At 40.9% G+C, this 144179-nt stretch overlaps 4 protein-coding genes across 5 annotated transcripts in view; 2 read left to right on the forward strand and 2 right to left on the reverse strand.

Annotated features, from left to right (window-relative positions):
- The first annotated feature begins 17158 nt into the window (after positions 1-17158).
- On the forward strand, positions 17159-31939 carry TTLL1 (TTL family tubulin polyglutamylase complex subunit L1). Its single transcript, XM_074153069.1, has 9 exons — positions 17159-17271; positions 19082-19290; positions 21110-21290; positions 22369-22503; positions 22672-22780; positions 26035-26178; positions 27959-28045; positions 29069-29232; positions 30758-31939. The coding sequence occupies exons 1-9, from the start codon at positions 17159-17161 to the stop codon at positions 30885-30887; spliced, it is 1272 nt and encodes a 423-aa protein (XP_074009170.1). The 3' UTR covers positions 30888-31939.
- An 8941-nt stretch (positions 31940-40880) lies between these two features.
- Positions 40881-104644, forward strand: PACSIN2 (protein kinase C and casein kinase substrate in neurons 2). Of its 2 annotated transcripts, XM_074153675.1 has the most exons (12): positions 40881-41033; positions 75798-75908; positions 88575-88731; positions 89496-89731; positions 90435-90590; positions 91685-91860; positions 93547-93667; positions 94717-94722; positions 96472-96596; positions 97288-97404; positions 98380-98576; positions 102785-104638. In XM_074153675.1, the coding sequence occupies exons 2-12, from the start codon at positions 75849-75851 to the stop codon at positions 102895-102897; spliced, it is 1464 nt and encodes a 487-aa protein (XP_074009776.1). In that variant the 5' UTR covers positions 40881-41033; positions 75798-75848; the 3' UTR covers positions 102898-104638. The 2 variants fall into 2 exon arrangements, with proteins under 2 accessions (XP_074009776.1, XP_074010560.1); XM_074154459.1 differs by lacking the exon at positions 94717-94722 and having other exon boundaries at positions 102785-104644.
- A 12204-nt stretch (positions 104645-116848) lies between these two features.
- On the reverse strand, positions 116849-120171 carry LOC141465003 (trypsin I-P1-like). The gene is made up of 5 exons (XM_074148216.1): positions 120132-120171; positions 119500-119668; positions 118629-118882; positions 117734-117870; positions 116849-116998 (listed from the first exon to the last, which is right to left on the reverse strand). The coding sequence occupies exons 1-5, from the start codon at positions 120169-120171 to the stop codon at positions 116849-116851; spliced, it is 750 nt and encodes a 249-aa protein (XP_074004317.1).
- A 21234-nt stretch (positions 120172-141405) lies between these two features.
- LOC141470043 (trypsin I-P1-like) overlaps positions 141406-144179 on the reverse strand; it is a 3342-nt gene continuing 568 nt past the window's right edge. Inside the window, exons 2-5 of the mRNA XM_074155965.1 lie at positions 144071-144179; positions 143186-143439; positions 142291-142427; positions 141406-141555 (exon numbers count right to left, since the gene is read on the reverse strand). The exon at positions 144071-144179 is cut by the window's right edge and continues 60 nt beyond it. Coding sequence (XP_074012066.1) covers positions 141406-141555; positions 142291-142427; positions 143186-143439; positions 144071-144179 — 650 coding nt within the window. The remainder of the gene's footprint in view (positions 141556-142290; positions 142428-143185; positions 143440-144070) is intronic.

The raw sequence follows: 144179 nt of genomic DNA on the forward strand, positions 1-144179 counted from the left end.
CAGGTGCTATATTTGTTACAAGAGATGCCCTGTCCTGTTTTAAACACTTTGCACTGCTCTCCCCACCCAAACAAAAATAATGAAAAAAAGGATAATGTTTGTAGAGGGACTTTGGGCACTCCAGCACCATACCTGATTTCCAGATACCTAGTCAACCCAAGGACTTTGTAGCTCTGAATCAGGTGCCAAAACTCCATATGTACCCGATGGTGAAACTGTTCCACTTTAAATAAACCCACATTCACCAGAGCAGGCGCTTGAACTGACTCTTCTATTTCCCAGGGGAACACCTAGATCAGTGGATTACTGGGTATAGTGATGGTCAACATTCCCACAGGTCCATCCCTGCCTGTTTTTTATGCAAGGTCCGATGCCACACATACTCCATTGCAGTATGGACTGGATGACCCAGGGCAGCTCCTGGTCTGAGAGCTCCACCAGAGGTCAGGCAGGACCTCCAAAGGGTCCTGAAGGTTCATGAATTAGAAACTGGGAATGGCTGAGCAAGGTCTGGAGTATCCCAGGGATGCTGAAGCACTCACTTGGACATCCAAAATGTCAGTTCTCTGGCTGCAGGTAGTCACAGTGGACTCCATAGAGAAACAGTCAGAGCACGCAGTGTTGGGTTTTTCAAGGTTAAACAACCCAACTGTATGCTCACACGTACAAAGTAAACATCTAGGTATGTAGTGATGTATTCCTGTAGCCTGTGGGTACCAAATGGAAACGTGTTAATTGTGTTTCTTTGCAGCTTATAAAGTCGTTAAAGGTTTCTAGTAAAACAAGTACTATAGTGGATAAAACGTTTTAAAACCCAGCAGAAAAAGTCACCTGTCTATTGCACTATTGCACACGTATACTAACTATTCTAAGCCTTTACAAGTGTGCATTGTGAAAAAACAAACAACAAAAAAAAAAATCTAAAAAAAGGTATTTTCTTTTTCTGTTTTGTTTTTTTGGGGTGGGTTTTTTTTGGTTGTTTTTTTTTTTTTTTTCTTATTTCTAGACCCAATGCTAGTTTCACATTCATGAGGCCATACAATGGAAATGTCTGTATCTGTGAGAGATGAAAACTGTGTTCTGAAAAAGGCCTATAATAAGTCAATGCACTACAGAACTCAGACATGTAAACAAACCATACAATACCACGACCAAAGCCCAAAGCACAACATATGCTACCTCACACCTGTTATGATAATACCTTCCTCCCACAGGCTAAAAAAGAAACTGTTGTAGCTGTTGGATCACGCTCTCCACAACTCAGCTGCAGCCTGGTATGCTGGCTTTGCCCACCAATTTGTCTCAATGTAAGGGCAATCCAACAAAGAGGGGATTTATAATGTATTTTACGGGACGGACAGCGTTGGGGCAAGGGCAGGCTGGTAGGGCTACTGTCTTGAAGATGTACAAGATGGGTCTAATTAAATCTATGCTTAGCAATTGCCTTTTTGGCAAGGAAGGAACAAATTGAGGCCGCTTACTGATTTCTGTCATCGTTTTTAAAATCTAGGTATATGGGTATATATAGAAATGCACGCAAATGCTGCATTAATATGGACCCGTTCTGATCCTCAAGTCTGGACCCGTGCAGAGCTGGGCAAGGGGAGTGTGTATCACACTCGCCTTCTGTTTCTCCAAAGCGAGATGTGTTAATCTTTTACTACCCATCTCACGCTTTCCTTCTTTCTCTCATTTATACAGAAAGAAAAGGCAAATTGATACTGGTTTACAGAAAACAAGAGGTCGTATACATGCATGAGTAGTGGCTTGTCATTTAGAGAGCAAGTGACCACAACCGAGTCTTCGCAATGCCTCTGAGGAGGCGGCAGCAGAATCCCATACCAGCGAGAGAGATCGTTTCCAAACTAGCAACCAAACCAAAAAGCTCACGCTTCTCTGCAAGGCTTTGACTGAGAAAACTAAAAGCTTAATTTCAATGGTGAAATGCCTTCAGCAGAATAAATAATGTATTTCAAGTTAAATACATACTTAATGTTTTGCTGAAAAGAGGCCCAAATCCAAATTAAAAAACAAAAAAACCCACAAAAACCAAAACAACAAAACAAAACAAAAAAGCCCTCTAAATGCCTAATTGTATGATGGAAATGACAGCATTAATGATGGAAATGACAGCATTTTGTGAACATAATTATGATTGAATAATGAAGCATCTTTGGTAGGAAGAGTATGTTGACGCTGTCGTTACTTTGCATAGCCTGTTTTTTCTATTTGTGTCTTTTTTTACCTAGCAAAAGGGAACAGAAAATCTTCTTGAAAAAGGAACATATTGCTAAACTAAGTATGCCAGCAGGTGAGTTGGGGAACACGAAAGGTCCTGAAATTTACCTGTAGTCAGTTCAATTAGATTTGCTATGGTAATATTTTTTGAAGAAGATAAGCACAATGATACTTCAGTATAATGCACTGAATGCATTAATTAGAGTTTACATATTATCTTTATGTATTTTATGACTTATCTATAGTAAAATTTATGTGCACTTTATGTCTTGTGCATACAATCTTATGTATTTTATGCAGACATGACATGGTAGAGCTATTAATCATTCCAATATGTGATTCAGTATGTTTTAAAGCTAGTTATGAAAGCAGAAAACTACTACCAATAATCTAATTCCAATGTTCAGGCTCAAAATTCCCAGCACCTACCTAGATAAATTGCCAGATAGGACCCTCACCCTTTACCCCCGAGGTATCAAAGCATATCTCAAACTGTTTCAGATTCTACCAGCTGCCCATGCAAACTAAATTTAAATGAAAAGCAAACAGAGGCTTGGTTGTTTGCATATATACCTCCGATCCATAGCCAACTCTTTTAAAACATGACATCATCTTCACTGTTTCAAACACAAATCTCTATGCCATTTCACAAGGACAAGTCTTTGATAAAGTGACCGAAGACTACGAGCTAGTTAAGGTTGCAGAGAAACAGGGATATGGGCCACTCAGGGTGCTGTAGCAAGGAAGAATATACTCTTTAAAAACCAAGGCGGAGTTTTGTTTTGCTTTTTTAAGTCCGAGGCTCTCCTGTGACCCCTCGCAGACCAGCGGCAGTTGCCCTTGGCTGTTGACCCTCCTCCCTTGCAAGTCAGAAGCCATAAGCCACCGGCAGCGCACAGGCGCTGGGAACTGCAGCCATGGCTACAGACTATCTCTGCCCCTTCCTTCATAGACACACCTGGGCTTCCACAGGCCTGCCTTTGAACCACCACAGCGACTGGCAAAACATGGCAAGGTAGCCATCAGCAACCGCAGTTTCTCTTAGATGAGAGGTTAAGTCATCGTTATTCATTTTTGAATAGTGCAGGTTAGCTAACCCAGGTTGCTTGATTAACTCTTAAATCAGTATCGGGTCAAGGAGCAAAGATAAATTAATTCTTTGTCTCATACTGTGTTCCCAGTCAGCTTAACATCGATGACCTTGGAGACTGTTTACACATAAACACTTCTTAATATTGCCTCAAACAGCTATTAAAGGCACACTTCTGTAAATCTAAAAAACATACTTCTTACATTGTATTTCATTTACGTTTTTACGCTCAGTAAATTAGCATGAGAACATGCCTTCACTGGGAATTTAACACAGGCTCTCTTAACTCAAAACAGAATAGAAATGAAGCGTTTGATTGTATTTAAAAATAACCGAGTGATTAAGTCCTACGACCTCCGTAGTGAAAGAAACACATATAGCAGCCTTTAAATGGAGGAAACCTTTTGAAGTAAAGAGCTAGGTATATTCTATTTCAGTCTCTGCTTAAAATGTTTAAGGGGCCCTGATTGAAATTCTGAGTCAAGATTTCAAGAATCTCTCAAGATTTTTATGCATCATCAGTATTTGCATGTTGTCTGTTAGAGCACTCAGCGAGCACCAGTCCTTGCTGTGACATTTAATAAATGACTGTAGACAACAAAAGGTTTCCACATTAAAAAGTAGATAGTACAGTTGTCCCCATTAAAAAGCCATGATTTGATAAGCCTATTTAGCGCCATTTTCCTTGAAGAGTCTACTGATTCCTTTGGTGCTCACAAGCCTATTTCAACAGCTTCTAAATACTTAAAGAAACTAGGCAGTTCTGCTTTTAGTAAAAGGAAAACATTAAATTCCTAAGAAGTTTTACAGGAAGAACAGTGAAGAGAAAAATATATTGATACCAAACTGAAACTAACCATTTCTATTAAAAAAAAGTAATTCTGCCACACTCAGATTTTTGTTTTGTGACAGCACCACATATCTCAGTGATGTCACCTTTGTTCTACTTGTTCACAAAGAGTTAAGGTTTAGATTAAGTCAGAAAGCTTCTGCTCTAACATTTACATTTCCTTTTCAAAACATCTTATGCCCTTTGCACTTCTCAGTCTCGCCAAAAGGTCAAGATTCTTTCACAATAAATAAGGATTTGTTTAAAATTGTTACTTGAAATGCATGGCCAAGTTGTATGAGGTAAGTATAACAATGTATATAGTTCACTAATCCACAAATGAACCATAAAGCTATAGAAAATGGGGTTTTGTTCACATTTATTCTAAAATTTTTTATCTTAGATTTTTTATTTTTGAAAGCTCCTAAAATAAGTGATGCAGATAGAAAAGTTGTTACTGGTAGCCAGAAAAGTTCATGCGATGCTCATAATTATTAATACAGTAACATAATAAAATTGGAATACTTTAATCTAACATCAACATGTGTTCAATCAAACTGAAAAAAAAAAAACCAAAAAAACTGATGTACTTAAGAGACATTGTTCTACCATCCCATCCACTTGAAGGGTGAAGTACCTGCAACAGGCCTGCTGGCATCCTCAGGGAGCAGATTAAGGAATTCATGCCTTGATATTAAATTTAGGATTAAAGGATGCTGATCATCAAGGTCGTAATCTATAAAAATACTTAGGCAGATGCTTAGCTTCAGCTGATCAAATAATATTGTTAATTTAAACACGATCATTCATATTCTGAAAAAGCCAGCACATTTGGGATAGCTATGGGCTGCTGCTTTCCCTCACCTGGTCCCCTCAGCACTCCGCAGCAGGGCACAGGCGCTGTCATGTATTGTCACCTCACACCTGCATCCTGTCCCATTTAACAGGGACACTTTATTGGACTTGTGGTCAGAAAACTCAGCACCTTCTATGACCTTTAGTGGTCTCCTCTCTTACAGGTGCCTCCTAGATCCCACTTACTGCTGCCAGATTGGGAAGACGAGAGAAACTGTTTAATTACAGGTACAGTGTAACTGTAAGTCTAAGAACTCAAATTTAACTCACTATTTATGCTGTCTTTCCTGTTCTGCATGTCAGTATAAAGAATTAAAATGCCACCCTGTTCTCAGTTTTACTTAGGCTTCCTGTATTGATAAAATGCTGATAGTAACAATGTTACAAACACTGCAATAAAATGACTAGGACTTAAAATCTAGTTCAATGACAATATTTTAGTTGTATTTTTACGTAATAAAATTACCAAGTTCCCATTGGTCAGGTATATTTCACACATCTTGCAGACAGTGTAACCAACAATAAAAATAGGGTGTCTTTTTAAATAGATCAAATGTATAAAACTGACTGTGAAGAGCAAACGAAGGTTTTATGCACGGAAGTCATCTTGCCTTAATACACCGCTGTATCTCTTCAAACGCAATGTGTTCTTCACTCATTTTCTTTTTGAAGATTTGTAGCCCTTACTCATACAAGTTTTGATTTCAGTATTTGGCTTCCTAGTTTCACTTCAGATCGATACAGCATTAGGAGGGGTTTTACTGCTCCCCTTAGTAACTGCTGCATCAAGCTCACAGTCACTATCCTACTCCTACCGACTCTTGGTTTGGCTAGTGGGCTGTTTACCTGCAGAAGCATTCAATGCAGAGTGCATTCAATTTTTTTTAGTCCTCTCTACGGTCAATGGCCCATTGATACTAAAATCCTTGAAAAGAGCTACCACAGACACCTACCGACCAGGTGAAACAGGCAATTTTTAAAAATTTCTCCTTTCAGAGAGACAGGGTCATTACAGTGGTGACGTTTGGACATCAGAAGAGATCAAATACCTCGAAAAAACATTGATTTTCTTCTTCATTTTACTCAGTCCTAATTCCCATTCAACTGACATGTATTAAATGGAAAAAAAAAATAATCACGTACCCACAACACGTTAACTCAAAATAACTTTGTCCACATACCTGTGAGAGAAAATGATAATGGAGACCATTCTATCTTCTTGTTATACGTACATCTTTCTGCTACAGCCTTAAGAAGCAGACTCCGGCTAACAGTCGCTTTGCAATTGAAACACCTAGAAATCTGCTTAATCATAGAACTCACCACTCTGCTGTAATCACTCCCTGTGAAATGACTTAAACGTTACTGACTGTTTGGGGCCGTACGGATTTCTTTATACATCTCTGCTGTTGCACATCATTCCTGTTATGACTAGCATACTTGTAAACGGATACAGATATCGAAAACGAGTTCTTCAGGAACATTAAAGAGCATTTATCGGTGGCACATTTTGCTATACATCTTAGACTTATTTTGAGGGCTTATTTCCTGCTTTGCTAAGAGTGAAAGTACACGTACTCCGCTCCTCATTTGCTTAGAAGCTAACAATTGAGTACAAAGCACACAGGTCCCTACAGCATCATTTGGAAGGGCACAGACGTCCCTCCCGGAGGCTGAGCAACCGGGACAGGTCGCTCCTTGCCACCGCCCCGAGCCCCGGCCGTGCCCAGCGGCCGCGGCGCAGCCTGCGACCGCCGGCTCCGGCCGCTCGCTCGGCTCCCGGTGTTCACCCCCGCCCGGCCTGTTTTTTAAACGACACCGACCCCCTCCTCCCGAGCTAAAAGATGCTGCGGCGCCAGACCTGGCGGAGGTGCCGGTTATGGAAACGCGACGGGACCTACCCGCGGGGCCGGGATATCCCTCCTCGGCACCGGGCGCGCAGGTGAGGCGGAGGGTCCCGGGGACCGCCGGCCTCCCGCAGCCCCCCGCACCGTCCCGGGGCCGCGGTCTGGGTCTGCCCGGAAGACCCCGGCCGGTCTCCCCCCTCGCCTCAAGGCAAGGCGCCGCCGCGCCGCCCCTCTCTCGCCGGGACCCCGCCGCTCACCTCGGCTCGGCTGGAAGCCACCGCCACCCCGCGGGAACACAGGCAGGCGTCAGGAGAGGGGTGGGGGTGTCCCCGCGTCCCCCACCGCGCCGGCCACTCACCGCGGCGTCCCTCGCAGACTGCCCCTATTGTCCGCCCGCCGCCCCGCCCCGCTCCGCCCCGCCGGGGGAGACCCGCCGCCCCCGGTGGCCCGGGCGGCCGCTGCCTGCCACCGGGGGGAGCGGGGCCGTGCCGCCTCCCTCCCCCTTCCCGGGGCCGAACTGGCGCCGCCGGGCGCCGTCCGCGCCGATGTGGAGCCGGCGAGGCCGGGATGGCCCCATGGATGGACGACCGGCCACCGTGGTGGGATGGCTCCCCGCCACGGTGATGGGAAGTGACGGGACTCTGGCCACCACGGCAGAAGCTCTGCGGTCCCACCGGTGGAGATGGCGAGTGGCACCACCAGGTCCCCCCCGGGTCCCCTTTTGCCAAAGCACCCCTTTTCCAAATGGCTTCGTTTGCCTGCCAGTGGGGCCAGGTGGTTTTTTTCAGCCCCCTGAGCGCGCTGGAGCTCAGGCAGGCTTTGGGTTGTGGTTTTGGTGGCAGAGATCAGGGCTGCTTAAGAATCCCTTTGGGCTTCAATGCGTATTTTGTAATTTAAAGGTAGTCTTTAAAATGTTGGCAATGTCGTGGTATTTTTCGCTTTTGAACAGGGAGAAGCAGCTTTTCCTCTTAGTTTGTCCAGCTGAGCAAAAGCAACTGAGACGCATCCCTCGCTGTCCCAAGGCTAGCTGAGGAAGAAGGCTGTGGGCAGACAGGAGGAGAAGTTACGGAGGGGTTAAAGAGAGAGACATCTACAGAAACCCTGCCACCTCTTGCCCCAAAGGTTTAGTGAGGTCACGGGACTTGCAGTGTTTTTCTTTTGTGCTGTGGCAAACAGGGTGGTGACTGATCCAGTCAGTATCACCCATCACTAGAGAGCAGGGTTTACTGCAGAAGAGCTTAAAAGAACCAAAACCCCCTATTGCCCCCCACGCTTTATTGTCACGTCAAACAGGAGGCTTCACCGGGTAATGCCAGAGAGTGGACTTTGCCCTCTATTTATAGTATGATTTCATCTCTGTGTGAGTGAAGGTAAACACCGCGAGAAGCGGAACATCGGCACAGAGTCAGCGCTCCACCTGAAGCTGGGATGTCCATAGACTTTGCTGGCTAAATTTTTAAATGTTGAAAAGTGCTCGTGTGTGTGTGTGTGTATATACACTTACTCAAACCACTTCTTTTTTGTGCAATGCATAATAAGCCTGCTTGTAACACAGGCGTTTTTCTCTCATCTCCCGAGCTCCGTAGGTGAGGTTGACTCATCTGTAAAATGAACATGACAACGCTTACCTTCCAGCTCATGCCAAGGACTGTGTTGTGAGGATGGTGTTTACATTTACACATGCAATAGGCTAGATGAAAATTGCCTTGAAAGTACAATATAATAAAAGGGGAATTAACCTCCACAATATCATTTCTTGCCAAGACTTTGCCCTATTTACCAGTTCTGATACTTCAATTTTCGTATTTACTTTGCTTCAAATCAATAGTAGTTCCCCTCCTGAAACCAGGCCTAATTTTCCACATACAGATAATCTTGCTTAATTCAGTGAATTGACTCAAGCTTAATAAAATACGCAAATGTCACTGTAGGAGTGATTTCTGTTGCAAAGATAGCATGCCGATGCTGCCACAGCATTTCCTGATACAATAATAGTAAGTATTATTGAGCTGCTCTCATATTCTCCCTGACTTCCCTGGTTGGAACAATAATGTTACAAAGTGGAGATGCATTAATATTAAAAATCAGAGCATCTATTATTAGCTGTGATGTAATACTGTCGATGTAATTTTCAGAGTAAGAGCAAAACAACAGCTTTTTATACCATGGAACTATAACTTCGATTAAGGAGTGCTAACTAAGCTAAAAGACTCTTACATAAAAAAAAAAACAGCAACTGTTTCTGTCCTTAATGCATTATTTAATACATTTAAAAAGTGGTACTTTTTCAGCTTTCCCCTGAGGTATGATGAATGCAAGGACAAAAAAGGATTGATAGCAAGGAGAAGATTGAGGTTCACTTTTCTTGCTGCCAGCTGTCACAGCAGACGTACCTTCTCAGTTGAAAGACGTCTCTGAAAGCTGCTCCATTGCTCTCCTCTGCTGCCAGAGGTGGTGTGGTGCCAGGAAATTTCCACTGCCCGTGACCGAAAGAAGATGCACTGTGCTTTGCCGCTGCCTTCATAGTTACACTAGGGAATATTTAATAGCTCCAGTTATATTAATTATTAAATTGAACTCTTTCTTTGTAGTTGCATCCTTGAAACTGAGCTTATTAGCATAGGATGATAATGGTAAATCCTAGAGCATTTTTATTATATTCAGCTTATTTGGGGAATTAAGGTATTTAGGGAATATAGATTTGCTTGCTATATGCCAACACACTGCAAGCTGCTTCTTTCAGCTACTGTCTTGATGGATCTATTTTTTAATAACTTTAATATTTAAATAATAATAAATAATATTTAAATAATTTAATAATTACAGAATGAGTAATTTATTTTCTTTCTTTTTTCCTCAGAGACTCTTCAAATCTCTCAAGTTCATTATGCAATACCTTGTTGTTTTGATTGAACCTATCACAAAATGTCAGTAACCTTAGTAGATGTCAGGTGTCTTTAACGTAAACTCTCATTTTGGAAGGAATTTTGTATGCGTAAATCAAGCTTCTCTACACAGGCACTAATGCCATAACTTCTTAGGTAGTATTTGTCTCACCCAGTTTTCACTGTGAATTATAGTTGTTGGTCATTTGGGGTAAAATTCGCACACTTCCTCAGAACACTATTGATACATAAAAAGATACTCTGACAGCCATACAGCGACAAACCTGTTAGGACTTGATGCACTCCAACAGACGCTTGAGCTTTGGCATCTGAGTGACCTGGGTTTTTTTTAGGTGTTCTGGAAACATCTAGGCATGTCTTGTCATGCTATGACCTTCCGCAAACATCCGTTTACTCATGATCAGGTGTCTGTCAGGGACTTTTTTCTGACTACGAGGCGGGCCCAGGCCACAGTAGCTTAAAATCAAAATGGGCCCACGCGCAGTAGACAGCACGAGAGTCGGGCAGGTTTCAGGGCCCTTCTGTCAGGCTTGCAGGATTCAGAGGGTTATGGAAAACAGCGGGCGAGGCCAGGGTCTGCCACAGGCCCCAAAGGGTATGGCGCCCCTTCCATTCCTTCAGGGCCTGCGCCGGGCCCCGGCCTCGGCAGGCACCCTCTACCCCTCTCCTTCTTCCTAGGGCGGCTACCGAGGGTTTGGGCTGACGCGCCTGCCAGGCCTGAGCAGCGAACGACACCCACGCTGCCCCGCTCCCGCAGACAAGATGGCTGCCGACCGCACCGCGTTGCGCAACCCCTCACGCTCGCGGGGCGGGGCCGCTGTGCGCCTCCCTGGCAACCGCACTTACCCGCCGCCACCGCCGCTTCGGAAGTCCCGCCCCCGGCGCGTCGCGGTTGCTAGGGAACGGCACCGGAAGGGGCGGGGACAAGAGGGGCTGGCGGTGGCGATGGGAGAGGCCGGCGGGGACGGCGGGGCGTGAGGGGAGCGGCCGTCGCCGCCCCTCCCGCCGGTAGGTGAGCGCGCGTTGGGTTCTCCCCCTCCCCCTCATACAGTGCGGGCTGCAGCCACCCCCCTCCGTTGGAGGAGGTGCTCGGCTTCCCTCCCCTGCTTCTCCTTCCTTCCTTCCTTCCTTCCTTCCTTCCTTCCTTCCTTCCTTCCTTCCTTCCTTCCTTCCTTTCTTCCTTCCTTCCTTCCTTCCTTCCTTCCTCCCTCCCTCCCTGGGGGTTATCGCGACAGCTAAAGATCCCTGTGGTATCTCGACCCTTCCTGAGAGGGGGAGGGGGAAGGTAATCCTCTCGCCAGGGTTCCCCGTGCGGGCCCGCTCTAGGAGGGTGTCAGGGAGGGGCAGGAGTGAAGCCCGCCGGGGTTAGCCTCTTTGTGCTGCTGTCGCGACATGGCGCATCGAGGGTGAGGCATTGGTGAAGGCTCGAGGCCGGCTGGCTGCCTCCGCTGCGGTTCCATGTGGAAGTGTGTGGCGTGCAGACATCTGCTTCTGGGGCGTTCAGTGATCTGCTGCCCCGGGTTCCCCCGTTCCGGCGGTTTCCCCCAGTGACCCCGTGGTTTCGGTCTTCGGCTCCTTTTTCTCCCTAACATTTTGGGACTTGCTCTGGCAGGCCTTCCAGGTCTCCTGTGATGGCACAACCGCATCAGCCAAACTGCATTTTCCAGTAATAAACTTAATAATGAACCACAATTATGGTTTCAACTGTTAGAAGTTAATAGAGCTTTCTAGATCAGGAATCCTCTTCCCCGTGCAGATGCCAGCACCACTTACACTTAATTTGCAGTGTGAAAAGATGGCCTGCGATCACCATGAGTAGCTTCCCTAGTGGTGGTAATTCCTGGGAAGAGTGACGACCAGGATGGTTTTGGGTCTTGCCATCACCTCGTGCGTTTGTGCCAGTCATGGGCTGGGGCAAGAAGGCCTCACCTCGGATCTGGCTTCTGCCAGGCTTCCCTACATTTAAGTGTTTTTGCTGTGACCAGTAAAGGCAGTGTTTTGGGGAAGTGTCGGGCCTGCTGTGCTTATACTATAATACTTCTTGTCTCCTGAGTAGGAGGTCTGGCGCTCTGAGAAGGATTTGACTTACTGTGCCGTTACCCTACTATATGCAGGCTAGGGCTGTGTTATATAGCTCTTCTTTGATGCTTACTGAAGCTGTGGATGTCAGCTGACCAGAAGTTTGAACGCGTGGTTATCTCATGCAACCTCGTCAGGTTATCTAGAATACCTAATTGCAGATTAGAGGATTCCTGTGGAAAATTATATTGTATTAAAATTATGTTACTGAAAATAAGAAAGTTTTTGGTGCAACTTAATATAAGTTATTTCTTATGACTCCTTGTTTGTGGGTTTCTGTAATCAAATTACACAAGATGAGAAGATTTTATGTACAAGCCAGTTAAACATCGCCTGAGATGGTCGAACTGTCTACATAAACCAAGGACTAATATTCAGTCTGCTGGTGTATTCCTATCCTTTCAGTCCTGTTGTAGTGGAATGGATCTATAAGGCCTAAAGTTCCCAAAAAAGGAAAAGAATGACACGCTTGTAATTTTTCTTTTTATTTGTGGTAGAAGTTATCTTCAATTTTTAGCTTTGATTTAGTTTTAACTTGCCTTCCTGTGGGTGAGTCTTCTGTTGAATTGTCTCTGGCTTCTGAAGTGAAATAGTGCAGTCTCTGGGAGCACAACGAGTCATGGAGCAATCTCACCTGCTACCACAAAATCCCTTTGCTGGATCACTACATTCAGGGTTCCTTGCCATAGGACGTGTAGCATGCATTGAAGTGTCTTCATAAGGAATCCTATAGAAAGGATGCTGTGACATCTGTTGCATCCCAGGGTAGAAATGAGGTTGCAGCATTAGAAGTGTTGGCAAACTAGCCCTGCCTGTGGCAGTGTACCATGTCTCTTAATCTTTGCCAGGTGGCAGCTGCGTGCTGCTATAAAGGCAGAGGCGCAGGCAGCTACATTTGTCTGAGGCAGTTTCTTCAGGAAGAACAAGCCCTGAGGGTACTTGTATCTTATGTACTAGGGATGCTGGAGTGAGACACGCTTCATAGAATCATAGAATCATTCAGGTTGGAAAAGCCCCTTGGGATCATCGAGTCCAACCATCTACCCTAGTCTACAAAGTTTTTCCCTACACCATATCCCCCAACACCACATCTAAACGACTCTTAAACTCATCCAAGGATGGTGACTCAACCACCTCCCTGGGCAGCCCGTTCCAGTGTCTGATCACTCTTACTGTGAAGAATTTCTTCCTAATGTCTAGTCTAAACCTACCCTGTTGCAACTTGAAGCCATTCCCTCTTGTTCTATCACTATTTGCTTGTTAGAAGAGACCAGCACCACCACTTGTGAAGCAGGGAACGAGATGAGGGAGTGATGTCACAGAGATACGGGTATAGTGCTGATATTGGATGTTGGTAAACCTAATGGGGTAGTTTGGAGATGTAGAGGACAAGTTTTAGGCCTTTTGAAAATTTTACGTGGTGTTTGGGTAATGCTATCATAGCATTTAACACGTTTCCTTTTGAAGGGACAATTCTGTTCCAAGCTGACTAATCCCTGAACTTTTAAAACCACAACAAGATGGTATGTGGTACTGATGAGTCACTGATTGTGAATCATACATACTTCAGTACAAATAAATGAATCCCTTTGTTTAATTTATTTTTGTTTTGGTCTGGAAGGCCCAGAGAAAGATCATGACCTTGTAGAACTAGGTGTTGTACAAGCACACAGAAAAAGACCCTAAGCCTATGTATACTCATTTCTGTCTGTCTATTTAGGCTTGATTTCGACTTGTTTTACCTATGTGAATAAAAATAAGTGTGTCTAAAACTCTTTAAAATGGAAGCCTAATAGTAAACATTTCTGCCTTGTGGAGTTTGGCAGATTAAATAGTCTAGGAAGGAGAAAGTGGGAGCACTATATAATGGGCTGTGCCTGCCAGGAAAAGAGAAAGCATAGGGGTGTTAGCTTGCGAGCGGAAGTACATCTCCATATCTAGCCCTAGAAACTGACCCCTTGAATTCCAGTCCAATATCTTAGTTGCAGAAATTATATTAACTGCATTCATTACTTACTTGCTTTAATTACAGTACTATGTTAGTAAAGATGATTTGAAGTTTTAGTTTACCTTTTAATGGAAAAGTATATGTAGAGAGAGCAGTAGATGATGTTATATGTGTGTGTGTAACTCTGCTCTCTCCCGCTCCCTTGCATGGTGGTTTTTGTTCTTGGGAAAGGTGTGTGCCAAAGAATCTGCTTTTGGCTCAAAGAGATTTTCTTCTGAATCAGCACACTTCTCTGTGGTTGGTTTCTGTGAAACATAACTATGAAAATTCACTAGGCTGCAATTGTAAAACTAATTTGTGGAATGAACTGCAGAAAGACTAAACAGCAACATCGAAACTGCTTATGAGAGCTGTCTATCCTTGACTTGATCAGTTATTATCGTGTGCTCATGAATATATGTTAGCTTGCTTAATAGTTGTGTATCAATCAAGCCTAGATCCTGGGAGGCTGGGATTCACCACTTAGAGACAGGGTAAATATGTTGTTCATTGCATAAAATAGTGTGTTCTGTCCACATCAACTGGATTGTGGGCTTTTGGCTCTAGACTATGTATGCATGAAGGATGTCCTGTTTGAGGGGGGAGAGCATCTGTCCTTTGTTTCAGTGGCCAGTCCGATCCAAACCATGACACAGGACAACATGCTTCAATTCATGCTTCTTTGCCTCCATCTTCATTGGTATTGCATTAGTGCACAATACAAGACACTGTGTGAAGGGGATCTTGCCAAAGAGCCCTTGTAAGGGGGAGCTCAAGCTGGTGAGTGCCTGCTACTGTCAGAAGACTTCAGGTTGCCCTTCAGAGAGGCAGCAATTGTGGGTGCTGGGCTTCTCCTCTCTCCTCCTTCAGTGCATTTGTTGTGCATTCCCACCTTGGTAGACTTTGCTGTCTTTCTCAAATAAAAAGGGCAAGGTTGTAACACATTATATCAGAGGATTGACAAAAGTAACTTGATCCGGTGGGTTGACCCTGCCTGGATGCCAGGTGCCCACCAAAGCTGCTCTGTCACTCCCCCTTCTCAGCTGGACATGGGGAGAGGAAATATAATGAAAGGCTTGTGGGTCGAGATAAAGACAGGGAGACATCACTCAGCAATTACCGTGACAGGCAAAACAGACTTGACTTGGGGAAAATTACTTTAATTTACTACCAATCCAATCAGACGAGGATAATAAGAAATAAAAACTAAATCTTAAAACATCTTCCCCCTACCCCTCTCTTCCCAAGATCAGCTTCACTCCTGATTTTTTCTACCTCCTCCTCCCAAGTGGCGCAGCGGGATGGGGAATGGGGCTTGTGGTCAGTTCATCACACGCTGTCTCTGCCACTGCTTCCTCCTCACAGGGAGGACTCTTCCCCTGTTCCTGTGTGGGATCCCTACCACAGGAGACAGTTCTCCATTAACTTCTCCAATGTGAGTCCTTCCATGGGGTGCAGTCTTCAGACTGCTCCAGTGTGGGTCCCCTCTGGGGTCACAAGTCCTGCCAGCAAACCTGCTCCAGCATGAGCTTCTCTCTCCATGGGGCCACAGGTCCTGCCTGGAGCCTGCACTAGTGCAGGCTTCCCACAGGGTCACAGCCTCCTTTGGGTGCACCCACTTGCTCTGGCGTGGGATCCTCCATGGGCTTCAGGTGGATATCTGCTCCACCATTAACCTCTGTGGGCTGCAGGGGGACAGCCTGCCTCACCATAGTCTTCATGGCCCACAGGGCAATCTCTGCTCTGGTGCCTGGAGCACCTCCTCCCCCTCCTTCTTCACTGACCTTGGCATCTGCAGAGTTATTTTTCTCACATATTCTCACTCCTCTCTTCTGGATGCTGCTATACAGGTGTTTTTTTTCCTTTCATAAAGATGTGATCACACAGGCACTATCACCATCACCTGATGGGCTCAGCCTTGGCTGGTGGTGGGTTCATCTTGGATCCAGCTGGCATTGGCTCTGTTGGACACGGGGAAAGCTTCTAGCAGCTTCTCACAGAACCCATCCCTATAGCCTCCCTGCTACCAAAACCTTGCCATGCAAACCCAATACACTTGAGCCCCCCAGAACAAGACAGACACCAGTGAACTTCAGTGAGTTGAGTGGAGGGTTACCAAGATGGTCAGGGGGCTGAAACACTTGTCTGCTAAGGAGAAGCTGGGGCAACTGTGTTTCTTCAGGCTGGAAAAGAGGTGGTTCTGGGGTCACCTAAAAGCAGCCTGCCTGTACCTATGAGGAGGTTATCAAAAAGAGAGACCCAGGCTCTTTAGCGTGGTGAAAGGTGGGAAGATGAGAGACAGCAGAAGAAGAGAGGTTCAGAATATGTGGAAAAAATATATGGAAAAAAACCCTTTCCCCGTGTGGCCAGTTAAGCAGTGAGACAGGATGCCCGGAGAAGCTGGGAATCTTTAGAGGTTTTCAAAATGTGTTTGTATAAAGCTCTGACCAACCTGCTCTGATCTCATAGCTAACCCTGCATTGAGTGAAGGCTGGACAAGAGACTTCCTGAGATCCCTTCCAGCCTGAATGATGGGCTGATCCTAGCAGAGAAGATCTGGACAAGTGAGAGATCTAATGCAGAAAGTGACACCTAGGTGTCATTAATTGAAATGCAGCTTATAAGCACTGTTCTAACAACCTTAGGCTTGAAGAAATCCTGCTGTCAAGGATTTAATGATAGCGACTTATCCATATCTGCTCCAGCTAGAGCAGAAGGCAAGATCATGGCTGCATGAAATACAGAGAAGACAACACAAAGTTGGTAATGTTACTTAGGTTCCCTCCCTTGCCATATAGCAAATCCTGATTCTTGATAGAACGTGTAAGGAATTTCTCTTAGAATAATTTTCTTTTCTTCTACAGTCACTAAGTGATCCCTATGAACTCTCCTACTTTAAAACAAAGCAAAAAAGTATATGCATGTAAGTCTTGGTTAGAAATAATAAAATGTCCATGCTCTACGCTTGGATCTGTAAACATTATCCAGTAAGCGTACGATAGTGATTTCTGTCATTAGTGTATTTACGGGGAAACACGAGTTGTATGCCCATTCATAAGAGGTGGATTGGCTGGGGAGCATGAAAGGTCCTTGTAACTAGTGTCCTTGTTTGTAGTTGACCGGTTGACATGCAGGGTTTCAGTCTGAACCGAAAATGTTATTTTCCTTGATTTTTAAATTAATTTACTACTTCTAATTTACTTATGTTAAAGTGCTTTCTAGATGCCACTTTTCTTTCGCTTTGATGTTCTTGGTTTGTATCCTCCCGTTTTCAACTTCACATCTTTAAACTTTTCTTTAGTAACAGGTTGATTCTGCCTTAGGATAATGGCAGGAAAAGTGAAGTGGGTAACTGACATAGAAAAGTCTGTTCTAATAAACAACTTTGAAAAAAGAGGCTGGATTCAGGTGGCAGAAAATGAAGACTGGAATTTTTATTGGTGAGTACATTAAAAATACCAATTTCTAAATTTGTGAAGCATTTTAACATCTTATGTTAATACCATTAATAATATAACAAAATGCATATTGAAAAATGAAAGATGCAGAAATTATCATTGATTTACTGCAGTGCTCCTAAGAGTGTAAGATTGTTTTGTTGCTTCTGTTTTGTTGTCTTATGCTGCTGCTGGTCTTCTGTTCAGATTTGCATTGGTAGATTCCTGTATCTGTGCAGGCCTGCTAAAGTCATTGTTTTCTTCAGGGCAGAAGGTCCCATCTGCATGGATCCATTCCCATGCTACTAATCTCATGTATCGTTAGTTTGCCAAAGGTTTTTTGTCAGGGCGTGGAAAGTCACTGACCTAGCAAGATACCAATCGCTTCTGGGAATACCAATTGTAAAAAGCCCAGGGCAAAGACTGTGCTTAGTGTTTTTTGTTTTGAAATGTGATACCTGATTTTATTTGATTTTTTTGTATGCAGTAAGCAGAATTTTTCCTTTACGGTTGGAGGTCATTTGTGGCCTGAGGGCAATCTTTGAATGTATCTTTTCCCAAAATTTTCTGATTACATGACATAAGCAAAATAATGCAAGAGTACACAGTTCCAATATATGATAGAATATTCTTTTATCAGTGTGACAGGGGCTTGCCCTGTTACCAGAGTCCAGGCTCCTGTAATAGAGGCCTTGAGAACTGTACTTTCCTTCTCCTTCACGATAATGATTTATATGCAGACTAATTATTCAGCATTTCAATACTGAGAGTGAATGCGAAATTAAATCAAGATAATGGTGAAAGAAGGAGAGTGAGTAATCTAACTTCTTATTTGGCGTTTGTCTAATATAAGACCGTGAAATGCTGTCCTAGAATGCAGTAATCTTTTAATTGGCAGAAACAATACTGTTTAAGTAAACCAAACAATTTATATTGTCCCTTTCAAATACAACAGAATGGCAGTTTGTGCTGCCAAATGTACCCTTTGTGAACCACTTATTTAAATGGGTAGGAATCTAGTAATCTGCTCATGCTTTTGGAATGCGATTGGGGGGGAGTGGGGGAACAGGGCAGTCATGGAAACTGTTGTGTGACTGGTTTTTTTGTTTGGTTTTGGGTTTTGTTTTTTTTTTTTTTCCTTCCTGAAATGATAATGCAGTGGATTGATGGCATTCAGGAAATATTCTTAAGTTTCCAATGTGAGACATCTAATACAGAAAATTCTTCGTATCTATGGCCCTGCTCTTATGTTCTGTGAAAAATGAAGTAGATAACTGATTTGATGACTTTGTCACTGCAGCCCTCTGGTCTGGTGTTTATGGGTGTTTTTAGCAAGATCTCTGAATCACTGTTTTCAATTCCTACGCTTGAAGTCCTTTACAATTGGAATACCAAGGTAGTCAGTAGGAATTTGGTTTTGTGGCTTTTTTTAAGAGGAAAGCTGAGTTTCCAGAGTGAAGTAGCAGATTTAGAAAGATGCTTCTGTAGCATTTGGGTGCGTATCAGTCATTTTTAGGCCCTGCTGCGGGTTGACCTGGTTATCAACAAGCCAGAGTCCAGTAGGGCCAAGTTGTCATCTTCCTTTCCTCAATTTCTGTGCCAATTTCAGTAGCACTAGAGGGATCAATAAAACTTCTGGCAGAATTTCATTGGTTTTGCTAATAGAAGTTCAGGATATGTTGCACTGTCAGTGCAGCAAAATGTTATACTATAAAGAGAAAAGATGAATTGAATGTAACAAAATAATTTCAACTTTGTCCTCCTGAATTGTGTTTCGTAAGAGAAATCATTTGGTATCTGTCTTTGCTTTCAGGATGAGCGTACAGACAATTAGAAATGTTTTCAGTGTGGAAACCGGTTACCGCCTCTCTGATGACCAAATTGTCAATCATTTCCCAAACCACTATGAACTGACCAGAAAAGATTTGATGGTAAAGAATATCAAGCGATACAGGAAAGAACTTGAGAAAGAAGGAAGTCCTCTTGCAGAAAAGGACGAAAATGGGAAATATATTTATTTGGGTATGTGTTTCTCTTTGTCAGCATTAATCTTTTTTCCTGTGTGGTCAATAAGCTGGAATTGAGCTAGCTTTTCTGTGCATAAGGCACTGAACCTCTCAAGTGTTAGAACATTAAAGTGACTATCTTGAAATGCTCTGTTCCTGTCAGTTAAATAAAGTGCACTTTGTCCTGAAGTTATTTGCTGCATTCTGCAAACCTAACAGCCTTCTCTCTCTGTCTTCTCCTCCTTTTCCCTCCCCTCAAATCTGTCATTAGAGCATAAGGAAACACAAGAATAGGGAACGCGATAAAAACAATAGTAGTGAGTATTTCCTATGAAATACTATATTTTCAAAGCTTTTCACAAACCTTGCTTTGAAGGATAATGGCTAATATTTTACAAATTGAGAGGAAGAGAGGGGATGCCACTCATTCAGGATCTTTGTTGAAATTAGAAACAAAGTGGGAATAAAAGATTGAACATTTCTGTTACCACAGCACTAAGACCCAATTCCTCCACTCTGTACTTGCTAGTATTTAGCAATATTCAGTGAGGAGAACAAACCCAGTTTGTATGCATGGAAGTTGTATTTAGACTTAGTTTTGTAAGTAGTAAGATCCTTAAAGAAGACTAAACCAGTTCAGTATTAGCGGAAGCAACACTGAATGAAGTGATAATGAAATTATTATTTTTGAATGTAAGGGTACAGAAATGGCTGTGTAACCAGGCTTTTTGTGTTTTTTGGGGGGAAGTCTGGTGGAGGGAAGGGGTTGGTTGGCTGGAGTTTTGATGGGGTTGTTTTGTTTTGTTTTTACTTTGAAGAGTGAAAATTGTGGGATTAAGGTACTTTGCAATAATATTAGTGGTGAAACCAAAGGGTTCTGGAACTTCATATGAGAAAGATTGGAGTTTCTTTAATTCAAAAGTGAAAAAAACATCTCAAAACCTTATACTGGAGCAAAAACTAAATTAAGCTTTTGCAGAAAGGCTCTAGATGGAACTGAATGAATTAACTCTTTAGAAAAGAAATTTGAGGGAAGATGGAGAACAAGTAATGACTGCTAGAAAATAATAATAATAATTAAGAAAAAGCAAACAAAAAAAACCACCAAGAAAAATCCCCAACCAAACACAAACCAAATCCAAACCAGCTGTAGATCAGGAATGAGGAGATTAAAGTTGTTTTGGAGGTCAGAAAGCATTGGAGTGAAACAGAGATGGGGATATGTTGAATTGATCTACATCTTGGCAAAGTGAAGTGGTTCATCCATGTAAGAAAAAAAGCAGTTCTATATGGGTGGACGTGAGAATAATCTGATAGCAAAAAGGGAGAAATGCTTTTCTTTAGAGTTCAGTAAGCATGGCAATACTGATTGTGGGAGCAAATAAGAATGACTAATGGGAGTTACATGGAAATAAAGATGACCACTCCAAAGGAGAAGCAACACCAACACTCACATTTTTGCATGCACAGAGAATGATAGTGGTTAGCGAAATGGTAAAAACTGGCATAAGAAATTGAGAAAGTTTGATAAAGTTAAGTTGGAATGGTATATAATACTCTAATTTCACAGCATACAAGCACACAAAGAAAATTGACTTGTGAATTAAAATCTATTAATGTGAAGTTAGCAGCATGCAATATTTTGTAATTGTTTGTTTAAGTAAAAACTATAACTGGAATTTAAATGAGATAAAAAACAACATGAGTCTTAATGAAGGTGGATCATACCAGACTGGAAAACTGAAAAGACAAAAATTTGTTTAGTCTATATGTGTCAATAGCCTTACCATATATAGTGTTCTTAATTGTGCACCTTTTTTTTCCCCTTACCTCAGATTTTGTTCCTGTTACTTTTATGCTTCCTGCCGATTATAATCTCTTCGTTGAAGAATTCAGAAAAAATCCCTCCAGCACTTGGATTATGAAACCTTGTGGCAAAGCTCAAGGAAAAGGAATATTTCTAATCAATAAACTCTCCCAAATTAAAAAATGGTCTCGAGACAGCAAAACATCTTCGTAAGTTCTTAAAACACAAATCCTTTAATGTGTTTTCTGTAATCAGGTGAACCACATCAACATGCTAATTGTCTGATGCATGGGGAAAGTACTCCATTATTATTGCTTTGTCATTATATAGTTAGTTTTGCATTTAATCTCAGTTGTTATCTGACTTCCTTCTTCAAGAAGGTTTTAATACGATTTGTTTTGGTATGAGAAGGTACAAAGAACTGTTCAATTAACTATTCTTTATAAAAAGGCTTTAAGTGTTATTGGGGAAAAAAACTGCACAGAAATAGATTGTTCTGCTTCATATTACTAAATAGCAGGAACCAAGAGAAAAATCTTTCCCTAAGTAATTTCAATAATTATTTTATTTAATATATATTAAATCACTTTTAAAATTAGTATAAAGCATTTATATGAAATAACTACATTATCTGTTTGGAGCACAAAATAATACACCTCATGTTGGTGATCTACTTCCAAATGGATGAAAAAGGTTAGCAATCTGTGTTTTTCTCTGACTAGTAAAGTTTTGATCACACAACTAATGTTAATTTTTTTCCTGCTATAAAGTGACTGGCCAAATATCACTTGAGTCTTCTACCCCCCATCCCCCATCCTTTTGATTTGGAATCTGAAGAATGTCACAGTCTGAAAGTTATCTTAGCTTTTCACAGTCATTTGCAGTTGCACACCAAGCATAAATACAATATTCTAGGAGTATAAGACCTTGACTAATGAATGTAATGTAATACATAGTCTTTGCTTGTCTGAACCATGCCAAGCTCTAAATGCTCTCCAAGGAACAGACTCGCTTGTAGAGCTGCATTCTAAATGCCCTGTTAACTTCAAAACTGAGTTTAAATGGTTCATTGATCTTGGTCATCTGTTTAGTATTTTTAACTTTTTTTTGGTATGTAATGCCTGATGCCAAGTGTGTATTATTAACCACAACAACTTTAGACATTGCCTTGGCAAAGCAAGATTTCTGTCAATCCAAAATTTACAGACTGCTTCTAAAGAAGAAAAAGACTTAGCAGATTGTATGGTTGCAATTGTCACATTCTGAAATGTGATTTGTATTTTTCAGGTTTGTAACTCAGTCTTCCAAAGAAGCCTATGTGATTTCTCTCTATATCAACAATCCATTACTTATTGGTGGAAAGAAATTTGATCTTCGTCTATATGTTTTAGTATCTACGTATCGTCCACTGAGATGTTACATGTAAGATTGTATGTATTTGTATTTTGTTTTGAGAGAATGTTTAATGTAGTCAAAATAATGTTGCAGTCATTGTACAAAGAAGTTTAACATGTACATGGTATCCTTGAATGCTCTTTTCCTTATTTCTTATTGGGCTTTAACACATTTTAATGGCTTTTTGCATTTAAGGTATAAACTTGGATTTTGCCGGTTTTGCACAGTAAAATATACACCAAGTACAAGTGAATTGGATAACATGTTTGTACATCTTACAAATGTTGCCATTCAGAAACATGGGGTAAGTGTACTGACTTCCTAGGTGCTCTTTTGTAGCAAGACTGATTTTCTTACATTGTTCCCAAAAACTTGGAATAAAAAGGTTTTATTTGTCATGTTCTCCATCATCTTCCAATTAAAATACTTCAGCTTGAACTTACTAATAAATTTCAGCAGACTGCAGATGAAAAGTATGCAAGATAACAAGTTGCAGCTCTCTAATAGACTGTGATATCTTCAGTATTGACTTGGAGTAGTTGAAAGCAGGGTATTTTTTTTCTAGTCTCCTGTCATTTAAATGCTAATATCCTCACTTAGCAGTTGATTCTCTGAGCAGTGAAATTAATGAAGCCTGGTTCCTGTGAATTTGTATTTTATAATAGCACTTCAATATCGCCTTCCTGATCTCCCTTTCCCTCTTTCTCTCTCTTCCATGGAGTTAATTCAGGTTTCCTATTTCCAGTACTTATTCATCACAGTACTTTCCAGCTTATTCCTATGTTTGTCCCCCACCCCCAGCTTCCTTCTCTGGGTAAGAAAGGGAATGTGCAGTTGCGAGCTGGGAGATAAATGTGTGCTGCCGGGGGCAGCTGGTGGCTTCCTCTTGAATGGACAAAGATGGAGCTCTGCCTGCAGAGCAGTTCTGTCCTATAATTTGTCATTGATATTCATAAAACATGTGGAAACCTGATAGCTTTGACAGCACTTCCCTGTGTCAAAATAGGCTGAAATTTGCCACTGGGAGGAAAGGCTAGTGGGTCAGGGGTGACATGAACAGATGGGCATACACTGTCACTGCCCAAGCCTTGTGTCTTCAGGGAATCCACTTGATGATGATGACTGTCCCTTTTGCGTTGTTAGCGGAAGTCTGTGATTTATAAACCATGCCTCTGTTATGGTAATTAAAACTCAATTGTCGCACTTCCTAATTACATAGGTTTTATTTTAAGAGCATGGAAAATGTGTATGTACATACATGTACACTTATGCATATATATATTCATATATGTATACACATACAAGATACATATAATGTATCTTAAATTGCAACCTTGCTAAATGTGCCTTGTCTCTTACTGTTCGGTAAGATGTGCAGCATAGCAGAACTGTTTATGTCTGGATATTACTGTAACAACAATGTGAATTATAAATATCACTTATGGTGGTAGTTATAAACCAGGGAAGTGTCAAAATATGGCATTTTTCAGCGCAACAAACGTTTTCCTGCTTAGGTGCTGATTTGTGAAGTGCTTCAAACACATTATTGTTTGACAGGGTGTACTGAGAATTAGTTGTGTTGAAAGCAGATCCCATAAACTTAGAGCACTGCTGTTGCCAATAGCAGTGAACAAATGAGGCACGTGAGACATTGCCTTTCCCGTTATTATGCACCCTTTCATCTTCTCTACCAGTTAAAGAATGGCCTTCAAGATTTCTCCCAAATAAAAGTAGAAGTGAAAATAGAGGTGAGGTCACTTTGAGAGAAGAAAAGACAACAGAAATAATAGCTTAAAAATGTGGAGTCATTATTGGAGTATTTCAAAAACTTTTTAGAAATTCTGAACCACTAATATCTGTTGAGTTTTGCAGAAAGAAGTGAGAAAAGTTTAATGTAGAGCCATTCTATCCATCCTCTCTGTCCTTCTATTTTAAACATGTCTGTAACTTTGGAGGCACTTAGGCTGTAGAGTTTTAGAAGAAGAAGAACCTAATTTGAACCATCAAGTAATTTATCAAAATTATGATGAGGTCTGGAAAAACTCTTTAAGCTCTAGTTGTTAATCTGTACTGTAACCCCTATGTGAACCATGGAGTTCCAGTGTGTTTGTACCCTACAAGCTCATGGGAAAACTTCCCTAATTTGAAAAGCATACAATTCAATATCGGGGAGAGGGAAAGGGGAAAATGAAGGAAGGAGGGTAAGTCAGTATACCCATTGTAATGTTTGTGCTGGAAAAGACAGTTCAAAGTCATTATTCACTGCATGTGTAATACAAACAAAACAACAGTAATTCTTCTACGTAATTATTTTCAGTTAGTGATCTTATAAGTAGCCTGCAATATTCTACTTTGTTTTAATACTTTTAATTAAACAGCTGTCATTGTGTAAAGCTCTACCCAGTTGCAATCTATTTTGATTTGAGTACTTGTTCTGAAATGCAAAGAGGGTTGAAACTTTGATCTCTGTTCCCTTGCTGGAATCTGATCTCAAGACATTTTTTCCATGCAGCAAGTCCTGAGAACCATGTTTCAGATCTTTATTTGTACAGTCCAGTTTTCCAAATTTACTAGGGGGGAAGCTGTAGAAAAAGCCTAAAAATAGATAGAGGCTTCTCTGACCTTGCCTTAGAGGATGACAGATTTCATTCCTCTGACAACTTTTTTCTGCTCTATGCATTCTGTGTTTTATGATTTAGCAGGCATACAATCATTCATTCTTAGAAATGCTCTGAGGAGAACCTTTATAGAGGGACAAAGCATTGGTTCTGAGAGTTATTCAAGGGCTGAATGTGTGTCTTTCCATCAGTAAGAATACCCTCAGTTTGCTTTTGTCTTTCCATTTAAAGAGAATGTAGAGCAGAGCCTTGATAACCTCTGAAAAGACAAATATAAGGTAACCTCCTTTTTTTCCCCTGTTCTGTTTCAGTTTCAGTAGCACTTAGTGTTTTTTCTATATCAAAATACTGAATTACCTGAAAAATTAATCTTTAAAAATACAGTCACTGTCCTCTTGAATGTAACTGTTGTCAGTAGCACCATTAAGAAGATACAGGTTTTGCATTTTGGGAAACAGTCAAGTCACATTTTAAATGAATAAACACAGACAAGCACTTTCAAGTGCTGCATTTTAAAACAGCTAACTTCAGTGAAAGTTGTCTATTGCTCACTTATTTATTTCTCTCTTATCCCCAAAGGAGGAAAAAGTTCAACTCTTTCCTTTCACGTTTTAAAGCTTGTATTTCCCAATCATAAATTATGTTTTACTAGAAAACTGTCAAAGTACAGTTGTTTTTTTCTTCTGAAAAAGATTTATTACTTGGTTTGCAATGTGTGATATAAACATATACAGCTATAATAAAAACAGTTGTTTACATAGAGGGCAGTTCAAAGTAAAGCTGAAGTCTTCATAAAACTGTAAAATAGAGTAAAAGCAACTTGCTGAGCTTGTTTGTAGAGCAGTACTTGCATGTAAGTAAGCGGGACTTGTGCGTGAATGAAACAAAACTGCTGATCAGCTTCAAAATCTTAGACTGAATTAACTCCTTAACTCTTCAGGATGATTACAATCATATCCATGGAGGCAAGTGGACGGTGAGTAACTTACGCCTGTATCTGGAGAGCACCCGTGGAAAGGAAGTCACAAACAAATTATTTGATGAAATTCACTGGATAATTGTGCAGTCACTGAAGGCTGTTGCGGTGAGTACTGTTCCTGGAATGCTGCCAGTGATAGCATTACAGCTACAGGCTTCTCATAATCATGAAAGTGAGTTTGCCATCAAAACCCCGAAAATCTATTTCCTGCTGTTCGAGTGATGGTACTGATACTGATTTCTGCAATTCTGTTATCTCTTGATTTCTCTGAGCTGAGTGAATTTGAATCTTGGGTGGGTGGGTGAGCTATCTGTGCATATTGAAGAAGTGGATGAATCTCTTTCCTTGAGGGCTCTGTGAACTATTTAATGAGACTTGATACTGCCCTTGTGAATAGAATTGAGCTCTGCCAAGTTGCATGACGTCATTTCAGCAATAACAAATGTGTCAAAGAAAAAATAGCTCTGGAGGACAATTTATCAAAGAAAATGTAAGGCTATTAGTTCAGCAGAGTTACATAACTTACTTCCATCTCTTTTATACACGAGTCATGTAGTTATCATCAGCTCTTGTTTTAAAAAAAAAGAAAAATAGCAACCAATCCTCTGCTTGAGTGACTTTCTAGTGTTTGGGTAATATGCCATGATTACAGTAGAGAGCAGGTATCACTCTGTGGGTCACCTGGGGTAACTGAAGAGCTCAGCGGTGCCAAGGATTGTCTTGTTCCCAAGTGCATGATACTGTCGTCTCTTTGGGGTTGGTCCTGGCACCATCATGAGCTGAATCAGCTCACTCACCCAACTGACAATTACTATCTTGCTTTATTGATGGGTTAGTATTCTGCCAGTGTAATAAGCTGAATCACCTCACTGAAGGACCAGATGAACACAGAATCAGCAGGAGAAAGAGGGACAAGGTCATGAAGCTGGGAGCAGTGGGAGGTGGGGAAGCATGGTTCAACTCAGCCCCTGCCGTGCAATCGTATTTGAAACCAAATGAGAAAAAAAGAGATGTGATAAAAATGTTAGCAGAACCTTAAAAGAGAAGAGAAAAAGTGTTGAGAATTATTGAGCATGCCGTGTTTTGGTCCTCTTGTTTTTCTGACAATGGCAAATGCAATGAGAGATGCTTATTCTTCCTTTCCCCTTTCACTCCCTGAAGAATTGAAAAGCTTTCATTATTAGTCATGGGGAAATCATCTCATTAACCTGTCACAAAGGTTTCTTTAAAAGATCTGGTGAGATCTGTGTAGAAGAAAAGTCGTACCATGCATACTGCAAATGTTTAGCAGATGCTGGAAAACTACTGATTCTTTAGAGGATGTGCGTCTCAGTACAACTTGGTCCTGCATCTCTCTTGGCTTTCAGGATCATAGTTGACATGAGCTCATTATAATTTTAAAATGTATTTGGTAATTGTTCGACCACAAATGTCTGCATAGTTACAGCAGTATAATAAATGTCTTTGAATAAGTCTCCTTTTTCTGAAGTTTAAAGATTTCATGATTATGTGAAGCTGTTATGTAAATTTTTAAACTTCCTGATTTCTCCTGATGCATGTAGGCTTTAAATATTGCTACTACTTATGCAAAATATGAAACCACTTTTATTTTGATGCTGGAAACATAATGTAAAATTAATGTAACTTAGTAGTTGGCATTAGTGCAATCATTAATATTGAAATATTTACTTACAGCTTGGAAAAAGAGGCAATCCTGAACTTAGTAGTTAGCAAGCTTATGTTAGAATTACAGCACTGAAAACTGTTGTAGAAGATTCATAATGTAATCGCTGGTGGTTTCTAGCAAACAAAGTGTATAACCAGGTTACTTACTCAATTGTGGATTTTAATACATATTGTTATCTTTTTTTTTGTTTTTTAACAGCCTGTAATGAATAATGATAAACACTGCTTTGAGTGTTATGGATATGACATTATCATTGATGACAAGCTTAAACCATGGCTAATTGAGGTAAAGATACATAAAATACAGGAAAAAAACCTTCCTTCTCATTTCACAGAATAAAACTAAGTAAATTTCAGTGTAGTCTTTCCTCTTTTGAACTTTTTTACTCCTCAGGTAAGTGGATTAAGAAAAATGTTGGAAAGTAAAATAGGCCATGTGATGGCCAAGCTAGAATATGCTTTTGTTTCCTATATGTTTGGTGTTTCTATTTGTAGCTTTCTGTTTTGTCTTTTAAATCCAGCGCGTCCATACAATTGGACTTCAGAGGTAGTCTGAATGTTAGCAGCCCTATTAGATACCGTATCAGTAGCTGGAAAATTGGCATTGGCTCGATGGAGCATAACATCAAACTTAAATATTAAATGCTGTCATGGCCTTAATGTTGCAGCTCGAGAGGAAAGAAAAGGGGCACACAAGGGATAATTGGGATATTTGGAAGGCTTTTTTTTTTTTTCTTCACATAAATTTCTCTTTAGTGTATTAACTTTGGACCTATACATTCAAAATTAATTACATCCAGCCCTCTTCCCTCTCAATCTAATTGGAAGTGAAAGATCAAAGGTAAATTCACTTTATAAAAAAGAAATCAAAATATCTGTTTATTGTTCTGGTACCACTTCTCCATAATAAATGTGGAACAAGATAGATGTTAGATGAAGCCCAGTTTTAATTAAAACAAGATGCAACGTAGTGCTTTGAATAAAGGTGATGTATGTGTTTCTCCAGCTCACAGTTTAACAGGGGAGAACTTGTTGATGAACTCTGTCTTGTCTTGAACTCTGGTGAATCTAGTCTCAACAAAAATCTTCAGGCTGACACTGCAGACACTTAGTGGTGTGGTGCTTTGTTTTTTAACTAAAAAGAAAAATGCCCAGTGGGGGATTCCTTCCAGTGTCTGAGGAACTGAAAGATGTGCTTTGAGACGCTGAGTCTTAATTTCCCAAATAGTACATATAGTCATGACACATGCTGTTTGGAGAACTACATACCACTCAAAAAATTGATGCTGACATTTTTTTTCTTTTGTAGGTTAATGCTTCCCCTTCTCTTACTTCCAGTACTGCTAATGATCGCATCTTGAAGTATAATCTTATTAATGACACACTTAACATTGCTGTGCCTAATGGGGAAATTCCAGACTGCAAATGGAATAAATCTCCACCGAAAGAGGTTCTTGGCAATTATGAAGTCTTGTAAGTTATATCAATGTTCTATATAACTGGAAATGTTTTTCAGTCACCTCACTTTTTTAATGTGTAATGTAGACCACAGAGGTAAAGTGAACTTCATTGTAATGTGAAAAATGGGCATAAAGTGCCACTTCATTTTTTTGGAGCTGCAGTAGCAGCGTTGGAGGTGGGAGTGCATTAAAGCAGAGTTACCTCACCTCATCTCCAGAAGGAATGTTACTTATCTGAAAAGCCCCTGCCTGCACCTTCTGAGCTTCCAGCAGCTGGATTTGAGGGGTAAAGGCAAAGAGAGTGTTTGTCTTCTACATGTGTAAAACTTTAATTGTATTGAGTATGATATATAGACGGTAGTTAAATAGATATAATAGCTATTCAATAGAATTTTTCTCTCAGTTCATAGAAATTATGCCGCTTGACTCCTGTAATTCATGGATGTAATAAAAATGACTTGTTTAGGTATTTTTTAAATTCCCCAATCTGTATTACAAAGGGGGAAATGAAAAAGACAGAGTTCTTAATATTGGAGCATCTGAAGGATTTATCTAGGATTTATTGGTCTTATACAGAAGAACACTGATTTAAATACCATATGGATGATACGGTTTCTCATATCTTTTGAGAAAATGTTCAGATAGGTTCTCTAGCACTAGTGATGCAATTGTTCAATATGTCAGGAATGCGGTTATGTACATAGTTGATCCACCACACTGATCTTAAATACTCTTTCTATAGACTAGTAAAGACAGTTAACTATGTACGTGTTGGATGAATCGTGATTTAAGTTTTAATTAATTTTATATACATGGTATCTGCAAATACCTATACAATAGTGTAACTGAGTGTATATTTTGACTGTTCTACAAAATATTATAGTATTGTCTTTATGCATCTATAGCAAATTTCTGCTTGCAATTTGCATAGCAGCTGGGAGGTGAGTATATACTGAGGTTATCTGAGGCCATAATGGGCTTAGATATTTAAAGAACTACTTGTCACTGTGGTTAAGTGTTACAAAATATATGTCATCAAATGCATTTAATTTAAGCACGCTGCTGTTTGTTCACCTCATTCTTTCCTTACTCGCTCTCTGATGCAACAGTGGAGTTTTTTAGCACTACCACTAACAATCCTCTGTTTGAAGCAATAGCTTAAGACTTTATGAAAGCTGCCAGCAGTCTGATGTTCTTGCTTAACCACAGACCTACGTAGTGAGGAGAAATACAGAAGTACGTGTAAAATTTCACAAGCATAAACTTTCACAAACTCAGGAGTTTAACCAAAGCTGCCAGATGATTTCTTTCTTTCAAAAAGTAGCTGAAGATATTTCAGTTGGTCTGTATTGTAACGTCATATTCAACTTCCTTGAATAATAGCTGCATATCAAACTATGCATGTGTATACCTATGTGTAGAACAGCTTGTATTAAATTTCAGTGCTAGATATTAAGCAAAATAGAATATAGAGGACCCACTCTTATTTATGTAGTAAATAGAAGGATAAGGCATTGAACGGGTTATCTTGTTTTCAGATATGATGAAGAGATGGCGCAAAGTGATGGGCCTGATCGTGACTTGCGAAGTCGTTCTGGGCAGTCCAGTGGAGTAAAAGGAAATCGTGCAAGAGATTCAGGAAAGCCTGTACTTACCACCTGGAAGTGATAACAGAACAAACAGCTGCACTCTTGGTAGGAAGACATCATGAACAAAAATGCAGTTTTTGAACAGATTCCTCTATTTTGCTATGTTGCATGTGGGAAATATTAAAAGAGGACAATACAGCCTTTGAAAAGAAGTGAAACAAACACTCTAAAACCAGGAACTGTACTAGACATACACTGACTTGATAATTATTACAATGAGATATATAGTATGTATATATAATTATTTTATATACATATACTTTGCATAAACTAATATTCTCTCAGTAATGATTATTTATAAAGATGACAACTTTATACTTTCTTTATAAAGATGACAACTCAAAATACGGGTTCTGAAAGAAACCCCTTCCTGTTGTGGATATAATTTATTTCCTATAGTAGCCTATCCCTACACCCCTGTAATAAATAAGCTGTGGGTTCTGTAAAAGTGTGGTAGTGGTGAGTGTCAATATTGTCACAATGATGGTTCAGATTCTTGCTAGTAAAAGAAGAGAAACTAGAAAAAATAGCAATACATGGAATTGAGGCTATTGTCAGTTAATGCAGCTAATGATTTATAACCAGTATGAAGAAATTGAAAAGCAACTCTTTATATGCTGAGGGTTTTGGGTTTTTTTTACATTTCCTTGAAGTGTTTTGGGCTGCTAACTCTTTAAAGGTAGAAAGTTTCATGGACTGAGGGAGTGTTTCAAACGATACATTGATGCATTTTTTCACTAGCCATTAATTTTTATTTCAAGATAATGCATTCTGTGGAAAAACAGACAGAACAACTACATACTGTAATAAATCTTGTTGCTTGAAGCTGATGATAAATCCTTATTTGCACCAGAATCTCTTCATGTATTTATGCATGTATATAAGTACAATATCTGTATATTTTTGTATATTTTGTGTGCATTATAACAAAAATATTGTTGCACGTGGTAAGCTATTTCTGGTAGCTCTGATTACAAAAGTTGTGGTGATTAGCTACCAAAATGTATAGAGCAAAAGTTACAAATAGATATCTCAGTCTTCTAACAGCATAGCATATAAATAAACTAGTTGGGTCTGTGATTGGCTTTTGCTTCCACTTGCATTTCTACCAGTTATTGGGCGGTTATTTATAAATGTCAATGTGTAGTTCTAGTTGTCTTTATTCTCCTTCCCCTCCTTTCCCCTCCTCTTTTTTTTTTTTCTTTTTTTTTTTGCTGGTGGAATATTGTGGAGAGGAAGATGAAGGAGGCTGAGAGTTGCAAATGTCCATGTAACCATAATACACTCTAATCTGAATGCCACTAGTGCAGTGATACTCAATCTGCCTGCCACAGCGGGCTACGTGCTTTGCCCTCCTATGTGGCAGGCCACTAAAAGTGCATGCAAAGTAAATTTTAACCTCTCCTGAAAGTTTTGAGTTTCTTGACACATAAAAAACAGACCAGCTGCACCACAGAAAATGTCAGTCCTTTTCCTGCTTTTGAAGGTCCTCCTATAAGAGGGCAGCTGCTCACAAACTGCGGTCTTTGGGGCAGTTGGTGCTGATGACTCTCAGTCTGAACACAATCCGGCAAGAGCAGTTTGGGCTGCAGAAGGAGGGCAGATGTGGGCTGGGCTGACCAGTATCCTTACACGTGATCTGGGATTCATCCTTGCAATAAAGAATGAAATATGCAGACTGAATGAGTCACTCCAAGTGTAATCCTCATCTTGATTAATCTCGTATATTCCATTAAAATAAAGACCAAAATCCAACTGATTCTTTGCTCATCAGACTTGAGTCTTCCCACTGGCCTCTACCAAAGCATATTCAAGTTGACTCCTGAAATAAGGCTAAGAAAAGATGATTACTGCAGGATAGTAAAGCTCATCTAAATTCCAGGTCTCATAGTTGTTGGGGTTGGGGTTTTGTGTTTGGTTTGTTGGTGGTTTGTTTTGTTTTTTTTAATTCCAAAAGGTGAGTCTTGCTTGTATATTTGAACCTAGATAGGTAAGCTACTCTTAAGTCGATGTGTGGTCAGATATTAAGGGTTGTTTTAATGATGTGATATTTAGTGGGCAGATGTTTCCGGTTTTACCCCCAACTGCCTGTTGCGGGTAAAGGAGGAAGTAGTGACAACCTTAGGAACTATGAGACCGTAGTAAATAGTATTTTGTAGTACGGCTATATTTCTTAGACAGGCAATACAACAGGGGTCCTGTGATAGAAGGAAAATGGAGCTTTCTTTCACTTTCATTTCCACTGCTTGTAATTAATTTCTTTAGTAGCTTGGACAAAGGATGTTATTGTACTCTTGTTCTGTCATAACAGTAGCACTAGCAAAGATGGCTACAATAGAATGATTACTTCTTCCCTTCTTTCCTGTTCATGCAGCCTACACTGGTGGGACTTTATAGGGAAGGGGTATATTGAGAAATGCAGATTCTGTTTAAAAAGTCAACTTCACACTGTTGTATGTAGAAGTCATAACATACTACTTGAGCTGCAGTGACTTTCAGTGTCTCCTTTGGGAGGGCTTAATGTAAAAGCAAAACCACGTCTGGGTTATTAGGATTCACTGCTGTAGAAGGCTTTGTAGACTTAATCCAGGGGATAGTTTTTAGCTGTAATTTCACAGTGAAGCAAAACTGATGGTAGTGTCTAAACAATCTTGTTCTTCTAAACTTGTTTGTAGGTGGTGCTGTGTGTTGGCAATCGTGTCTCTACAGCTAGGCAGTGAATTGAACCAGGGCCTGCAGAACACATTGACAGGACAGAATAGGAATGGCACTACCTGTAATATTACTAATATTGAATATTTTTATTTGATTGTTTGGGGTTTTTCTAATGACTTGGAAAGGGTCAACTCATTTGAGCTTGCACTCTTATTACTCAGTATGATAATGAATGTCTTCCAGTCCCGACTTCTGAAAAATTGTCATCATGTTAAATCAGGGAAAGTCTTGCTATTGCTTTCCAAGACTAAGGATTTCTGTCCCAGTGTGTAGCAGATATATTTCATTCACATACAGTATTTGGAGAGCAGTATTTTATAAGGAAAATATTTTTGTTGCAGAGCTATCAATTTGGAACGAGCAAATCCTCCTCTCTGGCCACTGTAGTATTGGGAAAGCCTATTTCAAACACTTGAGGATGAAATATGTCTGTAAAATATCTAGTAAATTATCATTACTACCTCAAAATCAAAACATTAAAGTATTACTAATGGGAGGGGAGAGAGGGAATTAAAAAGCTTCAATAGGAATCTTTGGCTATATAGTACTTAATCTCAGAGCTAGAATTTAGATTTCAAATGTTGATGTCACATTTTACACAGTTAAATCTCCAACCAATGTATTGCTAGTAATTTATCCTGCTGACCCAAACATGAATTCAGTAATGCTCTTTAAAGAGCAAAAAGTCAAAGAGACTGTTAGATAACAGTGACTCTCTCTTCCTGATCCCATTCCACTTTCTTTTTAAAAACAATAGAGTAGCGATTTAGATACATCGGACTGCTTTCTCCTCACTTCCCTTTCCAACAGGCTTTTTGCAGAGGTTGGAGTTTGAAGTTATTTTCACTTCTAATACATGAAAAACCTACGAATGCAAAGGGAGTTTTAAGGAGCGAAACTGAAATAACATGAAATTCTAGGTGACTGTGATTGGCTTTCTGATTATCAGTGACAAACAAACCCTCAGAAGCTTGTAAGCAAGTAGGTAGTCTTCCTTTTCTATGAAGAACCTGAAGCCTCATATACACAAGTGAAAAGTTCTTGAGAAACTCAAAATTAGGAACATCCATAGCTATGTAATATCTATTTTTTCTGTGTAAGACCTGTTGAAAAATACAATGCTGCTTTGACAGAATTTGAATAAGGGTCAAGTTCTGTGTTAGCTGGAATGAGAGTTTGGTCTGTGCATGAAGCAGCTTGTCTGCAGGCTCAGAAATGGGAGGATGACAAGGAGACAAAAGCAGTCATAGCTAACAGTTATGGGGAAGGGAGAGGAGGGTAATATGTGGATATCAGCCTGTGAGATGCTTGTGTGTACATGGCCTTGGAAGATAAAGGTGAATATCTGGTAAGGAGAAAGAGAAACTGGAAATTAAAACTTTAATTGCCTACTCGGAGATAAAATCTTAAACCTTTCACTCCTGTGTCCTTAACTCAATCTATTGCAGTAGTAGGATAGAACTAATGGTACAAAGTGGTGTACAAACCGATAACAGCCTGGGGCGTGCTCTGCTATCAGCTGGAACTGGAGTGATTAGAGAGATTTGTACACCACTTGAGGCATGCCTCTACTATAGGAGCTAAGGCAAACCGACTAAAGGTGAGATGCTAACATGTATAATAAAAGATGTTAAACCTTGTGTGGATGCTCTTATTGAAAGGTAAGGTAGCTTGTTGTGCCAGAGCCTAATTCTCCAAAAGATTAAAGACTCTTTTACCTCTGACTGAGAGGGCTTAAGTAGGCTTAAATCTGAGTGACTGCAAGCATTCAGGCTCTTAGTTCTGAGTAACTAACCATGGCCCTGGGCCAATCATCCTCCAAATGTATTTAACTGTAGGATAAAGAAACTGGTTTGGCTTTCAGTGGAGCAAAATAAATCAAAAATAACAGTTCTCAAAAGTTCTGACTTCAGCTAGTATAATAACTTGCCAGGCAGAGCTAAAATAAATGTGTGTCTCAGTCCTTAAATACTGTTCTTCATATGCTGAAGTGATCGCTGGCATAACGACAGTATTGTATGAGGAATTAAATAGACAAGCTCTAAACAGCTATGGGAATTGTTATAATGACATCAGTGTAGAAGGAGCTTATTGCTAGAGTTGAATAGTGGGGCTTGCTTCCTGGGCACTAACCTTTCTCCCTATTAATTCTTTGACATGGAAGGAATTAATAAGATTCCCACAGAATAGCTTCTTTATGTGTCTTTAGGAACTTAATTAGAATAAAAGAAACAGTATTATCCCTAATGCTACTTTGTTGCTGTTGGCTTTACAATAGAACTTCTGCCTAAAACGTCCCTGTCTCCTGGTTCACTTCCTGCTATAAACTTAGCAAAACAATAGACATTTCACAGAAGATATATAGTCCTGTATTTCAGCAGCAGAACATGTCAGGCAGAGCTCATTTATCTGTCGTAAAGAAAGGACTTTACTCTGTCATTATAAACTAGTGCTGTTTGTGAAGTAGTTACTGTTCAGTTTACTTCGGTGGACAAAACAGAAAGCAGCTTATATTTTGTGCCTGCTCTATAAAATAGCTCACTCAAGCCTTCAGGTCAGCGAGAAGGACTCTGTGCCATCTGGTGCATAGGTATCAAAATATAACACTGGTGTTCATAGCTAGTTATGCTAACCTGTAGGGTTCCTTAACAAAAACAAACAAAAACTTTATTCTTCTATTCTCTGCAGAAAATAAATTCAATGCATATAGCTGGGAAAAGCTGACTTTAGCTACAAGTTTGTTAAAAATTTGATTATTAAGAGGAAATAGGAACATAAGTGAGTATTTTGGAAAAACTGATTGTTTTTACTGAATAGTAGGAAGTTGTTTGTGCTAGACTGTATTTTTTTTGCTTATTTTAAGCTGCCATCAAAGCTTAGGCAAACTAAAAGAAACTCTCCATACTTGAAGCAGTCCATGCCAGAACTTTCTGAATTGTTATGATTACACAGGGATATCTTCCTCTTGACGTATGACTTTCTATGCTCAAAGTTTGTACCTATTAAAAGCGTATCATTCACATCTGAGATAGTCATAGACAATTGTTGTGAAATAGAAAAGTTTGGACAGTATGAAACACTAACTAAAAATATTAATGGGGAAAAAATGGAGATAATAATGAATATTTTAGTGAAGAACGTGTTTTATATATGGAAAGTTCTTTCCTAGTGAAAGTTGGGCAATGAAATAGTAAAATTCATTGATTTGCATGAATTAAATATAATATGCCGAAATTCTGTGTCATTGGTTGGCATATATAATCACTAATAGCATTACATTTGCAATCAAAATATGGTTCAGGATTTAAATTTAGATTTAAAATGTAAATAAATATATACAACACCTGGGGTTTCTTAGAGATAAACATTCTGAAGAGAATGCTAAAATGTTATGGCAAGAGTCAAGAAAGGCCAATAAAATTTGCACTGAGTGAAGCCAAGAGACAGAATTTCTTTACAGAGAAAGTAATAGTGCTTAAAAGGACACATGGAATTTCTGAGGACAACAAAAGACACGAGAAGCGTAGATAAAAATAGATTGTGTTAAAAGTAAAAATAACCGTGGGATACTTATCTAAAATGAGAGAGGAATTCTTTTCTTTTTTTTTTTTTTCTTTTTTTTAATTTTCCCAGAAACTTCCTGTTCTGTTCCTAGCAGTCTAAATCAAATACTCACCAGCGGAGCTGTGTAGATAGTTAGCCTTTCTTCTAAGAAAAAAGATTGAAATAATCTTTGCCAGGATGTCACATTCTGAATATAACTGAAAATGTTCAGAGACCAAATGAATTTTAATATTTAGGAAAAAAATATCAAAATACTAAAATTAAAATGATTAATATGTTAAAGTATAGTTCAGTATAGCAGTAAATTATTTATGGCATCATAATAGTGTCATCCTGCTGGGAGGTTGCATGACTGATGGTAGATATAATTAGACCAGTAATCTCTTTTAATTCACTGCAAGAAAAACTTACTATTTGAATATGCATAAAGATAATTTACATTTTATAAATTGAAAAAAATAGTACCTTATTAACCACCGAGGTGTATTTCCCCAAGCAGTTTTTCAAGTGCATGTATGTATTTATTCAGTGCATGTGGCCTCAAGTCTGTATATTTATACATACATTAAACTGTGTTACTATATGTAATGAAGTCTCATTACTGCACCAGCATGTGTGTTAACCCCAACGCAGACAAATTCTGCTTTCCCACATAGAGGTAATTCACAGGCAGATCAATAATGTTGATCCAAGAAGTAGACTAAGATGACTCTAATAATGTTGCTTCCAAATTGTTTCAAGTGGTACACTTGGAAAAGGGTCAAAAACTTTACAATTAAAAATGTATTTTTAAAATTCAGATAGCTCTTATTGTATTATTGACTTCCAAGGGTGTCTTAGGCATTTTTCATCTGCGTGTAAAAAACACAGGAAACATCTTGCAACCAGAAGAGAATATTCAGCAGCTTGAAAATACTGTTCCCTAAAGCAGTGCCTCAAGGAACCTCCAAATATTAATTAAAATGTTCATATAAATTGTCTTTTGGTGAACTTTATTTCCAATTAATAGTCCTGCCTTTACTTTTTATCTTTAAAATTATAATTTCATAGCATTTATAAGCATGTTTCATAGCATTTATAAAGATGTTAATAGAATTATGAAGATGTTTAAATGAAAAGTTGGAAAACACAATTGTTCTTTCTCAAGTTGTGTTAAAATCTGAATCCAGTTAGTACAAAACTGATATGTAAATTACTCATGTCTGATTACCCTTCTTTCCCATGGAAGGCAGAACCAGTTCAAGTTCCATATGAAGAGGACTCCCAAAACATCATCACTGCGACACAAGGGCTAGATTTACTGTACCTATATGTATATATATGTATTTTTTTAAAGTAGTATAGTAAGTATATATGTAAATATAGTAAATATGTCTGTAAATATAGCAATAAAATATATACAATGTATGTATACACACATGATAATGTAATATATAAAATAATAATATATATCGTGTATATATATAATGTATAAGCAAAGTCCATGCATGGGAATAGCTGATTTGAAGAATAAGGCACTATTTTCCTTGTTAACAGTCTGATAGTTTTTGCAACCAGACCCAGGGCCTAAATATATACCTCTTGCCCCATTTACAGTCATTGCCCCCATACTGGCCTAATATAAGAATGTGAGTCCTGGTTTTCCCAGGTGGTAACATATATGTGATTGATACTAGTTTTGTGCACAGTGATGTGATTTTGGGGGCATAAGGTGGTATTCAATCAACTACGTGTGGAATAGTTGGGGTTTTTTTGTGTCAGTCCATCACCGGCTGCAGGTTGAACTTCTGTCCTCTGCTGAAATGGAATTCCCTTTCATCACAATATGAACTTAGTTCTACCAGGGAGCGCTATGATTTACACTGAATTCCTGTTCTGTTTCTTCAATCTTTGAACAAGTTTGAGCATTATTTGACCATACAAAGAGATGAATGACTGTTTTGATGTTGAGGTTGAAGAAAGTCTAAGTGTTCTGGCAGGGAGAATTTCCAGCTTTGACAATGCTCTGGGCAAAACGGAAGCTTGATTCGTGTCCATACAGAAAGAGCTGTATTTATGATTATATATATCACTTGTAATCTCCTGTAAAAAAAGCTGGTTTATGCAAAGCTTGATCCCATATTTAATAAGACAGACCGTGTGGAAAACTAAAGTACATCTGTGGTCAGAAGTGAGAGAAGAAACAATGAAGATTCCTCCTCTAAAATGTGAACTTTTAACCCAAGAGAGAGAGAACAAAATGAGATTAGGGAAGGGAGGAATCACGTTAAGTCTTCGAGAGCTTACCAACCTGACCAAATTTTGCAGTAATGTTAATTGCAATTAATTCATATCAATTTTTTAAGGACATTTCTTCAGAAGGTAAAATTTAACCCAGTGCTATGGTCTTAAAGTCCTACTGAGCTAATCTAAATTCCCAGTGAACTTAAAACTCCTTAAGTTAATGAGTCACGCACTTAGTGAAAGAGTACAGGAAGACTTGGCGTCTGTGCTGATTATATGCAGACTTGCATAAGAAACATGGCCAAGAGGAAAGTACTCTTAGGACTGTTTTGCAGCCCTACCCAATGATCCGGAGCTCGCTCCGTCCTCAAACCAGGCTGTCCTCTGGGACAAGGCTGGAGGCAGATCAGTGATGAGAAGGGCAGACGGGAGGGAAACGCTGAAAGCGGTGGAGGAGAAGGCACAGGCCGAAGGGACGAAATAAGGTTACCGTGACGGCTGCTGCTTGGAACTTGAAACAATCCTCCGTCTAAAGCAAATAAGTCTAAAAGATAGGCAAGGGCTGGAGTAACAGTCCTGCCCGCGGTACTACTGAAGTACGGCGTAACTCGGCGCGCAGAGGCCTCACCCAAAATCAGCAGCCTTCTTTCAAAGGTGGCTCTGCCCTTGAGCCACCTCTGCCTCAAAGGCAGCTGACAGGCGGGCCCGCCAACTCCTGCGCTGCTTCCCCACAGCGAGACGCGGCTTCGGCTGTGACAAGAGAGGAGCCGGAGGAGAAGCCTCAACAAACGCAGCACCGTCATTGCCGCGCCGCGGAGTCGGAGGGCACTGCCTTAGGCGGCGGGGCTGATCTGAAGGGAAATTAAAGCCTTCGCCACTTTCGGGCGTTAAAAAAGTCCCTCCTCGCTCTTTTCGGGATCTGTCGGCTCGGTCAGATTCCGTTTCGGGAAACCCAAATCTTCTGCTCCTTCGCCGTCCTTCCCCCGCCGTGGAAACGGGGCCAAGGGGGGGAGATGTTTTCCTTCACCTCGCGCCCTGCCACGTTCCGCAGCGTGACCGTCGGCCGTTTCCGACCGCGTACATATACACCTATCTATCCGTAACCAACAGCCACTGCCCTCTCGGCGAGCAGGTCGGGGCGGGCAGGCTGCCCGGCAGACGCAGCCCCCCCCCCCCCCATGAGGAACCTACCCCGCCGCGCCGCAGCCCCCTCATGAGGCGCTTCCCCCGCCGCGAGCTGGGGGCTAACGGCCTCCTACAGCCGCTGGGGAGCACGCGCCCCCGCCAACTACCTTTGCCCCCCGCCGCCCCCTTCCCAGCCTTCGACGAGGAAGCGGCGTTAATTGGCAGTCGCGAAGAGCCAATGGGCGGCGGCGGGGCGGGAGCCTGCGCTTCGCCGTCGCTAATCGGGCTAGGCGGGTGGCGCGTCCGCCAATCGGAGGGGCGGGGGAGGCGGGCGTTTGCCCGCCTCCCCCGCCCCTCCGATTGGCGGACGCGCCAGGCGGGCGCGGGGGGCGGCAGTCGGTGCGGCGGAGCGGCGGGGAGCGGAGGGGAGGGGGTTCTCTCGCGTTCCTCCGCGCTCTCTCGCCGTCTCTGTCAGCTCCCTCCTTCCTTCTCTTCGCCGCCGGCTGGCGCAGGAGACGGACAGTTCCCGGCGCTTCAGGTGAGGGCGGCGCCCTTCCCTGGGGCCCCAGCCTCAGGGAGAGGCTTGAGGCGGAGGCCGGCGTTTTAGACCCCTTGGTCGGAACCTTCTGGTGGAGGGGCGCGGAATGGCGGTCGGCGGGGCCCCACCGGCGGGCGCGGGGAGGAGGCTTGGTTCAGCTGTGGCGCCTGGGGCGGCGCTGCCGGTGCCCCGTGGCGTGCCGCGAAGGCCCCGTTTGGTGCCGGGGTTGGGGGGGAGCTGAAGGAGGGGCGGTGCGGCCCCGCAAGCCCCGCGGTGGCGTCGGGGCTTCCTCTCCGGAGGGCGCGGGGAAGGTGAAGCTCTCCTTGCAGGGCGCCTGGCGGGGAAGGGCAGGGCTGGGGCTTGCCGAGGGATGACGACACTGGCTGTGGGGAGGCTCGGTTCCTGTAGGAGGGAAGAGCTCCCTGCTCGGGGAAGTTTAGTGACCCACTCCGTGGTGGTGACGGCGCTGGGTTTTGAGGAGAGGGGAGGGGAGGAAAAGAGGGTGAGGAGGGAGACCTGAAATCGAGCCGTTGGGTTTTTGCTTCCCGGCTTCGAAATTGCGGCGTCCTGGATGATGACGGCAGGTAATGATGCTGATTTGGTGTGAGGAGGTGTTTCTACGGGGGAGAGTGAGGCTTTAAATGCCTCACAGCCTCCTGAGTACTGGTAATGACAGAGCTAAGTCAGGCTTCTTGGTCTTGCCATTGCCGCCTTCTCCTCTTGACTTTCCCATTTTTGGCTTGTGGAAAGAATCTCCTCCTCTCCCGGAGTGAAGCGTCTGTGTGAGAGACAGAAGCCCCTTTATGTGCATCGAGGCTACCTGGTTAGAGAAAGACTGGGTGTCTACAGTGTCTGTCTGGCTTGCTGTATCCATCTTTCCCAGCTGCTTGGCTGTCTCTGGTTGGAGTGACTCAGAAACTGATAGACTTAGTCTTCTGAGCCTTCATCCTTTTGCCTTAGCAGCAGAGGAAGCCAGAAGGGTGCGAGTGACATATGTCCTCTGTAAACTGAACGTTTGAAAACTAGATGCAATATTGTAGTTTTAAATGTTCGGCTTTCTTGGTAGCTATTCTTGATTAAAACCGTAGATGAGTTAAGATAATTTAAAACAAGTACACCACTGCTCACATTTCCTGTGCCGATTTCAGTAAGTTTGATCATTTGTACGTGACCCAGACTGGGGTAAAAAAATGAGCCTTCGTATGTGCTAGACACTTTTGTTTTCTTCTGTTGCACTCCACGACCTTGTAACAGACTGCTTGAAAGGTTGCCATAAGACTGTTTTCTCTTGCTATAGGGGTGTTTTTTTCCTTCTGTTAATTTGGATTTAATTCCAGAGTTTGCTCATCACTTTTGTAAAGACAGAACCTTTCCACTACTTTGAAAAGTCAGAAATATTAACAGCGCATTATTATAATAGTCATAGTGAAGACTGCATTATGTAAGCAACTGAGTCTTCATTCTGGTTTTAGCGCAACAAAAAGGTCATTCTCATATGTCTGTGATGAGACTAATATAAAAACATTGCTTCATTGCTTTCTTGTGGGTGGGGAGAAGGCTTGTATTTCTGCTTAAAGGTGAGACGTAACTAAAACAGTTCAACAGCTGTATTTCACATGGGCAAAACTTCTTAATTGTGTTTTTAACTATTAAGGTTATTAGCACTAAGGGCTAATGTGCTTGCTCTTTCATACCTGTACCTGCTTGAAATTATATTTTGTCAAACTTGCAATTTGCCTTCAAAGATAGAGTTATATTCTGCCAATTATGACTGAATTGGCTTAAACAGTAGGATGTATTAGTGCATAGGGCATGTCTAATTAGCACAATGCAGCATCACTTTAGAGATCTCTGATCATACTATACCATAGCTTAGGTATGGTAAGTAGGAGGGGAATGCAGGTGCTACCTCATCCTCTGTAGCATTAACCTTAGCATAGCTGTTCAGTGTTCGAGGGCTCCAAACTCCCCTCAGTACATAGTTTACAGTTCTAGAGTCATTTTCTTCAGCTTGGGGTCTGTGCGTTGGGCAGTACCATACTAGAATAAACACTAAAAAACTACTCTGGGGGGTTAAACTGCATACCACACATCAAGCAGCGATATCAGTGTTAAAAGGAAGATATATAGCACAATTGTAGTTAGCAGTGAAATAGTTTACTAATGGTTGACAGGCAAAACTGTTTTCAAATTATTTTTTTTACTGAATGTTTTTTCTCTCATTTTGAAGAGGGTGTGCTGCAAGTGCATGCAGTAGTTAATATTGAGCTGACAAATTAGATGGCATTTGTGATTGCTGGGCTTGATGTTAGCTGTATGTGTCTTTGTGGATGGTCTGAAGTGTGTTTTAACTTTTTTTTTTTTTTAACTGCCATAGGCTCATGAGAGAGTTTCTATATTCCACAAGTCATTTCTACAACAAAAACTTCTTTTTAACTTTGTAGTATACATTTAATTGTATTTTTCTAATTTTTCTTTTTTGTTCCTTTAGTATTTGAAATACCATTATAGTAAGTAACATGGCTTTCTGAATGTGCAGTGATATTCTGGGCAACATTTTGATCTATGACCGTTTGTAAATAATACTGTCAGAAAATACCTAGATGATATATTTTTCTAATGGGCAGGTGTCTGCTTTCTTTTGTTGTATCAGGGCACTTGAATTTTGGTCTGAAAATCAGTATTGTAAACCCGTTATTTTTACCAGGTGACGTGTTTGGATGATTCAGTGTTAGGCGTGAGAAGTTTTGTTCTCATGGCCTGTTTATACAACGTACAGGTACCTTTTTCTTCTCTAGAGCTGAGTGAGCTACTCACTTAAAGATGTCCTTATGTCAATTCTGTTCTTCCGTGATTGTGGTTAAAATGTGCCTAGAGGTTACTGTGACTTGAATTGGTAGCCTGTAAATGCAGGACAAGAGCCTTCTGTGCTTGTCATGGAACGGCAAAGGATAAAATGCTTAGCGGTGCTGCTAGTCAGGAATTGCTTGTGCTTGCAGGAATCTGTGGGAGTAATACAAACTAGCTAAAAGGTAGCTTTCTGCTTCTGAGATGGTGTGTGGTTTTCTCAATGTGGGAGTAGCAGGTCCTGAAAAAAGGACCTTTGCATCTTCGCATGCAATCAGGCAGGAGAATGGTAGATGCAGATTAAACAAATCTAATAAAAAAAAAAAAACTTCAAATATGTATGCAAACGAATACATTAGAGTAGTGTTTTGTTGGTTCTTGGGATCTCTGCTTTTTAAAAGAAATTCTAAGGTTTAATGACGTACTCTTTGCCTCAGCCCTGGAATGAAGTCTCTAATGCTTGCATTGAAGACTAGTCTGTGAGATGAACAACTTTTTTGTAACATAGGATTTAATTCAAATTCTGTCTTAATCCCTAAAACTTCAAGAAGTGGCGTTGTTCCTTTCAACTAAACCTAGTTACTGCTTTTGACTTAATGTGACAATGAATTGTTCTCAGGACATGAAAAGGAAGAAAGCAGGAAGTAACAGTGATGTAACTGTACTGAGATAAACTGAGCTAAGTATTCTGAGTCTGTGGTTGAATAGAATGCTGTACTTACTGTGAATATTACCTGGCTAGTTAGCTTACTGAGGTTGGGAGGAATAAGCTGAAGTCAATAGTAAAAAGGCTGTTGTATCCCGGGGTTGGCTGTCAGTCGAATTTGTTATGAGACTTGAACGTCATTCCTTTATGTACTACCCTGAAAAGTTCCTTGCTTGGGGCAAGGGAACAGTCAAAATTTCTCTAATAGTTTTGGTCTAGAATCTGCCTTGATGTGTGCTCCTTGGAGTGTGAGTGATTCTGCTTGAGCCACTGTGAACTGGTGTGCCTTGGTAGAGTCCTGTGAATCTTAGTGGACAGGATGTGTCAATATTTGAGAAGGTACCCAGCCCTAATTAGTAAATAGGGATAGAACTAGCATGGATATTGTAATGCTGCACAGTAACGAGCTCTGAAGCAGAAAGAAAATGTCTCTAAGGCTTTAAGTGATGTGGTTTGGTTAAATTTTTTTAGAATATGCAAATATTTAAAAGCTGGTCTGGCTTACACAACATGTTGTAAATATTTTGACAGTGTTGGAAACCTATATCTTGCAGTGTTTGGTTTTGGGCCAATGCATGTTATTAACCCATTTTGCCTTGTGTAGGAATCTGCTTAAAGTTAAAAATTAATTCCAAGGCAACTACAGACCAAAAAATTTAAATGTGCTTATTTGCCTTTTATCATATACTCTAGACCAGTGAATAACAAACCAGAGTACAATATAACAGCAAAAATGGTGAGGATAAGAACAGTCAGTCAAATCATATTATTAAATGTGTTTCAAGCAGTTTTAATGAAAAAGGCTGGGTTTTATGTAATCTTTTGACGTAAACTTACAGATGTGACATAGTAGATGACCTGAGCATGGGTGCTATGCAGATTTTAAGTGACACTGTGAGCTCAGAGGAGTTCACAAGTATGCATTTTAAATATCTTCTCATGCCTGTTGTGACTTATATATCAAAGAATTGTGATGTACTTGCAAACTCTTAGCTTTTGATTATAAAGTAGTGGGTTGTTTACTAATATTAAAACTGGATGACTGTGGTGTTTTGGTAATCTTAATTGTGAAGTGTCTTTTTGCAGAAGTGTGATACTTTTTCTTTCTTCTTATTATTGTTTGGTGTGGGTTTGTTTTTTTTTTATTTATTTCTGACAATAGGTCAAATAAAGGGTGCGGGATGAATATGCTTAATGTATCCTTCTTAAAAGGGATACTGTGAAGTACAGATTTCAATAAATGACCTGCCATGAGTCATAGGACAAATGGGGCAGCTTTTTAGTTTGACTTATGCCCCTGATCCTCTCCCTGAAGAGAGGCTTTCTTGGCAAATTGACAGATACCTGGATTCACTGCTGAGTGGAACAATGCTGCTTTCTCATCAGGAGAAATGATAAATCTATAGCAAACAGGTCTAGATATGCTAAAGCAACTTTTTGTATTTAATAGAACCACATGTATACAACATCAGCTTTTAGGCATGGTTACTTCCACAGACCTTGAATAGCATTTTTTGAAACCATTTTTTGACCTTTTGACCAAAGTCTTCAGGTTCTCTCTATCCCTTAGTTACAGACAAAAGCTTCAAAACTTTTTTGTTTGTTTGTTTGTTTATTTTTGTCATTTATCTGAAATAATCTAACCAATCTAAGTAATCTAATACCTGGTCAACATACAGTTCTGCTTAACTTGGAGGAGCCAGTGAACAGCCTGGTTAAGCTCTAGGGTGAACTTAACTGAAGGGAATTATTCCCAAGTTCTTGCTTGTTTGAGATGACGGTTCCATTCCAAAATGTGAGCACTCTTTTATGTGCGAAAGCTGAAACTGGATAACCATTTCCTTTAAAGACCTTTTCTTTAATCTTTGTGTGTTAGGAGAGAACTTCATATAAAGAATGCTGTCAGTCTTGTGTCATTCAAATACAGTGAGAAATAGAGTGGTTAGGTGTTCCTTTTCTGGGCAGTTAAATTACTTAGAAACTCTTATGCCCACAGCTGGGAGTATTGCCATCTCATTGATTATTTGTATTGGTCCACTATTAGTGTTTTGATTGGTTTACACCAAGTTGAGTATATTTCACTGCTGTTCTGCTTTCTACTAGCAGTGGGTTTTTTTTTAGAAACTTTTAGGGCTGCAATTCATTGTTGCTTTGAGTTGAGGTTTTTGTGTTTTCTGAAAGCTGGTTCAATTGGAAGTAGGAACAACCAGCATATATGGATAAAGCACGATCAACCAATAACCCGTGATTCATAGTGCCACTTCCCAAAGCAAACTTTCATGCTGTTTTAAGTAAACAGAATCATAAATGGAAAGGTAAGTGAAACAAGTTGTATATGGTTACTGTATCATTGGTGGTCTGTGGTGGGTTGACCTTGGCTGGATGCCAGGTGCCCACCAAGCCACTCTATCACTTCCCTCTCCTCAACTGGATATGGGAGAGAAAATATAACAAAAGGCTCATTGGTTGAGAAAAGGACAGGGATTACCAATTACCATCAAGGGCAAAACAGACTGGGCTTGGGGAAATTAATTTAATTTATTGCTCATGAAATCAGAGTAGGGTAATGAGAAATAAAACCAAATCTTAAAATACCTTCCCCCCACCTCTCTGTTCTTCATGGGCTTAACTTCACTCCTGATTTTCTTTGCCTCCTTCCCCGGAAAGGTACAGGGGATGGCAAACGGGGGTTGCGATCAGTTGATCATGCTGTCTCTGCTGCTCCTTCCTCCTCACACTCTTCCCCTGCTACAGCGTGGGGCCCCTCCCATGGGAGACAGCCCTCCACAAACTTCTTCAACGTGAGTCCTTCCCACGGGCTACAGTTCTTCATGAACTGCTCCAGCGTGGGTCCCCCATGGGTTCACAAGTCCTGCCAGCAAACCTACTCCAGCATAATCTCTCTGCGTGGGGCCACAGGTCCTGCCACAGGAGCCTGCTCCAGCATGGATTTTCCACAGGATCACAGCCTCCTTCAGACTGCTCTGGCGTGGGGCCCTCCCCGGGCTGTAGGTGGATATCTGCTCCACCATTAACCTCTGTGTGCTTCAGGGGGACAGCCTCCCTCACCGTGGTCTTCAGCATGGGCCGGAGGGGAATCTTTGGATCTTTGGGCACCTCCTCCCCTCCTTCGCTGACCTTGGCGTCTGCAGAGTTGTTCCTCTTGCATATTCTCACTCGTCTCTTCTGGCTGCTGCTGCACGGGTTTTTGGTGGTGGTGGTGGTTGCTGTTATTTTTGGTTTGTTTGTTTTGTTTTGTTTGTTCTTTTTTTCCAGTTAACTATGTTATCACAGAGGTGCTACCACCATCGCTGATGGGTTCAGCCTTGCCTGGTGGCAAGTCCATCCTGAAGTTGGCTGGCATTGGCTCTGTCGTACATGGGGGAAGCTTCTAACAGCTTCTCACAGAAGCCATCCCTGTAGCCTCCCCGCTACCAAAACCATGCCACGCAAACCCAATACATGGCCTAACAATGAATTTGATGGCAGTCAAATTATACTAGTACTATTACTAGTACTATTATATCAGAAGTTCTGCCTTTTGGTTTAGTACATGCAATGATTTGATGGAGATTTTTTTTTTTAAGGTGTTTTAATGAGAAATAACCCATTTATGTTATCTGCAGGATAGGTAAACTTATTTGCAAATTTAGAATTAACTTCCTATTCTTCTGTTTCTTCCTTGTCTTCTTTTCTTGCAATTTTGGATATATCCTCAGGAGCATGTTTTGGAGATGGTTTTAATGAGTAGGCATTTTTTAATCTGTAGATCATGCATTTATGTTCTATAGGCATCTAAAGAGATGATCTTTTGTATAAACAGATTTTAATTGCTGCTGCTCTTAAAATATTAAAGTAGTTTGATTATCCAGTTGCTAATACTACACAGTTCAAATGCGAAAGAATAATTAATAGATTTTAATCCAGGAAGGAACCATTTGTAATCATCTGGTCTTATCCGAAAAGACAAGCCAGACTTTTATGGATGAATCCCTGTTGGAATTTGATTTAGCCACAAAGAAAACTTCCCATTTAGAAAGAATGGATGTAGAGTCCACCACAACCCTGTTAGTTGCCCAGTTGTTTAGTTAGTCCTGCTGTCTGAAACAGCAGGACTCTGTGATGTCAGATCCTTCAAGCTGCCTACCTTGCAACACTTTGTTTATATCCTACGATTCATGGAGCATGTTCAACTGAGTATTCATCTCTGTTTCAGATTTCTTCAAACTTAATGCTTAAAATATTAGGCTGTCTTTATGGGATAGGAAAATTAAACTTTGTCTTGGTACAACCCAATGTGAATTCCAAATTAGCAGCTTTAGCTTGTGCTTATTTTGGTAAACAATCCAAATAGGTTTATCAGCACAGGATTCTCTGTTATTTACTATTTCCTCAGGCTTTTTGTTAAATTGGATGTGCAGTAGATCAGTCATGACTCCCATCTTTTTTGTAGTCACTGGTAATAATGATAAATAGCTTAGGGGTAGCTGGGTGGACACATCCTGCTCTGTAATATTTCTTGACTTTGTATTTTGAGAGCTTAAAATAAATATCAGACTGAGCTTGTATCATACTGTACCTTAATCAGAATACCTTGTGACAGCAAGTTGAATGCTGTGTTGAAGCTTGTGTCTTCGGCATAGTCATTATCACTCAGGGTGATGACCTCACAAAAAGAAGATGCTGTTAAGAAGTTGGTTGTACTGATTTTTCTTTTCACCTATGTAATAATAACTATCAACTTGTTATGCTCAAGTGGAATCTTATTTGCTAATATATAAATATATATATAAATATAAAATATCTTATTTTAATTCACCCTTCTTTAGTAAACTAACTGTCCCTTTTAAAATGCTTATGTGACATGAAGTTTTTCTCTAGTCTTCTGGAACTTCCCCATTATTCAGAACTTCTTAATAGTTCATGATTAAAGCATCCCAAATTATATTTTAGAATTTTTGAACAAAAGCTAATTTGGACATGCTTGTTTGGACTCCTAAGCCCTTTTAATTTCTAATTTGAGGGCTAATAATCATATCACGCAGATATGATTATTTGTCAGCATTCATAGATCATCTGCCTTTGTTACTACAGTAAAACATTGATACCTTATGAATGATAGCATTCTTGCTAAGGTTGTTATAATAAGGATAATAAAGGAGCTTTAAATGTATGTGAGGTCTACCATTACAACTATTTCTGTGTTCTTTCTGTTGTCTTTCATCATTCCTAGCTTTTGTTACATTTGTTACCATGATCTTCCCCTCTTTTCCACTTCACCTATAGTTATTTCTGTAGCTACTTTGTTTTCTTCCTCTAAGGTGGCTTTGTGGGTAGCTATTAAAAAATCTTGTGTGATTCCCTGTGATTCTTGCATGATAAAGTGATATTATTTTATCAGATTGCCAAATCTGAGTCTTCTCAGTTGGAGCTGGAAGTGGTCTGAGTCAACTCAGGACTGGTATGCGGGTAGTCAGTTCTTTTAATTCTGTCATCCATTCTCTTTTGAGGTATGGCGTACATGGAGTTCCTTCATATTGGATGCAGTGTGCTCTTTGAGTTAAGTCATTGTCACCTATAGTGTATGTTAAATTCCATGCCAATTTTAGAATTGGGAAAGTGAAACATGGAACAGATGTCAGTGGGACCAGAAGGCCCCACAGTAATGTGACTTTCTCCTTCACGCAGCAGCTCGCTGCAGAAGGAGCTGACTGCGCTGGGTTGTTTAATGTGCTTTAGTGGTCTTGGGTAGACACTAGTTAGTTAGTGCTCATGTGGTGCATGAGCTATCGGAAGACTTTGCAGAGGGTCTGTGGAGTGCTAGTGTTCTTTAAAGATGTTAATAATTCAAATCAATAATGAATATTATTGCAGAGGTGTCACAGCTCCTTTATTGACCATTTAATCCTCTCTACCTGCATTATAACCACTTACAAACTGTTCGGTCGTGTGACTTGTAATGAGGTTTCAGTGTTATTAAATGGGCTTGACTTGTGTTCCCAAATGCAAAAGTCTAATTTTTCTTATTTATGTGCCTACCACTTGCACATAAACAATTAAATCATCCTTTTGCCTGTCTTTCAGGGTCTCAGACTTTCTGAAGAGTATCTTTTGTTGTTGTTGTTGTAGTGTGTGTACTTGCTTATTCCTTTTGTTAGCATAACTTCTTGTAACTCGGTAAACTAGCTCAGAAGCTTGTTGCCACTTCTACTCACAGTGATAAGGCAAGTAACTTCAAAACCAGTGACAGTTTATGTTGCCACTAATTTGGGAAATCAGGTTCTTTTCCTGGTGCCCAGCTACTTGTTCTTGCTATGTGCTCTGTTTATTTATGTGGCTGTGCTGTGACCAGAGTTCGTTCCCTGGTCCAGCAAGAAACTTTTTGGTTTTGGCAGAGTAATTTTTGGCTGGATAAAGCTTAGCACCTGACTTCAGGTGCCGGATCAGGAGGAGTGACTGGGGATGTGGGAGAAGACCAGATCAATCTTTGTCAGCAGAACAAATTTATATCTCATTAAAGTGGTCAGACTTGGTATTGACAAGAGCAGTATAGTGAATAATTTCTATAAAGTTAAGCTGCAAAGTGAGTGTTGGATGAAAACAAGTCTTTGTGTAAGTGCTTTTATAATCCCATGTATGCCAAAGATGGTCAGGATGTAATAAAGTAAGGAAAATGAAGTGTATATAAATGCAACAGCATTGCTCATCCTAGCAGATGAAGCTGTGCTACATGAGCTGCTGAAATACAACTGAGTAAGATTTAACACTTACTGCCTAGAGACTGTACCCTTAAACTATTTATAGTTAAGGGAATTGAAGATGTGCTTAAACTTATGTTTCTTGATTTTTACCAATTTTAAATGCATGGCTGAATAGGTAATAAGTTTCAAATGATCTTGAATTCATACATTTAAAGGCAAACTTGCTGGGTTTTTCTTGAATTCTTGCTTAAAATATTTTAGTGTGGAAGGACTAGAAGACAGAATTGAAATACTTTTCAAATTTGAGTAAGTTCTAAGTAGAAAGGAGCTACAAGTATTTTGACTTCTAAAACACTCGTTTGTAAGTAACTTAAATGTTTCTAATGTGTAACGCTGACATTACATTCTTATGTAATGAAATGCTGTATTTATAAAAAAGTGAATTCTAAATAATTTTTTGAAACTCCTAGCAGATTTAAATTAATCTGTTTAACACTTTATTAGTAAATCAGGCTTTGAAGAACTAGCTTTGAATTCAAACACAATATTGAATTTCCAAGATTGAATCAATCTTGTGGAAAGAATTGAGTGGATTTTTTTTAGAATGTTAGGGTTCTTGTTTGCTTGTTTGTTGGATATTTTTTGTAGGGAAAACCCTAGGTATACACAAAACCCACACCAGCTCTTATTTCCTAGGCTGGAAAAACTGCTTCCCTACATTATTGTAACCTGTGCTGTTTGGGTTTTTGGTTTTGTTACCTCAAAAATAGTTGAATAGAGTTAGTTGGATTCTCTTGTGACTTTAGTTCTACGATACTACCCAGTCTGCTTTCTTAGCTATTCTCAGCAAAGCACTGTTCAACCTGATGTTTTTTTGAAGCAGGTGCACAAATTGACTAGCACGGAACATCTTTCCGGGAAAGCAGACTGAGCAGTATTGTAGAACACTTTGTGCTTTTCTTTGTTTAATTATCCACTGCACTGGGAAAATTGAAAGTTCATTCCCTGGGTATCATGAATGTCTTATCTGTCATTGAGGTGGGACTAAATACATTATGTTCCTAAACACAAATTTGAAGAGTTTAAAGGACAATCCATATAGTTTTAAAGGATCTGTAGGTGGACTTTGAAATTGGTTTGAATCTGGCTAAGAAATCCTTTGTCCAAAGTAGCATGTAAGCAGCTGCTTCTGCTTTGGCTTGTAGTATCCCTGTATCACAGAACAATAGGTATATCTGGTCTGTATTTAATTACTGTATTTTTAGCACTTGGTATGGATCAGGCCATTACGTAGTCTCTGGTAGAATGTAAATCCTGTGAGTTATATGGTTATCAGAGTAAAATCTGTGCTGTGCAATTTCAATCATTGTCAAGCCAGTAGCAGTTCAGTAATTGATACATGTGAATAGATAAAACAAATATACATTAATTCTGGATTTATTTTAGAGTTATGCAAGACAACATATATCTTCTTTGCTTTAGGCTTTGATCAGTCTAATAAAATATGAAGTAGTCTAGCTTTCTCTAAGGATCCAATTAGCTTGATTTTTTTTTTTATGAGCCCTGTAGAGAAACTTAAAGTGCAATTGGAGATCTTTGATATGTCTGCCTCTTTTGCCCTCCTCCTCTTTCTTGCAGAACAGGCTAGATAGGAAGCATCTTTGTTTCTACATGTTAAGTATTGCAGAAACATTTTCCTTTGTGTGATTAAGGATGAACTGTGCTAAATTTAGCATGTAATGCCTACCAATTTATTGCTGAACAGAATTACTAGTTTTACAGTAATAATTTTAGCAGTTTTTGTGCTGTTTCCAAGAGATCTTACTGCATAGGAAGGAAATATGGAAAGAGTTGAACAGGTTCTGGTGTTTTCCAGTACATACAGAGGTATTTTCGTTGTGCACATTTTATGTATTTTTTTCATTTGCAGTGTTTATTTCACATTTCATACATATGGATAAAATACTACATTTTTAAACGAGTAATGCTGTACTAGTATCATATCTTCTGAGATTATTTGTCTGAGTTGTGAGTGATGATGGTAGTTCAACTGTGAAATTTATAAAGTTTCTATGAGTTTATCAATATTGAGGGATGTGTGAAGCATCCCATTTGGCTAGAGTACTCACTCAAATGCAATTTATTAGATAGGAAAAAAATACCATGAAAAACTGTTGTACAAATTGTCTCTCTAAAGCTGAAAATTTTATAAACATGCTTCTCTCAAAATGTGTTTTGAATTTGTCAAGGAAAAATGTATCACATGAATCTTGAATTAAATTTGAGCTACTTTCTCTAGTTACGCAGCTATGCCGGCCTGTGAGAATTACTGGAATGTGTAAAGAACGGCATATTGCACCTAGGCTTTTACATCAGAGTCAGCGTTTAAATTTGGAGTAGTGTGAAAAATCTCAATCTGGCTATAGTATCTGCCCTAAAAGAGGAAGCAATGCAAGTCATGTCTTCTGTGTGTTTCACCATCGCCCAATTTCAAGTGCTTAACAGCTTTATGTAGCTATGAATACTAAAAGGAATGCTGGAAAGCTAACTACATAAGCTTAAAAAGACATTTTAACATCTTGCTTCTCAGTTGGCTAACCTTCTTTATGAATATTTTTTTCAGTTTTAAGAAAAAAAAAAAAAATTCATACTTGGTGAAAGACAAGTACAAGCAGCGAATTGGCATATATGTGTCAAATGCATAAAATGAAAATGGAACAACTTTAAAGTTTTTTCTCAAGCTAGCCTACTGAAACTTAAATATTGAAGCAGGCAAGAACTTACCTACCTGAAAATCCACTTAATCTGTTATTGGATTTCTTCTGATTTTGTCTAGAATTTAAAATTTTATATGGAATTACTGGTGTTAAGATGAATGAATTCAGATGGTAACTTGCATCCAGATCCTGAAACTGCTGAATAAAATTCTTGGAATATTACTATTGAAATACCCTAACTAGAGAACTGTAAAAGGTGAGTTTAGAGAATTTCAGAATTTGGATAAGCTTTCAGTGCCTTTATCTTATAGGCAAAAGTGCTGGATTTGTACTTGCATTTCTTGAACCTTGAGCCAGAAGTTTTTTGCAGAGCTAATAAAACCCTTTCTATAGCATTGTGTTATAATTAGTTCGGTTTAGTATGACTTTTTTTTCCTCCTTTCTAATTGTCCTACTTCCATTTCTCAGTGCTATTGACTTTTACCTTTCCCAGTCACTAGGACATGGACAGTGGTGTTGTGTTTTGATTTACATTTGTCAGTTGGAACCATGTGGAGATAGTAAAACTAATTTCAATGTTAATTTTGGTTGGACTTAGTCAAAGCTGTGAGTCAGCACTAAACCTGTTCGAATGGCTGCCTTTGATGCTGTACTATTTTTAGGTTGAAAAGGCCACCTTTAGAAACTTCTTTATTTGATGAATACTGTGGGGATATAGTTTATATATTCTTATACAAGCAACCAAGGAGAACTTAGAAAAATCCTTAGAACTCCTCTGGTATCACATAACATTTCTTATGTCGCAATTCTAAATTTTTCCAGTTAGTACCGGGCATTGGTATTGCGAACCTCAGAATGAAGACCATCAGAAGATTTTTATATCAACTATGTAGCTTCTTTTACAAAAACTTGTCAAAGCTGAACTACAGGTGGATACTGTATCCTAACAAAATGTTGGCTAGACTTAGACTTGTTTGGTGTCATTAGAATTCTTCAATTTGTGTAAAAATAAACAAGTAAACATTTCTGAAATAATAGTTGCCTTCCATTGAAAGGAGTTTTAGGTGCCAGAGGTAGAAATTCAAGACTGGAATATTTGGGGTTTAGAGCTTTATCTTTTTTTGGGGAATGTAGTTGGGCATTGATCATTACTGACTCTCTTCACATTATTGTGATTTGCATTGTGAATTGTCATATTGGATTGCCTATGCTCGCAGAGCAGCAGTTAAGTGCAAGATCAACTGCTTGAATATTTAATAATTTTGTGAGAGTAATATGAGATAACAATACAAATACTGAGGGGGGGGGTAGTAAAGAGAACAAACCTGATGCCAATGGATGTTACAATAAAAGTATATTCATATGATAAGAAACAGGTAGTTTTATCTGGATGGAACAAGCCCGGGACAAAGACTGTTTTGTTGAGTACGTGTGTACTGAATGAGTGTTTTTTCACGCTATTAGTTACTTGGGTCTTTTCAATTTACCTTATGCAAAATGGACTATAATGGAAACCCCACACTATTACATGAATTAGGTATAGCTTAATTTTTCTGTGTTATAGCAGAAAAATGTTATGTTACCATGGAAGTTTTCTTCAGGTATTAGAATTCATAATAAAAGGATTCATTGATGACTTTGGCTGCAAAATTCAACTGTGTAGCCTTCTATTTTAGCATAAGGGAAAAAAAAGGGAAATCAGACTACAGTTGTGTGTGTGCCGGAGGTAAACAAGCAAATGAGATATAACTGACTGTGAGAATGGTGCTGTTGTGATTGTGATCTAGTTCTTCTTGTCTTTTGGAAGTTTAACGATTGGAGATGTCTTGTGAATTGGTAAATACCAGTTGTAGAGTCCCCATCACTGGAGGTGTTCAAGATGCAACTGGACAGGGTGCTAGATTATCTCATCTAGGCTCCCTTTCCCACAGAAGGTTGGACTAGGTGATCTTTCAAGGTCCCTTTCAGCCTGGGCTGTTCTGTGCTTCATTGATCATTATAAATTGACAAATACTCAGCTGAAGTATTTCTTATGGAATGTGACTACTGTTGCAAAGTGTGGCTATTGAACACTCCTTGAAGACCTACTTGACACATTGGGTAGTCCAGCCTCATCACCTTCAAGGGCTTTGTCTTGTTTTCAGAATCCCTGTGACCCTCACTATAATCCTCATCTTTTGCCACTCCAATCAATTATTGCATTGACTTCCCATAAAAATCTAATGTTATAAATGTAAATAGATCTTCCCTTTATTTTCTGGGAAGTTGAAAGGAAAGGGATTTCTTTCCTGTTGAAAACAAACTCTGGTAGACTGTCCTGTCACAGTTAACTGAGTCAAATGGAGCAAAGTGTTTCCAATGCTCAAGTGTTACCAGTCTGTGAAGGGATCAATAAACATTACTTTGTTTTCAAATTTGCATTTTGGGTTGGAATTATGTCTACAGGCTTTTTAACACAGTGTGGCGAATGTAAACTAGGTAACAAAATTGTTTATCTTCCTATGAAACATACTGAATATTCAGATTCCATGTAGCAGTTATGAGGGGAAAAGGTAAGCAATTTGTTTGAAGGTGTTAGTTGGACATAATTTCACGTTCAGTTTCATAAGTTGCAAGGTACAGAATAAATGCACATTGTCTAAGGAATCAACTTAAGATTATTGAGCTCTTTAATACTCCATAAAGCACATTCTTTACTAACGCTGGTTTTTTAGATGTGGTAAAATACAATTATGTTTTAAGTGTAATACCTGTTTTTCTTTTTTAGGGTAGCTTTGATGCATCAAATCTGCAGATGTTTTGCCTCGGTGAAGCAGCTGTTATTTTATCTTTCAGATATGGACAACTGTACAAGTTCTTTTGGTATAAACTGAATTTTAAGTTAAACAGATATTAGTATTCCTACTTCTGTTTACTTGTTACAAAAGGAAAGAAAGAAACTTTGCTACAGGAGCATGTGTGTGTGTAGCCTTGAGGTAGTTGTACCAGAGGTTAATAATACCCAATGGCAAGAACCTTGCAGCCAGACTCACCATCTCTTCCATGCTTTTAGTGGTGTGGTGTTTTTTTTTTTTAATTATACATATATCTGAAACACTTCTTTGCATGTTCTGAAATAACCTTAGTAAATCAAAATATTCATCCCCCAAAGTATATTTTAAAAACATATTTGAAATTACTTTGTTCTTTTGAGTGCTTTGTACCCTTAAGCTTTAGGAGTAAGGACAGTTGATCACTCTTTAAAACTCTTTAAAACTTTAAATCTAGCTTGATTGTGTGAAGGTCACTTTTGATGATGACTCTTCAGCTATTGAGCTGCCTCTGTTAAATCTTACCGAGATCATAGCTGTAGTTACTGGAGGGATTCTCTTGGTGGGATAGGGAAACTTTTGACCTTCTCAAGAAAGCTTGCAATGAATGACTGAGTTTGTTAGTAGAGCTGACATTTGCTGTGTGGTTCTAGTTGAGTTTTTCAGTCTAAAGCCTCCTGGGTTTGGGATGCTTTGCTATCACAGTTTGCCTCTGATTTGTGCTAGGAGCAAAAGGGAGAATGCCTACCTCTCCAGTAAAGCCATTGTATTTTGAAGTTATGAAAATTGAAAGAATGGTGTGCAGAAACAAGAAATGAAGAGGTTTTAGGAGACTTTGTAGATGCAGACTTACTTTTTTCTAGTGCTGTTTATATCAGATGATTATAGGCTTTAAGCCTTCAGAACCAGAAGTGGAAAATGCCTATACTTAAGTTTCACAGGTGTTCTCTGCTGAAATGTTCTTGTTTTGGCCCATGACACTGAAGGCTATGATTATGAAAATCGTAAGTGTATGATAATGAAAAAGATCATTATATGTTACTTGTAAAATGATAAATAATATATTTTTTGTTTATAATTTTTTATCACACTTTCTTCATTGTCTTTATTTGTCTAAGCGTTTTTCTGCAGTATTTAAAAATATTATATACTTCTTCTATTCTTTCCACTACCATACAGTAAAGACAGTTAAATGTGAAGTTTATTATTCATTGAGTAAGCACATGGCTTGCTTTTCTTATTCTTGGGGAATATTTGGTCAAATAGAAATCTTATTTTCAGTGACACCTTTAAGGCATTTCTGCATAATTGAAGCTTTCAACTTGCAGCTGTTTCAGCTGTTGAGCCATTCATACTTCTTCTTTTGATTCTTTTGCTGCTTAGCTTTTTTGAACTAATGAGCCACATGGAGATGTGGCTTGGTAACTGTAGTCATATGTAGACAGGTGACTCATTTCAGTAACCACAAGCTATTCTAGAACACTGGCTGACATATTAGTGTGACCAGTGACACAGAGCCCTGCCTTTATGCTGTCACAGTGCAGTTCTGCCTGTATGTTATCATCTCCAGTTTGCCTATCACCATGTGTGTTTCTATCCTAGCTGTAAGCTTGAATACAGTGCTTTCAAATCTTGGAAGACAAATACGGTGTGTAATCTATTCAGACATTCAAGCTGAATTCATAAGCACAAGATCACTAGCTAGTTAATAAAATCTTGAGTTGAAGGTAGACCCTGGTAGCACCTCTTACAAGATTGCTGAAAATTCCCAGTGTGTTAAACATAGCTTTAGGCTAAAGGAACAAAAACTGTATAGTACTGAGGAGAATTATTTTCCATTCCTGGCTGGTTTTATATGTGTGTGCATATATGCCATATATATGATTTTTGCACAAAGCACATTTTAGAAATCTGGCTTAAGCTATTCCTTTTGAATGTGTGCAAGTTTGATATTTTAATTCCAGAATTATTTTATTCCATGATACTAACCTTTTCTATTCTGGTTACTTCATGTTACTATGCATTGTGCAAAAATACCAATTGAATGATATTTTAATTTAAAATGAGATGTTTCATTTAAATGTAGTGACTCCAGACTTTCTGGAGTCTAGTGTAACACAGTTTTTCAGTTTGATTACAATGTGTAGAATGATTTGCAGTAAACTAAATAGCTTAAGAAATTTGATCGTTTTATTCCGAAGCTATTTGTGCCTGCTTTTGTCAGCTGTTATGACTATCATACTGCTGTGAGTGAAGAATTTAGACAAAGTTAGTTCCTAAAGCAAAAAAGGTGTATAGTTCTACCTTTAGCAGCAATTGTTTCTGTTTTTGAGAATCATTGTGGAACCATTTAAAATGCTGGAGTTACTGAGCAGCATGTATGATGAAAAACAAAGTTGTGTATTACGTGCTTTTACTAAGACTTTGCTTCAACACTTTGATCCGCTTTGCGTCTGGACCATATATATTTTTAAAAATAGTCTTGCATACTTGAATTTTCAACACTAGGATTTTTCAGGCTCTAATCTTGAGAGAGCACTAAATTGCACTTCGTATTATTTCCCTCTCTTTCAGTCTTTTAATTGTTGCTGAAATGCAGGTTAAAGGCTGTTGTTTAAATGCTTGATAGTCAGGGATGGCACAGCCTTATTGAATGAAAAAACACACTGGTAATTGCAAGTGCAAGAACTGGTAACTAATGGGGCCTCTTGTCCCAGTTTCCTTGAACTTCAGTCCAGTTTAGATTGTAGAGTAGATGGCTGACCTACTTGTACTTCAGTCAAGCATTAATTGAAAACGGCATAAAAACCTTTCCTTTTCCTAAAAAGCGGGAGAAGGGTAGTAGAGACCAGTGTTTCTGAAATTAGTTGACCAAATGAAGCATTTCACATTATTGAATTTAGAGATTCTACATTTGTGTAATTTGTGTGTTTAAGAGCTATATAAGGTTAAGTAATGTGTATCCAGATCTCTGAAAATTGTAAGAAAAGACTGGCTACTCTGTGTTTAGTTTTTTCTTCTAAATCCTTAATAAGATTAGTGAAACTTTGAGAACCAAAGAAAAACTTCCACCTTCTTTTTCGCCTAACCTTGATCTCATATGCTGTTTTAAAGCAGCATCTTGTTTTGCACATTGAGAACTTTAGATTTTCAGTTGTGTTTGGGTTAAAGTAGGTTTAAATGTACTGATGTGCTTTTTAAAAAACAAACAAACAGAAAAACCCACCACACACACAAAAAAGAATTTCTAGCTTAGCTTGTCAAATTATGCATACAAGAAAGGCCATAAAATGAGATCTGTGACCTTAATACTTAAGAATGATACTTCCATGTAGCTTACACCAACGATTTTAGTACATGGTGAAGAGCTGGTATGTTATATTTATTTAAAAAAAAAAAAAAAGTTTTTAGGGAATATTTCATTGTCAGAGGTCTGCAGCCCATGTTCTGTAGATTACTAAGTGGTAAGGGTCTTATGTCCTTGTGGCAATAATTACCATTTCAGGACCAGAAAATTAAATTGCTTGGAAACATAAGGAGTCCTGGCTAAAGTTTACTTCAGATTCACTAAGCTGAAAATCTGTTTAAACAGAATTCAACAGTGGTGTTTTGTGTGTGTGTGTTTTTTTTTTTTTTTTCCAGTGGCCATGTTAATGAAATAAGTATTAAGCAACCTTCTCGCCTGCCTTAACACAAGCAAACAATTTAAATGCTCCTAACTGTTCTTTAGAAACTGGACTCAGATTGCTTTAAAATCTGAATTAACTTTATTTAATCTGAAATATGAAATACTGTCACGTGGTGTTTTTTACTGTTACAGTATAGCATTGATTTTGAAACACTTGAACAGATCTTTTATTGTTCCTAGAAGAATAATTGGTTATTTAACTTACTAAAAAGAAGGATAGTTGAAGCTAAGTGTGCCTGTTAGGTTTTTTTTCTTTCTAAATTTATGAATTGCATTCTGCAGAGGTCTATAAATTCTGTATCGGTTCCAGAAATGACACTGCTGAAGTGATACATAAAGTCTGTCTGACAGTGATAACAGCTGAAAATGTTGCTCTTAATTGTAAGGCTATCTTCATAAGCAATTTTTACATTGACAGTGTTTTCCCTGAATACTGAACTACCCTTGAATGTATTTTGAGAAATGAGCAATGTTGCATGATGGCTTGACCTGCTTTTTGTCAGCAGGGCTATGACAGTGAGGGGATAATGGCTGCAGAAAGAACTGGTAATAATTGAAACTACTGTTTAGAGCAGTTTCACAGCTCTGAACGAAACCAACGATTATGGGGTAGTTATGTCACTTCTGCTTTAGTAAGTGTCCTTCGGTACAGTTCTGTACTAGCTTACACTGGTCCCTTGTAAAACAGCTATACTAGCAAAACATTTATGATGTTATAGGATATATCTGTTACTGTACGTGTGTTGAGTAGCTATCCTAGAAAGCCGGTGGTTTTGTCTAGTGGAGAATAATCTGTTCAGCCCTAAGGAGTTCTGCGCCCAAACTCTACACTATTTTAAATTAAGTATAATATGAGCACACTGCAGTCTGAGAAACTGAGTTATTTTATTGGGTCTTGAGTATTTTCCTCTATCATCTTCAGTAATGTCCTTTTGAGACACAATATAGGAAGGCTTATTTTTGTTTGTGTTCTTACTTTCTCCATGGTAAGAACACCGTCATTTCCCATTTTCCTTTTTCTTCCTTTTATTTGCATCTCAAAAAAGTGACAGAAGAATTAAGTAATATTTGAAGAGTGCACAGGTTGGTGTGGGTCTACCTGTGCCACTAGCTTCCCCTGCCCCAGTCAGTCTTACTAGTGTCTGCCAAACATAATCATCAGTATCTCTCTAAGAAGAACAGAAGGTAGAGTATGTGGACATGTTGTTAATGCACATATTTACATTTTCTAACAGTGCTTTAGTCTTTGGAAACAAATATCTGTTAGAGACTGTCTCAGGGCTAGATTTGGTTCAAAGGAGGCCTCTGAATTGGTTCTCTCCTGAAGTAAAAGAACAGTAGCTCCTTAATATAAGTTTCAGATTTGGGAGGACTAGCTTGTTTCACCTTAATTTAAGGGTTTAGATATGCTTCTATGCAATGCACATCAGTATTTAATTAATATTACAGCCCTGTATTTCCTGAGATGGAAAAATACAGCTTTTGACTGTGGAACACCGAAACAACACAGCTGTTTCCTAAGTGACGCATCTGCAAAATGTGCCTGCATGTTTCACTGAGGTATTTAAAAACACTGTTCTCCACTAAAGCCAGTGGTACAGTTAAAAATACCTTCCTTTAATACACGTTACTAAAGATCATAGTAAACCTGAATGCTCAACTTTATGGCTATACAGAACCATTAGAAATGTGTGTGACTAAAAACAGTGCGTTGGTTTGAGTGCTGGAGTGTGTGTGTGGAAAAATGACCTTAGCTTGAGCTACAAGGTTTTCGTCAGCCCACAGGAAACGATGAGGTACGCTCTGATGAGAGAATTCTGTTTGTGGAAACGGAGGTCAGGAAAAGCTGTGCAGGTACTGCAGCGATCTATCTGTGCAGTTATGTTGCTGAACTCCATATTTGGAAAAAATGCAAGTGAATTAAGGCACGTCATTTGAGGTAAGTATTTTGCAAAGAGTATACGGAATGACTTGCCGAGCAACTCTCATAGTTGCTTTTTGCCTAGCAAAAACGTACTATACTCTGTCATGGCTGATATGAGAGTGTTTTTGGCCAAGTGAATGTAATATTTTGCAATGTTTGTTTGAATGTAAGAGGGTGTGTTTGATCTTGTTTGAAATGACCGTTCTGGGCTCAGTCTGCTGTCTAAAACACACATCTCTTTCTAGAAAATGGTTATTGTGTTACTTTTATTTATGTACTTCTGTGAGGTTTGCTATTTTCAAGTACAGCAGTTGATATTTTGCGGTACTTGTGTGGTCTGGTAAGTGCCATGGCACCTTTTATCGTCAGAAAGTTTTGATATCTGACGCAGTGCTTCTTGTAATGTTCTATTTTGCTTGTTAATTATATGCCATTTTAGAACAGTTGTATACACGTCACTTTTCTCTGCAACTACTTTGTCAGTGCAGCTGTAAATGCTGTTTCGTGTTTTCTCTGCTGGAGTACTATTCCTCTGCACTATCCTTCTTTTTGCACCATTACAAAATTCTACTTAAACTAAATATTAAGTGTGTATGCTTTAGGCATTTCCCTTAAGATTTTCCCAAAATAAGTTTTTGTTGTAAGTGTGTATAACTAGCCATCTAATCCCACTAACTAAAGGGCTATTTATTTATTTGTGTATTTATTTATTTTTTAAAGTATTTGGGCACTTTTAAAGACTTCTTGCTAACTAAATGCTTATGAAGTGTAATTTGCAAGTTGAAGGCCTGTGGTCTTCTGCCCCCTTCCTGCTTCTTTGAAACAAACCTAAAAGCATATTTATCTCAACTTTATTTGGGGAGGATGTCAAAATATTAAGGTTAATTTCATTTTAGGAGACTTTGAGAGGATATGTGAATTAGTGGATGATTTCACAGTAACTGCAAAAGTGAACATTAGAAAAGGGTGAACACTTCTAATCAAATTGAAGTTTTTCCTGCTCTTTAACATTTCAGTTACTTAAACCTAGATAATGGAAACCTCTGATTAAAAAAAAACCCTACTCTTTGATCTTTCAAGTTATTTTAATTGCCAAATGACCCTGAGTTCTTCAGGTGATTTTCTGGCAAAATTTACTCAGTGCAAATTTTGATGTGCTTTTTTTTTCTTCAGTGAAGAAAATGTTAATGTGTTTTTTTTTTTTTCCTTGATCAGAAAGACTCGAGGCTCTTAAAGAAACAAGTTGTAAAGATTCTTTATTTAGAGGATGACCACTTAATATTATACTAGATAGCATAATACCTAGGTCTTATTGCTCTGGATACCATACAGCCTTTTCCTGCATCTAAAGTTAAAGAAGTATGTCTTTAAAATGGGAAACTTCTTTTATAATAAAAAAACAGTGTTGCAGGGTTTAGAATCTTAAACACAAACTGTTTTGTAATGAAAAAGTCTACTGTGAAATTGTTCTCTTATGTTGCTTCTCTTTTGTGCATCTCAACAGAAACAGAAGGGTATTATAATGTTTCATGGTTATTTTCAGTACCTAATGTCAGTGAAGGGTACTCTTCAAGTGTACTTTGTCCTGTATTTTCCTTTGTTACCTGAAGAATCTGCAGGTAGCACTCAGTACTCAGCAGGACAGCACACCTCCAAAGTTTAGTTCAAAAATGAAATACTGATTAAAGCCAGGATCTGTGCAAAACAATTTAATACAATCTTTATCTTATTATAAAAAAACTCAAGATGCTTTTTAAAGAATTGTTTTTTAGCCTAATTACAGTACTTTAATTTAAAATTCCATAATTTTACAATGTCTCCATAAGTTTGTAAGAACAGTCAATATAGAAATTGGTCTGAAAATTTGGAGAGAGAATTTGGGGAACGCTTGTCTCCATTCAGTGGTTACAGATTAATATGCAATCAGTTTGTGAAAAGATATATATTCTGCAACCTTTAGAAGGAAAGACATAATGCTTATGGCTTGGGGCTTTTCATGTGATTAAGCAACTACTTTTTTTTTTTTCTTATATCAAGGTCACCTTGATTTCTGCTTCAGATCTGTTACTAATTTTGCCTTTTTCTTCTACACAAGAATCCTGAAAGAAAAGTTGCTAATAATGGTTTCAATAGGAAGAATTAATTTGCCAAGAAGTACTGTTGATCCAAGAAACAAGATACAATTCTGTATATCAAAACTACTTTAAATTGAAAATACTAATTTTTAGAGCATACTGTACAAACAGATGAGGTGTTTTTATCCTCCAGTGGGATGAAATGAAATAGCTCAGCCTTTGGCTCCAGCTAATTCCTGTACTGAGTTCAGATTTCTGCTAATCATAAGAATTTTTAAAAATGTCAATGGAATGCAAGAGTTTAGAAACCTATGTAGAACACTTTAACCTAAAAAACAAGTGCTAAATAAGGGTTAAATCAGATCCTTTATCAAACAAATTATAATGTCTGTTCAATACATATTAATTGCACAGTTACTATTGAGGGAAAACATAGAAGAAAATTAAGCTTTTTGGCTGCTAGATGCTCTAGATAAATTTGTTCAGAACCCCTAATGGCTGTCTTGCAGGTTAATTTAAATGGTGTCATAGCTTGGCATTGGTGCTTGTTTTTTTCTTTAACACAAAATTAAGGCTGAGCTGTACAACAGAACAGTACTTTTAAAGTGGTATCTCTATCCTTTGAGGACTTGAGGGTGAGTTTTTAAAAAGGTACATTTCAGTAGCTTTTTAGCAGACATTTTTGATTTCTTAACTATGGTCATCTTTTTTGTCTCTTTTTGGGGATGTAAATAATAATACGATCAAGTTTTAAAAAACTGTTGAAACTGGAGCTGCTTTGTGTGAGAAGAAACACTTAAGCATTATAGTTTCAAAATTCAAATATTAGGCAAGAACATCAAAGTGTATCTTAATACCTGAAGTTTTTGAAAGTACTGGGAATACAACACATTTCATAGCATCTTCATTTTGTGTTACATGTTCTTCTCATACTTTTGACAGAATTTGTAGAAGCTGTCTGCACACAATCATAATTATTTTGTTGTATTTGTCACACTTTTCTAACACTGTACACGTTTGAGTTTACACCATGATTTTCAAGCCAAGTCTGTAAAAGCTAGAATTCTCTCTGACACAACTTGTTCTAAAGGAGCTCTAAAAATCTGAGACTTAGATTTTACAGTAGATTCTGAAGGACAGGAAATGCTCTGAGGTGTTTGAGAGAGACTTTCAGGTCTTGTAGACAAACTATTAACTTCCATTCTAATTATATTTCGTGCTCTGACAGCCCTCAATCCTGAGATCTCTGTATTCAGAAGCATATTTGAGGAAATTGGATATCTTTGAATCCTCAGATTATCATGCCCTGTCTCATCATGAAGTAGTAGGAATTAACTCCTTGTTTATATTTCCTTTCCTAGTAAAGGATGGCATTCAGAAACGTTACAGGCTCCATTTTTGAGGAGTACAATATAGCATGGTTGAAACAAATATATTTAACTTTTCCATCATTTAGAACTTTTAATGACATTTAACAATGTTTCTGTATTAGAGAATAACTTAATACACCTCTTTTCTGTCTTCATCTGTTTTGAAGGCCCTGTTTTGGCTTTTGGCGTGGGCCTAACAAAGTGATGTAGGGAGGAAGTACCTTGCAGTGTATTGAGTAATTTGAGATGTATTCCCTACTTAAGGACACAGTAAGTATCACTTTGTATTCAGACAGTATCTTGTATTTGAAATGGAGAGCTGTCTTCTAAAGTAAAAGAAAATGCACAATTTTTAGTTAAGAATACATACTAAAGTGTATCCTTGTTGAAACACTTTCAAGAGTAATGTACTTTCCTTTTGATGACACTTAAATTCATGGAGCTATTTTTTAGTAACAAGCATGACTTCAATACCAGATTGGAAAGGTAAAAGATGACTCCTTGCCTCTGTCTAGCATTCCGCAGGCATTTTTCTGTAACTTTTATGATGCTTAATACTCGATAACCTGAAGTTCATTGGTCGTCACAGAGAAGAGGAGATGCAGGAAAAAGCCCCCAAACAGTACTTCATAAATTCTGGCATGGTAAAATTTTGGTCTAGGGAAATTTAAGTCTTTATTAAATGCTCATACTGTTGAGTCTGTAGTTTGAAATGTCTCATGCAGTACCTCGCCACCTGTGGAACTAAATTTGCAAAGCTGGAGGCTTTGCTCAGTGGTAAGCTACTGGAGCTGAAGACTGGTTTTAATTAAAAATAGAAAATAGTGCACACTTTTTTTTTTCTTCATTGAAATAATAGTTTTAAGAGCTCTGAACTTAATCTTCATAAATCTGCCTGAATGAAGCTGAAGATAGCCATTTGCATTTTTTCTTTGTATGCATCATAATTGCTCAAACATCTCTGTAATTGATTTTTCCTTTGACTTTGAAAGCACAGAAAAAAAATTGTATCGGAACACTTTTATGGGAATCAACTTCAAATTTACCCACTTAATGTTGTGTAGTGCTGGTCATTTAAAAAAAAATAAATCAAACTTTCTTGATTAAATACAACAGAAGCATGTTAAACAATGAAATTGTTTATCGGCTTTGGACATTTTAAAACTAAAACCTAGTGGTGAGATAATTTCCATGCAGATTGCTACTAGGGGTTCAAAGTAAAAACTCACTGTTGGCATGCCCTAGGTTTTATATTTGATTGGCGTACAGCAGGAACATTTTAACAGTGCTCTCCAGCTTTGAGCAGTGTTGTAAATTCAAGTGCAGTTTCTATCTGCAGAACTAGATTATTATCTTTTTTTCCTCGCATTGTTTATTCTGGTTACTGCATCATCCCTCATCCCTCCAACTAAGCAAAAAGTATAACCTGAGTATGTTAGACTTTTTATTGAGTATATAAAAATATTTTAAATCTCCCTGCACAGCTGTATATCAACTTTGTGTCCTTAGCTACACCATTTGAAGCTTATAGTTTGCAGTGTTAATAATTTCCTGTGATCAGTGTCCATTTAACTTAAAATCAGAAAACTCTGAAAAGCCTCTGATGGTGATTAATACCTTTACTAATTAAAAAAAAAAAATTAAAATAATACACCTACACAGAGTGGCTTGTCAGGCAGAGAATAAATTATTTTTCCCCGAAGTCAGTATTTTGCTATTTAAGGCATCTCCTGGTTAGTTGGGAAAATGCAGAGGAAGGTTATGCTGGCAGCATGTAGGATCTTGTAAGGATGGCTAGGTCTTGAATCTGCAAAAAACCAGCATGTCTAATAGCAAATTAAGGGGAAGAAGGAAAGGAGATGAGAGCTAGATCTGACAGCTACACCGCTCTGCCATTGCTACTCATGCCTGCAGTAAAGGCATGCATTTCCAAGAGAGAATTCCTCAAGACGCTTGAAGGGGTTCAGTTATATTGTCCATGAATGTAAAACCAGGCAGAAACTGTGGCTCATAACTTGGGCCTAGCTTCTCTAGAGTACGAGAGTGAGGGAATACTTGTGTGTGTGTATATATATATGAAACATAATGATAATGTGCAGGCTAAGAGCCTGTTTGACAATGTTTGGGTCATTGTCTTGCATTTCAGAGATGCATTTCTGTGCTGTATGTGTTAACCAAAGATGATCAAGCTTAATCAGTAATTTTTAGTTTCATTTATTTAATAAAATATTCAAACTGTGCCTAATAAAAAATGATTAAAATAGATGTTCTCATTCCTTATATCATGCATTGCGAAATTTATACGTTGTAAAATTTCAGTCATGCAGTCTTGATGTGTCTGGAGAGTTTAATTTGAGATACTGTCTTCTTACTGTAGTTGTAAGTTTGGTTTTTTTTTTTACATGTGGTAAATATCAAGGAAATTTTACCTGCTTTAGTGATCTCCTGATGTGTGCTAGAACTACGGCTTGAATGTGTGTTCATTGCTTGTGTATTTAGGCAGTGAATTAATGCTACTTTCAGTGGTTTCCTATTGCATGTTACACATACAGCGTTTAATAAATATGGGTAGGGGTGAATATAAGCCCGTAGCCAGGAAGCTGTTGGGAACCAAACAACCTCAAATCAGGGGACTTGCTTAATTGGCATTTAACACCAGCTTCTGATTGCTGACTGGAGCATGGGGAGGGGGAATGACCCCGAAGCACTTGCACATCTGTGGAAGTCCCTGCTCTCTGTTGTCCTCTCCCCTTGCTGAAGCCAGGTGTCACCCCCTTCCCTGCTCCCAACCACTGTTCCTCTCGCCCTGGTGACTCCTACACCCTCCCTCCCTGTTCCTACCAGCTTCTGGCTGCTTCTTGCTCCTTTTCCTGCTGCCTGCGGGCCACAGAAGTGCAAGGAATCTCCGGTTACTCTTACTTGGGGTTATGAATGACGAGTACGAGCTAGTAGCTTCTGTACTATTTAATGCCATTTTATGTTATTTGCTAACTGAAAAAATGTCCAGGTGACAAAATATTTAAGCATTCAAACTAGAAAATGGTAAGAATAAATACTGCTCCCAGTCTCAGAGTGGTGTGCATAATAGGAAATAAGCTTACACAGTTTGTAATGGCATGCATTTCCTAGATTCCTTCCTTTAGTGCTCAGGATATACGGTTCACCAAATGGGTTACTGTCAACTTTTTTTAAAAAAAAAAAAATCGTTTGGTGTGTGGCTCTGCTAACTTTAACATACAGGCTGAATTCTCCAGGAAGTAGTAATTCAACTTCCTTTTATGGGCTTTTCTCTGGTATTTGTTGCTGTAACTGTTTTCTTGGCGGAGACTATGGGATTTTCTTAAACCTCTGTGAAAGAGGGTGCTATTCTCCCTTATTTATAGATTGAAGAATAAGGACTGGGCCCAAGGCATTGATTGGAGACTCTACCTTTGAAAGTCTTCAGACATGACTTCTGTTAATAACATGCATTCATGTGTACTGGTTGCAGTTAGAAGAGCTTACAGCACTGAGTAGCAGTGAATAATCATGGCTTGATGCTTTGTTCCCTGCACCTGGGATCTAGAATTGTTTGGTGTCACTTGAATGTGTAAACAAAAGTGACCTTTTTTCCTATAGTTACTTGTCCTATTAATTTATGGACTTTTTAGTGTTGATAGCTTGATTCTCAACAGGTTTTGATACATGATTTCAAAATATTGCTAAAGAAGTTATGCCACTTTTTTTTGTCCATGTAAGCAGTAAACAAATTGTAACCCTGAAGAAACTGGAGCTTTTATAGAGCAAGTTCTTGGGACAGAATACAAAATGAAGCAATGTATAATTGCTTTAACCAGGGAATAAGAGATACAGCATATTCATAGTAGCTACACTTGGTAGCAAACCACAGTGGTTTGCACTTACAGCATGGGATGATATGTTTGTTCCTGAACAGTGAAGTCCAGTTTCCTTACTATTCTGTGTGGAACAAAACCTGAGACTTCTGTGAGTAATAAGGAAAAATACTATAGCTGGAAGTTTTTAGGAGCAGCTAATCCAAGTTGAGTGGTGTCCTTGTACATAAATATTTCACTCCCTCGTCATGAAACTTGGAATCCTGCTGAGTCAGATCCACAGTGACAATTCCTGTTGTTCCAAAAATAAATTCAAAAGGTAATGTGACCAGTGCTTTTCTCTTCTAGAGGCTGATAGATTGTCTGAGCTTGCTTCTGTAGAGTCCTTAGCTATTAGTATTATCCTTGTGTTGTCTCTGAACAGACCATTTGGTTTTCTAAATATGGATTAATTTATTTTCTTCTGTCTCTCATCTTGAAGACAGATTAAACACTGAAATAGGTTGTGCAGTTTCCATCCCTGGAGGTTTTTGAGAACTGACTGCATAAAGCCCTGAACAGCCTGGACTGACCCTGCTTGAATGATTGTCATTCTACGATTCTGAGATTTTTCTCTGTTGTGGACCAGTTTGTCACCTAGAGCCATAGTACTAGTGATTGTCTTGCTTTAAAGCAGCCTGTTGTACATGAGAGAATAATTGGAAGAGATAAGTATTATGTCATGTTGGCAAGGAGAACTTCTGTCAGTTCTTTCTCTTCTAGAAACTGTGAAGTTCTGGAAGTAAGCCACAAGGAGTCACATCATGTCTCCTGTTTGTCATCTGAATTGTACATATTGGGAAATGTTGATCAAGTCTGCAGGACAAGGATGTGTGGTATTACCTTCAGATTTCAAGTATTTGAAGTGGTGTTTTGTCTGCAGCATTCTTTGTGTTGGACTATCAGACTTGGAATCTATTCTTCCTCATCAGAGGATTCAGTAAGCAGCACTGAGACCTTAATTAGAATTTTTTCTCTTTAATACTATCTCTTTGAATTATAGTGAAGTATCTAATCACAACAAACGTAATCTTCCAAGGGGGTTCAGGATGTTAAAATCTGTCTTTCAACAAATAACCCTGCCTGTTTCACAATAAGAGTTCCTCGACAAATTGTTATTGGGCGATTGGGGGGAATAAATGAAAGGGTTTCTTGAAATGGTTTTCTTCCCCTCTTCTCTTGAGGTGTTTTCCAACAGGAAGCTTTGGGATTCACTGGATTATTTTAGCATTTTAAAAGTCTGTATTTGTTACACAGATTTTTGCAAGTCATGTGTTGTGCTAATCTCTACCACCAGACACGTGAAGAAAAAGGGAGTTAAAAAAAAATGAAATATTTCAACATGAATGAAGCAAGGGTTTTTGTAAATTGCTTTCAAGGTAACAACATCAAAACCAACTTCTTGAGAGCAGAGGCAGCATATTCTATTCAGATGGTTTTGTATGCAGTATCTGAAGGTCTGCTTGCTCATTATTGTTAATATTTTCTAAAATACTTATGTGTTAAGCCTTTGGGATATTTATAGCAATTCTTTTCCCATAGTGGGGCACTAGCAATCGAGAAGAAATTAAAAGTCTTTAGCATATAGCATTGCTAGAATGTTCCCTAAGAGGAAACTTTTAAAAAAAAAAAAAAAGTCTTACTTTATTTATTGGTCAGTTTGTTTCTGTTGAAGATCAATGTATCCTTGTATCCTGATTTACAAGAATGGGTTAAAAATCACTGTCAAGAAACTTGAGCCTTGCTTGTTTGCACTATTTCTATAGCTATTACAGCATGTACTATTTAGTATATAATTACTTTTTTCAGTTGGACTTTGTGGTTTATTTTTAGTCTATATAAGTTCTCTTAGCTAATGTGTGCTGAGACTTTACCTGTGGTGACACAGGTAAAAACTTGTTTTAAGACCTTTGGACTTGATTAATAAAACATTGAGATTTTGCTTTCCAATGGAAATTCCAAAGTCTTTCTTCCCACAGGGAAAGAAAATATCCTGAGAAGTATGAAAGTTAAGAGATTTCAGTTGTGTTGGCAAAGAGCATGCTGAGGAAAAGGCACAGAGCATGATCCAGAGGTGGTTTCTATGCAGTGATCTTTAATCTGCCTTCTGAGGCAAATGAGGCTTGTGCCTTTGCCTTCTCTAACTTCCTGCTTCTGTAATTGTTGCATCAGTTGGTCAGTTTCAGACGAGTGTTAAAGCAGAGCAGAGATAAAGATACACATTTCTTATCAGTTTTGTGAAAACTGGCAGCTGCGTGGGAGAAACCTAAACTGATCTACATGCTCAAGAAAATCTTCATGTGAGCTCAGTAATAATCTGTCCTGTTTGGTGAGCTGGTTTACCAGTCAGTGTGAAGGTGGGTGGAAACTGCTGAAGCACTGTGCTACTGCTTGCTCAGCAAGTCGTTGAGGAACAAGAAAGAGGCAGCGTAGGTACTCCTGAAGAGTTGGGCCTGGAGTGGTGGAATGAGAAGATAAGGGCCAGAGTGGATGAAGCCAAACTGCTGTGGGAATATAGGAACTGGGTGTATGCACCACGCTTTCCTGTGGAGTTGTTGGTTCTGCTGCAATCTAGCTGACCAAAGAACCCCAACTTTGTGAAATGCAGGTGATTGTATGTGAAGAATCTGTGGAGAGCTCACCTCTTTTGTTGTCTTGATCTAAGTTTCCCAGATTTTATAGTAACAGCCTTAGTTGTTCATAGGTTTACTTTTTACAGTGAAATGGAAGACCCTGCAAATCAAAGTGCAATGAATTTTCATTGTGAAACCTCTGCAAATTCACTTGAAGGATGGGAGAACCAAACCCAAACAAAAAATGTGCTAAAGGACTGGCTGCTGTAATAATTCTATTTTGTGAGGGTAGCATGACTCATACTGCTTAATGTTCCTATCTCAGTATTCAGTTTATTTTTAAGTAGTGCTGTACAAATAGTGTTTTTCTGTGCCAGTTGTTGCTATGACTTCATAATATTTCCCTAAATACGCTTGCTCATACTTTCTCACAGCGTAGTATTTGGCATATAAAAACCTTAAATCCATCAGAATTTCCTGAGTGCTGATCATTTTCATGCTTTTATGGAAAAAAGGATAGCTCTGTGTATTATGTAGTTTTAGTTGAGGAATAAAAGTTTTAAAAAAAAAAATATAATAAATTCCCCACAACTTGTTTCCTCATTTAAGAAAATGTTCCTCTGTTTCAGCTTTTCCGTTTTTCCCATGTAGCTTCTCAAACTAAATTTCCAGCATGGCTATAGTTTAGGCTACTTTGTTAAAGGTAAGCAGACACTGTATTATTACTTCAGAACACTTTTGCTGTTTTTTCTTTCCATAATTGCAGGGGAAGAAACACTACTTGTGTGGTTTTGGGGGGGGGGGGGATGGGTGACTTGTTGAAACTTTCCTTTAGATTTATAGTTTTGCATAAGGGTTTCTTTTTCCAAGATGCTGAACTCTACAGTTGTCTGCCTATCTCTTTCAAATGGCAGTGAACACTTTGGTTGAAAGATCTTGGTGTACTATAGGAAAGCAACTATAACCCGTCTTGAGAACCTTGGGAATCTTGTTCCTTCCCTTGTTCTTCTGCATGACATGCTTGGCTCACACGCTGGCTTCAGTCGCTTGCTTAGTTTCAGAGTGAGAGTGTTAGTGCTGTCTTAATGGGGAAAAAGGCAAGAGGACACAAAGAGTTAACGGAATCTAGCTGGCAGTGTTTATTGGTCTAACAAGTTGGCTTTGAACTCTAGGTTTCCCTTTGATCAGATAAAATAATACCAGAAATTATGATTAAAGATACCACTGCATAACCGTATATTTTTGTGAAAACTTTAAAACAAACAAGCTCTTAAAAAAAGCTGTTTAATATCAAATTATTATTTTGAGTTTGTCCAACTAGTTCCAAGTTTATTGCACTTTTGTTTCCTTCTTATACTGCTTATGGCTATCTAAGAAAGGCTATCAGAAAATGCTTATAAATGTGATCTTTGCTTACCTTGATGTATTGTAAGAATTGCAAAGGTCAAAATTTATCTGGAAAGAACACATTCCATATAAAGGTGTGCTGCTAAGAAACTGACAATTCAATGGTGTTTTAGCACACTTTTCCCTCTTGGTTCAGGAAAAGCACAGGTAGAAAAGTGCTTTTTGATAATTACTAATAATTGGGTTTTGATAATTACTAATAACAAGTTGAAGATTGGTATGCTAACATGTAAAAATACTTTGTCTCAATATATCATCTTCCTTTGTAAGTGTTGCCATTTTGCAGAACCCTTCCTGTATTTTTGGCTATCTTCTCAAAATAAAAATCTAACAATTGTTGTTTCCATTGTAGTTTTCAGTTCTGTAGTCAGTGTTAAGGTTATTTAAGCTTTCTGTTAATTGGATTATGGAAATGAATTGGATGACAAAGCGTTGAGGAGAAACAGCTTGTCATCCCAGCCAGAGCAGTTCTTTGTCCTGTTTGGGCTGTAACAGTCCAAACAACTGCTTGGTTTCAGTAGCTAGTTTTTGTCACAAAGAAGCGGTGTATGCCTACCCTTATGGCACAGTTATTTTCAGAGTATCCAAGAAATGCGGTTAGCGTTGAATTCTCCTCTGTCTTGGAGGCTTTCGATTCCTTTTCTGTCAGCAGCATGTCATAACCACTGGGCTGCAAGGTGGGCCAGGTTTGTAGGTGTTTTCTGTTCTTCCTTTGGAAGTGGCCCTATTGCAATTAAGGAAGCAGGATTCATAGGGCAAATGAGAGAGGGAGCTTCACCCCTCACACCCTTTTGCAGCCATAAAATCTGTTTACCCGTATGTAGCCCTGCCAGTAGTTTTAGGTAAATTTGTTAGGACAAATCTAAACAGGAGAACTTGATGAACTATCTGTCAAGATTAGGCAGGGATTTGCATGTGTGTGTTCTGGGAGGGAGCTGTTTCCTTCCTCTCCTACCTCTTGGTCTCCACCCTACAAACCGCATTTGTGGATATAAATGCCTGAATTTTTGCCTCAGTACTGGTTTTGATACTTATCATAAATGTTAGCTTAGGGTAGCCCTAATTTTTTTTTATATGCAGTGCTTTATAAACAGTCATTTCCTTCGATGAGGATAGATCATGTTTTTCTTCCATGCAGCTGTGTCTGTATAAGTGAGAATGCCTGAATTGTTAAAGTAATTACTAACTTCTAATAAAGATCAGAAATTGGAGTTGATTTTTTTTTTTCTGTTTGTTTTGCTAAAAGAAAACAATGAGGTAGTGTGGTAACATGTCACAAATAAAATGCAGTAAAACTAGGTGTGGGAGTTTCAACTTCTAGGGCAAGTAATTGTCAATTTCGAGGAGACAGTCTGTCCTGGGACCTGTAACCTTTTACTTGGTACCTGTGGAACAGTAGCTACATGCATCATACCATTATTTAGATTCTATTATCCACTTTAAAATGCGCAAGAGAGGTGGCAGGAAAGTAACAAGCAGCTCAGGTAGTAACTAGCCCGGTAAGAAATCGAGGCACAGGTGGCTGGGTGAGATAACTGGGGCTGTCTGAATATTATAAACTCTACTAAGACTTTCAGGAAGGAGGCTGGTCTTTAATTTGGCAGGTGGCTTTGGCCTTAAATATTTCCAGTGGGTTTCATTGTCAAATATAGATATCCAGTGAAAAAGGAATAGGAAGCAACGCAGGCTATTTTATCAGTAGCAAAGGGCAGTTGGTTGTCTCTTATGGAATGCTTTGAGGCGGAATACTTACTGAGCAAGCATCATACTGTTCAATCTTTTCTTTTGGTTGTAATAGGAAATTTTATGATAAATTAAAGAGTTTGGTGAAACTTGATATAGGCAGATGGACTGAACATTTTCTGAACAACAAATGTCAGTGTAAGAGCCAAGAACTTTGTATGGTAGAATAGTTGTGAAACACGCTTATTTACATGCCCTGTGTGGTTACCTCTTGTTTTTATTTAGCATCCCTAGATATCAAAGAATTGAAGGATGTTACCTAATTTAATTTCTCATTTGATAACTGTTTTTTGTTAATAATGCTCATCATTTTTTTTGCCTCTTGTTACAGATTCTGAAGGTGTTTAATCTCTGAATACTTGCAAGTTCTTCATACGTAGAAATGTCTGGCTCATACGATGATTCCGTTGGAGTAGAAGTTTCTAGTGATAGCTTCTGGGAGGTAACCTGTTTTATCATAATATTTTGATTTTATTTTTTACTCTTGAGTATAGAAAATAATATTTTTGTACATTGTAAACTGTGGAGAGGGCTGCAATACACAAGACATGTTTTGGTTATTGTGATCTGCAGGAGTAGCCTTCAGGGTAGAAACGACCTTTTAGATTTTTGGCTTAGTTCTGTCAAGGGTTTTTAACTGGCACAAACTTGAGGATCATCCATTTGTGTAGGATATACAATTCAGAATTGAACCTTTGTCAGTTTTTATTGCTGAGGAGGGGTATGGGTGGGTAGCTTTTAAAATTACCATGGGGGTTGAGTGATCAGTGTTAAATCTAAAGTAACTGGTTAAAGGCTACTGTAAGTGTATGTAAATTACAAATGTAAGATAGTGTGTGAATGTACTGCCTGTCTCCTTTTTGTGTCTAGATGTAAGTAACGCTTTTTGGACAGAAGTTATGCTTGTCTTCATGTAAGCATACATGCAGAAAGATAATATAAAGCACGTTATAATATCAGTAATTTGTGCTGCCCAAATCTGAAGAAGGCTATCAGATGTTAATGATAATTTGACTAAAATTTAAAGAGGGCAAACTTCAGGAAGCAGAAAGCATTTTACAAAAAAAGTTTCTGGCAAGAAAAAGAAAGGTTTGACAGTGTCAATACCGACATAATTGGAGGTAAGTACACTGTCCAGATGAACTGTATTCAGTGGGGCAAATTTCTACCATGCAAGTGGGAGCTCTTTTGAGTTTGAACTATAGCAAACATGAAAATGGCTAGGGGGAAGATGCCTGAATATTTCTGTGACCAGAGACTATGTAATACAGCTTGGTTTTGGTGACCTAACATTGTGCTTTCTTTTAAATGAAAGCTTTTCTAGACCACCAACCTGTGTTGTTGGTGGTGAAGGCATATTGCATTTTGATGCAGATCTCCCATTATTTTTCAACACATTATCTGAAAGACCTAATGCTAATGAGGTTCTTCTTTAGTAGACAGCTATAATTTTTTGAGGAGACATATTTACTATTATGTTAACTAAGTCTTTCCTATTTATAAAGAGGTAGTTTTAAAATTACTGGGTTCTAAGTCTTAACCCCTTTTATTGTAGAGGTACTCTATAGTAGGACTGCAGAGAGTATGTGGGACCTCTACTCTAAGTGGTGTCTAAGACTTGGTTGGACATGGTCCTGAGCAACCTAATCTAAGGGACCTGCTTTGAACAGGGAGTTGGACTAGATAATCTCGAGAGGTTCCTTCCAACCTCCATTATTCTGTATTTTTTATTTTACACTGAGGCAACTGTCTGGGTAGGCTTCCTTGGTAGAAGCATTTCAAAATAAAATAAGGAAGCAGTCAGGAAAAAATAATCCTGGACCAAAGTGGATTTTTCTGATATGTATTGGGCATTCTATACTTGGCAGGGGAACATGACTTCTGGCTGGCTATATAGTGTCTGGAAGCACAAGAGATGAATGAATGAGGATGGGAATTCTTGAAAACTAGTATGATTGGACAAATGTGAGCTCAAGTATTTGATATTAAAGGATGATAGATGATCAGAAATGGCAATTAGCCTAAGCTAGGTTCTTTATGAAGCATAGCTTAAATGTATTTGATGCTTATTATAGGTGGGTTAAAGGTGTTTGTGTTGTTGGTGACGTATTTTATATCATTTATAAACACTACTTCTTATTCTGTTTCTTTGGACTTAGTTCTGTTTATTCCTTACAAAAGGTCAGAACTGCAGTCTGTATCATAAGCAATGTCAGTAGGCTGATGTGTAATGCATGAGTATGTATTTATTTATTCCATGGATAAAAAAAGTTAGACTTCAGTATTGCAATCAGTTTCTTTGTAGGATTAATTAGTTTTGCTGCTCCTCTCTTTTTTGATGTATAACCACAAAGTTGGTATGTTAAAATGGTCAAGAGGAAAATTTCAGGTTGAATTTTTTTCTAAAAAATTTATTTTTTAGAGTTTTTTTTTTTCTAAAACTTTGAGTACATCAGACTGGAAAAGTATGTTTTGAGAGTTGACAAGTGCTGACTAAAACATATGCAAGTTGTTCAAAGGGGAAAACTAGCATTGTTTAGATCATATTAACTAATAATATGATAAAATCAGTTAAAATTAAACTCTAAAATTGAAGATGCAATTACATTCTCATGGAATGGGTTCAGTTCATTAAAAATTCTAGAGACCATCTTCACACTCACCTCCTCAGGGAGTGAAAAAAATTTTTATTTGCAGTAAAAAATGAATCCCAGTGATAAGTCAATGGCTTTGTTACTGAAGTGACTTTAAGGATGTTCAAAGTATTAACAGTTTTCCTGAAAGCAAAATTGGGCTTCCTATGGAATTGATGAGCATATTAAAAAATAAAAATAAAAATAAAAAAAATCCAGAATTTCCTTGTACTAAGCTTTTGACAGTTTAGCAATGTACAAGGGAATATTTCACTGAATTTTTGAGTTTTGAACAACGTAGAAAACTACTTCTTTTGCTGTTCTGCTTTGTGGTGTTTGATTCTTAGGACAAACAGACAAATTTTGAGGGTTTTGTGACTACAAACACTGGTTGTTTAAAAAACATTAATAGAAACAGTTGTGTTCTCAGAATGGATGTAAAGGCTTTCATTATTTTAGCAAAGTGATTAAATGCTTGAAATTTCAATATGTTGAAACTAAGTGGCATTTGAGTGAAACAGAGGGAAGACTGTGAAATTTTATAGTTGATTAGTGCTTAAAATATCACCGCTGATGTTGGTGTTACAGTTTTTTAAAAAAAAAAAAAAGAAAAGCAAAACCCAACAAAGAATAAGTTAGTTCAAAAGATATAGGAGGTTATGACAAAGTGGTGTATATATGGTTGAAGGACTGTAGTAGGTATGCCTCAGTGTTTATATAACTGCATGGAGAGTTGAAAAGTGTGGTATGACATCCCTGGTGTTCTGCAGGGATGGAACTTTTATGGATACACTAAGATACTTTGACCTAAACATTGAAAAGAGTACTCTGATATAAATGATTTCATAGTAATGCTGAACTATCAACAGGAAGGATTGACATAGCAAATTTTGACCTTCGTGTATGCAGTACATAGTAAATTTACAGCGTTCATGTAGTTTGAGAGAATAAACATGTTTACAAAGCTGTCTTAAGAAAAACGTGTATCTAAACTTTTCCTTTCAATGGAAATAGCTGAGAGAATTTATTAAGCAAAGAAATTGCTGTTTCTTTGCACTCTGAGACTTAATCATAGGATGACTCCTTATTACTGGATATTAAACTATGCAGAAGACTGATAGCCTTGGCAATACCCTATTATAGTGAGAAATGTGAATGAAGTGGAACATGTTTTGGTTGACAGCCTTTATAGTTGCATGTAGCGTCAAGTGGCAGGGAAGGTGAGGTTTGAACAAAATGCTTGGACTAAAGCATAACGTAAGGGAAAGTGGTAAAGTGCATAAAGCTGGGCTGCCCGTTGCAGCGTAGCCTTGACACAGGATATTTTGAGTGATGGCTTTTGTCCAGGAATAGTTGTCTTGTGACCTCTGCACTCTACTTCTGTGCATTTCTGTGAAGGTAAAGGCATTTTGACATGCATGTCTGATACCAGCCTGGAATGTATTTTGGTTTGTATATACTTCTGATGATTTGTTTGAGTGAATAATTAAGGTATCCAGCAGTTTGATTAGGCCAAGTAATGCCTTGGCAGAATGTACCGTTTGACTTTAAACTTTGCCTTTCTACAGAGAAGCCTGACAAAACAATAAGACAGGAATTATCTTTCAGATCAAGAATTAATAGAGGGGAGGAGGTTTGCCAGGCTTCTGCTGTTGATAGGACATGAACCTAAAGTAAAGGAAGTCCTATGCAAGTCTTAATAAATTTGACTTAAGAATAACTCTTCAGTGTTAAGCGCCATGCAGAAACTAACAGCAAGCCTGTCAAACTTAATTACCAAATTCTTAAGTAATTCTGGTTAAGCCATCTTTCCAAACTAAATTTGACTGAAGTTTAGCCTAAACTTTCCCTTTTTCCATATGTTCTGAACCAGTTATTTTGTTTCTGAGGGTTGCAACTTTGAATTCTAGTCTTAATCTTTCTCAAAATGGATAACTAAAATGCTTTGATCATTGTGTTTTGTCTCACTTGATTAGAAAAGATGTAGTGTCTCTGGAATGCCAGCTTCAGTACTAACTCGGCTTGTTAGCCTCGGCTAACAAGAAATAAAGAACTCTTAATCAATTCGAAAGTTATTACCACAGGTTTTGTCACTGAATCCTTTTGTTGGAGGTTTTTAAGATATTTAACAGGATAGTGTCTTTTTTTTTATTTTTATTTTTAAAGTCAGCTTGCAGTTTGTTGAAAACCACCTTGCTATGTTTTACTGCCACAGCTGAAAGCAGTGAATGTATTTAAACCTGGCCACAGCACAGAAGAGAGTCTGGCATGGTGAGCTTTTGGGTTTGTTCCCTCACATGCCAAAATAGCTCAGATTTATTTACCTTTGGAGTGTGCTGCAAAGCCCATCTTTTTCTTGAAAGACATTTAGGAAAGAGTGAGCTGGCTGGGTGTGGGACCTATCTGAAGAACTTACTGTGAAAACTGTTTTTTTGCTCGCTGCATATCTTTGAAACTAAACCACTTTTATTTCTTGAATGTTGATGCTCTGCTGAGCTGATAATAATAACTGTACTTAATAAAATGTCGATAAACCAACTTCAAAATTTTTGCCATTGCTGTTGACAGAAATTTCATACAATGTTGGCTTCAGGAAATGAAACACTTGGTTCTTGATTAGTTTTCTGGCTCTAGATGCATTTGCTTTCTTTTGGAGTTTTCATGGCCTTTGCTAGGGCTGCTTATTGCAAAGATAATTACTAGCAGTTTGATCACATTTAAAAATGTGAATCTAGAGTGTGTGGTTGCATGTACTAAGTACTAAGCTTACTGTTCTGAACTTGTCTGTTTGAATATGCTCAGACTGTGGAGCAATTCAGTGCAGGTTACTTAATTTATGAAGCTTTTTTTATTAGGTTGCTATTTCAGTATTGTTCATGGAAACTTCTAGTTCTGGCGCTGAGAGTCAAGCTCAATGCTTGAAATCCAATACAAATAGTAATTTGTTTCTTTTGAAGACTAATATTTTTTATTACTACATAGATATTGTTATCAGGTTGAGATTTGTGGTTGGGGAAATAGTCTTGTTGAAAGGGAACAAGAGAAGTTGCTCTTTAGTATTGTGTGTTTGTTGTTGATACATACTGTAGATATATCAGTCAAAAAATGTGGGTAGGACAAGGCTTAGCCATAGGTAGTACCTTGTATCAGAACAGCTGATGTAACTGAAAAAATTAGGCTTTCAGTAATATAGATCTGCTAAAGAAAGATGTTTCTTCTTCTTTTACATGAAGTAGAAATAGCTGCAGTTTCACAATTAAATTGAGGAATTTTTTCATTATTTAGCTAACTCAAGCTGCTACTAAAAGTTTTTTATCTTCTAGCAGGATGATAAATCCCTTTCAGGAGAACAAATCTTTTCCTCTAATTTGCCCAGGTGTTTACCAAATGTATGTACTTTAGGAGACAGAATTTTGTACATGTTTTCATATAAGCTTGCGTAGGGAGCAAGGAATTGCAAAATAATAAGTCATTCTGAAAGGTAATTACCACAACAACAGGGGAGGGTTTCACCAAAATTTCAGTTGTAGTAATGCCTTAATTTACTTACGAAATGGAAGCTTCTTTTGCATTCTTCTATCTTTCTAATAAGCCTCAGTGTACCTTGAGGCATTTGGTTAAACCCATGGCTTTCTCTGGGTGCAGCAGTTTTTTAAGACTCGGGAATCTTGTTGATAACGCTTCAAGAAGGAATTCCTTCATCTATGTTAGCTGACAAGGGTGGCATGTCTTGGGTAATCAAAGGTTATTGCTGATAGCCTGGAGCAGGAAGGCAGTAACTTTCCAAGGGAATGTGGAAAACTTGGAACCTGATGTGCAATTTGAAACCCTTTGTATTTCTTTCTCGTCTGTTATATGGACTCTCAACACTTGTGTGACTGCTATAAATACATCTCAGTTTGTCACAATCATTCATACCACTTTCTTACATCCAAAAATACTGTGGCAAAATTGGTTGGTTCCAACATTGCGCTGCTTTAGTAAAACATGAGAAATGGACAACCCTATTTGCCTTGTGCTACCGAAGTAGTTCTGAAGAGGACATGAAATAATTTGATATATTAATAAATGGAAGGCCAATTTTATGATGCGTTTTGTTAATTAAGCTCTGACCTTACGCTTGCTAATCACTATTATTATGGTCATATTAAAAGAAAAATGCCTTGAGCAAGGTGAGACCAATGCTATTGTTCAGTTAGATACCCATGAAGGTAAGAAAGGCGATGAGTAAGTGTTCCTAGAGATCAAAGTAGAAGTGTATGCATATCTTGCAAGGTAAGACATCAAAAGAAACAGCTACCCTGCCTGTGGAAGCACTTATTGTTAATGAGCCATCCCTCACAAGCTGTGCTACTTATATCCTCGATGTGAGTCCTTACTCTCCCTTATTTTCTGCTGGCATCAGCAACATAGAGCCCTCTCTGTTTATTGCAGGGGTGTTTAACTGCCCTGTGAAAACACCTAGTTATAAAAAAAAAAAAGTCATTTTGAACAGCTGCTAAACCAGCAACTGGCATTCGCTGTGTGAACTTAAGCCTGTGACTGATTCCCTTGGAGGACAGGACCTGCTGTGCGTTTTGAGGTGCTCAGTACGTGGTTTTCATTGCATTCTGAAGTATTAGTTGAGAGATCCACTAGCAAGATAAGATTTTCAGCTTATTCAGAAAGGGGAAGTTGGTCCCCTATGTAGTATGAGTAGATGTAATTTGGCCACCATATGCATTCCTATTCTCCCCCAAAACCCCAAAGCAAGCTCCAGACCTGAAACTCTGGGTAACAGAGGCAGAGGCCTCTATGAACTGCATTATAAGCTGTCTGCTCAGATAGTCTTTGTCCTGCCAATTTGGTATTCCTGATACCTGTGTTTCATGCCTACTACTGTCAGCCAGTATGAGGTATCTGTTGAGGGGGTGTGAGTATTGGATGCAGGGAATTCAAGAGGGAGAAGCTCCCAAAACTCACTCTTGAGTATTAAACAGGTTCCTATGTTGAGGGATTTCAGTTACTTGTCAGTGAATGCTTTTTGCTGATGAAGCAGACTGTCCTGTTTTTGCTTTTTTGTTTTAAAAATATTTGGACTCTGTAATAGTAGATTCCTGTCCTATCTCCTATATGCATTTTTTTTCTTCTAACATTGAGCAACATAACGCTTTCCATTTGTATTGCCAGGTGTTTGCTTACTGGTATGTTTGGCTTCAGATTTTAAGTGTTTAAAAGCTTCCTCAGCATTTTGCTCGCAACCAATGGTGAATTTATATGGGTAAACTTGCAAAATTTAAATACACAGAGCTACTGCTAATGGGTACTTGGACTGTGTATGTGCTAATTATGCACCAAGATAACTCTTCTCATTTGGGGCAAAAAAACCCCTTCACAGTAGTATAGGTGTTAATGCTGGTTGAAATGTTTGGAAACTTCCTATTTGACGTAGCTGGAAAGAAATTGTACTCATGGTTGAATGGAATGCTGGAAATAGTGTGTGTGTCGCTATATTGGCCATCAGTATGCGTGGGTTTGACTACAAGCCTTCAAAGCTCATTATTGTGTTTACTGCCTATGAATATTTGCCCATAAAAAAGCCCCAACAGCCCTTGTTGTATGCTGTGGTAACAGACTGACTTTCAAATGGTTCCAGTTCATAAAGGCTGACTAGTTATGAATAAGCTAGGCAAGCTTGGAAAGAGAGTTGACATCAAATCTTACTTTAGGCATTTGAAACTCCTGAAATATTTGTGGCTATAACAATTATCATGATATACTAGAAGTAACTGACTGAAGTTTAGCAGTAGCTGAACGTTTGCCACCTTCTGGGCTGCTGACAAATTAAAATACCCTTATTTTTCATTCAGTGTGCTAGAAAAACCTGCTAAGTGTGTTTAACTCTTCATAGGCTTTTATCCTGCTCAATGAATATGCTAAAAAAAATATTCTATTAGTTGAGGTAAAGGAGACAAGATAATTTAAGACTCTCCCTTTGTGTTTAGTGCTGTGAAATTGTAAAATGATGAGGTTGTAAGTTCTTACATATTCCTACTGAAGATCATATCAATGACAGTGCTTGACTACGTTAGTACACTGGTGGTCACAAAGGAGCGGTCTGGCCTGCAAACTATACAATGCTGAATGCCTCATCACTGTGTGCTTGTGTGTTTCTCTTCTGCTTATTACAGATTCTCTAGATTTGACAAAGGTTTTGAGGTGATACTGCTGTGTTCATGCATGAGAGGAAATATCAAAATGAGAAGGATTTTTTTTCTTGACTAAGCAAAATGGAGATCTGAAGGTATCCATAATGCCTGTAAGAGATAAATGGGGCAAAATAGGTTCAACTGAGACTTACTGGTATCAAAGCTCAGTATTTTTTGCAGTGGAAAAAGGGAAATAGGTGGTTAACTCAGGAAGGGGATGTGTACGTATGACACAAAGCTGTGAATCACAATTTTCACAGAATTCACTGATTACATCAAGAGACTGACCATTATAGTGGTATTTTGAAGAAATAAACGCTTGGAGTTATTTCCTTTTAAAGTGTTTCTGGCTAAGGGTAAACTAAGGGTAAACAGCTTGCAGTGCAGAAGGCCAACTGTATCCTGGGCTGCATCAAAAGAGCGTGTACAGCAGGTGGAGGGAGGTGATTCTCCCCTGCTACTCCCCTCTGGTGACCCCACCTGGAGAACTGCGTCCAGCTCTGGAGCCCTCAGCACAAGGACATGGACCTGTTGGAGCAGATCCAGAGGAGGGCCATGAAGATGATTGGAGGGATGGAGCACCTCTCCTATGAAGACAAGCTGAGAGAGTTGGGGCTGTTCAGCCTGGAGAGGAGAAGGCTCTGGGAAGACCTTATAGCAGCCTTTCAGTATCTGAAGGGGGCCTACAGGAGAGATCGTGAAGGACTTTTTTATCAGGAAGTGTAGCGATAGGATGAGGGGTAACGGTTTTAACTGGAAGAGGGGAGATTTAGATATTAGGAGGAAATTCTTTACTGTGAGGGTGGTGAGACACTGGAACAGGTTGCCCAGAGAAGTTGTGGATGCCCCATCCCTGGAAGTGTTCAAGACCAGGCTGGATGGGGCTTTGAGCAACCTGATCTAGTGGAGGTGTCCCTGCCCATGGCAGGGGGGTTGGAACCAGATGGTCTTTAAGGTCCCTTCCAACCTAAACCATTCTATGAATTTGGTATCATGTAATAAAATGTCTCTTTCAGATAAGTGAAGTGTTGATGCTAAAATGAAAGCAGGATATGATTTTTAAATATCTCTTTCTTCTTAAAGCTAAAGAAAGTTTATAATCTTACAATTTACCTTCCTGAAACAAACGCTTCATTTGTAGGACAAGGAAACAAATAGCTTCATGTCTTCATTGCCTGTTGTATGTTTAACAGGAAATAGCCCAATGGTCAAAATGATTAGAAAGTTACTCTTAACTAGCAAAATCATATGTTCATGTACTGAACAGAGCTAATCGAAAAATCTGAAAATTGCAAGGTATTACGTTAGTATGGTTCTGACTGCAGTAAAGAAACACAGGATTATTTTTTTTCTTAGTCAGTTGCTACAAATAAAAGAATTTGTCATTTTTGTTTTAGCTCAAATACTTCTTGTAAATGGGAAGGGGGAGGTCTTGCAGAATGTTTGCAGTCTACCTCAGGAATTAGAGAAAATAGTGTTGAACAAAACAATGTATTAAATCATGTTTTTCTTCTCCAGAATTCAGGGTGACTTTAATTTATAGGTTTTTAATTTTTTTTTTTTAAACTTACAGTTAACCTAGTAGTTCCTTGGCTGCATAAAGACTAGACTTGTTTTCACTTTACTTGGCTCTGTGGTCTGAGTGCCTTGTGCTCTCGTGTCTCCAAGTCTGCCTCTTACAGAGGCGGGCTGCACATTCCATTTCTCAAAAAAAAATTGTCACTTCACTGTCCATAACTTAAAATATAGGATTTTTTTTTAATAAACTCCTAGATTTTAAGAATTTTAAATCCCAAGTATGTAACTTACATTCTGTGTGTCATGAAATACAGAAAAATGCTGTATTTCCAAAATTCTAGCATTCCTCATAGGACATGAAATTTGAATGTGATGTCTAGCATAGTTTAAACTACTGTTTCATAAATCAAGTGAACATTTTTTTTTTCCTTGAAAATAGTAGTATAAAAGACATTCTTTGGAATACAAGGTTGTTATTTTCTAGTATTGTGGGCCTGGTTCTAAACTATGATGCTAGTTCCTTCAGTCCTCCTGTGGAGAAGGAGGTAGCCTGGGTGAATTATGTGCGGTCTGCATGCAGCTCTTTAAAGGTGGCTTTATGCGATAATAGTGAGTGAACCATAATAGGTAAGCTAAATAGTTCTCTGAATTACCCGTCTGAGATTTGGCAACTGCTAGATATTACCATGAGGTTAGAATTTGCTCAGACAACACAAAGTGAAAGCATTAAAAATACCATGAAGCAGCCAGCTCCCATTCAATATTAGCATTTAAAATGCTAATTTAATAGTGAAAATTTATGAAAGGAAATGTTCATGCTAGAGACATAAATCCTTGGGTGCATAAGTGGAGACACAAATTGATGCTAATATAGGACATCAGTAGTTGTGCCAAGCTAGCTTAACCTGTTCTAAGTCTGCTTGGCTGTGAACCTATAGCTGGAGTAATTCTGAGCAGATGAATGATTTGCCCTTCCATTAGAAAGGCTTTAGAAAGTGTTCTTTGAGGTACTTAATTTTCTTAATGCGTTGATTACATATGTATATTGTATTTGTTAGTGTACAGTGTTAGCTTGAAACTGCCTACTTCTCAATTTCTATTTCTCCTGAAAATAAGAGGTTATTTTTCATACTTTCTTGTTAATAGATGAAATCTGTTTTGACTTGGATGCATTGATTGTCTTGATTTTTGATGTCAGCTTCTTTGTAATGCTGGTAGCTTATTCAGTTATATTGTGACTTATGTTTAAAGGCAAGGGTGTGTGTGTGTGTGTACTTTTTTTTTTTTTTACAAGACTTACACAGATCAGTGGCTGCTAACTAATGCTTTTCTTAGATGCTACCTAAATTTCTTTGATCTGTTGAAATGGATCTAGTCTAAAACCGAAAACACGTCCAAATGGATGCTTTGAGGCAACTGTCTAATGGAATTGTTTTTGTCCTGTCATTGATGGTTTTGATTTTTTTTGTCCCCAGCTTTTAGGGGGAGCCCACATATATCTGTATTTATTGCATAGTCACTTATTTTTCCAGCACTTAATATGAGCTTTTTCCCCTTTAAAGTGTATTACCCTCTATACTGTGAGGAGTTTTCCCTCAAGCAGATGGCTTGCATGTACATCTGCTGACAAAATTGTGAGTAAATGTGAACCTAGAAGTTGGATGGTTTCCTGTATTTAAGATGTGAATCGGATATGATTCAAATGTAAAAATTACAAACATGCTTTAAGAATTAAATGTTTAATCTACTGCCTTACAGCTAATCTTTATTTTTCAGTCAGGTGGTTAGGGCAGATAAGGAACTGACTGTGATATTTAATAGGCTGTGTAAATTCTGTTAACCAAGTTCTTATGTCTTGTTTAATGTTTACAAAAGTCAATCTGAGTGACCTTGAAATCAATGGAAATATTACTCTGGAAGCAGTATCAGGCGTTTTTTCCCTTCAGTCATCTAGATCGGTGATTCCATGTTGATGTGTACACAAAAATGAAAGGGAGGTGTTAATTATATATTGATTTTCATTATATAGTGTGCATTTTCTCTATATCCTTACCCTTTTGTAGCCTGTACATTGAGCAACGATGTTTTTTTTTCTTTAGAATTTGCAAGTTTAATTTTAGGTATGGGAACTCTGTCATCGTTGTCAGTATCTTCCTTCATTAAATTCTATGGTATACTTTTGAAATAGTTGCTATCTATTTTGTCAGCAATGAAGTACAGCTGTAACAAAGGGCAGATCCAATCTCTGCTATATTTATAGTGGTTGTTCTTTTTTCATACTGCATTCTCCAAAAACCCCTATTATTACGCTTGATAGAGATGTTGCAGTGCTCGTTTGCATATCTTTGCAGTTTTATTAATCCTGAAAGATTAAACACAGCATAAAATTAAGGCATTAGGTACTTAATAATAAGTACAGACGAGGGAAATACTGTATTTGTGTTAAATCTCTTGATTATCTAAAACATTACCAAGCAATTATAATGCAGAACAATTGTGATGACTGCCCATAATTACATTGCAGGATTAATAAAATATAATAAAGCTTTGACTTTTAAAAGTAATAACTTTTTTTTACAGGAAAAGCTGTGGCCTTTGTGGTGGTGTTGCAGTTAAGTTTTGAGATTAATTGAAAAATACTTTATGCTACAACGACTAATTCCTATTAGTAGATTCTCTTGTTCCTAGATAACAGTATTTGTGTTAATTAGATTTATCTTGTTTTCAGAGTTTTCAAACAGGAATTGTTAAGTATTTGTCTCTTTATAGGTTGGAAATTACAAGCGGACAGTAAAACGAATTGATGATGGTCACAGACTTTGCAATGATCTTATGAATTGCATTCATGAACGGGCAAGAATAGAGAAGGTCTATGCTCAGCAGCTTACAGAATGGGCAAAAAGGTGGAAACAGCTTGTGGAAAAAGGTAATACATTCTGATTTTGACCTCTGAAAACTTTCTCAAAGGGAAAAAAACCGTTTCTGTATATCCTTTGTTTTGGTAAGTACAAAGTAGAAATTTTGTGCTGCTTAGCCTGTAATGGAGTCTTTGCAAAAGGCTCAGTAAGTAATATAACAAATGATCAAGCTTTTCTTGATTAAAAACAAACAAACAAAACCCTGCTCCTTTGCTAGTTGCTTGTTTCTTACCGAAGCAGATGAATCTTGCCTTGAATCTTGATATTAGGTATCCAAATAGACTCAGTTATAGTGAGCTGGCTGTTTCTAGGTAACTAAAGGTATAAAACAGAGTTTGAAAAGTGTATCCGAATAATAAGGGGGCGCAGTGGTTGTGGGGGAAAGACTAGTAATAAAACAGCTAAGCATTGCTCCAATGGAAGGCTAATCTGATACCATTGTAATATATTCTGAAATAGTTTCTCCTTTCCTGGTTATCCATGTTTCAAAAAGTATGTTGAGAAATTGAAGGCAGTTCAAAGAGGAGCTAATAGGTGGAATACTGAAAATCATAGTACAGGGAGAAGGAGGCCAGACTGTATATTGTTTCTTCTGGTGTAAAACTTTGTAATAGTCTAAATTTACCTGAAAAGAAACTGTTCCCTTTTCTAGGTTTGCATCAATATTGCTGTTTACAAGTGCGTATAAGTCAATAGCTTCAGGTAGTATCTTGGGAATATAAGTTCCATGTGGGTGATGGTTACTGAGAATGACACTTTCTGTTGTGTTTAGGCCCACAGTATGGAACAGTAGAAAGGGCTTGGTGTGCTTTTATGTCAGAAGCTGAAAAAGTGAGTGAACTACATCTAGAAGTAAAAGGTTCACTGATGAATGAAGACTTTGAAAAAATCAAGAACTGGCAGAAGGAAGCCTTTCATAAGCAAATGATGGGAGGATTTAAGGAAACCAAAGAAGCAGAAGATGGATTTAGGAAAGCTCAGAAACCCTGGGCAAAAAAGCTGAAAGAGGTACAGCAGTAGATTATGTATTAGATATCCTGTGTTACAATATATTAATGTCTCAATCTCTATAAGGGAGTAAACTCCCTATTCTCTCTGCTGGACCCTCCTTTCTCAAAGCAATCTCTTGCTTTCTGTCCTCTTCTGAAAATAAGTATTTTTCTCTTGGTCTCTCCTAATCTTGGTGACTTCAGTGAAAATCTGCAAAAGTGGAATTTAAGATAACATTTTAACGGTATTTGATTTCATGCATTTGAAAGTTAAGAATTGCTCAAACAAGTAAGCAGGGGAAAAGTGTTTGTGGGTTTTTTCCCTGCCATGTAACATTATTCTTAAATAACAGGTTTGTAAAAAAAAAAAAGGGGAGCGGGAGAACATGGGCACAAGGAAAAAATGTTCTATTGGGGACTTTCTGTAAACCTTTTTCTGAGTCTGTTCCACACTTCTCTAAGCTGTATGCGTGATGCTTCTTGTATGGTGAGAGAATGCTACTTCATAAGTACTACAATAATTTCCTTATGTTGGTTCTTGTGTATTGTTCGTTTCTTGGCCTAAATAAAAAAAAAAAAAATCTAAAAAAAAACCCAAACCACATTTTGAAACAAAACCTAACACTTTCTTCATTGCAACATGATTGTGAGGCAAAAAAGAAATCAGTTGATGGTTGTTGTATAAACTGTCCCAGATGCAAATACTTGAATCTACTTTGCAGGTGGAAGCTGCAAAGAAAGCATACCATGCTGCCTGCAAAGAAGAGAAACTTGCTATATCCAGAGAAACAAACAGCAAAGCTGATCCAGCACTAAATCCTGAACAACTTAAGAAATTACAAGACAAAGTGGAGAGAAGCAAACAAGATGTACTGAAGGTATACTGTACGCTAACACTGTTCATATGCAGTCCTTTTTAACCTATAGCTTGTGCAAATTCAATGGTGTTTTTTTTCTTCCTGAATGTGCCGTGGAGTGTAGTGCAGCTCACTTCCTGTTACAGTTCTATACCAAAATTCAGAGTTTTCTCCAAAGCATATGTTATTACCAGGTTCTTCTGTGAAGAATGAAAAATATGTTGCCTCTATTTCGCGTAAGTAGTTTGAGCAGGGAACGAAGCAGAATAAGACAGTGAACTTTTGGACAAAGTTCTACTCATCTAGTAGTGAGGGTTGAGTTATTTCACTTGAGAGGCTGTGAGACAGGCACTTAAAACTTGCTGACAACATCTAAACTTGTAGTCGTTCTTGGCTGCAGAATGCAATTTTTAAAGAAAGCAAGCTGATAGAATCTGTTTAAATAAAAGTAAATACACTTTTGGAAATGCCATTCTGTTGCCCAGTGTGGTCTCTTTAGTGGGCTACTATCAAGAGGATTTTCTTGTGTGACTTTCTTCAAAGACATCTTTCCCCTTTGCTGTTTTGTGCTCTGGAAGGCTATTGTTACATTGGATGGGATCTTTTAGTTCTTGTCTGTGGACGACTACTGTCAATTAGTGTAGAGTCTGAGGTTCTATCTGTTAAGTGAGTTCACGGAATACGCAATTTATATTTACAGGGATGTATACGGTGTTTGGGTTTTGGGTCATAACTCACAGCAGACTCTAAATTACTGGAAGAGAAAAGAGAACACTTTGAAATTATATGGAGATCTTTAAATATGACACCTGTAACTTGAAAGACTGCATGATCTGATTTACTCTGTGGCTCCTTGTTTTTTATCTTTAGTATTACATTAACATTTGTCATGGTTTCTGTTAAAAAGCTAGAGAAGAGGCTTAGAGCTTTATTGTAACTGTTATGCAGTTTTGTTAGATAACCGTCATCGTGACCTAACATAAGTACAGTGGTCATGAAAAGAGAATGCAGTTTGGGAACTTCTGGTCTAAATTTTGGCCATTACTACATTGCTAAATCCGTTATGTAGAGTAGTAATAAAATATATTGCTAACGGTTTGTTTTTCCACCCCCAGACAAAAGAAAAGTATGAAAAATCACTGAAAGAATTAGATAATGCCACTCCTCAATATATGGAAAACATGGAGCAGGTATTTGAACAGTGTCAGCAGTTTGAGGAAAAACGCTTACGTTTCTTTCGAGAAGTGTTACTGGAAGTTCAAAAACACCTTGATTTGTCTAATGTTGCAAGGTAAAATTGTGTAAAACTTTAAAATAACTGCTTATTACTTTTCAGTGAATAATAATCCATACTTTAAGTAGATCAGTGTTTGGAATCTGATTTGTTTCTAAAGTGTTGCTTCAATTGGTGTAAAGTTTAAGTGAAAGAGCTTGATTGTTTTGTCTAAGATCAGATTAGCATCTATCCCTAATATTTGCTAGTTTTATTTAACAGAGTGTTAAATGAACCAATAAACTGTTGTTCTGAAAAAGAGAGGAAACAATTTTCTCTTAAGATATTTAGGAGGTTCAGGAGTGGTGTCTTATGGTATGTTAATAAGATCTGAACAAAGAAAAGAACTATTAGGATAAAACTACAGATAAAGCAACTGGAACTCTTTATTTATTTCTTTATCTCTGCCTCTTTGAATATACAGAGATAAAAAATAGAGAGTAAACCCCCAAAAGGAAGTCTGATTTTTAACATTAAGACTAATAATGCTGAAGAGCAGAGTCTGGAAAAGAGCCCTGCCTTGTTTTCTACAGATGCAGACCTCCAGTTTATTGTTGGTTTAACTGATGACTAGTGTGTCATTCAAAATTATTCATTCCCTTTCTCAAAATACATGCCTTTCTGTTGCTTAAATACATTCAAAGAACTACTGATATAGAAGAAAAACTCTACTGCAAACACGTTAAAGTAGTCAAGTAATATGTAGAAATTGAGAAATTTGGAAGTGTATCTTGAGAAAGTTTGACTCCTTGACAGTGTATTACTAATGTATTCTAATTCTAAATTTTGTGTGACTTAGACAGAATTTGGGAAAATCCTTCCAGACCATCTTGAATACAGATTAGCAGTTCTGTGTCTCTTGTTTTAAGCCTTGTGGCTGTTGTCTTAAGATCCCTTTATACTCGAAGTTCCATATTGGATTTTTTTGGTATAAAACAATTGTATTTGTAGTCACAATCAGTAGAGCGAATACGTTATGTGCATGGTCTAGAATCAGGGAATCAAAGTTGTATCTACAACATGACTTCTGTTCTGTAAAATACTTTATACATACAAGAACTCAACTTTAACGAAAAACAGTCTAAAAGATAAGTAGAAGTAGTAAGGTTCTTTTTTTTTTTTATAGTATTTTAAATTTTATATAAACAGTACAGTTAGTAAAATCAGAGAGTACCTAAAACAATAAAAGCAGTTAGCAGGTATTATACCTGCATGGGGAAGTCTTATAACTCACTTCAGGTTTGAAATTTTTATTTTTATAATGATTTATGATTCTCATTGGATTAAGACAGGAGTTTTCACAGAATGCTGTGGAGTTATCACAAAAACAGTTTCTACTGTCTTATTGACAAGCTTTTAAATACAAGAAACTTGAGGACTGGCATTCATTAATTTAAATACATTCCTATGTAAATCCTACATTTAATGACAGCCAATTCAGTTACTTTATACAAGTTATAATTCCAAAACCTGGCAAATAAGGATTTTATGTTTTTGTGAACTTTCAGCAAGCTTACATGTTTGGACTACTCTTCCTTTTTTACAGGCAGTTGGTAGGTCTGTCATAGGGTTCTAAAATGTCTGTATTACTCTAAGTTTTTTTTTTAGTGCTGTGAATTTCAGAATATTTTTTTTTAATCTGACATGGGGATTTGCTGTGTTTCTAAATGTTATACTAAATTTGAAGACAAATTTGTTTTGCAGTTACAAAAATATCTACCGTGAACTGGAACAGAATATCAAAACAGCAGATGCTGTTGAAGACTTGCGGTGGTTTAGAGCTAATCAAGGTCCAGGGATGTCAATGAATTGGCCTCAGTTTGAGGTAAGGTCGGAGTACTTAAAACCCAGACTTATTTTGTCTATTTTTAACTCCTTCCTTGTTTTGTCTGTTTTTTTTTCCTTCCTCTCTTTTTGTGTAACTTTTAAATTCAGGCTTCCAGCAGTGAATTTTTTTGTTTTTACAAGTCATAGTAATTTTCTTTTCTTGATTTCCATTGGGCTCTCCTTATCCCCCAACTTTTGGAGGTTGATTATATCAGGCACCTATTTAAAGAGAAAAGGGATAAATCAGAAAACTCTGTAGTGACTTTTGAAAAAAAAAAAATCTAAAGTAATTACTGAAGTCATTAGTAAGCCGTGGTTTAGTTGATAGATCTCTGACACCTGTATATGTTATCCTATATGTTTTACTTCTGCCCTTTGGTGTCAGATATCAATTTGAATCTCCTTGCTGTTAGCAGGTAATTATAGCAGGTAGGCTGCAAAGACTTTGAAAAAGTTTGAACTGAATACTTTAATCAGTCCTGAAAATTGGTATTTATACATCTTAACTAGTGTTTTTCAGTACTGTTATATTAAAAAAATTTCCACCTTGAACCAGTTGCTGAATTTTATTGCTGAATGCTATCTTCAAAAGAAAGGTGTGTTTTTTTTTTTTTTTAAAGTAGTGTTCTGCTAACATGGCCTACGAGAAACGAGTACCAAAATGTATCAGTGCAGATCGTAATACCAGAGTATCAAATAGCTGGAATTGGGATGAATTTGTCTGACTAGAATCATGGGTGTAGTGGAAATAATTTTTAGGCATTAAATTAATGGAGTGGAAGCATCAACTCTGGAGTGTTCACTGTTCCCTTATTAACCATAATGGAAAATATCAATTGTTTTTAAAATACTGAGTAACTTTAGGTTAGAAAGTTTGAGGAAGAAAACTCATGATAGTACTGCAGAATTTCTTTGCCTGAAACACTGAACTACAGTTACTTCTGTGTGGGGAATTACCATTCTTTTTCATAATCATTATAATTAGCAGATTAAATACTGTTGTTACTATTTTTCTAATCAAGTTTTTTCTTATTTACATGCAACAAGGATGACGTAAGTAAAAAAAAAAGTAATGATCAAATGAATATGAAATTGCATTGTAAACTGCAAATACGGTTAGGTCAGTGGTCTTTAAAATGCAGTAACTCAGAAATCTAATATGTATTTGTACAAAGTTAAAATAATCAGGCCTCTCTGTGAAGTTGGCCAGAAATCACTTAAGACCGACTGACTGTGCTATATATATAAACCAGTAGTAATAGCAACTCGCAAAATCTTCATTTCCTGTTAAAAGTACTTAGTTTGCTATACAAAATATAGCATTTATCTCCTGATTATTATTATTTTTTTTTTACCTTTAGGGATTCTGAGATGAAATCTGTCTCAGCATAGGATTTTTGCTTGCATCCAGCTTATTTTCTGTTGGTTCCTGCTTTATATCAGTGTGCACCTTAACTTGACTTGATAGGTAGAAGGTTTAGGTCTCATCTTGCCTGTCTGTCTGCCTTCTGAAACATCTGAATGGTTCAAAACATCAGGGAGGGGATACTTTACAAATGTCATCATGAATCTTCTCAACAGTTGTGTTGATTTGAGCCTTAACTCTTCTGGGTGGCTTTTAAGGACAATACATTTCACTAAATCTAGAGTAAAGAACCTTAAGGGCTCAAATCTTAGGGTCAGGAGAAGTGATACACAATGAGTTTAAAAATTGGCTTCTTTGTAGGTCATTCTTGGAGCACTTCTCGAGAAGTAAGCTCTGTCTTAAATTAGATCATAAAACCTTTTTAAATGAAATGTAAGGTCTACCTCTTGAAGCCAGATGTCTTGGCATTATATGAAATGGTGAGCCTTCTCAGTACAACTTGTAAAGAGCTGTACTGGCCAACTCCTTTGATTTCTCCAGTTGTCTGACAGGTGTTCAGAATACTAAACAGGGAAGTACAGGTAACCTTGGGATTTTTGCAAGTAGCACAGATACCTATTTGCATTGCTAGGGTGGGAACTAGATAAGAACTGTAACTGAAACATTTAGAGTAACGTATCTTTTAATAATTATTTGTAGTGCTGTATGTATAGATGTGTATTTCATAACATGTATGTGCCCTTGTGGCCAAGAAGGCCAATGACATCCTGGGGTGCATTAAAAAGAATGTGACCAGCTGGTCGAGGGAGGTTATCCTCCCCCTCTACTCTGCTCTGGTGAGGCCCCATCTGGAGTACTGTATCCAGTTCTGGGCTCCCCAGTTCAAGAAGGACAGGGAACTGCTGGAGAGGGTAGAGCAGAGGGCCACAAAGATGATTAGGGGCCTGGAGCATCTCTCTTATGAGGAAAGGCTGAGGGACTTGGGTCTTTTTAGTCTGGAGAAGAGAAGACTGAGGGGGGATCTGATCAATGCCTATAAATACTTAAAGGGTGGGTGTCAAGAGGATAGGGCCAGTCTTTTTTCAGTGGTGCCCAGTGACAGGACAAGAGGTAATGAGTGCAAACTTGAACATAAGAAGTTTCATCTAAACATGAGGAGGAACTTCTTTACTGTGAGGGTGGCAGAGCACTGGAACAGGCTGCCTAGAGAGGTGGTGGAGTCTCCATCTCTGGAGACATTCAAAACCCACCTGGACACATTCCTGTGCAACTTGCTCTAGGTGGACCTGCTTTGGCAGGGGGGTTGGACTAGATGATCTCCAGAGGTCCCTTTCAACCCCATATCAATCTGTGATTCTGTAACTTGGTCTGAAAATTAAATGTGATAATTACTTGTCCAATTGAATTTCTTAATCATGGTTTGCATTCGTTGATAGGAGTGGTCTGCAGATCTGAACCGCACTCTCAGTAGAAGAGAAAAGAAGAAGGCTTCTGATGGAGTGACTCTGACTGGCATTAATCAGACAGGAGATCAAGTTTCACAGTCTAACAAACATAGCAGGTATTTTTTTTTTCATGCCTAAAAGGACTAATTGGAAAGGCTTGTTATTTTCAAGTACACGAAGCTCTACAGGATCAAAAAGTTACTGTCCAACCAAATGTTAATTATCTGTGAGCATTTAGTGATGTGTTTCTGCAGCTTACAGAATATTTTGGGAATTATTCTCCAATTTTACAGTTCTCTTTCCATTGGGAATTAAAAGAAACCAAACTTCAATGAGAAACTGAACTTTCTGTAGCTAATCTGGTAGTTAGTCTATTGCTATCTTCCCTTCTCTAGAAATGATAATTACACTTTGAAATCTTAGCTTGTAAAACATTTAGTCGCTTCAGAATTCTGGATATGATTAATACAAAACTACTAACATGAGCTGCTTTAGAATGGAATGAAACTGGCAGGAGAAATTGCACTGCCTTTTATTGCAAGCAGTGAGAAAAAGAAATTATGGTCCACAAAGGATATTCTAATTCTGGAGGAACGTATCATATGTGAGACTTCCCAAACTTTCTTGGGTCTTATGCTACACTTGATGGATGTTTGGGTTTTTGTTTGTTTGGTGTGGTGTTTTTTTTTTTTTTTTTTTTTCGGCTGGAGAGGGGTCTGCTAAGAAACTGCTTAGTGGAACACCAATGACAGTGTTCTACTCTTAAACAGACAGGGTCGCCATAATGCTCTTTCTTTTCCAAATTAGCAGTCTTAGTGTCCAGAGTAACACAGTGCAGTCAGTACAATCAAGTTACAATCCCTTTGAAGATGAAGAAGATACTGGGAGTACTGTCAGTGAAAAGGAGGACAATAAGATCAAAAAGTTGGTGAAATGTTGTCTTTTAATTGTTTTCACACTTGCACTTTCTCTATCCAGGGTTTTCTATTTTTGGTTTCTTTAACACTATGCTGGTCAGTGCATGAAGTCCTTTTAAGCCGTTATGTAAGCAGCACTGGAACCTAACTTGTCTTTCCTAACAGATGCCATATCTGTTGCCTTGATCTTTGGTTTGAAACTACTGGGGTTATTGGCAGTTGCTAACAGAACTGCTGTTGCTTTTTTCTTTCCTTTACCAGTCCTATAAAATGTTAAAACTTGAAGGTTTTTCTAGTGAAACTACTTCTGGAGCTTCACTGCTCTCTGTTCTTTCTGGATAAGCCTGCTTTTATGATTGCTTTCTTTTTATTTAGGACCTTCTCAAACAGCTGCCTGTTACTTCAATACACACACTAGGGATGGCATACCGCTCTCCTAAATGGCATGTGCATGCTTAACAGTGAATTTTTTTTAAATGATCAAGTCATTGCAGTATAATGAAGTTTCTTTATTTGGTGGATTGCAATATACAAGAAATGTTGAAAGCTATCGTAGAGATGCATAGAGATTTGGGAGGAAGGCTCTGCAAAGCAATCTAAATATCTTATCCTAAACCAGATAATTCCTGTCACCCACTACCTGCATACCTTTTGCCTTTCTAGAGTAAATATATATAATTATCCCATGGATTTTATAGATTTCTTGATAGAGAAGTTTGAGTTTGTGGGAGCGTTGTCATTGATATTTTTTTTCTTTTGCCTTTTTCTAACTTGCTTTGTAAGTGTATTGCAAGAATGCTTTTTCTTTTTTCTTTGAATGAGGCATTGTCAGCTAAAGATAGGTGAGAAGACACCAGAAATAAAGCTTCAAAACTGGGCCTTAGAGTGGAGCTTAAGCTTAATTAGGGGAACTGGTATCTTAGTGGTAATTCTAGTCTCCTATTTTAAGAGCAGAAAAGAATAATTTTAAAATTGTTTTCAGTGTTAGCAGCTATGAAAAAAACCAAAGCTACCCTACAGATTGGTCTGATGAAGAGTCCAACAATCCTTTCTCTTCCACTGATGCAAACGGAGACACCAATCCATTTGATGAAGATACTTCTCCTGCAATGGAGGTGAGAGTACGTGCACTCTATGACTATGAGGGCCAAGAGCAAGATGAACTCAGCTTTAAAGCTGGTAAGTTTACAGCATTCAGTTAAAATATTTATCAAAAGAAAAAAGGGGGTGGGTGGAAGTTTTTCTCTTCAGCTTTTATTTCCTTGAAGTCACCTGTTTCTATGAAAGTGTAACTCCAATTACAGGATTCTGTCTAACCGTCACCCCTGCTGAGAGGACTTCTTAGTATCCTCTGTTTGGAAGCACCAACTTCTAATCTGTTTGGAAAGCGTTGGGATGCATCTGTTTAGGATATTTCTTTCTTACCATTTTGTGTTAAACAAAATGAGCTGCTGAACTGATAATCCTATCTCCTCATTTCTTAGTTGGTGACAGTAACAGCTGCTGCTTTTAGCTGTCTAGAAATGCCAACACTACAAAATCTTTTTTTTTTTTTTAAAAGGAAAAGACTACAGCAACTGTCCTTAAAACAGTATCTAATCATCTGTTATTTTTTCTGTTTAAACTGGAAGCATCCCTATTTTGGACTCCATCTTTCTAACAGTGCTAACTTTTTAAGGTTGAAAACTTAGCCACGATAATTTCTTACTCTCTCTCTCCAGCCCCCTTTAGTGTACGTTAGCTATCTTTACCTGTTTTTTTTTGTTTTGCATTATATAAGGGTACACTTACTATATATGTCCTTTCTTAGGATGTTTCCCTTGAGCCATAAACCCTGTCCCTTTTTTACCTTGTTGCTATAGGAGTTGAGAGAACAAAATAGCGGCAACTGACAGGAGAGAGCTGTGCCACAGTATGTTTCCACACATACGCAGTTGGCACAAGGGCACGATGGCTGCACGCCATGGATGCTGCTGCCTCCAGTTTTTATGGGCTAGTTCTACCAGCTGTTGTGTGCTGAGCGAGTTCCTGGGCAATTTACTCAGCCCTGAAATAGGAGACTCAAGGCTTTTCATAATTTGGCCAGCCTGGAGGCAGTACCCTCTAGTGATGAAAGGTGGAATCTACACCTTGTCTGTGCCTTTTGAGCTCTCATCTACTGTCTTGACCAGAATTGCACATGAAAAGTTTACCAACCAGGAATTCCAGAACAAGATTGTATGAGTAGTTTAGCAAAAGCAACCAGAACTTCAGTTTGTGAAAATGGCAAAATCTTACTGATCTTCTCTTTTCCTGTTACCTTGTCATTTACTCCCTTCTCCTGTAATGACTGACTTAAAGAGGATTCAAGTGTTGAAAGAAAGTTTGAGAAAACTTTTGGTTCTGCATCCCTTTCAGCTGGGCTTTGTAGGAAGTATGCTACACTATCTACAGTGGATCTTAGATGTTATGACTTAAAGTTATTATAGTAAACAAGTCAATAGTTCATCAGTGAACTGCTAGACTTCCATTCTACGTGTGGAGAAAGGTCATGCTCAGAACAGTGTATTTCCAGGTCATATTCTAAATGCAGTTTGTGTTTTTAAAAACCAAAAAGCCCCGTAAGTCAGATGGTGGGACTCCCACCTTCCACCCACCTCCCTCCTTTTTCAGGAGTGAAACTGTAAACATCTGACTCCTCTTCTTTGTAGACAAGTATTGTAGATTTCCGGAGAGGAGGAATGGGTTGGTTTGTCCATTAACTTTGCTGAACTGTGCCCTGATGGAAGGTCAGTAGTAACAAAACATCTGGAGCTTTCTCTGGAATTCACAGCAGCTAAAATTATTCTTCATTCTGTAGACTTTAAATGCTCCTTTTTTCTCAGCAGGGGATGGAAGTGTGCTAATCCTCTTGAAATATGTGTATTATGCCTGTCAAGCAACAGGATGGCATTCCAAGGGTTTATAGTAACGAGCCTTTCAGTGGCAAAACTATGCAATGTTTATACACACAGATGTAATGGTTAAATACAAAGTTAGGCATTCTGTGCTTCAGTACCAGCTGTATGACTTGCATTAAACTATTTGAACCAAGTGGTTCTCAATGTGAGGTCTGTAGAAATAAAGTACAGGAAGTGTGAACTGTAAGAGACGTATGTAGGCTTAACTTAAAAATAGCTTAATACCTTTGAAGAAAGAGCTTTAAAGTATGTTTTAACACCAAATTTTATGCATCAATTGTAGGAAAGGGATCACGTGATAGACTATGAATCCCCTTGCAGAAGCTGAAATTTAGAACGGCTACAGTTAAACTTACTTTGGTTTTAGGCAGAAGTATTGGTGTGACTAGGTTTACACTGAACATACAAAAGACTAAGGAGAAAAATGCAGCAGGTCATGCGAGACCCCATTTAAAATGTACTCGCTCCTATGTAGACTATGCCTAGACTCCTAAGCAGCTGTCAGCAGAGGATTAATGCATTTGTAGGGTTCTGTTTAAATGTATGCTGATATTCTCAGATGGGATTTCCTTGGATATTCAAAGAATTTGCCTATAAAGCTTTAGTGATCACTTCTAGGTAAATGCTGTAGTATATATGCTCTGCATAGGGTCCATTAAATGTACTTTAATAAATTAAACTTTTTTTACTAGGGGAATGCTTTACACATCTATCTTTTTTCTTTTTTTTTTTTTTTGGCAAACAACTGCTTCTAAAGGGGAAGAATAACTTTATTCATACTTTGAGGGGTTTTATAATCATGTAATAAGGTGGGACATGACTATCTACCATTTGTCTAGCTCACTGTGTTTCTGCCGTGGTTGAGAATAAATATCTACAGGAAATATAGACCATGCAATGTTGTCAAAATGTGTGATTGTATATGCTATCTTTGCGCAGTTGTTAAAGACTGTATTCATTATAGCTGTTGTGCAGGTGACCCTTAAAAGTGGTAATATTTTCACAGACCTCCAAGATCACTGAATTTCCAAGTCCTAGCTGTTAATACAAGTGCAGCTGCGTTGGGGCTTACTGTTAATGCAGTGTGGCTTTGACAGCCATTGTTTTCACTCTATTAAAATACACTTTGTAGAAGTGGCAGGAAGGCTTGAAACTGTACACTCTGCATTTCTGTAGTGCCAGAAACGGTGGAAAAAAATTGTAAAATGACTCCATAAGCCAAGTACAGTCCATAGTGCCAAATATTTGTTCATAACATTCTTTTATTACTTATCTGGTAAACTTACAAACTAGAGGACATGAGGCCTTAACATTTTTTCATTAACAGAGGAGCTATAGAAGATATCTATCTGAGAAGATTTAATATGAAGTTGGTCCATTTCTACCAAATAATTGATAGTCCCTAGGCTAGTTTTTGTTCTCCTAAATGATACCAAGACTGTATGTTTATAGCCATTTGGGACTGTACTAAGTGAGTAATATCTTCAGCATGTATTTCCTATTGCTAACTAAGATGAAATGCAAATCAGTTTTATTAGGGAAATAATCTGACACAAATAAGTTGTACATAAGGAAACAATTGTTATTTAGTCTGGCCTTTTTTGCCTGGCTGAGGTGGACGTTCACTTGCTCGTATACAGCATCTTGGAGTCTGCAGCCCCTCTAATGCTAAAGTATTTCCCGAGGATGAAGATTAAATGTGAATGACAGTCAAAATGAGGTTATCTTATAGTTCTTATCTATAAGATATATATACTTACATAACCTTTATGACTATAAGATATTATAGTTCATAAATGTCTGAATGGATAATCAGCAATAATCTTTCTGCATCACAACTTAGTGGCATACTGAAAAGCTCCAAGTATAATTAAAGAGAATTTTACTGCCATGTCTCAATGTTTGTAGCATTTTTCTCCTTATGTTCCACAAATGTAGCATTTTCCTCTTTATATTTCACAAACTCTTTGAATATATATTGACAGTAAGCCTAACAAAACATTTATTCCACTTGCACTGACTTTTTCTGAGGGCCAAAAATGTAGGATTATTCTGCTTGTTTAGAGGTAGTTGTACTATCCACAACTATCTTTGTTGTCACCCTTTAGATATAAGGGAGTCTTTGATCTTATAGCGAGATAACTCTATATAACTTCAAAAACTGGCATTCTTTATTGTGCTTTAAAAACAATGCTATGACTTTTTTGAAATGCCATCAGTGTGATGTTTTGTTTCAAGTAGCTTGCTTCTTCCTATTTTCTTGAAATTGGGGGCCTTTCATCCCATATGTAAATATCTAAGTGTTATTCTTAGTATCAAAAGCATGAAGAGCAAAGAAGGGAGGCTTTCTACTGGGGCCTGGGGTGGGCAGGGGCAGAAAAGTGGGCTTGTAATTATCATATTATCTTCCTGTTGTTACTTTAAAGATTATAGCTTATTTTTTTGCAGGGGATGAATTAACTAAAATGGAGAATGAAGATGAACAGGGATGGTGCAAAGGACGTCTGGACAATGGACAAGTTGGTTTATACCCAGCAAACTACGTGGAACCAATCCAGTGACAAAGGACAAAGTAAATAAAGCAGTGTTACAAAAGCTCTGTAGGCCTGTACAGTATATATTTAAAGCAAGAGGAAGCTGAATGATGTATAGAATGTATATATTTTAATGAAAAGGCGAGAGCTTGATACTGAAGTTGTGGTGATTTAAAGACAAAAGTTTGAACTAATAATTCGACATTGTTTTCACAACTTGTGCACAATGCAAAGGAAAGGGGTTAAGTTGAAAAAATAGTATGATAGGAAAAATACTTTTTAAGCTTTTTCTTCCCACATGGTTGGTTATTGTGACTCCTAAACACTTTTGCATTTTCTATGCTTGTGCCTCATCCTACCCTAGGTATGTGGCTTACGCTCACTTTTGATTAATCCAGTTATTTTAAGTGACCTTCAGTAACTTGCAACTTGAATTTTAAAGATTATTATAGTTAATTTTCTATTTGTTCTTAGCAATGTCTGAAAGATGCAGTATTTTTTTATTTAAATGCTATGTAGTTAAGCACCTTTTTGTATGCTTGGATTTATCAATTGATACTTAAATTATGATACAGAATGAGTCACCAGTTGACTGAGTGAAAACTCTTTCCATGTTGTAGTAATCTTTCTATGTTGTCAGCATGGCTTGAAGTTGTAAAACAAATACTGTATTTAATAAATATCTGTTACAGAAGGTTATTTGTAGCAGAGATATCTGGAGGTGTCATGGGTTGGGATTCTATTATGAATGTTGCTTACGTGGTTTGACACTTAAACTAAGAGTTTTCCATCTAGATCTTAAATGGCACTCAAAAGAAAGATAGATAAATTATGCATAAGCCCCAGAGTAGTAGCTATTTCCAGCACATGTTTGCGGGGGGGGGGGGGGGGGGGGGGAATCTCCTTTAAAATGCTAATGATTTTTGGGTGATTTGAAATGTTAAATTTGTGAAGACTAATTTTTTGAACAGAGAAGACTGTAAAATAGACTAAATGCTTTTTATTAAGAGCCTATCTATGTTGTGTATATGTACATATGATTTGATATTCCAAAATATAAAGAGCATGGCTACTAGTTATCAAGTCTTTTAATGTCAATAAGATTTAGACTGTTTTAAGAATTTAAATTATAGGTATATTTAAATCTGCTTTCCTGCCATATTCATTACTGTACCATAGATGAAGTATTCTGTGATTAGGTTTTCAGAAGTACAGTAAATACATTAACATATTCAAAATCAATATTTGTGAACAAATTTGTGGGTTAAAACATAAACTAGCTTTAGTCCTTACATGGATTATCGTAGCAGAACACTGTAAAATCTACATTTGTTCGCAGTTACAACTCGGTCATCTGTAATCGTGTCAAACAGTATGCATTTGTGACATTTAAAACTGGGTTGTAAAATTACAGCAGATTTGTGTTTTAAAAAACCCTAAGTATCAGGTAAGTAGATATGCTATGTTAGGAAGCTACACTGTAATGAAGCTAACAAATCTATTTTGAGGTAACTATAAAACACTGTTGGTAGTTTTGGACTTTATCATTTGCTTTTTAAGCTTATAGATATATTTAGTCATCATTTTCAATGAATCAAAATGTACAAGCTTGGAAAATGGATGTATGTATGTATGTGTCTGTCAAGGAAAACTTATCAAACATAATTGTTCATCCCCAAGATGATTACTGAAATTGTCAGGAATTACTGGTTCAGGTCTCTGTATTGTAAAATATTTCAGAAAACAATAAAATCTGTTAATCTCTTAAATACACAGAATGCACCTCTTACTATTTCAATGTATGTGAAAATAGTCTTATGAAGCAAATAATCTGTGCGTTTCATTGCAATTCAAGGTGACAAAATCTGCATTGTCTAAAAGAGCCATAAAGAGGAGTATGACATTAGTGACATTGTGCAGTGCACAGGGGCTCTGGCAAGGCATTCCAGCAAAATGCTTATGGAAGAAGAGGAGACCATGTCTTTTATGGATATGGAAAATTTACTGTGCTCCTGCTTTCTGTGGTATAGTCAAATCTGATATAGCTTGGTTTTTTTTTTTTTATAATACCAATCTTTTCTGCCTTATGTGTGAGTTTTCTTGTTGATTGGCAGGGATTCATGTAGTAGTGTTTGTGATGGCTAGCTGAAAGTTTTATCTCGACTCCCCCACAAATACTGCATCTTTTAATCTAAATAAAGTACTAGTTTTTTTATGCTGGATGTTCAGTTTGATGGAAGCACCATAGTAGAATCCAAGTGGAAGGGACCAAGGGAGGTCTCTAGTCCTGTGTCCTACTTAAAGTGCAGTCAACTCTGTGTTCAGGCCAGATTGAGCTGATCTGGAAAACTTCCAAAGACTGATTTCATAATCTCTCTGTTCAAACTTCATTATAAAAATTTTTCCCCTCCCATTTTATTTGTGGTTAGAACCTGCCAAATTGCAATTTATGACCTTTGTGTATCATTCTGGTGTGCTTGGGTGGAGCCTGGCCGTGTCATTTTGATAGCCTTATTGTAGGTGCTGGAAGGCTGCTGTTGGAACCTCCAGACTCTAATCTCTTCTCTGGGCTGACCAAGCCCCATTTCCTCAGCCTCTCCTCACAGAGCAAGTGCTCCATGACGTCCCTCTGCTGCACTTGCTCACATTTATCAGGGTCGTGTACTGAATGTGGGTGGGGAGGGTGTCCAAAACTGGACAAAGTATTCCATCACACTGAGTAGCAGAAGCTAACAGCAAACTTATCAAACATTTGAAAATAATAAAGGATTTTCAAAAAGCTCTTTGACTACTAACAAAAAAGTATAAATAATTGGTCATTTTAAGTGCTTGAAACGCCTATTATACTTTATTTCAATGGGAACTTTGGGAAGCAGACTTGGTTTTGGTCAAATGAAAATGCCTAGTCTCATCCTCATTTTGAAAGGCCAGCTCTTTACCTTGCACAGATGAATTCAGTTGAGAATTTTGCTTTAAGAACATGGGTCTTATCTCATTATCTAGTATACAAAGTTTCAATATACTCATCATGGCCAAATGTAGAATGAGAATGCAAGGGATTTCTGGAGGCTACCTAGCCCAGCCAGGGGACCTCGAAGCAGGTCCAGTTAGAGCAGGTTGTTCAGGGCTTGTCCAGCTGAACATCTCCAAGGATGAAGGGTCCACTACCTCTCTGAGCAATCTGTTCTAGTTGTTCATCACTTTCTCTGTGGGTCGCCTCTGCTGCAAGGACGTGCTGCTGATTCATGTTGTTCACTCCAATCCCCACATATTTTTCTGCCAAGCTTCATTTTTATCCTGTCAGTGTCCAGCCTGTCCTGGTGCGATGGAGTAACTCTGTGCGGGTACAAGATGCTGTGTTTGCCTTTGGTGTTCAGGAGGTTCTTGTCAGCCTGTTTCTTGGGAGTAGAGCTCACTCTGAGCAATGGCCCTCTATAATCTCTCTAACTTGGTATCATCTGTAGGCTTGTAGAGAGTGTGTTCTGTCTCATCATCTAGGTTATAAAGGCAGAAGTAATATTGACCCTCATACCCATCCTTCAGGATGTCAGTTGGGTTTTCTGTGGCCAAGCACAACTGTTTGAGCCTGACAGTCCAGATAAGTTTCTTTCCAGTTTATTTAGTCACCGGTTTGGCCATAAGGATGCTATGGGAGGCTGTGTCAGAAGCCTTGCTACAGTAAGCTAAAGTGAGTAACTAATTAATGAAGCCTGTTGAGCAACAGTAGAGAAATCTTCCTTGTAAGTTTATCCTGGTTTTAAGCAACTCCACTTTCACAGGATTAAATTTACGAAGTATAAAAGGAGAATATGTTGCTCAGAATGTAATTTCTCCCCATTCTGTCCCTTCTGTTTCCTTTAAAATTCTGAAGGGCAATGGTATCTTTCAAAACTTTCTAGTGTATATTTAATCGTGCTGATCGAGCCACCTGAATAAATTGTTGTAACCCTGGGCGTGTTTCAACCTTACAGTATGAAAATACTTGCCGTTTGCATAGTATTTCTTGAATACTTCAAAAACACATAGCGCTTTATTTCACAAAAGCTGTTGACTTTTTGATCTGGATATTTGCATCCATCACTTAACAAATTAGGTGCTTTTTTTTCTTTTTAGTGTAATATTGGTATTTATTTCCAGTAATTGGTAACACTGATGAATTTGTCTAGTTAAATAGTATAGGAAGAGAGTCTTTTCAGGAAAATAACAGGCTATTTTATTAGAAAAGGTGCAGAGGTTAGCAGTTCCTGATGCACAGTCCAAAGTGTTATTAAAATTCCTCTTAATTAGTTGTTTGAGGCTGATAACAGCAAAATTTTGAACAAAATTTCCCCAAACTGCCTCTTTATTTACTTGTAAGTTATAATGTGAAAATATACATATTTGCTATACACATACAAGATGCCAAAAGCAAAGATGTACCCTCAGCATAAGAAATGAATCTGTTGCTATTATCTCTTGCTGAGATGTCTGTGAAGTTGGTCTGTTGTTCTCACCGTGGCTGAGCTGACTTATTTTTTTTTTTTATTCTAATGTCTTCTTTCTTCCAGTTATGTCTTTATATATATATATTGGTGCTCAATGGATTTAAATCCAGCTGGCGGCTGGTCACAAGTGGTGTGCCTCAGGGCTCAGTGTTAGGACCATTTCTGTTTAATGTCTTTATTGATGATCTCGACAAGGACATAGGGTGTATCATCAGCAAGTTCGCAGATGACACCAAGCTAAGCAGGAGTGTTGATTCCCAGGACGATAAGGAAGCTCTACAGAGAGACCTAGATAGATTGGATCATTGGGCCAAAATCAATGGCATGAGTTTCAACAAGGGCAAGTGCCAGGTTCTGCACTTGGGCCACAACAACCCTGTGCATTGCTACAGGCTTGGGGAAGTGTGGCTGGAAAGCTGCCTGGAAGAAAGAGACCTGGGGGTTCTAATTGACAAGCGGCTGAATATGAGCCGGCAGTGTGCCCAGGTGGCCAAGAAAGCCAACGGCATCCTGGCTTGTATTAGAAATAGCGTGACCAGCAGAAGTAGGGAGGTGATTGTACTCAGCACTGGTGAGGCCACACCTCGAGTATTGTGTCCAGTTTTGGGCACCTCAGTACAAGAGAGATATCGAGGTGCTGGAGCGAGTGTAGAGGAGGGCAACGAAGCTGGTGAAGGGCCTGGAAAACAAATCATATGAAGAGCGGTTGAAGGAGCTGGGACTGTTTAGTCTGAGGAAGAGGAGGCTGAGGGGAGACCTCATCACTCTCTACAACTACTTGAAAGGACACTGTAGAGAGGTTGGTGCTGGTCTCTTCTCACAGGTAATTAATGACAGAACGAGAGGGAATGGCTTCAAGCTCCAGCAGGGTAGGTTTAGACTGAACATTAGGAAAGAATTTTTCACAGAAAGAGTGGTCGGGCATTGGAATAGGCTGCCCAGGGAGGGGGTTGAGTCACTATCCCTGGATGTGTTTAAGAGACGTTTAGATGTGGTGTTGGGGGATATGATATAGGGGAGAACTTTGTAGAGTAGGGTAGATGGTTGGACTCGATGATCCCAAGGGTCTCTTCCAACCTGGATGATTCTATGATTCTATATAAAGTTATGTTTTTATTCATAAGGCTTGCAAAGCAAAAATTAAGGCAGACTTCGTGATTGGAAATAAATAGAAATGCTGAGGCTTCTAGTGGCAAATCAGAATAGACAATAAATGAGATGGTTTTGTACTAATCTGGTACGATTTGGGTGATTTTTAAAATAACATTCGATTTAGCTGTGTATTATTGTAAAAGAAGAAAAGGGAGAGAACAGAGAATGGCATACTGAAGGTTGGCTGTCCAGCAGCAACACCCCCTGTTCTCCTGGAGTTCTAGCTGCTTTTAAAAACAGCTTTTAAGGTTACACAATCGTTTTCTTCATCTTTCTCCAACCTTTCTCGTTTGGCAGAAAGTTGTTCATTGACCTCGCCACAAGAGGGAGCCTGCTAATTGTGGCTGAAACCGTACCTAAGCAGCGATTTGAAGAGCTGCGGATTCTGTTCCTGAAATGAGAGGATGCAAGATAAATCCCACTTTAATTGGAATGCTTTTACTTCCTCCTTTTGTTTGAACTAAAACATGAACAGAAATCTCGGAACCTGAGAAGGGCCGTGTGGTAATTACTGCAGCAGACAATACCTTCAGTATGTTGGACACCTGAAATCTACCTTCTAATGCTCAGTACGTGTCGTTATCAACCTGCTTTATTTGTTTTCATCTGTTAGCAAGTCAGATTCCTGTGTGATGCCATATTAATCTTTTAGCACAATGTTTCAAAAATACCGTAGGTGCTTCTTGAACCTTCCATTCAGAGGAGAGCACCCACGCACATCTGAAAGTTTTACTGAGCGCCTGTCCGCGTTTCAGAAGGTGTAATCTCTTTCTAAGAATGACTGTAGTAGGTCAGACACGAGGTCTGTGCCAGAGGTACGTAGTGGGTGCCTTGGGAAGAGTGTAGGAATAGGGCAACATACAGTGATGCTTCAGCCGTGTTATTTTGGGCTTTCACTGATCTGTGGCTTTGGTTCTATGAAATAAGAAAAAAAAATAATGAATTCTTCCCTCATAATTTTGAAAATTCAGTTCACTGCTTTGGCAACAAGTGAACACCACACTAAAGTTCATACAGATCTAAATGAAATATTTCTGAAAAAAAGAACCTGTCATCAGTTCCAGAAAGAGAACCAGTAACACTCTGAATAGTAACTAGTTCTGACCCTATTAGAGAAGTTTAGACTGTATTTTTATTTTGCATTTAACTTTGAAATTCCCTTTTTGCCTTATCTGGTCAATCAGTCCTCTATGAGATCCTTTTGCAGCTGTTTTCCGCTTCTGTGATCGTAAGTAATTTGATATCAATAAACTGCCACCTTTCTGCTCGCCCTTGTTGTAGATAAATATTCAAATCTAGAAGTCCAAGTGTGAATCTTTCTGGACATGCTGGTAACCTCCCACTTTTTATTACCGTAGTCAGTTCATGGCAGTTTCCTTTGGCTTTTATGAGGAACATTAGCATGAACTTTTTGAAAATCCAAGTCACCTGTTACCTCACCTAGATCAGCTTCCTGCATGACCCATAAAATCTCCAACCCTGTGAGGTAGACAACCACATCAGTTGTGAAGTACTATGATGAGAAATAGTTCTAGAACCCCTATGCAGAAAACACTGAAATTTGATTGCCCTGGCATAGGCGAAATGCTATCACGTGGCAAATGTGGGTGGGTTTTGCAATGGGATGCTACTTCTAGCTGTAGCTTTGTGAGTCCCTTGCATTTCTAACACCAACAGGCTCACCTAAGCACAACTGAGAACAACAGCAGCAGCGTTTCCCTGGTGGCGCCTGTGGTGTGGGAGCGACCGCTGGACGCTTGCAAATCTTGATCCCGGCTCTGATGAGAGCGAAAAAATGTGATTTTGAGGATTAATTTGTTAGGTAGGTGTGAAATGCCAAGCTTTACCTGGCTATGAAAGCGCTGCCAAAGGAACAGTGAAGAAGATCAACAGGGTTCCCTCCTGGCACCTTTCTCGTGAGAGCAGTGGTGAGATGTTTGCCATTTTTGACCCCAGGTCTGGTGGGAGTGAAACATGTTAAGAGGTTTAAGTCTTTAGGCAATTGCAGAGCCCCGGGGTTTAGATGGCTGTGAAAGCGCTGCCAAGGGACGGTGAAGGAGAACAACAGTGCTTCCTCTTGGCACCTTTCCTGTGGGAGCAATTGTTGGACGTTTGCAAATCTTCATCCCGGATCTGGTGAGATTGAAAAAATACTTTCTTTTTTTTTTAAGATTGAGCCGTTAGGCAATTGCAGAGTGCCAAGCTTTGGGGTGCTATGAAAGCGCTGCCAACAGCCAGTGAAGAAGAGCAGCAACAGGGTTCCCTCCTGGCATCTTTCGTGTGGGAGCAATCACTGGACGTTTGCAATTTTTGATCCCAGGTCTAATGAGAGTGAAAAAATGTTGTTTTGAGGATTAAGTCGTTAGGCAAGCATAGAGTGCCAAGATTTGTGGTGCTCTGAAAGCGCTGCCAAGGGACAATGAAGAAGAGCAACAGTTTTCTCTCCTGGCACTCTTTTGTGTGGGAGCAGTTGCTGGACATTTGCAATTTTTGATCCTCGGTCAGGTGAGATCAAAAAAATGTTGTTTTGAGGACTAAGTGAGGAATAAGGCCATTGCAGAGCCCCAAGGTTTGTGATGCTCTGAAATCCCTGCCAAAAACCAGTGAAGAAGAGCAACAGCGTTCCCTCTTGTCACTTTTTGTGTGGGAGCAATGTCTGGATGTTTGCAAATCTTCATCCCGGGTCTGGTGTGAGCAAAAAAATGTTGGTTTGAGGATTATTTTGTTAGGCAATTGCAGAGCCCCAAGGTTTGTGGTGCTATGAAAGCGCTGCCAAGGGAGAGTGAAGAAGTGCAGCAGCTTTCCCTCCTGGCAATCTCGTGCGGGATCAATCACTGGACATTTGTGATCTTTGATCCCTGGTCTGATGAGAGCGAAAAAATTCTGTGGGGAGCAATCGTTGGTCGCTTGCAATTTTTCACCCTGGTCCAGGTGAGCTGAGAAATATTGTTTTGAGGATTAAGGCTACAGGAATGCGTGGAGCCTCAAGGTCTGTGGGGTGATGAAAGCGCTGCCAAGGGGCTATGAAGAACAATGGCAGCATTCTGTACTGTCACCTTTCGTGTGGGAGCAATCTCTGGATATTGCAAATTTTCGGGCCCTGCCCTGGTGAGCTAGAGAAATATTGTTTTGAGGATTAGGTCTCCAGGAAAGAGCAGAAACCCAAGGTGTTTGGGGTGATGAAAGCACTGCTAAGGGACAGTGCAGAAGAACAACAGCTTTCTCTCCTCGCTCCTTTCTTATGGGAGCAATCGCTGGACTTTTGCAATTTTTGATCCCAGGTCTGGTGAGAGCGAAAAAATGTTGTTTTGAGGAATAATCACCAGGATAGCGCAAAGTGTCAAGCTTTATGCAGCTATGAAAGTGCTGCCAAGGGACAATGAAGAAGAGCAACATCGTTCCCTCCTGGCACCTTTTGTGTGGGAGCTGCAGTTTGACGTTTGCAAATCCTGAGCCTGGGCCTGGTGAGAGCGAAAAAATGATTTGAGGATTAAACCAATGGTGCCAGGAGGGAAAGCTGTTGCTCATCCTTACTGTCCTTTGGCAGTGCTTTCATAGCTCCACAGTCCTCAGGGTTCTGCACTTTCCTAATCACTTAGACTCATAGAATCGTCAAGGTTGGAAGGGACCTTCCATCAAGTCCATCCATTAACATAACACACTTTATACTACCACTAAACCTTGGCCCTAAGAACCATGTCTACCCATTTTCTAAATACCTCCAGGAATCGTGACTCACCTACTTCCCTGGGCAGCCTGCTTCAATGTTTGATAACCCTTTTTTGTGAAAATTTTTTCCTAATATCTAATCTAACCCTCCCCTGGTGCAACTTGAGGTGGTTTCCTCTTGTCCTATTACTTGCTGCTTGGGAAGATGCCAACACCCACCTCGCTACAACCTCCTTTCAGGGAGTTGTAGAGAGTGATAAGGTCTCCCTTCAGCCTGAACCCCAGTTCCCCCAGCCACTCCTCATAAGACTTGTTCTCCAGACCCCTCACCAGCTTCGTTGCCCTTCTCTGGACACGCTCCAGCACCTCAATGTCTTTCTTGTAGTGAGGGGCCCAAAACTGGACACAGTATTCGAGGTGGGGCCTCACCAGCGCCGAGTACAGGGGGGCGATCACTTTCCTAGTCCTAGTCACCACACTATTTCTGATACAAGCCAGGATGCTGTTGGCCTTCTTGGCCACCTGGGCACACTGCTGGCTCATGTTCAGCTGGCTGTCTTCTAGCACTCTCAGGTCCTTTTCTATCAGGCAGCTTTCCAGCCAGGCTTCCCCAAGCCTGTAGCACTGCATAGGGTTGTTGTGACCCAAGTGCAGGACTCAGCACTTGGCCTTGTTGAACCTCATACCACTGGCCTTGGCCCATCGATCCAGCCTGTCCAGATCCCTCTGCAACACCTGGAGGATGAGGGGTGGAGTAGGGTGGGGAAAAAAAGAGCAGGGAAATCACAGGGTCACAGGTTCATTCAAGTTGGAAAGGACACTGGGGGTGGGGAAATGTCTGTCCTGCTGTCCTCCAGGTCCAGGCAGCACCAGTGAGGATGTCAGACCATGATGCTGGGGGTATTAATCCAGTGGAATCTTGAAAGTCTCCAAGGATTGGTACCTGAAATAGCTTGGCTTCACTGTTGGCATTAGCCACTATTTGAATGATGGTGTCTGTAGCAAGGTGACTCTCTCCCAGCCATCCTCTGTTTACATTGCTCTAAATAGCTTCCTAACAGCAGCAAACATTGACATCTCACGCTCTCTCTCCCTTTTCAGGTTTTCTAAGGATTCATGAAACAACACAGGTTGTAGGAGCTCCCTTTACTGTGAGAGTCACTAGTTATTCTGGGTGAATGGGAAGATGCAGAATAGTGGAAATAAAGAAGCAGTTTTGGCCAGTGTGAGAGATAGTGGCTTTAGCAAAGCAGCTTAATGAGCAGCTACCATGGAGAAGGACTTGTGGAAGGAGGTTAGGAGAGCATGAGACAGCCAGAGAAACGTCTGTAGCAGGCTCCTCTATGAGGAATTTAGGCCTTGAAAAACAAGTTATCATACCATAAAAGTTGATCTCATATGGCAAATTTTCAAGGCCTATTTCACTGCTATTGGACTCTTTACCAAAGAGCGAAGTCCAGGGAGAATGGTGGAAGGGGAGAAGAAGAGAGGAAACTATTCCAACAAACTACCGGTTTGATGCTTTCAAGTCATTAATCACCAGGCAGAGAAATTAGAAATACTGCCACCAGAGAGACAGACACCTAAAACAAAACTTGCTGGGTTGGATGCTGCCCTTAGACTTCTTCCTTTCATGGATGCTGACGAACCTTGACTGAACAACAGGGATAAGCCAAAAAGTAGTCAATGTCCTAGCACTAACAAAATCGCAAGTCCCCCAAGTCTCAAAATCTCAAGTTCCTGTTTCCATCCAGCTTAAAGATGTTAACTAACATCCCTCTCCTGTTCCTGAATATCCAGCTAGCAAACCATCACTGGAGGCCTCATCTACTAGGCTGTTGTCTGACAAACCGCTTTGTGACAAAAAGCAACAAGCAGATTCAACAGCAGCACAGGCTGCGTGAATGCAGTGCTTGCCAACAATCTCAAGTGAGAGACGGAGGTGCACCCAAGAAAAGTTAGAGAACTTGCCAAGTGATGTGTCATGGCAACTCTGCTGGCAGAAAACCTCTTGAGGTTCAGCTAGACTTGGCAAAGGATTTCCTAAAGCCTCTTTCTTCCATGGCTACCCCAGCAGTGGAGCAGTGCTGCCCAGCTTCCCTCCTGCAGTACTGCCAAACACAACAGCAAGCACAAAGCAAAAATCAGCCTCGATCAATGGCCTGGAGTGATCTGCATCAGAGATTCAAAAGAAGGAATCGGGCAATTAAACTATAAACACAAACACATCGTTTACTACCAAGGCAGAGCAGATACTATGGTGTGTACTCTAAACGTGAGAGACATGATTTCACCTCAAACAGGGCAAGTTAAAAACATCCAAGGGTTGCCCTCTAGTTCTTCTCAAGGCTGGTGGCCAGACAAGTACCCAAGCTGCTGAAACAAGCAGCCAGAGAGCACAGCACAACCACGCTGGTGAGATCTCCTTGGAAATCTTGTTATCTCCTTTTCCAAATATATCAAACGTCTCAGCTGTGACCCACAGGCTAACAAAGGTGTTGCAATCCCCGATTCTTGAAAACTGATAATCTTTCTCACTTTCTTCCCTCCTCCCCGCCCCCTGCCATTTTGTCAGGAGCTATTCCTTCTTATTCTAGAACAGTGTCATTTCTGAGGCACAGATCCTCCCCTCCACTCTTCCCCAAGAGACGTGCTGGGTTTTACCCTAACCGGCATAATCTGTTGCCCAGTTCTATTCTTAACGCTCTTTCTGAGTGTTGTGCTTCTTTGGAGAAGCTGGGCTGAGTGAGAGTTTTAGCTCTGTCTCATCTCAGGAGCCATTTAGGTGAGGGCTGGTTCCATTTGGTTACTTCCCTTCCTGCCGTGTCAGGTTGGCGCAAGGTTTTCACTCAAACACATTGCGTTTGATCCCACTGGACTTTTTCCTGAGAACAACAGAGAAAGTACAGGGCACTTTGTCCTGTTGCCCCTCAGGGCTCACAGCTCTGTCCTCCTCTTCCTCCTGCTGTGCAGAGCTGTGTGATAAAAGCAGTGTGTGGAAATGTCAGCTGAGAGAGAGAAAGAGAAATAGCGTCCTCACCTCTCATTGATCCGCAGATGCCTGTTGCTCTTATCAGACAGCAGAAAGGAGTGAACAACTTTGTCAGCAGCCTCCTCCTGGCACTGTCCATGTGGGCTTTGGTGATGTTCCAGCCATGTGAGAGGGGAGATCCTGTGAGGATATTCCAGTGATCTGAAAATCAAGTATGGCCTACAATCTGGAAAGTGGAATTTCTTCTTTACCTGCTGGAGACCTTGACATGTTGGGGGATGTGACAGAGGACTAAGACCGTTTCCAGGCTACTCTTCTCAACATTCCTGTCTGTCACATTTGAGAAGCTACCCTGCCTGATGATAAAAGTATTTCTTTCCCCTTATTTTGATCTCGTATCTCATCATCCTTCATCGCATCCTTTCCTCTGTCCTCCAACTGTTTCTTCTCCTTTTGCGTAACATACCAGCAAAGATATCAACCACCTTCCACTCACGGTGGTCAGGGAGAGAGACAGGCTTGGGGAGTCACGGGTCAGGGACCTTTCAACTGCTCCCGAGTAAGAACTCTGGTGAAAACAGGATGATGAGAAGGATGCCAGGCTAATCTCAGGACATTTTCTGGAAAAGTGTCGATGCTGAGAAGGAATTCAGCAAGTGCCTGCAGAGCAATGAGACACAAAGCCATGGTGTGATCCTGTTTGTAGATTGTGCCTGTCTCAGTGACTCAGGCACCTATTAATCTTCCAGGAGGTATCTCAGTGACAAAGCATCTGAGAGGGCTGGGCACAAACCTGTCTGTAGGCAAATGGAACTTGTTCCTTCATGCCTTGCTCTTCTCTTTTCTCTCCATTTCCTCCAGTGTTGGATTTATTTTAAATTTCTCCCCATTTCACCTGATCTCTGTTTTTTCTGTCCTTTTATTTTGCTGAAACTATTTCCCTTTTCTTTTTTAGGAGGCAGCTACAGAGCCTATTGGCAACTTGGCAGCTTTTTCATGGACTTTCAATTCCAGTGCCAGCTGGGGTTAAGGAGAGTTAAAACCAGAACCCAGGAACATCTCTGTCCTTTTGGCTCTTGCAGGAAAACTAGACAAGACCAGCATGGCCAGTTAACTGAGCAAAAAGGTATAGAGAGCAGCCCCAGTGGCACTAGTGCATGAAGAGAACAAGCCCTAGCAAGAGGTTGCTTCATTCCCCAGGTAGAGCTTTCAGGGGGGTTCCACTAGGGAATGTTCAGTCATATGGTTGGGGGTGGGAGTGGGGGCCATGGGGAGCATTTGTGTTGCTGCCTGCTGTTTTCTATCTACAGTAGGAGTCTGCAGCCTGTTTGATTTCAGTGCACTCTGTTGGCTTTTCTAGGCAGTTTTGTAGCACCTGAGGGCATGCTGATAAACAGAAAAGATGTTCTGCTCCAGAAATGGCTGCCTGTAGCTGACTGAAAGGCTCCTGAAGATGAGTCTGCAAAATGTTCCAAGATCCTGCTAGTTGAGAGGCGCTACAAATATTAAATATTTTCCCCAGAATGAGATTCCCTGCCTCTGTCCTCCATACCATAGGCCTATGGAAGTACGCAGAGAAATGTTGCACAGAGAATGGGTGCCTGAAAGTCTTTATTTTTTGATCATTTTGGTATGTTCAGTCCCAAAACAGAGGAAAATGATGAGGAGAAGAAAACAGGTCTCAGTTGGCAGCTATAGTTTTTTCAATCCAGGAGACGTAATTGCAAACCTTGGTGTAAACTCCGGGATAGCCTTTCTGCGCACATCCAATACCCCAGGAAACAATACCCTGGAGCTCACCATTGCAGACCACTGGACCGCCGGAATCCCCCTGTGCACATAAAGGACACGGATATTGAGCAAATGGTATCAGCGTTAAGTGATGAGCCAGAGATCCCAGAAATCACCGACGTTCAAGGGAGCTCCATTGGGCTTTCTCTGCACAGAAGTTCTACAAAGGTCATTTCTGATTACCACCTGATGCTCCTGTGCCTCACTTTAGCTCCAAGGGCACCACAGCTAAGGATGAGTAAGCTGCCTGGCTTGGACGGATGCAGTCCTTGGCAGACACTTAGGATATGTATGTCTTAAACGTTATTCTTCCAAATATTTCCATGGAGCCAGGCACAAGTAAAACGCAGAGCAGTTGTCAGGTGTGTTCGTTTTCCAGATTACCTGGATCTTGGCATACTGGCTATCTAATTTTTGGTGAGTCCAAAATTAACACTTGTGTCCTAAGCTCTAAAGTCACCGTGGTTGGTATTGACTCTCTGGTGCTGCACTCCTTCCTTTTCAACAACCTAAGGCGCAGGAGGTGGCATAGTCTATGTGTGGAAGTTTAGGGCTGAGGTATTCGCCGTCTCACAAAAGGGACAATGACTGACTGAGTGGAAAAAGATCCAGCCTCACTCAACAAGCTACTTTCACCCCAACTCTCTGCTGTTCAAAAATACAGCGGTCAGATATGCCAGTGCAGTGAGAATAGCAGATTCTCCAATACGACGGCCTCTTCTACTAGCAAAAAGCAGGAGAGGAACATATGGGAAAGGAGAAGCAGATATTTTACCTGGCAGGAGTCTTTGCCTCCCTCCAGGAATCCTACACACATCATGTTCTTAGTAATTTTCCGAGGGTAGGCTTCTTCGCAGTCGGTTTGGGAGAGTACAGGGGCCTGCAGGCACTGCAAGGTGTCTGGATAGTAACCTAGAAGAAAACAGAGGGAGGTAGTTGATGACATCTCTGAGTTTATTTCAGAGCCTGGAGAAGATCTTTCTTAGCAGAAAAGTAATCACTGAACATCCTGTTTTAGCAGTCGACATTTTTCCTCTGAGCAGTCATCACAGCACAGATTCCTTTTCTTTAGATGGAACTGCAGCCACGATAATTTTTCTGATACCTAGAAAATCTTCAACCGGCAAGTGTGGAGCCAAGAGCTATTCTTGTAGCTCACATGCTGGAGGAAACCTGTGCCTCAGGAAAACCGTGCTCTCCTCTGGGGCAGGTTTAGTTGTCGTCAGTGGATTAGACACCAGTCACCATCCACAACTCTGACCATCGATGTAAGAGAACGGAGCTCTCTTGCAGTTATTTGAGATCCACCAGATTTTGATCTTGGTCTCAGAGAACTGACAGCTCTATGGACATGAGTTAAATTGCTCGTGCTTGGCGCTGCACAGCTGATAGCACCAGGCCACAAAATTTACAACGACGTGAACATGCTGGTGAACAGCACATGGATGACTTAAGTGAGTCCCTGTTTGACCCACAGAACAAGAGGAAAGACCTTCTAGCAGATTTCCTTTGGGGCAGTTAAATGGTTACTGTCCTACAGAGACTGATCAGCCGAAAAGGCCTGTCCCACAGCACCTCTCTGTGCTCTACCCTGTACTGTTTGGTGTTAACTGGAGGTCTTAGAGTGTCTCCCAGCCCTCACGATGCTGTACGTTCCCACAGATACTCACTGCCGCTGCTGAGGGTGTTGCCCCAGCCAGAGATGAGGCACGTGGTGCCTGTGGCCACGCAGCTGGTAGGCAGAGGAACTGTTTGGACAGCCCGGTTGAGCTGCGCTGCTGTGGAAAGCTTGATGAGCATAATGTCATTGTCCAGTGTATAGGAGCTGTAGCCAGAGTGGCGGATGACTTTAGCTGAATTAATTAACTGCTGTGTGGATTCTGTGAGTTCCAGGTTATGTTTCCCGAGCTGCACTTGGATGCGCCTGGAAAAGAGAAGGAATGCATACACTTTACTGCCACTGACAGGTTATGAAGAACCTCCCCGTCACCCTCTGCCCTCGCTTCAACATGGCTATCGTAGGAGCTGTTTTCATGCAGGTTCTCTTTATGGTCCTGCAATACAATGGACTCAGGGTAAGACCCTGGGATCTTACCCACTCCCCCAGTGCAGGTGGTGAATTTCTGCAAGTTTCTTTGGCTGAGCTGGGACAAGTTGAATTCATAACCGTGCTTTATACAAACATTCTGGAAAGAGGCAAACTGCTGTCGCCCTGACCTCACTCCCCTTTCTGTTCTCCAGTTACTAAGTTGTAGCAATTTAATTTTAATCCAATTTATAAGAAATCACAGCCTGTAACTCGTTGCTAGGTTATGACATTGTCATTTGAGAAAGTGCTCTGCATTCACACTAATGTTGGCCAAAGTGGAAAAGCCCTCGTGATGCCTCAGCCCAGCTTCCTGCATGAGCCACCCATTCCTTGGTTGTCCCCTGTCAGAACAAAGTCACTTACAGATTTGGATCTCACAGCTCAGAATTCCTGCTAGAAGTGAACTGGAAGAAAGAAGTAGGTTAAGGAAGAATATAATTGTTTGCACTCACGACTTGTAGCAGTGAGCAGCCGACAGGACCCACTGGCTGTTGATGAGGGAACCTCCACAGAAGTGATACCCGGAATTCAGGGACACCTGATAGGGGACAGAGTTCTCTGGACAGGTGTAGCCTCCCACGATCTTGTCATCATCATCATCAGCATTGATGGGGAAGGCAACTGGAAGATAAGAAGTGGCATATGTCAACATCTGGCGTAAGGAATCCCGTGCCCCTGTGGCTGACTGAAGCATCTCACTTGCAGGCTCTCCTTCTCTAAAAACTCAGCAGTGGTGAGCGAGTACTCGCTCATAGTCCAAAACTTTACAGCAGCTTCAGGACTTCCTGGGCCAGGGGGGTTATCTTTATACTTGATAGTCCTTAAGGCAGAGACAGTCTTTTTTTCAAGCCATGGGCTCATTTCAGTATTCCTAGCTCAAGAATCCCTATGAGGGCATTCATTCCCCATTTTGTGACACAAGCAATTGTGAGCAGACATAGTCAGAAGAAGTCGGAGTGCTCTGCCTTAAAATTGTTGCGAGGTGAAAGCGGACTTCCCTTTCCACAATAGACTACCCTCTAAATTTGCTCAGAGAAAGCGCTTCCTTAGAAATTACAAAATCAGAAGTAAAAAACATACTCACCAGCCACCCCGACAAAGGCGAGAAACAGTATGAATTTCATGATCTTGCCACAGCCTCAAGACCAGACTGGTGGAGTGTCAGCGGGAGCTGCTAGAAATACATTTTCTGAAATGGCCTTATCTCTAGTCCAAGGTTTTCTGCAGACAAAAAGTACACAGTGGAAAATCTGAAGATCCAAATGTGGTCATTAACAGGCACTGGTAGAAAGCACAAAAAAATGTATCAGTTAATCATAAACCTTTCCTAAGATAGAGAGCTATTTTAAATTATATCAGAGGGCAGCCTTCAATTTAAAAATACATTTTGGCTTTGGAAGATGTGAAGCTGTTTGTCTCATTCATATGCGCAGCACCTGTTGAGAGCAACCCTCAAACCCCTTTGGGATTCCTCTGTGCTGACAGTGTTATTCTCAAAAATGCATCTTTTTGCTGGAAGCTGAATATTGTAGGTAACAGACAGTAATTTTGAAACAAAACAAGACAAAAGAAACCCAAACCCTCTCAGTGTTAAGTTTGCTAATTTTATTTTAGCAAGTTCATTTTGGATGAGAGTGGATGAGTGGATGAGAAGTTCAAAATGAGCCGGCAATGTGCACTGGCAGCCCAGAAAGCCAACCGCATCCTGGGCTGCATCAAGAGAAGTGTGGCCAGCAGGTCATGGGAGGTGATTCTACCCCTCTACTCTGTGCTCGTGAGACCCCACCTGGCATACTGTGTCCAGCTTTGGAGCCCTCAACACAGGAAGTACATGGACCTGTTGGAATGGGTCCAGCGGAGGGCCACAAAAATGATCAGAGGGATGGATAACCTCTCCTATGAAGACAGGCTGAGAGAGGTGGGGTTGTTCAGCCTGGAGAAGAGAAGGCTCCAGGGAGACCTCATAGCAGCCTTCCAATATCTGAAGGGAGCCTACAGGCGAGCTGGAGAGGGACTCTTTGTCAGGAAATGTAGTGACAGGACAAGGGGGGTAATGGTTTTAAATTGGAAGAGGGGAGATTTAGATTAGATATTAGGAAGAAATTCTTTACTGTGAGGGTGGTGAAGCACTGGAACAGGTTGCCCAGAGAAGCCGTGGATGCCTCATCCCTGGAAGTGTTCAAGACCAGGCTGGATGGGGCTTTGAGCAACCTGCTCTAGTGGAGGTGTCCCTGCCCATGGCAGGGGGGTTGGAACTCGATGATCTTTAAGGTCCCTTCCAACTCTAACCATTCTATGATTCTATGGTTTACCTGAGTAATGTCTCTGTGTGTGTTTTTATCGTATAGAATACAGTGTTTTCCCAAACAAAATTATTAAAAAGTAATTTCAATGAGGACACAAAAACCTTTCTGTGCCCACCCCCCCTCCAAGTTAAATAGTTCAAATGTGGGAATTCTCACCACATCTCTTTGAAAGCATTTCTCTCACCTAATCCATATGATAATATTGGCCTAAGTACCAAACCACTTTTGTATTTAGCTTTGGAATGTTCTATAGATACAAATTTTTGCCACAGAAGAATGTCAGTATAACATTGATGTTTATGAATGTAATGTGTACAAACAAAAATACCGTGAATACAACGGTATCTTCTGAAATCCTTCTCTGAAAGAGTGATAATTTCTCTGATAATGCTGAATTTGCTAAAACTTAATGCATTTGGTGAATGATCTTTTTCCAAGCAGCTGCCGACTTCCTCATGCTGGCCCCTGAAAGACATGGCGTACTCTTAAGTGACTGTAAACAAAAGTCATATGCTTTGAGATGCTGACGTGGCATGAGAGACTAAATGGGAATCATCTTTCTACTCCATTTCTTGACCAATTTTTGGAGAGTCCTGGAAGACTGGTACGGAGATTGGCACTCTCCTGAGGGAAGTTTTCCTTCATTTTAAAAAAGGACAAGTCCAAGGCCAAGGGACTCCTCCAGGGAGCTGCATGACTTGTCTTGGGCTTGAAACTGGTATCGATGCACAGTTTTCTTGCACACATGGTTTATCCTGAGAAACAGATAAGGATTAGGAGTTTCCTGTGGAAAGGGGAAAGATGTGTAATAGGACTCAGCATGCAAAAATTACTCAAGCTATCTAATCCCATCATAACTAAGCACAGCAAGAGCAGTTCCTAATCTACAATAGCATACAATTTGATCTCCCTGGGGATTTGTAATTTCTTTGTCGAAAACATCCAGAGGCTCCCGTGAATCCCAGAACTCAGGGCTGTGTGCCAGCAGGGCAGCTCATGGAGCAAACTGATCTCAAATGAAGGCAAAAGGGGTGTTTGCGATGTACAACTCAGAGGTCATGCAGCAGACAGACAAACAGCCTTCCAGGCCTTTCAGTGAGAACTGTGAAGGAGGAACAGGTTGAAATTGGAACACCTCCTCCAGCTTCTCCTTCCTTTCTTTAAGATGACAAATCCCTACCTGAAATGTAAATACCCTGTTCTGCTCAATGCTGCTGAAAGTTCCACAGACCCATTGCAAGGTTTTTTTCAGGGTCTTTCAAAATATACATGCCAGGGATACATCTCCAGGTGCAAACAAGTCTCTCATTTAATGCAAAGATGCTGCAGTAGAATGCTGGCAGCTCCAGGAGCACAGGAAAGAGGAAGATTGGTGAGTGGAGAGCAGCTGTGTTAGATAATATAAATGGACAAGCAATGGCAGCTTGCATTTCTAGAAATCCATCTTCCTAGTTCAAGTATGTCAGTCAGCTCTATCATCACTGGACTCAGGTAAAGTAAATACATTTGGCCAGGCTGATGCAAGATCCTGGGAAAGGGAAAGGTGGTGAGACCATGTGCTGATAGAGCTAGAGCTTCCCAGGAGCATAAAGTGGAGGAGTTTCTGAGGCCAGTCCTTGTACATCTCACAGAGCTTGGTGGTGGAGGAATCTTTGATTCTCTCTTCCCAGGTCTCTCTCTCTACCTGGTAGGATCTGGAACATTCTTCAAAAGGTCTCATTCTATAACTCACTACACCTGAGCAAACCTTCTTTCACAGCCTCTTGTCTGGTTCTTTCTGCCTGTGTTTCTCTTTCCCCAGTGGCACTGCGTTCTGCTCTTCTTCTATTTCCACCCATGTGAGAGACTTGGATTCTCAGTCTCTTAGAGAGACAGAGAAGGTAGGACATTACAGGGGTGTGTAAAGTTATGAGTGGCTTGGGGAGACTGGGGAAGGATGGTTTGCTTGCTGTCTCTTCCTGTACAAGAATTAAGGGGTTGCAAGCAAAGCTAGGGGGTTTGGTGGTTTCAAAAGAAGCAAAGGACAATTCCTCCTCTTTCAGGAAATCTATGAGCTCCTTTCCACAGGTTTTTGTGGATGCAAAAACATTAGACGGCCTCAAATAATGAAGGGATACATTTGTGGAAGAAAAATCCATTGAGGGCTACGAGGTTGAAAGACACCCCATCTGACCTCCCTTGTCCCCTGGACTCTCCTGGTGTTAGGCAGCTCCCTGCTGCTATAGCCCAGTAAGAGACCAAAGAGAAATGCAGAAGTCTCTAGACTCTCACTCATCTGCCAGAGTGTCTCCCATGACCCAGAAAAGGATAGTCAGTGTTGCCAAAGTCCTGCAAGAAAGTTTGGAGAGTTCCCCAAACTCATCCCTTCATTTGCTGGAGCTTAGAGGGGGTCCTGGCAGCAGCTCAGTCCCTTTTGAGCAGGATGGGAGGGGTCAGATCAGGTCTGACCTGACAAAGATTTGTGTTAGAAAGTTGGTTTATCTGACAGCACTGCTGTGTTTTTGTTCAGGCTGAGAAGTGGGAAGTGGGAATGGGGCTTAAATCTTAGGAATATTTGCCCTAATGGTTCCTAGTTCTGGAAGGAGCTTGCCTGGGAAGCAAAATACCTAGCTTGCCTAGGCATCCTAAAGACCCTCAGAGCATATCTTTTCAGATGATTCCTCTTGTGTTCAGGAAACAAACAGTCAAGAATGTAACACAAATTTGCCCCTCCATTGCTCTTTCCTTGAACTGGGGTACCTGTGCCCTTCAGGTTGGGGCTCTGCAGGATGCTGGGCTTGAGGCTGGATTTATAAAGAACAGTCAGATCCTGCCACCTCAGCCCTGCCTGAGCCAAGCCTTGATATATCACCATCAAGTTTCTTGGTACCGCCAGTCTCCGTCATGGCTTATCACTTGTCACTCTCTCTACTACTCCCTTTTGCCTCAACTTTGTTTTCCTTTCGTTCACATTCTCCAGTTTCTCAGGGATGCAAGATTTAGGCTCTGAGACTTCAAAGCCATGCCAATGAATTGCCACAGTCCCCAGTCAGTGGCTCATAAGTGAGGCTCTTCCCGTTGTCCTGCTACGGGTCCTCCAGGGAAAGATTTCTCTCTGTGCCCTAGTGGGATTTCCACTGTTCCAACCTGTGCACATTGGGAAACTGTGACCAGAGCAGGATCTTCCTAAAGTACAAGGTGTAGCGCCTCGTAGTGTTTACCATGATGTGGCCCCTGCCAGGCATGGACAGAGCTGCTGCAACTCCAGACAAAGCATGAACCACAGTGCATGAAAGCATGAAGGGCTACCTATTCCACAGGGAAAATTGCCCCATCCCAGAGCTGAACTGAAGTCCAACAGGCAAGGGACCAGGGCAAGTGTGAGCAATTGAGTGTGAGCAATTCTCAATGCTGTTTCTGGGTGTCTACATGGAATGAGTGTGTATGAAACTGTGTGAGTACACAGGAGTATATGTGTGTGTGTATGCCATGGTGTGTAACCAACAGTGCGCATATGCAGTGATGTGTGTGCATACACATCCAGATGTGTTTCTGTTTGTGTGTGTGTGTGTGTCCATCCATTTGTTCTTGTCCCTTCCCATCCCCAAACATGATTTCTGTGAAACTGCTTTCCTCTCACTGTCCTGCTGCACCAGGGAGTGACTGGCAACAAGTCCAGGGCCCGGGATTGCGATTCATTTATCCGGAAACCAGGAATCCTGGAGATCTCACGTAAGGGGCAGAGGAGGGATAGGGGGAGAGAATCATTGTCACTGGGAACAGCCTTACTAGATGTCCCCTGAGGCAGAGATCAGTGCCGTGGACAACCCTCTGGTCCTGCACCTATCATGCCAAGGACAATAGTGATTAACAGCCAGGAATGAAATCTCTCCACATGAAAGCAGAGAACAAGACCCAGGCGTCTGGCTTCTCAGTACCTCCCTCCCTTTCCGTGTCGCCATGGTTATCTGCTCCATGCCTAGAGCCAGAAGGAATCCAGATGTTGGAGCTGCTGTCCCTTTTATGCCCAGCCCCATACTTCTTTCCCGATGGAGAGGCGATGCATCTGATTTGAGGTGGAGTACAGGAAACCTTCCCATTTTACGTGCTGGGGTTTTTGTCTCACAAACCCCAGGAGAATGCACGGTTGGACAGGTTGCAGTTAAGACTTTTGACCACGAGGTGGCACCGTTAACTGCTGAAAGAGCAGGAGACACCGCTGCTCTGTGCCCGTGTCTCTCCTCACGTCCCTCATCCGCACCTGGCTCCTCCCAAGGGTGCGGAGGGGTTCCCAGCCCCGGCTCTGCACCCCACTGCGATGCTCCAACAGCTGAGCCCTAGGCGCGCTGCCCACCGCACCCCGCAGTTGTTCCGGGTAATCCATTAACTCCTCAGGTTTCCAAAACCCTCCGCCCCCCGCCCTCCGCCATAAGGTCCCCAGCCAAGAGGGGGATGTATGTTCACCTGCCACCTCAACACCATTGGTTAATTAAAAAACCACCACCACCCCGACTCTTTCCCCAAAAGTGACAGTGGGAGGCTTTTCCTTCATCTGTCTGTAAACCTCCTCCTCCTCCTCAGGGAACCCTACATTCATGCATACCCTGATCTAATTCCCAAAACCCACTTCCCTCCAAGGAAAACAAGGTGTCTGGGCCACTAGCCCTGGCTCTAATCTGCAGACATGCCTGGCTTCCCAGAAGAAGCTGAGAAAGCCAGCATAGAGGCAGTCCTTCCCACTCCCAGATCCACAAAATCCTCAGAGAAAAGAAGAAAGATAACCACTTCACTGGACCATGAAGTAAATAAGCTTGGGGGGCACTGGAGGCCAGTTCTCCCAGGTTCAGTGGAAAGGATGGGTGGGTGCAACACAGCTGAGGATTCTTCATGTGCACAGCTGAAACAGCCATGGCTCAAATAGGCACGCATCCCATTTATACCAGTTCTTCCCCATTTCTCATGCCCAAAAGACAACCTCAGGCCTCCACCTCCTTCATGTGTAGCGCTCTGCTCCCCTCAGCATGGAGCCATAAGGCTCTGGATCCATGGAGAAACACAGATGGGAAAGCAAGGCTGCAAATGGTGATCATAGAGAACAGAGCAATGTGGAGGGTGTGAGGATGTACAATTTCTACATTTGAATTTGTTTGGAACTTTGTGGGAGTCACAAGCCTGCAACCCACAACCCCAGATACCTAGGACACGGGCTTATCAAGCTCACAAGCCTCCAGGAGGAGGCAACCCAGGAATTACCTGGAGCCAAATGCATGGGCTGTCTCTCCACCTGCCCTGTATTGGCAGGCAGTGGGGTCTATGGCTTAAAAGGGAGAGGGAGGCAACAGGAGCTAAATTGTGAGCTGTCATCACCCACAGCAAGAGACATCCCAGGTGAGCCATTGGGTGGCCATGGGATGGTGACCAAAACAATGACCAGGATGAGAAAGTCCTGGAGAAGTTTCAGAAGGAATTGCTGGGACCTCTGCTGTTTCCTAGCATTGGGTCTGGGCAACCCACTGCAACCCTTGCTGGTTGCTGCTAGACAAGAGGGTTGCACTGACTTGCCAACTCTTCTTTGCCTCTGGTGCCAGTGAATGGCAAAAGAGAGTGGAAGTCCCCAGGGAAAGCTGATGCTCAGGTATATTTTCAGAGTCTACCAATGACAGAGACAGAGAAATCCTTAATGACTGTGAGGCATAGGCCAAGTCAGGGGTGCTCCAGCTCATGCTGTAGCTGCGGGGAGAGGGACATGCTGTCTGGCACGTAAGTGAACTGTGCAACACCATAGTCTCCACCTATTGATCCAGAATCTCCTGCTTAGCATTTGCATACAGTTTTCCTTATGCCTTTCACCGAACTCTTTTCTTCACAGAAACACTGAGCTGGGTGACATCCCATTAGGCTTCTCCTTCCCAGCATGATGAGGTTGGAGTACCAGCAGGGATCCCAGACCATGTCCATTTCTTTTCTTTCCCTGTCACCAGGTAGAGCCCCAGGCGCAGGGTCCGACAGTTCCTATGAGGAGGAAAAGGTGCTGCCAGCAGAGCTCATCATGGGGAAGAGACCTCTGTCATTTGTTGCCTGGGTTCCTTTCAGTCTTGCCACTCTCCCAGCTGTTCATCCCTGTGCTCATGGGGTTCTCAGCCTGTGCTGAGTTTGCCCCATTCCAGAGAGGCCATGTGGCTATCCTCCTGGGCAGAAACACATGAGGGCGCCGTGGAGAGGATGCCAGTGGCTTGAATCACTTGAGCTTGTGATCAGAGCAGTAGCGAGGTGTCACTGGTAGAGCACGAGTCAATGAAATTGCACTGTACAGCTGCTGTCAAGACGCCTGTGGTCTCACTGGCAGCACCCCAGCCACAACCCCCTCAGCTTCCCCACCTCTGGAGGACATTTCAGTCCTGCCTGAAATGGAATCCTCCTCAGACAGGTTGATTGACAGGGCAGGGGTGGGCAATGACACAGATGGTCTCAGGTGCTGAGCACTCCTTGAATTTGCCAGACAAAGCGTGCTCCAGAAGAAGAGCTGCCAGAAGCCCTTTCCCTGGAGGAAGAACCAGGCTGAGATACCCAAGGGTCCCCAGCTAGGTCCCAGGGAGAAATCATCTCTGGAAGAACTTGGGCTGCTGCCTGTCAGTAAGGAAAGTGGAGAAAGAGACCACTCTAGCCACAGTCCTTCCACCTCTTCTCCCTCATGCCTCCCTCTTTGCGCAACACTCAAGACTTTCTTCCTTCTTCCCTGTGCCAGTGCATTGACTGTCCCTGGGCTCTTCACAGGCATTTACCTTCCTCTCCTACCCCTCTCACCAGCTCTGCTGGGCCAGGGCTGGAGGGAACCACATATGCATGTACACATATACACACTTGTGTGCCCACACACACACACACAGAGTGACCCCTCATATACTTATAAAAACAAACCAACCAGCCATGGCTGGAGGAAAGAGGGAAAATGCAAGGGGAAATATAAGGGACCTATGTGTGTCCTTCATACCTCATTACTTCTGCTCTCAAGGACTTCAGAAGGAGAAGGGAAACTCTCAGCATTTCTCTGCCTTGCACACGCTCAGACTCCCATGTAACCTCAGCACAGTTCTCTCCACGCAACCCCCTTCTCCCCTCCCCATGCACACCCCCCCCCCCCGCCATCTCTGCAGGATTTCATGGTTCCTGTGGTTCTGTGTGTCCTTCCCCAGTGTCCTCAGCCAGCCAATCCTTTCTCACTTTTCATGTCCTGCCCAAGCCCAGCATGTCTAGTAGGTCTCATCCTCACTCAGGGCTTCCTCTTCACAGATCTCTGGGCAGCTGCAAAAGGCAGGTCTGAGGAAGGACAGGGCCTGTTCCGTCATGGTTCCCTCCTGCTTCTTGGTGGCCATGCTGGCCCCTATGGGTAAGTGAACTGAACTCACCCCTCAGCACCTACATGGATTCCAGTGCTGCTGTCCCAGCTGCATACCCAGTTGCTGGCAGTGCTCCATTCCCCAAAGCTTCCTGTGCTGCAATGAATGAAGTGGGCCAGAATCCATGAATCTCCTGCAAGGGATGTCTATTTTTAATTCTGTGCACAGCGCAAACATGGTGCATGTTTTAGACACAAACTTCCTGGAAATGTTTCTTGCCTTTTGGAAGGTGATTGGAAACTCACCTGCTGATCTGAAGAGTTCTCCCATCCCTTCCACTGCTTCCTAGCCTATCCCGTTCCTTCTCACCCTCTTCTCTAGCAACTTAGGAGCCTAGGTAATGTTTTATCATTTTTTCCTCCTCCTCAGCGCCTTTTTCCTTTTTCCTCCTTTTTCTTCCAGTGTTGGCTCTGGAACAGTCCCCAGACACAGTCATACGCCAAGGCCAGTCAGTCAATCTGAGCTGCTCCAAGAAGAAATCCACCAGTACAGCTGTATTCTGGTACAAGCTGCCTTTGGGGAAGGACTCCAGGCTGATCCTTGCGGTTTCTGCATTTGAAGGTGGTAAAGCAGATGTGGAGGTGGATTTCCGAAGCCATTTGAAGAGCAGTGGGATACAAGGAGATGGGATGACCCTCTCAATAGAGCATGCCTTTCTCAATGACTCTGGCACGTATTTCTGTGCTGAGAGTGAAACACAGTGGCGAGGCTGCTGAGGGAGCTGAGCACAAACCTGCTCCTGCCTGACAGAAGGGACCTGCTTTCCTCCTTGTCAGTGCTGCACAGGGCAGCATGATCCCTTTCCTCTTATTTCCTCCTCTGCTTCCTAACTTTCACCTTCATCCTCTTCTCAAACTCTGTGAGTTTGTTTGTCCTGCTTTCTCTCCCTGCCCCTCCACTCCTTGCCTCCGTCTTCCTTTAACTATCTTTTAGATTAAATTAACTTCCCTCTCACAATACTTCCCCTCTCTGCCTCCCTTTTTCTCCCCATCTTCTTCATGTCTCTCTTCAATCTGCACTCTGCAGACCTCCTCTCATTTATCTTCTGGCAACGCTGCTCGTCATTCTCACTGACAAAGAGCAAGGGTCTCTGCATGAGAAGTTCTTGGTGCACCTCGAGGTAAAAGCAAGGCCAGGCACGTGGTGTAAGAGCCGGTACCGAGTGGGAGCTGCCCACGTCTTGCTCCGTTACAACGACCTCTCTGAGGTTATCCTGTGGCCAGGGAGAATGTGCAGCACAACACAGCAGGGCCATGTGCCTTCTTGGGTTAACTGTTTTGTGGATCACTGAGTCTTCCATGTACAGAGGTCTCTTGATCAGGATCACTACGCTCCACCCCTTGATCCACATACTCTTTACCTTTTTCAATGATATTATTGAAATTAGAGTTTATGTTAACAAGCTGTGCAGCTAACAGAAGGTTTCCTGACTTCATAACACCACCGGTGCGCTTACGGGCCATCTTGGGTCACTCCAGCAGGCTCCCACACTGCCGCTTCTTTTGCTGATGTACAGGCTTCTCAAGTCACACTTGTCTGAGTGTGCCTCAAGCAGAGCTGCCAGAAGCCCTTGCCCTGGAGGCAGAAGCAGGCTGAGATACCCAAGGGTCCCCAGCTAGGTCCCGGGGAGAAATCATCTCTGGAGGAACTTGGGCTGCTGCTTGTCAGTAAGGAAAGTGGAGAGAGAGGCCACTCTAGCCACAGTCCTCAGCACCTCTTCTCCCTCATGCCTCCCTCTTTGCGCAACACTCAAGACTTTCTTCCTTCTTCCCTGTGCCAGTGCATTGAATGTCCCTGGGCTCTTCATAGACATTTACCTTCCTCTCCTACCCCTCTCACCAGCTCTGCTGCGCCAGGGCTGGAGGGAACCCTGCACACACACTGATCACTGCACCAGCCTGGAGCATTTCCAATAAGCAAACATGAGGGTGACCTGCCTGACTGGAGTGGGCAAAGGCATGTCCAGGAAGCTGAGCATGTCCTGTACCTGCAGTGCCTCTGTGGAGGAAAGAAGGCTGGAAAAAGCAAACAGGAAAGGGGGGCCCTTTCCTCCATCTCTAGCTGAAGGAGAAAAGGGAAAATGCAAGGGGAAATATAAGAGAGTCTCTGTGTCCCTCATACCGCAGTTCCCCAGCTTTCAAGGACTTCAGAAGGAGAAGGGAACTCTCAGCATTTCTCTGCCTTGCACACGCTCAGACTCCCATGCAACCTCAGCACAGTTCTCTCCACACAACCCCCTTCTCCCCTCCCCATCACACACACACCGCTCCACCCATCTCTGCAGGGTTTAACGTTTCCTGTGGTTGTGTATGTCCTTCCCCAGTGTCCCCAGCCAGCCAATCCTTTCTCACTTTTCATGTCCTGCCCAAGCCCAGCATGTCTAGTAGGTCTCATCCTCACTCAGGGCTTCCTCTTCACAGATCTCTGGGAAGCTGCAAAAGGCAAGTCCTGGAAAGGACAGGGTCTGTTCCATCATGGTTCCCTCCTGCTTCTTGGTGGCCATGCTGGCCCCTATGGGTAAGTGAACTGAACTCACCCCTCAGCACCTACATGGATTCCAGTGCTGTTGTCCCAGCGGCATACCCAGTTGCTGGCAGTGCTCCATTCCCCAAAGCTTCCTGTGCTGAGGATGGGCAATGAATGACATGGGCCAGAATCCATGAATCTCCTGCAAGGGATGTCTATTTTTTCTTCTGTGTTTAGTCCCAACATGGTTTATTTTTTGGACACAAATTGCCCTGGACTGTTTCTTGCCTATTGGAGAGAGATTTGAAACTCACCTGCTGATCTGAAGAGTTCTCCCATCCCTTCCACTGCTCCCAAGGCTGTTCCGTTCCTTCTCACCCTCTTCTTACCAACCCATGGGATCTAGGTTACTTTTTTCCATTTTTTCATCTTCCTCACCACTCCTCCTTTTGTCTTCCAGCATTGGCTCTGGAACAGTCCCCAGACACAGTCATACACCAAGGTCAGTCCGTCAATCTGAGCTGCTCCAAGAAGAAATCTGCTGGCACAGGTCTATTCTGGTACAAGCTGCCTTTGGGGAAGGACTCCAGGCTGGTCCTCGCGGTTTCTGCATTTCCAGGTGGTAAAGCAGATGTGGAGGAGGATTTCCGAAGCCATTTGAAGAGCAGTGGGATACAAGGAGATGGGATGACCCTCTCAATAGAGCATGCCTTTCTCAATGACTCTGGCACGTATTTCTGTGCTGAGAGTGAAACACAGTGGCGAGGCTGCTGAGGGAGCTGAGCACAAACCTGCTCATGCCTGACAGAAGGGACCTGCTTTCCTCCTTGTCAGTGCTGCACAGGGCAGCATGATCCCTTAACTCTCATTACCTCATCTGCTTCCTAGCCTTCCTTTCATCCTCAGACTCTGAGTTTGTTTGTCCTGCTTTCTCTCCTTGCCACCCCACTCCTTGCCTCCATCTTCCTTTAACTCTCTTTTACATTAGAGTCACTTCCCTCTAATGCTTCTTCCCCTCTCTGCCTCCCTTTCTCTCCCCACCTTCTTCTTCCTTTCTCTCTTCAATCTGCACTCTGCAGACCTCCTCTCATTTATCTTCTGGAAACACTGCTTGTCATTCTCACTGACAAAGAGAAAGGGTCTCTGCATGAGAAGTTCTTGGTGCACCTCGAGGTAAAGGCAAGGCCAGGCACGTGATGTAAGAGCCGGTACCGAGTGGGAGCTGCCCACGTCCTGCTCCGTTACAATGACCTGTCTGAGGTTATCCTGTGGCCACGGGGAATGTGCAGCACAACACAGCAGGGCCATGTGCCTTCTTGGGTTAACTGTTTTGTGGATTACTAACTCCTCCATTTACAGTGGCCTCTTGATTACTACACTAGTAGCATCCACTACACTACTAGGATCACTACGCTCCACCCCTTGATCCACATACTCTTTACCTTTCCCAATGATATTATTGAAATTAGAGTTTATGTTAACAAGCTGTGCAGCTAACAGAAGGTTTCCTGTCCGCATAACACACACCAGTGCACTCAGGGGCCATCTTGGGTCACTCCAGCAGGCTCCCACACTGCAGCTTCTCGTGCTGACCTACGGGCTTCTCAAGCCCTGAGCACAGGGACCAAAAGGGCAGGCCTGCCCTCTTGGACATCACTGACTCCTTGCATACCATGAGTCCAGCAGGGCTCCCAATGTGCTGCCCTGCCACCTGCACACCCCAGGGAACACCATGGGGAATGGAGACCCTTCCCATGGACACATCAAGCACAGCCTCCTCTCAGCCGGAGTGCTGGGGGTGTTGTGGGCTGTGGGGTTTCTTCCTGTTGCCTGCACAATTTAGCTCACCCTCTTCGTTCTTTTCTCCTTCTCCTTTTGAGGAATCTGAGGTTGTTCCTCAAGCTCCTGTGGGCAGTTTGTAGCAATGAATGCAGGGGGATACCCCTGCAACAGAGGGTGTAGGAGACACAGGTGTTGCTGCACCCTTCTAAAAGGACAGAGGAGTCTATCTTCATTGCAAAGCCCATGACAGCCTTGAGCAGCCAGATCGCTTGCACTTTTGTATGGCTTGGCCTTCCACTGCTGTGCATTGCTGGTCCCACAGCATGGCACAGCCGTGCAGAAGCTCTGCCAGGCCTGTGACACACAGAGAGTGTGTCCGTGTGGACAAACTGCGAGCCTCCCTTCCTGCCAGCAGGGATTTCCCACAGCCTTGGCTTGGTGAACAAGGCTGTGCCCCACATGGAGAAGAAGACAGGATTTTCTCCAGCTCTGTCCATCCTCACTCCCACACACACACACAGACACATGTCACTCAGTCAGTCAGTGGAGCAGGGTCCAAGCACCTCCTGCCTGCGTGCAGGTGCCATTCCCCGCTGTTCCCAGCCAACTGCCTTCTCACATTGCGGGCTCCCTCTCACTGCCGTGCCCTGCCCACCCACAGAGAGACGTGTCTCTTCCTCTCTCAACCTTTCCTCTTCACACATCTCGGTGCCTGTGCTGCCACAAGGGGCAGGTTGCTGGAAGGAGCTGGCCTTTCTCCATGCTTCTCCCCTGGTTCTTCCTCGTGGCCATCCTGGTCCCTGTGGGTAAGTGAGCTTCTCTTCCACTTGAACAGCGGCACTGGAGCCGCTGCTGCTGCCTCAGCTGCGTGCCCAGTTGTTGGCAGTGCCCCATTCCCCAGGGATTCTGCAGGAGGATGGGAAATGAACGAGGTGAGCTTTTGCTCAACCTCCTAACTCCGAAAACTCTACAGAGTTACAGATTTGGTTTTTTTATCCCATTTTAACACTTCAATGGAGAGCACTGAAGCCATTATGTGTCATAACAAAGTCGCCATTGTTTTGAAGATCATTTGTGTTTTTCATTTTCTTCTATGTGTCTCTCTCAGAGATACAGGAAGCTATTCCACCGAGTTTGCTGACATCCTTATGCCAGCCCATCCCATATCATACTTCAAGGATGTGTTTTTGTGTCCCCTTCCACACCTTTCCCTCCTCACATCTCTTCCCTTCTCTTTCCAGGCCAGGCCCTTCAGCAATCGCCAGACACAGTCGTCCGGGAGGGAGACTCTGTGATTCTGAACTGCTCCCAAAAGGGGAGTATATTCTCCTCCATGTACTGGTACAAGTTGCCCATGGGGAAGGATGCCACTCTGCAGCTGGTTGTATATTCAGTGGAAGGTGGCAGAGCAGATACTGAGAAGGAATTTGGAAACCGCTTCCAGAGTAATGGGACTAAGGGCAGCCGCTTATCTGTGGAGATAAACCATGCCCTACTCAATGACTCAGGCACATATTTCTGTGCGGAAGGAGACCCACAGTGACTCAAAGGCTGGAACAGCCAAGCACAAACCTTTCCATGTCAAGAGGGATCTCCCCCCAGCACACACATGCCCTGTATTTGACAATACGGCATGTTCTCCTCTTGCCCTCCATCTCTGTCTACTTAAGGAAAGTGGTGGTCATCATCTGTCTGTCTTCTGCCTTCTGCCTTCTGCCTGGTCTCTAATTTCTTCCCTATTCTTTCCCTCCTCTGAATCACCTTTTGACACTCCTTTCTTCTTGCACTCACTGCCTTGCTTCATTTCTCTGCCATACGTAGACTGCCTCTCGCTCTCCTCCTCCTCCTCTCTGTGCCCTTCCCCTGTCTTCTCTGTCCTCTCTTCCACCTGTACCCCTTCGATTTTCTGCATCCTCTTCCATTTCTTCTCCTTTTTGGCCTATGTTGGTCAGTAGCCTATGTTGTCCTCTTGTGGGGATTCAGTGCTCTCCTGGGATTGCTCAGACTGTGGTTTCCTACAGTATAGGTGCCTCGCTGGAAACCCAGGCTCAGCTCGCTAGTGTGCAGGAGTGGCTCCGATGGTTTCCGCAGAGAAGAAGAGCTCATAATCCACATTGGGACTGATAGCATAATCTCCCTGGGAAGTAACCCCATAATTCTTTTTCGATTAATGCTATGATGCCAATGAAAAGAACTCTGTAATGCCATTGAGGAGTAAGACCATAACTCTCATGCTTCCCTAGGGCATGGAGGATATTGACCTTTCCTTAGACCTACTCTCTGAATTACATAAACCAGATTACACAGAGCCAATCCCCAGGGATACAAGGAGCCAGGAGCTGACTGTTCCTAGGACCATCAAGAGCACCAGACATTTGGAAGTGGATGTGATTCATGTGAGGGCAAGAAATTCTCCTGTTTAAGTCTCCTGCTCTCACACTGCTCTGCCCACTCCCAGTGTCATGCATCTCTTCCTTCCATAGCATTTTCTTCTGCACGTGTCTTTGTGCCTGTGCTGTCTATGCTGCCACCTCGGGCAGATTTCCATCAATGACTGTTCCTTTCTTTTCTGATTTCGTACCCATTTGAAATTATCTGTCAGCTATTTCTACTGGTCGGTCATTCCTAGACAGATGAGAAACTTACCCATAGCTTTTAAAACAATCCCATCCCATCCCATCCTTTACCTCTTGCTAGAGATTTTGGGTTTTTTTCATCTCCTTCCTCCTCAAATCATTTCACCTTCTCCCTTGCCTCCCACTACTTTTTTTTTTTTTTCTACTTCTTTCTCTCCTGGTAGGGTAGGCTTTTCAACAGTCTCCAGATACAGTCATCAAAGAGGGAGGAGCTGTAACACTCAGCTGTTTCCAGATGGGACATGCCATGCCCACATGCCCCTACATGCCATGGTATAAGCAGGCTCAGAGAAAGGACACCGTACTGCATCTGCAACCATACTGCAGTGTTTTGAGTGGAAGGAGAAAAGGCAGAGTTTGAGGACGACTTTTAGAATCCGTTCAAGAGCTGTGGGAGTGTGGGCTAATGCTTGTCCTTTTCAATAAATTTTGCCTCAGTGAATGATTCTGGCACATATTACTGTGCTAAGATGCACCTTGATTCTGCTGCTGAGGCAGCTGAGCACAAAGCTCTGTCCAGAAATTGATCTGGTTGCTGGGGAGCCTTTTTTCTTTGATCTTAAGATGTTTTGTTCCCTTCTTCTGCATAAGGTGAGAGTACCAGCAGGATCCAGCCCATGTCCATTTCTTTTCTTTCCCTGTCACCAAGTAGAGCCTTAGGCACAGGGTCAGATATTCCCTATGACGAGGGAAAGTGCTGCCAGCAGGGCTGGGCATGGGGAAGAGACCTCTGTCGTTTGTTGCCTGGGTTCCTTTCACTCTTACCACTCTCCCAGCTGTGCATCCTTGTGCTCATGAATTCCCCACTAGCCTGTGCTGAGTTTGCCCCATTCCAGAGAGGCCATGTGGCTATCCTTCTGGGCAGAAACACGAGGGCACCGTGGAGAGGATGCCAGTGCCTTGAATCTCTTGAGCTTGTGATCAGAGAAGTAGCGAGGTGTCACTGGTAGAGCACAAGGCAATGAAATTGCACTGTACAACTGCTTTCAAGACCCCTGTGGTCTCAATGGTTCATTCCAGCTGCAGCTGTGCCTCCCCCATCTCTGGAAGACAAGCTCAGTCCTGCCTGAAATGGAACCCCCCTTGGACAGATTGATTCACAGGGCAGAGCAGGCAGTGACACAGGTGGTCTCAGCAACTGAGCAGTCCTTGAATTTCCCAGAAAAAATGTGCTCCAGAGGCAGAGCTGCCAGAAGCCCTTGCTCCAGAGGCAGCACCAGGCTGAAACACCCAAGAGTCCCCAGATAGGTCACAGGTCCCAGGGAGAAATCATCTCTGGAGGAGCTTGGGCTACTGCCTGTCAGTAAGGAAAGCAGAGAGAGAGGACACCCTAGACCCAGTCCTCAGCATCTCTTCTCCCTCATGTCTCCCCCTTTGGGCCAATTCAAGACTTTCTTCTGTCTTCCCTGTGCAAGCGCATTGACTGTCCCTGGGCTCTTCACAGACATTCACCTTCCTCTCCTACCCCTCTCACTGGCTCTGCTGGGCCAGGGCTGGAGGGAGGCCTGCACATGCACACACATATTCATGTACACATATACACATGTGTGCATGACACACACAGAGTGACCCCTCATATACCTATAAAAACAAACCAACCAGCCATGGCTGGAGGAAAGAGGGAAAATGCAAGGGGAAATATAAGGGGCCTATGTGTGTACTTCATACCACAGTTCTCCTGCTCTCAAGGACTTCAGAGGAGAAGGGGAACTCTCAGCATGTCCCTACCTTGCACAGACTCCCATGCAACCTCGGCACAGTTCTCTCCACACAACCTCCTTCTTCCCTCCCCATGCACACACACACACACCCATCTCTGTAGGGTTTAAAGGTTCCTGCGGTTGTGTGTGTCCTTCCCCAGTGTCCCCAGCCAGCCAATCCTTTCTCACTTTTCATGTCCTGCCCCACCCCAGCATCTCTAGTAGGTCTCATCCTCACTCAGGGCTTCCTCTTCACAGATCTCTGGGCAGCTGCAAAAGGCAGGTCCCAGGAAGGACAGGGTCTGTTCCCCCATGGTTCCCTCCTGCTTCTTGGTGGCCATGCTGGCCCCTATGGGTAAGTGAACTTAACTCACCCCTCAGCACCTACATGGATTCCACTGCTGTTGTCCCAGCAGCATACCCAGTTGCCGGCAGTGCTCCATTCCCCAAATGTTCCTATGCTGTGGATGGGCAACGGATGAAGTGGGCCAGAATCCATGAATCTCCTGCAAGGGCTATTTTTTTTTCTGTGTGAAGCCCCCAAAAAGGGCCATTTTTAGGACACAAACTGGCCTGGACTGTTTCTTGCCTATTGGAGAGAGATTGGAAACTCACCTGCTGATCTGAAGAGCTCTCCCATCCCTTTCCCTGCTCCCTAGGCTGTCCCGTTCCTTCTCACCCTCTTCTCTAGCAACCTACAGAGCCTAGAAATGTTTTTCCATTTTTTCCTCCTCCTCAATGTTCCTCCTTTTGCTTTCCAGCATTGGCTCTGGATCAGTCCCCAGACACAGTCATACGCCAAGGCCAGTCCGTCAATTTAAGCTGTTCCAAGAAGAAGGCCGACAGTACATTTGTGGTCTGGTACAAGCTGCCTTTGGGGAAGGACTCCAGGCTGATCCTCGTGGTTTCTGCATTTGAAGGTGGTAAAGCAGATGCGGAGGTGGATTTCCGAAGCCATTTGAAGAGCAGTGGGATACAAGGAGACGGGATGACCCTCTCAATAGAGCATGCCTTTCTCAATGACTCTGGCACGTATTTCTGTGCTGAGAGTGAAACACAGTGGCGAGGCTGCTGAGGGAGCTGAGCACAAACCTGCTCATGCCTGACAGAAGGGACCTGCTTTCCTCCTTGTCAGTGCTGCACAGGGCAGCATGATCCCTTTCCTCTCATTTCCTCATCTGCTTCTTAGCTTTCACCTTCATCCTCTTCTCAGACTCCCTAAGTTTGTTTGTCCTGCTGTCTCTCCTTGCCACCCCACTCCTCCTTGCCTCCCTCTTTGTTTATATTATGTTCACTTCCTCTAACACTTCCTGCCTCTGCTTCCCTTTCTCTCCCCACCTTCTTCTTCCTGTCTCTCTTCAATCTGCACTCTGCAGATCCCCCTCTCATTTATCTTTTAGTAACCCTGCTCGTCATTCTGACAAAGAGCAAGGGTCTTTGCATGAGAAGTTCTTGGTGCACCTCGAGGTAAAGGCAAAGCCAGGCACATGGTGTAAGAGCCAGTACCGAGTGGGAGCTGCCCATGTCCTGCTGCCTTACAACGACCAGTCTGAGGTTATCCTGTGGCCAGGGAGAATGTGCAGCACAGCAGGGTCCTGTGCCTTCTTGATTTAATTGTTTTGTGGATCATGAACTCTTCAATGTACAGAGGTCTCTTTATCAGGATCACTATGCTCCATCCCTTGATCTACATACAGTTTATCTTTCTCAATGATATTATAGAAATTACAGATTACATTAACAAGCTGTGCCACTAACAGAAGGTTTCCCAGTGGGTTAGAGTGTTACCTCTATCATAACACACACCGGTGAGCAGCACGGGCCAGCTTGGATCACTCCAGCAGGCTCCCACACTGCAGCTTCTCGTGCTGACCTACGGACTTCTCAAGCCGTTAGCACAAGGACCAAAAGGGCAGGCCTGCCTTCTTGGACATCACTGACTCCTTGCATACCATGAGTCCAGCAGGGCTCCCAATGCACTGCCCTGCCACCTGCACACCCCAGGGAACACCGCGGGGAATGGAGACTCTTCCCATGGACGCATCAAGCACAGCCTCCTCTCAATCAGGGTGCTGGGGGTGTTGTGGGCTGTGGGGTTTTTTCCTGTTGCCTGCACAATTTAACCCACCCTCTCGGTTCTTCTCTCCCTTTCCTTTTGAGGAATCTAGGGGCATTCCTGAAACTCCTGTAGGCAGTTTGTGGCAATGAATGTAGTGGGATACACCTGCAACAGAGGGTGTGGGAGCTGCAGGCGTTCTTCCAGCTCTGTCTACTTAAGGAAAGTGGTGGTTGTCATCTGTCTGTCTTTTGCTTTCTTCCTAGTCTCTAATTTTTTCTCTATTCTTTCCCATAACTGAATCAGCTTTAGACTCTACTTTCTTCTAACACTCACTTCCTTGCCTCATTTCTCTGTCATTCATAGACTGCCTCTCACTTTCCTCCTCCACAAGAGGGTTCCGTGGAGAGGATGGCAGTGGTTGAATCTCTTCAGCTTGTGAGCAGAGTAGTAGCGAGGTGTCACTGGTAGAGCACAAGTCAATGAAATTGCACTGGACAGCTGCTTTAAAGACCATTGTGGTCTCACCGGCTGCATCCCAGCTGCAGACCCTTCAGTCCCCCCCACCTCCGGAGGACAAGCTCAGTCTGACCTGAAATGGAACCACCCTTGGGCACGTTAATTCACAGGGCAGAGCAGGCAATGACACAAATTGTCTCAGCTGCTGAGGACTACTTGAATTGTCCAGACAAAGTGTGTTCCTGAAGCAGAGCTGCTAGAAGCCCTTGCCCCGGAGGCAGCACCAGGCTGAGATACCTTAGGCTCCCCAGCTATGTCCCAGGTCCAGGGAGAAATCACCTCTGGTGGATCTTTTTCCTCTCCTTTCCTGCAACATACAAGCAAAAATATCAACCACTCTCCACTCACAGACGTTTGTGAGGGATACAGGCTCAGGGTCTTTCAACTGCTCCCGAGTAAGAACTCTGGTGAAAACAGGATGATGAGAAGGATGCCAGGCTAATCTCAGGACATTTTCTGGAAAAGTGTCGATGCTGAGAAGGAATTCAGCAAGTGCCTGCAGAGCAATGAGACACAAAGCCATGGTGTGATCCTGTTTGTAGATTGTGCCTGTCTCAGTGACTCAGGCACCTATTAATCTTCCAGGAGGTATCTCAGTGACAAAGCATCTGAGAGGGCTGGGCACAAACCTGTCTGTAGGCAAATGGAACTTGTTCCTTCATGCCTTGCTCTTCTCTTTTCTCTCCATTTCCTCCAGTGTTGGATTTATTTTAAATTTCTCCCCATTTCACCTGATCTCTGTTTTTTCTGTCCTTTTATTTTGCTGAAACTATTTCCCTTTTCTTTTTTAGGAGGCAGCTACAGAGCCTATTGGCAACTTGGCAGCTTTTTCATGGACTTTCAATTCCAGTGCCAGCTGGGGTTAAGGAGAGTTAAAACCAGAACCCAGGAACATCTCTGTCCTTTTGGCTCTTGCAGGAAAACTAGACAAGACCAGCATGGCCAGTTAACTGAGCAAAAAGGTATAGAGAGCAGCCCCAGTGGCACTAGTGCATGAAGAGAACAAGCCCTAGCAAGAGGTTGCTTCATTCCCCAGGTAGAGCTTTCAGGGGGGTTCCACTAGGGAATGTTCAGTCATATGGTTGGGGGTGGGAGTGGGGGCCATGGGGAGCATTTGTGTTGCTGCCTGCTGTTTTCTATCTACAGTAGGAGTCTGCAGCCTGTTTGATTTCAGTGCACTCTGTTGGCTTTTCTAGGCAGTTTTGTAGCACCTGAGGGCATGCTGATAAACAGAAAAGATGTTCTGCTCCAGAAATGGCTGCCTGTAGCTGACTGAAAGGCTCCTGAAGATGAGTCTGCAAAATGTTCCAAGATCCTGCTAGTTGAGAGGCGCTACAAATATTAAATATTTTCCCCAGAATGAGATTCCCTGCCTCTGTCCTCCATACCATAGGCCTATGGAAGTACGCAGAGAAATGTTGCACAGAGAATGGGTGCCTGAAAGTCTTTATTTTTTGATCATTTTGGTATGTTCAGTCCCAAAACAGAGGAAAATGATGAGGAGAAGAAAACAGGTCTCAGTTGGCAGCTATAGTTTTTTCAATCCAGGAGACGTAATTGCAAACCTTGGTGTAAACTCCGGGATAGCCTTTCAGCGCACATCCAATACCCCAGGAAACAATACCCTGGAGCTCACCATTGCAGACCACTGGACCGCCGGAATCCCCCTGTGCACATAAAGGACACGGATATTGAGCAAATGGTATCAGCGTTAAGTGATGAGCCAGAGATCCCAGAAATCACCGACGTTCAAGGGAGCTCCATTGGGCTTTCTCTGCACAGAAGTTCTACAAAGGTCATTTCTGATTACCACCTGATGCTCCTGTGCCTCACTTTAGCTCCAAGGGCACCACAGCTAAGGATGAGTAAGCTGCCTGGCTTGGACGGATGCAGTCCTTGGCAGACACTTAGGACATGTATGTCTTAAACGTTATTCTTCCAAATATTTCCATGGAGCCAGGCACAAGTAAAACGCAGAGCAGTTGTCAGGTGTGTTCGTTTTCCAGATTACCTGGATCTTGGCATACTGGCTATCTAATTTTTGGTGAGTCCAAAATTAACACTTGTGTCCTAAGCTCTAAAGTCACCGTGGTTGGTATTGACTCTCTGGTGCTGCACTCCTTCCTTTTCAACAACCTAAGGCGCAGGAGGTGGCATAGTCTATGTGTGGAAGTTTAGGGCTGAGGTATTCGCCGTCTCACAAAAGGGACAATAACTGACTGAGTGGAAAAAGATCCAGCCTCACTCAACAAGCTACTTTCACCCCAACTCTCTGCTGTTCAAAAATACAGCGGTCAGATATGCCAGTGCAGTGAGAATAGCAGATTCTCCAATACGACGGCCTCTTCTACTAGCAAAAAGCAGGAGAGGAACATATGGGAAAGGAGAAGCAGATATTTTACCTGGCAGGAGTCTTTGCCTCCCTCCAGGAATCCTACACACATCATGTTCTTAGTAATTTTCCGAGGGTAGGCTTCTTCGCAGTCGGTTTGGGAGAGTACAGGGGCCTGCAGGCACTGCAAGGTGTCTGGATAGTAACCTAGAAGAAAACAGAGGGAGGTAGTTGATGACATCTCTGAGTTCATTTCAGAGCCCGGAGAAGATCTTTCTTAGCAGAAAAGCAATCACTGAACATCCTGTTTTAGCGGTCGACATTTTTCCTCTGAGCAGTCATCACAGCACAGATTCCTTTTCTTTAGATGGAACTGCAGCCACGATAATTTTTCTGATACCTAGAAAATCTTCAACCGGCAAGTGTGGGGCCAAGAGCTATTCTTGTAGCTCACATGCTGGAGGAAACCTGTGCCTCAGGAAAACCATGCTCTCCTCTGGGGCAGGTTTAGTTGTCGTCAGTGGATTAGACACCAGTCACCATCCACACCTCTGACCATCGGTGTAAGAGAACGGAGCTCTCTTGCAGTTATTTGAGATCCACCAGATTTTGATCTTGGTCTCAGAGAACTGACAGCTCTATGGACAGGAGTTAAATTGCTCGTGCTTGGCGCTGCACAGCTGATAGCACCAGGCCACAAAATTTACAACGGCGTGAACATGCTGGTGAACAGCACATGGATGACTTAAGTGAGTCCCTGTTTGACCCACAGAACAAGAGGAAAGACCTTCTAGCAGATTTCCTTTGGGGCAGTTAAATGGTTACTGTCCTACAGAGACTGATCAGCCGAAAAGGCCTGTCCCACAGCACCTCTCTGTGCTCTACCCTGTACTGTTTGGTGTTAACTGGAGGTCTTAGGGTGTCTCCCAGCCCTCATGATGCTGTACGTTCCCACAGATACTCACTGCCGCTGCTGAGGGTGTTGCCCCAGCCAGAGATGAGGCACGTGGTGCCTGTGGCCACGCAGCTGGTAGGCAGAGGAACTGTTTGGACAGCCCGGTTGAGCTGCGCTGCTGTGGAAAGCTTGATGAGCATAATGTCATTGTCCAGTGTATAGGAGCTGTAGCCAGAGTGGCGGATGACTTTAGCTGAATTAATTAACTGCTGTGTGGATTCTGTGAGTTCCAGGTTATGTTTCCCGAGCTGCACTTGGATGCGCCTGGAAAAGAGAAGGAAGGAATGCATACACTTTACTGCCACTGACAGGTTATGAAGAACCTCCCCGTCACCCTCTGCCCTCGCTTCAACATGGCTATCGTAGGAGCTGTTTTCATGCAGGTTCTCTTTATGGTCCTGCAATAAGTCCTTGGGGATCCTGGACTCAGGGTAAGACCCTGGGATCTTACCCACTCCCAGTGCAGGTGGTGAATTTCTGCAAGTTTCTTTGGCTGAGCTGGGACAAGTTGAATTCATAACCGTGCTTTATACAAACATTCTGGAAAGAGGCAAACTGCTGTCGCCCTGACCTCACTCCCCTTTCTGTTCTCCAGTTACTAAGTTGTAGCAATTTAATTTTAATCCAATTTATAAGAAATCACAGCCTGTAACTCGTTGCTAGGTTATGACATTGTCATTTGAGAAAGTGCTCTGCATTCACACTAATGTTGGCCAAAGTGGAAAAGCCCTCGTGATGCCTCAGCCCAGCTTCCTGCATGAGCCACCTATTCCTTGGTTGTCCCCTGTCAGAACAAAGTCACTTACAGATTTGGATCTCACAGCTCAGAATTCCTGCTAGAAGTGAACTGGAAGAAAGAAGTAGGTTAAGGAAGAATATAATTGTTTGCACTCACGACTTGTAGCAGTGAGCAGCCGACAGGACCCACTGGCTGTTGATGAGAGAACCTCCACAGAAATGATACCCGGAATTCAGGGACACCTGATAGGGGACAGAGTTCTCTG

Source organism: Numenius arquata, chromosome 1, assembly GCF_964106895.1.
Source record: "Numenius arquata chromosome 1, bNumArq3.hap1.1, whole genome shotgun sequence".
NCBI lineage: Eukaryota > Metazoa > Chordata > Aves > Charadriiformes > Scolopacidae > Numenius > Numenius arquata.

Bases quoted from the DNA above. Each gene is read 5' to 3' on its own strand.
- TTLL1 (XM_074153069.1), top strand. From the start codon at position 17,159: ATGGCAGGAAAAGTGAAGTGGGTAACTGACATAGAAAAGTCTGTTCTA. The intron at 19,291-21,109 runs GTATGTGTTTCT...CCCTTACCTCAG, and splicing joins TGGGAAATATATTTATTTGG to ATTTTGTTCCTGTTACTTTT. The intron at 29,233-30,757 runs GTAAGTTATATC...TCTTGTTTTCAG, and splicing joins CTTGGCAATTATGAAGTCTT to ATATGATGAAGAGATGGCGC.
- PACSIN2 (XM_074153675.1), top strand. From the start codon at position 75,849: ATGTCTGGCTCATACGATGATTCCGTTGGAGTAGAAGTTTCTAGTGAT. The intron at 91,861-93,546 runs GTAAAATTGTGT...TTTGTTTTGCAG, and splicing joins GATTTGTCTAATGTTGCAAG to TTACAAAAATATCTACCGTG. The intron at 97,405-98,379 runs GTTGGTGAAATG...AATTGTTTTCAG, and splicing joins GAGGACAATAAGATCAAAAA to TGTTAGCAGCTATGAAAAAA.
- LOC141465003 (XM_074148216.1), bottom strand. From the start codon at position 120,171: ATGAAATTCATACTGTTTCTCGCCTTTGTCGGGGTGGCTG. The intron at 117,871-118,628 runs GTGAGTATCTGT...GTTTTCTTCTAG, and splicing joins CAACACCCTCAGCAGCGGCA to GTTACTATCCAGACACCTTG. The intron at 116,999-117,733 runs GTAAAATATCTG...TTATGTGCACAG, and splicing joins GAGGCAAAGACTCCTGCCAG to GGGGATTCCGGCGGTCCAGT.